Source organism: Zingiber officinale, chromosome 1B, assembly GCF_018446385.1.
Source record: "Zingiber officinale cultivar Zhangliang chromosome 1B, Zo_v1.1, whole genome shotgun sequence".
Taxonomy (NCBI): Eukaryota; Viridiplantae; Streptophyta; class Magnoliopsida; order Zingiberales; family Zingiberaceae; genus Zingiber; species Zingiber officinale.
The window spans coordinates 169533409-169675929 of record NC_055986.1 but is presented as its reverse complement, the minus strand read 5'-3'; the positions used below and the strand labels follow the sequence as shown (position 1 = coordinate 169675929).

General features: G+C 38.9%; 10 protein-coding genes, 2 non-coding genes and 2 pseudogenes across 22 annotated transcripts; 8 read left to right on the top strand and 6 right to left on the bottom strand.

Annotated features, from left to right (window-relative positions):
- Positions 1-1086, bottom strand: part of LOC121991721 — a 6834-nt pseudogene extending 5748 nt beyond the window's left edge.
- An 882-nt stretch (positions 1087-1968) lies between these two features.
- LOC122020495 lies at positions 1969-15695 on the bottom strand. The gene is made up of 9 exons (XM_042578487.1): positions 15315-15695; positions 7886-7933; positions 7742-7811; positions 7583-7640; positions 7432-7493; positions 5888-6120; positions 5744-5777; positions 2443-2568; positions 1969-2203 (listed from the first exon to the last, which is right to left on the bottom strand). The coding sequence occupies exons 2-9, from the start codon at positions 7931-7933 to the stop codon at positions 2019-2021; spliced, it is 816 nt and encodes a 271-aa protein (XP_042434421.1). The 5' UTR covers positions 15315-15695; the 3' UTR covers positions 1969-2018.
- A 3330-nt stretch (positions 15696-19025) lies between these two features.
- LOC121991712 (protein ABHD11-like) lies at positions 19026-25592 on the bottom strand. Its single transcript, XM_042545732.1, has 13 exons — positions 25188-25592; positions 23906-24052; positions 23673-23699; positions 22569-22659; positions 22128-22171; positions 21864-21962; positions 21075-21132; positions 20920-20972; positions 20693-20794; positions 20295-20360; positions 19992-20116; positions 19734-19905; positions 19026-19272 (listed from the first exon to the last, which is right to left on the bottom strand). The coding sequence occupies exons 1-13, from the start codon at positions 25326-25328 to the stop codon at positions 19201-19203; spliced, it is 1197 nt and encodes a 398-aa protein (XP_042401666.1). The 5' UTR covers positions 25329-25592; the 3' UTR covers positions 19026-19200.
- A 10833-nt stretch (positions 25593-36425) lies between these two features.
- On the top strand, positions 36426-38008 carry LOC122045048 (vacuolar protein sorting-associated protein 9A-like). The gene is made up of 2 exons (XM_042605104.1): positions 36426-36750; positions 37610-38008. Exons 1-2 carry the CDS (start codon positions 36426-36428, stop codon positions 37840-37842), a joined length of 558 nt encoding a protein of 185 aa, XP_042461038.1. The 3' UTR covers positions 37843-38008.
- A 593-nt stretch (positions 38009-38601) lies between these two features.
- On the top strand, positions 38602-40983 carry LOC121991707 (glycosyltransferase BC10-like). Its single transcript, XM_042545719.1, has 3 exons — positions 38602-38877; positions 39415-40048; positions 40132-40983. The coding sequence occupies exons 2-3, from the start codon at positions 39515-39517 to the stop codon at positions 40771-40773; spliced, it is 1176 nt and encodes a 391-aa protein (XP_042401653.1). The 5' UTR covers positions 38602-38877; positions 39415-39514; the 3' UTR covers positions 40774-40983.
- A 462-nt stretch (positions 40984-41445) lies between these two features.
- TRNAS-AGA lies at positions 41446-41527 on the bottom strand. Its single transcript has one exon. It is a non-coding gene; the product is annotated as a tRNA-Ser (tRNA).
- A 5570-nt stretch (positions 41528-47097) lies between these two features.
- TRNAS-AGA lies at positions 47098-47179 on the bottom strand. The gene has a single exon. It is a non-coding gene; the product is annotated as a tRNA-Ser (tRNA).
- Positions 47180-57984: 10805 nt separating this feature from the next.
- LOC121991687 lies at positions 57985-61226 on the top strand. 3 transcript variants are annotated; one of them, XM_042545702.1, is made up of 6 exons: positions 57985-58183; positions 58336-58389; positions 58507-58558; positions 59287-59364; positions 59735-59880; positions 59991-60132. In XM_042545702.1, the coding sequence occupies exons 1-5, from the start codon at positions 58080-58082 to the stop codon at positions 59870-59872; spliced, it is 426 nt and encodes a 141-aa protein (XP_042401636.1). In that variant the 5' UTR covers positions 57985-58079; the 3' UTR covers positions 59873-59880; positions 59991-60132. The 3 variants fall into 3 exon arrangements, with proteins under 3 accessions (XP_042401636.1, XP_042401628.1, XP_042401641.1); XM_042545694.1 differs by lacking the exon at positions 59735-59880 and having other exon boundaries at positions 59991-61226; XM_042545707.1 differs by lacking the exons at positions 59287-59364; positions 59735-59880 and having other exon boundaries at positions 59991-61226.
- LOC121991656 (inorganic pyrophosphatase TTM1-like) lies at positions 61141-69655 on the top strand. Of its 6 annotated transcripts, none has more exons than XM_042545670.1 (13): positions 61141-61226; positions 62228-62284; positions 63337-63697; positions 64213-65142; positions 65267-65462; positions 65605-65718; positions 65844-66017; positions 66383-66577; positions 67793-67915; positions 68015-68136; positions 68431-68545; positions 68691-68951; positions 69157-69655. In XM_042545670.1, exons 4-13 carry the CDS (start codon positions 65012-65014, stop codon positions 69355-69357), a joined length of 1632 nt encoding a protein of 543 aa, XP_042401604.1. In that variant the 5' UTR covers positions 61141-61226; positions 62228-62284; positions 63337-63697; positions 64213-65011; the 3' UTR covers positions 69358-69655. The 6 variants fall into 6 exon arrangements, 5 of the variants coding, with proteins under 5 accessions (XP_042401604.1, XP_042401580.1, XP_042401615.1 ...); XM_042545646.1 differs by having other exon boundaries at positions 61147-61226; positions 65028-65142; XM_042545663.1 differs by having other exon boundaries at positions 61201-61339; positions 65028-65142.
- A 16312-nt stretch (positions 69656-85967) lies between these two features.
- On the top strand, positions 85968-88271 carry LOC122045039 (probable fatty acyl-CoA reductase 4). Its single transcript, XM_042605091.1, has 10 exons — positions 85968-86055; positions 86185-86288; positions 86373-86575; positions 86659-86759; positions 86871-87078; positions 87152-87313; positions 87399-87480; positions 87549-87806; positions 87909-88039; positions 88133-88271. The coding sequence occupies exons 1-10, from the start codon at positions 85968-85970 to the stop codon at positions 88269-88271; spliced, it is 1476 nt and encodes a 491-aa protein (XP_042461025.1).
- A 3142-nt stretch (positions 88272-91413) lies between these two features.
- LOC121991622 (putative lipoate-protein ligase A) lies at positions 91414-100036 on the top strand. Of its 4 annotated transcripts, XM_042545614.1 has the most exons (8): positions 91414-91798; positions 91887-91977; positions 93588-93664; positions 94389-94567; positions 94726-94964; positions 95475-95623; positions 95843-96058; positions 98488-98621. In XM_042545614.1, exons 4-8 carry the CDS (start codon positions 94389-94391, stop codon positions 98500-98502), a joined length of 798 nt encoding a protein of 265 aa, XP_042401548.1. In that variant the 5' UTR covers positions 91414-91798; positions 91887-91977; positions 93588-93664; the 3' UTR covers positions 98503-98621. The 4 variants fall into 4 exon arrangements, with proteins under 4 accessions (XP_042401548.1, XP_042401552.1, XP_042401559.1 ...); XM_042545618.1 differs by lacking the exons at positions 93588-93664; positions 98488-98621 and adding an exon at positions 99922-100036; XM_042545625.1 differs by lacking the exons at positions 93588-93664; positions 98488-98621 and adding an exon at positions 99111-99904.
- LOC121991646 lies at positions 98488-109902 on the top strand (annotated as a pseudogene).
- Positions 109903-110233: 331 nt separating this feature from the next.
- LOC121991604 (protein ABHD11-like) lies at positions 110234-118026 on the top strand. Its single transcript, XM_042545591.1, has 13 exons — positions 110234-110648; positions 113054-113200; positions 113400-113426; positions 114113-114203; positions 114622-114665; positions 114864-114962; positions 115930-115987; positions 116089-116141; positions 116267-116368; positions 116704-116769; positions 116948-117072; positions 117159-117330; positions 117794-118026. Exons 1-12 carry the CDS (start codon positions 110508-110510, stop codon positions 117280-117282), a joined length of 1077 nt encoding a protein of 358 aa, XP_042401525.1. The 5' UTR covers positions 110234-110507; the 3' UTR covers positions 117283-117330; positions 117794-118026.
- A 247-nt stretch (positions 118027-118273) lies between these two features.
- LOC121991613 (ras-related protein RABA2a-like) lies at positions 118274-120763 on the bottom strand. Its single transcript, XM_042545600.1, has 2 exons — positions 120499-120763; positions 118274-118942 (listed from the first exon to the last, which is right to left on the bottom strand). The coding sequence occupies exons 1-2, from the start codon at positions 120673-120675 to the stop codon at positions 118442-118444; spliced, it is 678 nt and encodes a 225-aa protein (XP_042401534.1). The 5' UTR covers positions 120676-120763; the 3' UTR covers positions 118274-118441.
- Between the last annotated feature and the right edge of the window lie 21758 nt (positions 120764-142521).

Genomic DNA, 142521 nt, shown 5'->3' with positions numbered 1-142521 from the left:
AAATGCACACCATCAGTATGAATTATAGAAGTATATTGATCATGTTAACAAAGTATGGATCTAGGCAATAATCAAGGATTTGCAACATGGTAACTAGGCTCTTCCTGTCTTCCAATTAGAAATTTCAAAATGAAAATCGTTTTTTTTAATAAAGGATCTATTTAATCCAATCACACTAGTCAAATAGGTTGCTCATTTAGATTCTTCAGAAAACGTCTCAGACAAAGACAAAGAGAGCATAAAAGCTATTCAACATTGTGGATAAACCTAATTAGCTATCACCTGATGATCGATGTCCGAGACATACACAGTTCTTCTAATCACTTCGTCTTGCTGTGCCATACTAGTCCGGCTAGTCATCCGACGTCTTCCCTGAACGTATCCATTCTTTTTCTAAAAGGAAAGCACAATAGCATCAAGATCAGAATCATCTCAAACACGAAAGGAGCAAAAAGAAAAATAGGAGAAACAGCTACATCCCGGACACTCACCCGTTCGTCACCATTCCCAACTCCATCGCCGACCCCAAAGCCTTTAGCAGAAAAAACTCCGCCGGCGCCGAAACTACTCCCCGTCACCGTGAGTGACGAGGGTACGAACTCTTGCGCCATCGGATTCAGCTTCGACAGAAGTTCCTCCAGGTCCCGCATCTCCCGCTTAAACTCCTCGTCTCTGGTAGCGACGCAGTTAGGCCTCGGTCCCGCGGACGAAATCACGTCCTTGGGACTCGAGATAAAGGCGTCTGCAGAGGCGTCACGGTAGCTGCGTGGCTCGGTCGCTTCCAGATCCTTAGGCCGCGGAGCTCCGGCGCTCCGCCGGCGTCGACGGAAGTGGAAGCGCTCCCAGCCGCCACTAGATCATCGCCCTTCTTGCTCTCCACGATAGCCATCTTCGGAACGAGCTCCCCAAACAACCACCTCTTCCTCCTCTCCGATGAGGGATTCAGCGGCTGCCTCCACGGAAAGGAGGAATAAAGGAAAAGAAGGGGTGGGAAGAGTAGCTGAGAGTACAGAGCGGAAGGGGTAAGCTCACCGGTTGTATCGGTGCCCCAAAGAGCCGACAGAAGAGGGAAGTGCTGTGACCAGATCGAACTAGTGAACTTTTTCGAGGCCGTAGCGTCTGTCTCTTCTCTCTCTACTACGCCTCGTCCATTTCTCGCTTGTATCGGACGGTTGATATTGCTTCTCAAACTGCGAGCTTCATCCGACGGTCATGATTAAAACTCATGTCGTAACACCGAGGATAATTACAATGCTACCCGCCCGATCATTCATCAAGAGTAGTGGAGCCAAGGTGGGGTCCGTCGCGGGTACGGACGAGGGTTCAGATTGACGAAGGTGTTTTTCTGTGGGAGCATCATGCAACGTGTCATGGCATCTATGATTGCATGAATATCAGCCCCACGGCTGGATCAACTGGTTAGGTACTTACAACTTGCCATTGAAATTATGGGGTCAAAGATCACCAATTATACTCGGAGATAAAATCCTGATCTGTTATGTTAAAAATTTCTTCGACCCCCAATCATCTATCATGCCCAATATTAATCGTGATTTATTCTCTCTAAAATTTTATGAGGCCGGAGCCAGAGGATCGTTAGGATGACGATTCCACCTTTTACTTATAATTGTATGAATATCACGTCACCTTAATGATGATATGGGACGCAAAGTTAGTGACACGTGGGGCAACCAGAGAGGAATATTATGCAATAATTAAAAAAAAATGAACTCGCTCTATAATTTATTTTTTAAAAACAAACTCTTAATTTATAATAACCAAGTTACTGTCCGCCTACCAGATTAAATCTATCATATCCACGCAAACATAACAAATACGTATCATTCAAAGTTAAAACTGAACAGACAGGTGGGAATCTGGAAACACAGATCTCTGCTAGTGGTAGAAACTTTATACAAAACGCTTCAAAGTTAATGGTACTTAACTTTGTTCAACCCTGCTGCTAACTGTTTAAGTATAGAGTTCCAAGGCTTTCATCCATGAAAGATGCATCTTAGTCACATTCTCCCGATGATGAGCGATACCCTTTCAAAGAAATCACGACACATGACTGCGCTAAATATGATGTCTTCCTTCATCCAATCCCAAGCTATGCTCTCTAAAGTCCCTAGTGAAGAAACATGATACATCCACTCACCTTCATCACCTTCATGTTGTATCCATGTTAAGCTAAAGCTGTAACCTGGGGCAGACCAAAGTCACATTAGCATGAACGAAATAAATTCATATCCTTTAGGTATACAATGATCTTATAATGCAATAGCGAATCACAATTGGGTGTACAAGGATCTACTTAAAATAGCAGAAGATGCAATCTTCGCCAACTCGAAAGTAAGCACAAGCATTTGATAATACAGGGAAAGTGACAAAGAAATGTTAGGGAACTAATTATTTGTCTAGGCATAGCAAAGGATGTATTACCACTAGTTTTGTGAACCATCAAAATTGAGGGGCTTTCAGTTTGATTATCGGCATAAAGATCCATGCCCACTAAGAACCTCATAAGAGTCTGGAATATGAAATTGCTGCGATCGTCTGATTGCTTACCTACAGATAATGAAATAAATTCAATAACTTGTGAATGATGGAGAAAAATCAATCATAAACACAGATACCTTTATCCTCTATAAGAATGTATAATAGACTAGACAAAGTTACAAATATGCCATGAGCTGGCACAAAAGACACCATAGAAATCAAACTTGCTACAAATATCAATTCTAAGATCTCTTTAAAATTTGATTAGCAAATTTTCCATTTAGTATTAGAACTTATAGGACACGTAACAATCTCCATAAGTTGCAAATTCATAATGTAAAAAATGAAATTTTATTTCTATCCTCGGTATTATCATGGAAGACTAGGCTATAAAGGCAATGTGCAATAGAACTAATACCAAGCTCAACCATTAGATGTTTGGGCAAAACAAGCTCAAACACAGTACTTTAGAAGACTTGACAATCTCCATAAGCTGTATATTTATTATGGAAAAAAAAATGAAAATCTGTTTCTATGCTTCACCATGGCAATGCGATTATCATACCATAGCTTCATTGATTCAATAGGACTAATACCCGGCTCACCATTAGGTATTTGGGCCAAACAAGCTCATACATATTAAGGGTCGTTACAGTGTTTGTATTCATCTCTACCCCAGGATGATAAAGCTGAAAGAAATTAGAAATCATCTCACATCATATATACAAGAGATATCTGTTATGGTCCTGAGTGCAGGATCGAGTCACAGGTCAAGATCTGGATCTGTACTTGGTCATGCAACACGTAAGGAGAAAAGGAAGAGAGAAAGACTCGTCCTAAAACAAAGTCCAATTACATGCAAGGGAGGAAGGGAGGGGAAAGACTCGTCCTAGACAGAGTCCAATTACTCAATTTTTCTTCTTCTCTTTATTAATAATAACACTCATTATATAAGGAGTCAAACATGACACGATTTAGGAAAGACCAAAAATGGAAAAGTTAATTAGGTCATTATTTGTTTCTACTATACAAGTAGTTAAATTAAGTCATTATTTAATTTCTACTAATTAGGTAATAACTAATTTATTTCTACTATAACAATAGCTAATTAAGCAGTAACTATTTGCTTTCAATTATAGCGGCATCCAACAAAGGCGTCCACATCATCACTCCCCTCCTTGTCCTCAAGCTCGAAAGAGTGGTATAACGCCACTAATAGCATGGAGGGAAATTTCCTAAGCCACTTCCCTCTCTTCCTCACCTTTCATGTCATCATTAGGCACTTCAATCCAAAATAGGCGTTTACACTTATGACCCGTTGAGTAGGACTCATCACAGTTAAAACAGAGGTCCTTGGCTCTCCTTTCTGCCATCTCGACGCTTGAAGAATGAAGTAAGTGGAGTCTCCTTGCTGATGTCCCTCGTTGTCTTGGTCTTTGCTAAAGGAGGGCCTCTACTACTAGTGTTAAGCTTGGTTGTGGTCCCGCCCTCATTCGTGCGCAACAGCCCCCCACCTTGATGGAAGCACTGCTTCCGTTCTAACACCTGGGTCATATTGATTGCAATGCCTAGGTTTTCAGGCTTCTGTTGTTCAATGTCGATGTGGAGATCTTCGACTAGCCCTGCAGTGAACAAGCAACCTGTTGTTGTGGTCAAAGGTGGCGAGTTGGGACTGGAACTGCCGCTCGTAGTCTTCTACCGAGCTTGTCTGCTTCAGATTTGCTAGCTCTCCCAGTGGATTGTTGCTCATAGGCGACCCAAAGCGGATATGACAATGATTTTTGAATTGCTTCCAAATCATATCTGACTCTTCCTGTTCCATTTGATCAAACCAAAGTTGGGTTTCCCCTACGAAATGGAAGGCAGCAAGGCCAACCTTGTCAATTTATTTGGTCCTTTGGTTGGCAAAGAATTTTTCGCACCTTTTAATCCAACCCAATAGATCCCCTTCTCTAGAATAGGTGGGAATTTCATCTTCGAGTACCGTGAAACCAGGGTGCCACTAATTGGCGATTGAAGTCTGACCTCCGAGGCATTGGAAGGGTCACACTCCAGGCTAGGAGGGTAGTTTACGGTGAGCACCGGCTGTCGTCTTGTCTCTTGAATAGTACGGAATAACTCGGTCATCTGCTCCTCTAGTCCTCGCTGGCGGAAGGTTATCTGCTCCATGAAAACTTGCTGTTGTGAGATCAATCTTTTTCCATGAAGGCATCGAGTTTGGATGTGATAGGATCCGTGTCACCCATGATCAGCTCTAATACCAAGTTGTTATGGTCCCGAGTGCAGGATTGAGTCACATGTCAAGATCCGGATCCGTACTTGGTCATGCAACACATAAGGAGAAAAGGGAGGGGGAAAGACTTATCCAAAGACAAAGTCCAATTACATGTAAGGGGGGAAGAGAGGGGAAAGACTCGTCTTAGACAGAATCCAATTACTCAATTTTTCTTCTTCTCTTTATTAATAATAACACTCCTCCTATAAAAAGTCAAACATAACACGATTCAGGAAAGACCAGCCCATAAAGGAAACAAGGAATCAAAAATAGAAAAGCTAATTAGGCCATTATTTGTTTCTACTATAACAGTAGTTAAATTAGGCCATTGTTTATTTTCTACTAATTAGGCAATAGCTAATTTATTTCTACAATAGCAGTAGCCACTTAGACAGTAACTGATTTGCTTCCAACTATAGCGGTGTCCAACAAAGGCATCCACCTCGGTGTCCACATCAATATCATCTATAAATTCATGCTTGTGATGAAATTTCGCTGCACAAGAAACAACAAAAGATACTTATGAGAGTAGGATCAGTAGCCTAGCCAAGTAGGGTTGAGTATTGTTTTTTTACAATGCAATTTTATCTCATTTAAAAAAATTATCAGTTTTGTCAGACAACCTTATCTTGATCCATGAACTAAACTTTGTCAGCAGTAGCCCAAGAGGATTAATTTTTCCACTTGAATTTCTCTGTAGTGATAGTCTGATCACTTACAAAAGGGATCAGTGGGAAAAATGGCAAAGTCTCTCGATTTAAAGAGCACAATAAGGGAAACAACAACAGCAGTGACAGATTGTAGTTGATTGCAATCGCAAGAATAGTAACTCTGGTGTGAATAATGTTCAAAATAATCAAACGTCTAGATATTAGACTAGTTATAATTACATATATTTCCCTATATAATTACATATTCATAAATAGGCCCTCAACAAAACTCACCAAAAACGTAAGCAATTTAGCATACCTAGACTGCTGAAGTTTCTCTTGTAGTATTCTCTCTGTTCAATGGTGAAGAGATGAAATTTGATTATGATATTAATCAATTAGGATGCCTATTCTACATATATGCACAAAAGGAATATATTAGAGGCTAGAAGTCTTTACTTACCATACTGGTACCAGTTTTTTTGTTATTATAAGTAACGACTATCAGCACTTTGTGTTGAGTTCCATTTTCCCCACATGATTCTGTTATTCTCTGTCCTGGAGGGCTTTTAGATATTTCTTCAGATCTAACTTTAGAACTTGTACATGGAGATGAAAACAACAGAGCATTATTCATTTCTTTCTTCTTCAATAAAAGATTCTGAAGTTTTTCAACTTCATCCGAGAGCTCTTTGGCTGTGAAGAAAGTTTTTTAAGGTTCAAATTTTATCAGCAATGTAAAACTAAAAGGAGAAAAAAACTTCCAAATTATGAACAGATGAGTACACATCACCAAGAAACAACCGGTTCAATCTAATGCATTAATTAAGAGATAGAAATTGAATGCATAAGAAGGAATCACAAGTTCACAACAAAATGATTGCTTGGTAACACAGAGTTATGAAAGTCAGTAACCAATTTTTGATAACCAATATGATCGTATAAATTCACTTGCCATTGGGTCACATAATCATACCACCATCTACCAACCAAACAATAAATAATTGAAAAGCAAGTATAAGCGCAATTTCATTGTCAAACAGGTAAACAGTGGTAAATATGTGCACCTTTTTGAAAATATTGTTCGGAAAAGAAGGCATATTGATCTGTTTATTTCAAATATGCAACTGTTATTCAGATCCCTGGTATAAATGTTGAATCACTACATATTGATCAGTTCTGCTATGTAGAGTTACATTACAAAAATAAATGACATTTGTTCTGTAGTTCCTAAATAAGTCTGATTATCTTCACACTTAAAATTCCTCATGCTTGACCCTGATTAGACTAGTTAGATAGGAAAGTTACATGAAAGACTATAATAGACTAAGTTGAGCAATTTTGGAATAAAGCACGAGGTATTAATTTAAAGAGGACTAACATGCTGCAAGCATTCACTAACCAAAGAGAATCAAGAGATGACTTAAGAGTAACAACTAAAGAATTCAAAAAAATGTACATAGAATTATGAAAGGTTATAGAGGTATTAAAATAACTTGCGTTGAATACTAACCCGCTAAGCCATAGGTCTATAGAACGTTTGACTTATAAGTGAATCACATTTTTAGTAAATACAACGAAAAAAACAAGACCAAATCTGCATGTAGCCCTAGTTTGGCATGTAAGTGCATTCAGCTAACAAATAAAGGGCCCTAGAAGTCGATTAAAGAAATTTTGTATAACCACTAGTTATACAAAAGAGGCACAAGCACAAGCCGATAAAGTTTTTTTTTTTGTTGAAACTGTGGCATTTCTTGAAAAGCTAGTGAAGGCTCAACCTAACAGCATTAAGTCAAACATCTTCAGCCTCCATAAGGTATATTTTATCTAAATGCTCTGGATTGGAATGTCATAAAGCTAATTTGTCACACATGATACATTGTTAAACTAGAATCAGGCAACAGTCATTTTAGTAGCAATTCTTAAAGACAACTTATCCCAAATGAGGCTAAACAAGTGTATGACAAAACACATCTACATTCAAAAAAGAAAGAAATGCACTCTCACATTTCTTGCCCTCTTCAAGCAGTAACATTCTACATTCATCATATTTCTCCTGAAATGAATCCCTGCAATCAGATTATCTTAGAAACTACTTCCCTGTTTCTGAATAATACAGCTCCAGCCACTTATTAATGGATATTTAATAAATTCTTACAACTGTTGATGAAGCCCCTTGTTTTCTTTATTCAACTCTTCTATCAAGTCCTCCACAGCTACAAGAAGCCAAAATGTCAAGTACATCATTCCTATGCCATATAAAAGGCATCTCTATAAAAAGACCCATAAGAATGCTGAGAAAGTTTCTAGATCATACCAGACTGAAAACTTCTCAATTCAGCATCTCTTGTATGGTTCCACTCCTCCTCCTCTGTGAACTTTCTTTTCTGAGCATAGTGAGCTCAAAATCACAAAAGGAATCATTTTAGAGAATCAAGAATTCAGCTAAAAGGTAAAGTACCTTCAAATTCTTGTATTTCTCATAGAGTTTGACATCGAATGGTTCCATCTGTGCCAAGGACATCAAAAGCATTAAGCAATTAAGAAAATGTACATGAGATCCATTGTGATGATGTCACGCTCTGCTGGTGTACTTCGCGGTGACAATATAATAACAGAAACCTTAGGAATCATTTAAATAGAATAATGAGAAAATTCTTCAACTTTATATATCATATTCTTCCTAGACAACAACACAATACAGATAAAACGACATATGAAACAAAACGTAAAGACAACAATGAAACCAAACCAGGAATCAGCAAGTCAAAACCATAGTTGTGAAAAGCGAGCACTTGGCTGCGCCTAGGCGCAAGACACAGCCAAGCGCACCATTTGCGCTTGGGCAGTGATCCAAGAGCAGTGCTTGAATGAAGCACACGCCTTTTAAGAAGTTAAGGCGTACTTAAGGCACAATTTTCCTTGCTTTATTGAAGTTATAATTTTTTTTTAAAAGTCCAACCCATATCTTTAAATACCCTTTAATTAGGTTGCATTAATTTGCATACATGCGACACATTTTTCTTGCTTAACTCTTCCGCTGCCGTAGAAAATGAACATCAACCTTCCCTTGCAAATTTATTTCAGTGATTTTCTCTTGCATCCTCTAACCTCCCCTCCCCTCCCTTCACAGACGTAAACTCTTCTCTCACCTACAACATCAACATCGATCTTCTAGAATTGGCTACGCTTTCTTGCTTTTCTCCTTTTATTTTGTCATAACGGTATGTTTTTTTCCTCAAAAATATAAGTTCATAAGTTTTCTTATCAATTTTATTTTTTTGTCTCACAAAATCAAATTGTAAATTAGTTCAGAATTTACATTCTAATGATTCTGTATTTTCGTTTCTCAAAAATTCAAATTGTAAATTAGTTTAGAATTTTCATTCCACTGATTTTGATTTTTCTTTAATTTGAAGTTTGATTTTGATTATGAAGATAAACTATTTCAATATTTGAATGTTAATAATTTTTATATTTACATTATTGTTTAATGATTTGTGAAATATTTGAATTTTGTTAGTGAAATATTTTGGCAAAAATTCCTGAAAAAATTTAAATCCTAGGTGTCTTACTTCAATAAGGCGTAAAGCTAAAATCGACTATAATATCAAAATGATGCATGTGCCAGCAAAACTATAGGCCAAAGGAAGCAGACAGTAAGTCAATTGGCTAAGTTGGCAATAAGAATAGATGTGTATGAATTTAATTTTATTTAAAAGGTCAAAGAAGTAGAATAAATCACAATCTCTTATTACAACTTTAAGTTATTCTTAGAGTTCTCCATTTTTACATAAATATATATGTATAATCATTTTCGGTTATCATCATCTATAATCATATAACATTTTTATATTAGAATTTAAAATATCATCTTTATCATCATTTGTTATCATCAATTAAGATAACTTCTCAATTTTTACTATTTAATCAGATATATAGGTCATCCATAGTATAATATCAACATGAGTAAATATCATAAATCATGTGAGTATCAGCATGTATATCAATAATCTAGAGCTGATAAATCAACTAAGAAGTGAACAATCAATATCATCAATGTAAAACGTCATCTAACGTATGGTTTAACAACCCCTGGAATGCAAAATAAACATTAACCGCGGGCAAACATACTACCACATATCATGTGGGTGGTCAGGTACTCTAGACTACGGGCGAACACGCTACCACAACAAAACATGTGGTCGGTCCAGTACTATGGTATAAAGTTTGACTCAGAGTTTTCACTTTAATTTTTTTTACCATCAATGTTCAATTCTAAGTTCATATCTTCAATCTAAGTCAACTTCATGATAATTCATTACGGTATCATCATGAGGTTTGCAGGTAAAGGGGCAAGTGTCAACAATATGAAGTCTAAAAGGTCAAGCAAATTTAAAGACACGTATTAACAGAAGAGTAGGTTAATTTTTAAAACAACCTTTCCCATTTAATCCCCATATGAACTCACATGTGAACAGAAAGTACCATCAATTATGTACCCTTCAATAATTTTATTATTTTAACCCATTTCTCTATTTATAATATCATTTTAATGTCCTTTTGAAAATAAATATACAAGTATATATAATCTCATTTATATCTTTATTCATGAACAAGGATAAATGTATAAGAGTTAAATAATAGACATAAAAACTTGATAAATCTTTAATAACATGAAACAGATCAAACCTGCTATCTCGATATAATTCTTATTTCTACACGACACCTGCAACTACTATCGAATAACAACTTGATTTAACCAACTTAAACAGAATTCTAACAAAATATATACCTCATAATTTCCTTCGACCGATAAAACAATGAAGGTGTTTTGTTGATACGACAAATCAAGTCAATCAAACCTATATGACAAATCATAATTAGTCCAAATTAACTAATTATTCTTCAACATCAATAAATCAAATTTATCAATGCTTACCCCCAATTGGTCGTTGTACAGACAACAACTCTTTTGATCGAGAATATTGGATAAGGAAACACTTATGATTCCCCTTGGTCTGGGCAATACGAGCGAGTGATAGAAATACCAATGCTTGTTGCGAGGAACAAAAGCAAGCAACAATATTTGTTGCTATTGATTGAAACAAGGAAGAAGAAATAAAAGGAAAGCTACTGAGACAAGAAGGAAGAGAATCTTTCTCCCTTTGCCTAGCAATGTCCTGTAGCCGCTGCGGTTGAAAGAGGGCAGCACCACAGAACAAGGGAAGGGAGGAGAAGAACCTTTCTCCTCTTCGGTGAAGCCTTAGGCTAGCTCCAATCTCTTCCCCATTTCTCCTGCTCCTTTTCTTCTCCTTTCAGCGACATCAAACCCAGCAGCCCCTCCCTCTCCTTCTCTTTTCAAGGGCAGCATCTTGCTGCCGCCTCTCCCTTTTCTCCCTCTGCTTCTTGCTCATCTCCATCGAAGAAAAGCAACATTTTTTGTTGCCTTCTCCAACAGCCAACAGTAAAAAATAATTAACCAGGCTGAGTAACGTCGAGTCTGGGTGGCCGGCCCGGCCCCACGAAAGTTTCCCATTAGCTACCAGGATAAATCGGGAAGTGTTCACAGCGGGCAGCCCAGGAGCCAAGCATCCTTTGGTTACGTGCCCCATTTAGAAGAAAAATTCCTACAAATTCGTTATAACTAGGGCTCACCAACAGCCAACAGTAGCCACTAGGGCTGCTGTCCTTAATTCGTTATTGATTTAATCTCGAACTTAGGTTCGATCATAATCAAATCAACTCTAAATCAATCTCATCTATATAGGTTGAAATCTATCTCAACGCTTGTTTCATTTCGATGATTCAGTTGATTCCTTTTTATTATTATTATTATTATTATTATTTCGATGATTCAGTTGAAATCTATCTCAACGTCTCGGCAAGGACCGCTACATCTCCAGAACTCGGGTGTAGTGATAAATATGCAAGAGTTCGCGTTACAGGGTCCGACTGTAACGTCTCAGCAAGGACCGCTACATCTCCATGAGAACTTGGGTGTAGTGTTAAATAGGCAAGAGTTCTCACACCATAGGTTAGATAAGAACAAATATGATAGGAAAACTAATAATCTAAGATTTGGAACATGGAATATAGGAACTCTCACTGGTAAATCAATGGAGGTAGTAGATATGATGATTAGGAGAAAAATTAATATTTTATGTGTACAAGAGACAAAATGGACAGGTGAGAAGGCAAAGATGATAGAGAACTCGGGTTTTAAGTTATGGTACACTGGAAAAAGTAAAACAAGAAATGGAGTGGGTATTATTGTAGATAGTTTGTTAAAGGATGAAGTTGTAGGAGTAGTTAGAAAAGGGGATAGAATTATAACTCTTAAGATAATAGTGGCGAAAGAAACTATGAACATAATTAGCGTATATGCACCACAAGTAGGATTAGATGAAGCTACCAAATTAAGGTTTTGGGAGGACTTAGATGAAATATTACAAAATATCCCACCAAATGAAATGATTTCAATAGGAGGTGATCTAAATGGGCATGTCGGAGTGAAAAATGAGGAATATGAGAGAGTACATGGAAGTTATGGGTTTAGAACGAGGAATGAGGAAGGGAAAACTATATTAGATTTTGCGATAGCATATGACCTTATATTAGCTAATACGTTTTTTAAAAAAGAGAAGAACACTTAGTCACATTCAAAAGTGGGAATAATAAATCGCAAATTGACTTTCTTATGGTTAGGAAGAAGGATAGAAAGATTTGTAAAGATTGCAAAGTCATCCCTGGAGAAAGCTTAACTACCCAACATAGGGTAGTAGTGTTGGATATACGCCTCAAACATAGTATCAATAGAAAGAAAATATATACAATTCCTAGAATTAAGTGGTGGAAGTTAAAGGATGGGAAGCAACATATATTTAAAGAGAAGGTAGAAGTACAAGCATTAGGTGAAATATACGATGACTCTAATACAACATGGGATAAGATGGTATCAAAGTTGAAAATAGTAGCTAAGAGTGTCCTCGGTGAGTCAAAGGGGCATGCACCGCTAAGTAAAGAATCTTGGTGGTGGAATGAGAAAGTACAAGAGAAAGTGAGGGAAAAACGAATAGCTTATAAGGAATTATATATTTGTAAGAACGAGGAAAATTTAAAAAAATATACAATAGCCAAGAAAGAAGCTAAGAAAAAATGAAACTTTTGAACGGTTATATCAAAAATTGGATACAAAAGAAGGGGAAAAAGATATTTATAGAATAGCTAAAGCGAGAGAAAGAAAAACAAAAGATCTTAGCCAAATAAAATGTATTAAAGATGAATGTAATAGGGTATTAGTAAGCGATGAAGAAATAAAAGAGCGGTGGAAGAGGTATTTTCATCAACTTTTTAATAAAGGTTTAGGAGACCAACTTAACTTGGGTAATTTAATTAGGTCAAATGAGCATCGAAATTTTAATTTTTATCGTAGAATTCAAACTTCAGAAGTAAAACAAACTTTAAATGAGATGCACAATGGAAAAGCCGTTGGACCAGATGATATTCCAATAGAGGTATGGAAGTGCTTAGGGAAACAAGGTATTGAATGGCTTACAAAATTATTTAACATGATATTGAAAACGAAAAAAATGCCTGATCAATGGAGGATAAGTACTCTAGTTCCCTTATATAAGAATAAGGGAGACGTACAAAATTGTGCAAACTATAGGGGCATTAAACTAATGAGTCATACTATGAAACTTTGGGAAAAAGTAATAGAAAAAAGATTAAGGAAGGAGACCATAGTGACAGAAAATCAATTTGGGTTCATGCCTGGAAGGTCGACAATAGAAGCTATACATCTTCTTAGACAATTAATTGAAAAATATCGAGAGCAAAAACAAGATCTACACATGGTATTCATTGACTTAGAAAAGGCATATGATAGAGTCCCAAGAGAAATTATATGGAGAATTTTAGAAAAGAGAGGTGTTAGCGTAACATATATTGAACTAATTAAGGATATGTATGAGGATGTAACGACCAGAGTAAAGACTTCAGGTGGAGTAACTGAAGCATTTCCAATAAAGATAGGGTTACATCAAGGATCAGCTCTAAGTCCCTATCTTTTTACATTAATTATGGATGAACTCACTGCGCACATTCAAGACACAGTACCGTGGTGCATGTTGTTTGCAGATGATATTATTTTGGTAGATGAGACACGTGAAGGAGTAAATGCTAAGCTAGAATCTTGGAGGGAAACACTAGAAGGGAAAGGTTTTAAGCTTAGTAGATTAAAGACGGAATATATGGAATTTAAGTTTAGCAATATTAGAAGTAATGAAACAATTGTTAAGATAGGAGAGGACGAGTTGCTACCGAGAAATTTAAATATTTAGGATCATTTTTACAAAATGATGGAGGGATTGAGAGAGATGTCTTACATAGAATACAAGCAGGATGGGTGAAATGGAGGGGAGCGTCGAGTGTTTTATGTGACCGTAAAGTACCTCTTAAACTTAAAGGTAAGTTCTATAAAACAGCAGTTAGACCTGCTATGTTATATGGAGCTGAATGTTGGGCTATGACTCGAGCACATGAGCAGAAGATGAGAGTTGCAGAGATGAGGATGTTAAGGTGGATGTGTGGACATACGAGGATGGACAAAATAAGAAATGAGAGCATTAGAGAGAAAGTAGGAGTTGCATCTATTGAGGAAAAACTCAGAGAGACACGTTTAAGATGGTACGGACATGTACTTAGACGACCAATAAATGCTCCAGTTAGGCGATGTGAAACTATGATAAACATGCATATAAAACGAGGAAGAGGAAGACCAAAAAAGACTTGGTTAGCAACAATAAAACAAGATAAAATTTATTTAAATATAGATGATGATATAATAGGAGATAGAGCTCAATGGCGTAAAAGGATTCATACAGCCGACCCCACTTAGTGGGAAAAGGCTTGGTTGTTGTTGTTGTTGTATTATTATTATTATTATTATTATTATTATATATATATTTTTTTTATAAAAAACCATTCTTAACAGATTAAATCTGTTCAATAAGACAAAATAACACCATATCTAAGAATTATTTAACTTTCAGGACTTCTTAACATCTTGCTCCAATTGAATTACTGCTCAAATCATCAATATTACATAAAATTCACCATGTTGACTCCACTTGACAGATTGAGAGTTAAGACAACTCATCAACACTATCTCCCCCAATACATATGGACACAACAATGACAACCTAGAACAGATTTCTCCATTAGATCCTGCTACAATATTCTAGTGTAAGGAGGTCTCTAATTTGCTTGGGCAAACAATTTATGGAAGTTAAAAGGCAGCATCTAAAATACAACTGCTGACTCTGATTATCCTAACATGAAGTCTCCATTTAATACCATACCTTCACAAGCTATATATTCTTAATGACAAAGTCTATCTTTTAATGTTAAGAAAGAAATTTGCACCTTTTCCTCTATGACAAACTTATGTCTAGAAAAATCTTTTACCCACCCCCCACCTCTAGACCCAAGTCATAGAACTCATAATTCACCAAACCATTTGACAGACATTTTACTAGGCTCGCCTGGATGCTATGAGTGACCAGAACAAACAATAGAATTTCTAGTCCAATTAATAATTAAACATATCAAGACCAAGTAGCACCTGAAAGGACCTCAACATGACAATACATATTAACTAAATTGCTTATACTTTACAGGTTGTTAAATGAACAACAGCAGACCCAATATTAATATTCCTTAAGACAAGAGAATGAAGATAAACACCAGTGTTTCTATGCAATTCTCATTCATAGATTAAAACTGATCATAGGCTCTGTTTGATCGAGCAACCAACGAGAGAAAAAGAATTAACACAGTAAAGTTAGTAGTGAAAATCATGTAGAAAAGAAGAGATTTTGCTTTACCTTAGCCTTTGAAATGGCTAGGTCGCCACCTGTTACTTCTTGTTCCCCCTCCTCTTATCCTGAGTGCGAGTGTACTCGAATTGCCAACGCCCATCCTCCTCCCTGTCACGTCCTTTCTGACAAATCCGTTCGAGAACACGAAGCTCGCGTCTAGGCCACCGAGGAATGCCAACGCCGCGGCAGATGTAGGAAATTGAAGACGGATTTATGCAGAGCAGTCACAAGCCAAATTAAGGGATGGATAGCCTCCAGGACAGATCTCGAAACATAGAGCTGGTGGGTTCGACAGTACCAGTCGGTAGCGGTGTTAGGATGTGCACATATGTTGGCGGTGATCAGATTTAGGGCAAACGGCAGCGATTCAGCAGGGCTGGTGGATCTCCGGAGAGGAAGAGAGTTCGCCGGCGGGTGAAACGGGCGGGATTCTCTCGTAAAGAAATCATATTTTACTTAGCATGGTCATAATTTCATGGTCCAGTACTATTTTACTTTTTTAGTCTCATCATTTTATTTATTTATCCTTAGCATTTCATTGAGATTTTTTCTTTGAACATATCATTTTTCTTATAGATATATACAAAGACGACTATGTTATTATGTATGTATATATATAGAGCAATGATATGTTCAAGGAAAAAATCTTAAAAAAAAATTCAATGATAGACACATAAATTCATGGTCCATCATTTCACTTTTTATAGACCCATGAATTTATGTGTCCTTGAATTTTTTTATTGGAATTTTTTTTTGAGCATATCATTTTTCATATATATATATATATATATATATATAATCCTAATTTACTCCACGCGAGCTTATCGTTGAAGAAGATGGCCCGAGTCTAGGATCTGACGCGGGGTAAAAGAGTACGGGATGAGAGGGGAAGAGGATTTAGGGCTTTGATTTTACAAATCAGCAATGTAAAACAAAGTGAATGAAAGAAAGTTAAAATATACTCGCGTGTATTAAAGAGAGGAGAAAATACAAGATTTTTATCCATGTCAACTCGCCACGTTGGCTATCACCTACAATTGCCACCTACACACCCTTTTCATGGGCGATCATGGGTGACTCTCACCGAGTCCAGGGACTCGAAACCCTCCTGAGCAACCCGAGTGGTCGAAATCTGCTCGGGACACCCCAACCGAATTCCGGACACTCGGACTCGGTATATATACATAGAGAGAGCGCGAAACATTTTAATCCAGATCTATTATCACTATGTCGTGACATTTAATGTAACACTTGACCAATAATTATTCTGATTATTTATAAATTTAAAACGTTTAAAATTGATTCTATAATCGCTTCGTTGAACACAAAGGATCCATCTGCAACGAGAGATGAGCCAGCTCAAATGTTAGTCTCCGTCATTGAACTCTCCGAAAGACGATACTGTCGAACAATGTGCCTCAATTATTTACTACATTCAACTCTACAGAAGAGGGCATGCCAAACAACGCTAGTCTTATTACATTAGAGTGTCAGATTATACGAAAGACCAGAATAACCCTATCCTTGCTGTCAACCAAGGATATGGGACACGACGACCTCAAGTACCTTCGTGTCATTCCCTTAGAGGATGCTCAAAGCTTTGCGGAGAAGGAAGGCCTTTCGTTAATAGAAATTGTTAGATTCGGAGCGCTGCGAAACATATATATTGAATTATAGATTGTTCGTGGTATATATAGTTTTATATAAAATAATATAAAAACATATCTCGAGTCTTCGATCGATATGAAAAATATCATAGACAGATAAGACAGATAAGAGCCCCATGTGTGACTCCTCTAACGATATCCACGCGTACTAGATCACGAACTTGACACGATCCGTTAGATACTAGGCTCTTGGATCGACAAAGCCTTGGAAGCACTACGATCTTCCAAACGAAGAAGAAGTTGACGAGGGAAACTCAGAGAGAATCAATTCCTCCCTTGCATCGTTCCAAGGATGGCTACTTATAATCTTTCAAGAATACGAAGAGTTAAGTTCTCAATAAATTCATCATTTATGATCTTCATTAATTAGGAAGATGAAGAGTTATAGGCTCCAAAAAATTTTCATTTATAATCTTCATTATGATAACTCTTCAAATTCTTCATTAATTATCATTATGATGACTCTTCAAATTCTCCATTAATCATCATGATTATGACTATTCGAATTCTCTTTTCTTTGTATCAAATAAATCTATATTTGATCTTGATCTCGACTAACTTCCGACACCATTGTTCATGTCTACGTGTTATGCATGCGATCCTCTAAATTTTATATACGAAGGCAGTGTAAATCCATACACAGACTAAGGTAATTGTCTAGCAACAGTTTTTAGACACCCAACGCGATAAAATTAATATCAGTCATCAACTGTAAACCACTATGAACCAATTATTGTGTAATTCAATCTCTTCATCTAAAGCCTACATCCCAATCAATTCGATACATTATGCATCATTACCAAATTAATTATTTTACTTGATTTCCAAGATATAATAGACTCTTCTTGAATGATAAATCATTCCTCCCATGGCTATGGATTTTGAATCACTAATATCTCTATCAAGTGATCAGGATGTTAACTCCTAATCCAAGAGAGCGATGAATCCTCTATTGACTCAACACTATTCTCTCTACGTTTTGTCATACACCCAACTACCGTATTAATCACAATCCGATTAAAAACTACTTTTAACGGCGTCAAAGCACATAACTCCACGCATAGAATAAATGAAGGTCTCAAGTCAAAAGATTAATTATACTCGTTCATAAAAGAAATAACCAATGATGCTTAATATGTGTCTTCTCTTGAGTGGGTCGTGTCCAGTGCCAAGTACAACTTGGATATCCATTCCTCCAGTCTATCTCGACCTAGTCATACTCAGCGTTGATCTAGATATCCATGTCCCCTCTAGATATCTGTCCGATCAAAGACTATTTTCATATTAGTATACCCATTAATCTGTAGGATTTTATCATTAATTATATACGTACAGAAAAATAAATAATTAATGATAAATACTTGTCTTTATTAAATAATTATCCACAAAATATATAAGGAGTGTCTTAACACATAAATGCACACACTAACAGAAACCTCTGCCCTTGAGACCACAAATGTGGAGAATGCACTTAACATATATCATACTTTCAGAGATATATCGATCAGATCATGTGCAAGAAGTCTTTGATCTCTTCAACAGAACCCAAGCAGATTCCAGGAGCTTCCAAGAACATCAAAGAGGGGAACACCATCGTCGTGTCAGAGACAAGTAAGGTCGAGACACAAAATAGGTGCTGCTCAACGTGAAGATACTTCATTTTATGTTGCTTTGAGTTTGAGAAGCTGTATAAATCAGGGATCAAATGTTAGATGAGAAAAGTTGGAATCATGTGCTCAAAATGTAAAGTAAATTACAAGGTCTCAAGCTGCAGACTCCAAATACCTGATGCAATTAATTCAATTCTTTGTTCTATCATCCATCGATGTCACCTGAATGCTCATCTAAAGAGATATATACGTTTCCTTGTCGATCTTTGTTAATATATCGCATAAAACTACTACTTAAAACTTAAATGTCTTAAATTGTAAATTAATGATCAACTTCCACTTATTTAATCCTGACAAAATAATTAAATTTCAATTTGAAGAAAATGTTTTACAATCCTTTCTCTTGTGTGTGGGCAGAAGAAAGTACTAGAATAATCGTGTATAAAATAAAGGGGGAAAAGAAATGGAATGATAAGTTAAAGAACAAAATAATACATCAATGTATATAACTTACAACAGTAGTTAAATATACACTGCCTTAGATATTCAACCCTCCACTTGCTTCTCAAAATACCCAAAGCCATAATTGGATTATGATTCACAAATGTACTTCTGCTACAGATTCCGCAATCCAAGGAAGGAGGACGAGAGAATCCGAAACAGACCATCCGGGTTGTCGGCATGCACCTGAAAGAAAAATTATGGGTCAGGTTAGTCGAACCATTTAAGAGGTTATCATTTAGTTGCCTCTTCAGTTTACACTAACAAGCTGCTAAATTTACCCTTTAGCCGCAAGGAAATGACTCCCATGTACCACCATTCCATTAACTTGCAAATATCCTTACACAAAGTTTACTATTGTATGTAAAATGCAACATAGGAGTTTAACCTTGCCAACAAAATACCTATATTAAATAAGTTCATGAGGGCATTATGTTATTGAATGTTTTTAAAATTATTATTTTTAAAGATTTTTTTTTTAAAAAAATACTTTAAAAAAAAGGTGGGTTGGCTGGGTCATGATCTCAATCTTTCTGTTGTATGCACAACCAATTGATGCCTCTACATTTGCAGCCCCAATGAAAAAGTTGCTCAACATTCAACAGTAAGAACCGGCGTAAAGAAACGAGAATGTAGATTAGCAGTACCCAGTGGCCAGCATCTTCAAGAACATGTAGCTCAACACCCGCTCCCTCCTCGGAAGCCAACTCCTCGGCAACATGGATCCTCCGAAGGTCTTCGAGAGCCCATCTATGTAAGCTTCTCTCAGCCTTCAAGAAATTCATATGAACTCCTCGCGGAACATTCTCAACAGTTTTCCTACAAGTACATAGCGAGTGTTCTGGTTCAGATGTATATTCATGGAATTTATGGCGATATACTATCGCACCAGGGTGCTTCTGTACCATAAATTTGTTTCTTCATAGGACTTGTACATCTCTGAGATGCCATTGAGGTCAAATATCCATGAGAAGCCTGATGATGAGATGGAACCAGGCTGATTAGCTGGCTGCAGATTTGTCGCCACCCACTGGGAATAATATCATACTTCCATGGTTAAGTTTTTGAACAAAACGCTTAAACAATGTACTTAATTATGTTTTTTAAACTATTTCATGCTTCTGTAGCTTTAATTAATGAATGGGCATCTGAAGAATATGAGTTTGATTAACCCGTCAAAATGGTAGAAAGCATAGAAATGTCCATACCCGCGCAACCTCTGATGAAAATCCTTCCTGAATCAATGTATCTACAACTTTCTGCTTTGAAGCAACCTATAATAAGTCAAAATGATCAGAAATACTTTCTAGAAAACCATTTTTTATATTTTAAAGTAAAAATTAAAAACAAAGCAATATTAGCATTGTTCATGTGAAACATATAAATTTGCATTTCATGAAACTAAAATTCAGTATCCACCAAAACAAGTTGTCTCATGGCATCCCTATTAAACTCTATTTTGAAATGACTAGTAGTTCAGAAAACTAGAAACACACAATTTCAAGCATATTAAGAAAATAGGACAAAACGAATAACACAAAACATAATTTAACTACTATAAACAAATAATCAACTGGTGCAAGAATTCATAGTCAAGCAAGCACACCTCCTTAGGCATTTTACTCAAAAAATCAATCAATTCACCAGGATGATCTTCACCATCTCCTCCAGGGCGAACCTTCCCAGGAGTAGCATCAAGAACCCAAACCTTCAAAGACAAAAGTCAAAGTTCTTACCTTTGATATTTAAGGGAGGATGATTAAAATCTAAGGTCAAAAATCATGAATAGAATTAGCAGGTATTCAATGGTAAGAATTCAGATTTTGATCTTACTCTGACAGGTCTAGCAAGAGGCTTTGCAGCTTGTTCTACCATACTTAGGGCCACTGAGAAGATGATAGAGTGGCATATCAGAAAATATTAAATTGAAAAAAAACAAACAAATAAATAAATGCCAACCAAGAAATAAAGAAACTTGCGAAGATTACCTTTGCCACCAAAGCTGTGACCAACTAAGACACGTGGTATCAATCTGAGTTGTGCAACCTGTATGATGCCAAAGTGTCATATTGGAAAATTACCTCCAAACTTATACCAACTATCTCATGAAACAAATGCCACTAGAAACTGAACCAAAAGCTAACAAGAGATGTTCAACTATATGGGACCAAGAGCAACTTTGTGGTTGAAAAAATGAAGACAGAGCTTCTTTGATGTTAAATTTACACTGAGTGATTAATCGACTGCATCTTAATGTTGTAAATTCTCTAGTTTCTTAGAAGTGATTGAATCACCACTAGTTAATATGTAAGAATCAAAAACCAACTTTCACATCAAAGAACCACCAACCATTTTTGTTTTAGTAACCAGAGACACATTGATCAAGATCAAGGAAACAAAACTTAGTATCTTACATTTTCTAAACAAAGCTTAGTATCTTACATTTTCTAATTTCAGGATGGATTGATACGGTATGCCCATAAACCACAAATATGTTGACAAGGTAATGAAGTGAAGGTAAACTTGTTCAAGGCATCGCTCTCGTCAATAAGGTACAGTGCATGCCATCAAGTGACCACACAAGCCAACTGGGTGAGCTCTCTCATTAATAAAACTACAACTTAAATGGGTTTTAGAAAAATGCCCCAGTAAAAATTAAGTCAATGTGATATTTCTACTTAGTGTTAACAAGAGATATCACTGTTTAAAGACAAAATGCTACAATGTGTAAAATATTCACATGCAGATGATATTCGATGGAAAACATAAACACTTACAAGCTTTAGAACATCAAGAGCAGCTGCAGCAACTGTATGAGGTCCATTCTTCTTTATTGATGCCGATTCACCATGACAGCGCAAATCAACCAAAAGAAACTGCATTAAAGGAAGCACAGTAAAGGATTAGCCCACGTACATAGACAATGTCATTTCGCGTCTTATTTTAGGCTCACCATTTTGATTACAAAACCATTTTGATTTTTCAGTGTTTAAATGGCACTTTTGGCAAAGTGAAGAGGGGTTAAGTGTTGGAGAGTATACCTGCCACATTGGGAACTCTTGCGCCAGTCTCTTTGCGAAAGAACCTGAAATATTTTTGTACCATTATTCACCAGATTCAACAGGACACTTACAACTCTGTATCTGTTATGTACTAATCTGTAGTTCTATCTAATACAGAAACTTTGTTCATAATATTGCAAATAATTGTACATTTATGTGCAACAAAGATGCATTAAAGGTAGGAAACCAAGCAAACTAAAGTGAGACTACCAATATAAAGTAATGTCACTTGTGGATCTCCTTTTTTTTTCAGATTGTCCATATTATAGTTTTATTTATTTTTATAAATCCGTCAGCCGGTAGCTAGTTATTACTGCCAAAATACCACCTTTCCATTTGTGTATACTTCTTAGAAAAGCACTAAGAGGCATATCAGTTTGAGAAAAGCAAGAAGCTTTCAAGTTTGAGTAGCTCACTGACCCCAATTCTTCCTAGAACCAAGAATTCCATGCAAGAGAACAGCAGTTGGTGGATCAGGTATTGACTTATCCATGAAATAATTCCAGTTCACCTGCATTAGATAAAGTGGAAAGAAATACACAAATTAGCATATCAGAGAGACAAAATAGACCTCAAGTTCTGAAGTATGAAAATACTATTGAATTCTCCAAACCATGGAATGATCGTTAAACAAAAAATTCCAATGCCTTCGTTTTGTACAAAGGAACTCATACTACTAGAACATAGGTATGGAACTAATAAAAGAACATAGAAGAGTATTTATAGTTGGATTCTAACAAAGGCAATGGCATCCAGATAAGATTTTTTAAAGACCTAGAGTATTTCTCAAGAATATCATGAGAACTTATGAGGTGACCATTTAGCAAGAGAACTGATTATGAACCAGAAAAGCTGAACCACTAACAAGTTACAGTGTTCTTTTGAACAAAATCATACTTACAGAGATCACCAATATTGTTTTTTCATAAAAACATTTATTTTGGTTAATCTTAGCGTCAAACCTCTGGCACCTACCTAGATTAACTGAATTTATACTCTCTCTGTATCTATATATTAACTTTCCCACTTAATCTACAAGCCAGGATACTTTCTGTAGATTCCAAGTTTGAAAATCATAGACAATTACTCATTAACAACTGCAGCACGGAATTGTCAGCTCAACAAAACTATAGAACCTGATTTAGAATCTAAGGCCTGATGAGAGCAGTGAATATAACACTTGTTCAACAAAAACATAGAGAAACAAATACACTAAGGCGAATAGACTGATACCATAACGGAAAGGGTAAGTTAATAGAAGAAAAATAACTATGATGTTAAATCCTCAACTTTGGATTTACTCTAAATTTTATGCCCGAATTAGGTTTTATAATTTGGTATCACATGAGTACCAGCAAGTGCAATAATGCTATAGTCAAACTAGCAATTGCTTGAAGGTAATTAAATTAGTAACTATTTTATTTTACAAGTGAAAGGACAAGGTGTTGGCATTGAGGTCAAAAATTTGCAAGACCTCAAACAGCTATTACAATAATAGGTGAATGAAGGAGAAAGTTTTCTTACAAGGTTTCCTTGGACAAGATCATACGCCTGCAAAAGATGAGCAAAGCAATTAAGTCATAGAGTTGTTATTGTTTAAAAAATTAAAAATAAAATCAAGAAAAATAAAACTATTCACATATATTCCAAGTACTTTTGGTATGGTCTTGCAAAGAGACTAGTTAGTTTTTCTATTATAGCAAGCTCCAACAACCTACACAAATTAATTCATGTTTCTTAATGAATTCACCACTGACCAGGGTATGATTAGGTTTCACAGATTCTAGTGGTCGAATGGCCCTTTCATCTACCAATGTCATATGAACACGTAATCTTCGATTAGATGAAGAATAACTTTTCCTGGAGTTATTTAAAGAAAATGGCCAAGCATGGCAAGTGCAGTCCTGTGAACAGATAAAGTTTGCAATCAGTACGTGAGAAGTTATAATGTAAAATTATCAACAGGGATCAGTGAGAATAAATAAAAAGGTTTTAAAACAACAAAACTATAGATGTAATGTCTTATAAGGTGCTTAAGATGCAAATAACTTGCTAAATTGTGACATTGTCTCAATAAGCAAAACAAGTAAAAGAGAAAAATTCTTGGAAATTCTTTGCACAAGTAATGATTTAAGTGATTCTATAATTACAAAAGTAGAATTGATTAGCATTGAAGGAAAAAAGGCATATTGGCTACGTATAATCAAGAGTGGCTAATGGATCTATATATGACTAGCCATATAATCTTACATAGAATTCAATGGCAATACTATCCATGTAGTCAATTCCAAAAAATTGGACTCATGATTTGTTGCAACTAAAAGATAAAATATTTAGTACATCTAGTTTCAACCATAAAGAATGTTTTAAAAATAGTACATAAAAGTGATAGTGCACCAATAATAATAACCTTGCCATTGCCAGCAAGCCATATTTCCTTACTTTTTTCAACTCCATATTGAAAAGTAAAAAACCAAATATTGGTCTAGCATACCAGCTCCTGGTTAAATATGGATGAAAATGCACAGTTTCTGCTAAGCATCACAGAGAATGGAACTCAACTGAAAACAGACACTCAAGGAAACTCAAAAGCGGCCAGCAAGTTCACAACTTGCAGAATTTAAGAAAACTCTCTCATAAACACAAGAAATGACCAACAACTCACAACAAGTTCATGACTTTCAGGATTTCATTTCACAACGTACTTCACTATTGTACGTTTCTCTCCGAGCATGCAAATTACTGAATTAGATTGGCCAACAAGTAGAGAAGGAAACAAAGAGATTTTAAAATCCCATCACCCCCACATTTTCTAAATCTGAGAATCCTAAATTTCCAAACTTTTATCATTTCAAGAAGGAATTTTTTCGCAAAAAAAAAAAATCTAGAAATTGCTTTCCAATTCCCTAGTCTTTTATTTCCAACAAGCTATAATAGAAGAGCTATCTTGTTCGGTTTACCACCTGAAAAAGAAAGCTTTTTGAAAGGAGGAAGAGCTAAAAATGCACAAAAACAAGTTTATTGAAATCGAATTCCAACCTGAAGAGGGAACTGAATCCCACACCTCGTCCTCGGATCAAGAGACGCCCCAACTCGAATATCAAATCCCTTCCCACCCGCCATGAACGCCCACCCCCGATCCGACCCGCACGAAACCGAAAAATTCGAAGCCCTAGCCATGGAGACCAAGATGTAAGGGCTTTCCGGCGCGGAATGCAGGCGCTGGCGTGGGTAGATTGGAGTCGAAACCAGAAGATCGAAGTGGTCGATGCGGTGGACGGATAGAACGAGGGTATCCGGCCGGCTACTAACACCTTCTTCCCCCAACCCCGCCTTCTCTCTCTTTATGGTCCGTCGGCGGAGTCGCCGAAGCGAGGCGTGGCGAGTGTACCGCTGAAGCTTTCGCGAGCACCTTTTGCCGCGGCTATTGTTGGTGGTCGAGAAACGTACCGAATATATATATATATATATATATATATATATATATATATTGAAAATTTCCAATTCTTTATTGGGTTACAAATCCTGAGAAAAAAAAGTTGTAAAATTTCAATTCTTTTATATTCGCTTTTATGATTTAATCTCCATTATATTCATAGGTACGTATGTTAAATAACAATAATTTTTATCACTATTCGTATATTTGAAAATCAATTTACGGTAAAAATACCTTCTCAATTTTTCAATAAAGATCCAGTTTCAATTTATACGAATTAAATTAAATTTTTTTTAATAGACGATTGTCTAAAGAATTAGTCGACGTAATACCTAAAACAAACTTTTAAAAAATCAATTTTAATTAATATATTTTATTTAACATCTGCATGCTAGAGACAGAAATAAAAGGTTTCAAATATTTTAAGATACAAGGCGCATGGCACTTGTCACTGTTCCAAAGAGAAGGACATCATTGTCAGCATAGTGTTCGGAAATGGTGCGACTTTCAAACGGTTAGTTTTCGCCTTATATTAATTATGAGATAATTAATTAATAAAAATAAAATTAGTTATTATATTTATTTTATTTTAATATCAAATAAATAAATATAATAATATTTTCGGATAATAAATTCTAATCTATAATATATCAATTAGTTAAATTTATTATGAAATATTAAAAAAAAATATAGAACGCTACTCTAAATTATTATTAGTCAAGTATTAATATACAAGGATAATATTAATACGTTGAGATTAGCATGTAAGTCAACAGATGATTTAATCTCACAAATCATAGATATGAGATATCAAGTTGACATAAGAGTATATATTAGAGATTATATACTAAATGTCTCGTGATCCTGTCGGAAAGCTGAGAAGAAGGACCTGTAAGTGTGTCGTGTCTATAATATTGACCGTATCTTCATGACCCGGATAGTGAGCTATCTCCTGTGTTGACCAAGTCGCCCGGAATCCTCTGATCAACAACACATGTAGCCATCGACCAGGTCGCCCTGGTCTCTGGTACCCCGATGCTCGAGGTGGATCCCAATAATGTATAAGCAGTCGAATAAATGAATAGCAGAATAATGACGTAAATGAGATATGAATTCAGGGATGTACCCTGGCCCCGGGGCGCCCTCGGATGGATGGGTGAGCTGATCGCGGTGTTGCTCGAGTTGCCGCTGCCGTGCAGAGTATATAGATGTCCACCAGATGAGTAGCTGGCTCCAACGGCTCGAAGTCGGACGCGATGTGGATCCGCTGGACGGAGCACGGTCCGACTACAACATCAGCTCGCAGGCCGGAATAGGGACACGAGGACCGGAATACAACAGCGGCGCGAAAGCCGAACACACTCTTGGCTCATAGGCAGGAATATACAATTAGTACCATACCTGAGCACTCGAACGACAGCTGCCCCGGAGGGCACCGGAGGAGGCTGTCCGGAGGCGTCGGCAGCGGCACTCGCAGCCTCTATAGGCTGCGGTGGGTGCCGGAAGGAGCGATGGCAGGCACTGTGAGCTGCGGCAAGCACCGGAGGGAGCGGCGACAGTCGCTATGGACTGCGGTGGGTGCCGGAAGGAGCGATGGCGATCGCTAGCAGCGGAGGCCCACTGGAGACGGAGCCCGCCAGCGGTGACGCCACATGAGGCTGCCACGATGCACACTTGGGGAGGCGGCTGAGATGCTGATCGTCAACGTCGGCGATTGCCAGAGGCGGTTGAAGACATCGGCTACTGCTGGAGGAGGCGGCACCGGCCGCTGGATACGCCGGCTACTGCTGGAGGAGGTGGCACCTGCCGCTGGAGATGCCACCGGAAGAGGAGGCGGCGCTGGACGCTATACGCGACGACGGTACTGTAGTGGAGACCGGAGGGCAAGGGGTAGAAGAGAGGAGCAATCGGCGACCGGCGAGGGAGGAGGAAGAATGTTGGCGGCCCCCCTCTGTTTCTCCCTGGTGACGGTGGAAACGCACCCCTTTCCCCCTAAAACACGAACTGGTCCTCTCCTGGCGATAGCGTTCCTTCGGCAGGAGAGATCCCGGCGCCGGCGGCGGTCTCTCGGTGGCGCCGGCGAGACCCGCGAAGGAGGTTGCTAGCGGCAGCCGAAGAAAGCCACGAAGAGCCCTTGTCACGAAGATGAACAGTGCGCTCTTTTAAAGCAAAGCCCTACCCATGCCGAATGACCATAAAACCCCTCCCTTCTTCCCCAATTACCTTTATGTCCTAAACCACATCCGGATCACCTCGCTATGAGAATGTTTCATGGATCGTTATATAAATGTTATAAACATTCTCATAGTGACTATTAGTATAAATAGTCCTTACACCTGAAGTCACTATGGTTTCCTACATAAGGAGTTGTATACTTTGGTATCGATAAACATCACCCGTAACAGGATAGACCATAAAGTCGATCACTAGGTATGCAATAGGTTATGCGGAGGGATGTGAGTAATGTAGATGAGATCTATCTCTTCCATACGACGAAAATGAAATCTGTGGGTCTCTTGATTAGTAGGACACAAGAATGTATGACCATGCTTAAATGAGTCAATATGTGATATTGAGCTTATTTGATTGAGTGTGTCTACTTAGATATCAAGAAACACAAAGATTGATAAGAAGATGACACGCTCTATGTCTCATTGATCAATATAGATATCAAGGATAAAAGCATTGAGTCATAGAAGATAATAGACACGGAAAGATTAGGTCGGATCTCGATATTCTCGTCACTTGGATAGCAATGATGCATTGTTAGATGTCACTCATTGCTTATATATCAAAAAATATTTTATATAAATTGTCAACATTTCGAGAGCCTATTAGATTACACACAAAGAATATATTGATTTGAAGATGAATTATAAGGTTAAGTCTAATCTAAATTATATATATTGAGTTAGACTTAAATGAATACAGATTAGACTCTATGAGGAATGAGTTAGATTAAATTCAAATATGTCGGGACAGAGCCATTACAGGCTTCCCCTTGGAGGGCCAAGTTTTGTTGGCTCATAGAAGTTTTCTGTGAGCTGAACTTCTTATTGTATTCTTCCATTTGTGAACTAAATTCATCGAATCTTTCATTTAGACCCAATTGTTCTGCAATATGCCTAACGTACGGTCACTCTTTTAAAAGGACTTTGAGCCAGAAACATAGAAAGTACATTAAGTATAATGGATCACAACATCTTTATAATTATAATACAGAAACAGAAAAAACAAACACCTTTCCTCTCCCTAAAAAATGCACATGATAAAAAAAGTTATGAAGAATCAAGAAACATAGGAGTTTACACAGACCACTAAATTCTTTCCTCAGGTGATGCGTGTATACAATTCTTCACAGTTGTGCAGAAGAAATGACAGCTCAAAAAAGCATAGAACAAAATTTCTTTCTAGTTCAGATAACATAAAGATGTCAGAGCCCTAGTCCAAACTCTCATATTTGATGATTACCTATAAATGAGAGATTACATTATGTGCGTGAAAACAAGAGTTCATGAATTACTTATGCTTAACCAATGTCAATTGTAATATCGAATTCAAGATGTATGAAAATAGCCCTGCATCCTCAGTAGGGACAGGTGAATGTCAATGAAAATCTAGAAAGAATACTACAAGAAATACTATTTCAAAATACCAAAAGTATTTTAAAATATCCTAAATTAGAAACCACTAAGAATAATTTCCATAACTACATTGTGCATAACCATGAAAAAGTCATCTGCAAGATACAGTTTGTATCTATGATCTTTTTAATTTCTTCACAAAGATGAGTTAAGAAGATGCATGGACTACAGAAGACTATTCTTTTGACTTTTGTAGTTAATTGGATAAGTTATTTCATCATACATGATGACTAAATGACTATTAGATAGCAAAAAGTGACTAAATAACCAAGTTCAATTAGAACTGCTTTAATGATATTGTAGAATTCATTACAGCACAACTTATTATATCTAATGGTTACCATATTTGTATAAACTATTTGTTAACATGAGTTGGTAATTTTTTATATTATAGATGTGGGCTACTAGCATAGACACTTCTCGCCTCGATGTTTTCCTTATGACTTACATGCCGAAAACGGGGAAAACACTTGATGTGGATATGAAGACAATGGTTGTAAGTATAAAAACTTGCTAGTTTTTGGAGTTATAGATAAAACAATAGTTCTTTTATAATCTAATTTCTTGAATGGTGCAGGACGCTATAAGAGATGTCATTTCTCGAGTTTCTGAGTCAGACGTCACAACCACATTCAAGGAGAAGCTATTGGGTAGCCTTGTTGGTGGAGAGGGGCGGCCTCGTATGCGCTGCTTGGGTACAATTCCAGCACCAAATGCAGCTCCCGGTTCATCTCATTTAGCTCCGAGTTCATCTAATGCAGCTCCTATTTCTTTGGAGTCAATCTTAGAAGGATTGATGCAAATGATAATTGATAAAGTAGGAGAGTACGTGCTTGAAAAGGCACGGGCTGAAGCACGAGATGAAGTTGTTGTTGCCTTAGGGAATTTCTTCCAAACCATTATTGCCGGAGCAAATAATGATCCGAATAGATCATCTGTGAGAGCAGAAGGAAATACAAGTACGCGAGTATTATATTTTAGATGACTAAAACAATTTTAAGTTCTTTCTTATAATTACTTTGTAATTAAACTGCCTTTGATCAAAATTTTTGAATTTAAAATAATATTGATTCCTTAAAATAATATCATTTAAATTCACTAACACCTCTAACACCATGAATTTTGTATGTCACGTTAGTGTGGACGTATACAAAATCAAATATTTGTAAGAGGAGGGTCTCATCCATTAATTATCTTGTCATCCTTAAATTACCTCAAACGCCATGAATTTTGTATGCCACATTAGTGTGGACGTATACAAATTCATTTGTTTGTAAGAGGAGGTTTTATCCAATTTATTTTGTCAACCTAACTTTATGACAAAATTACCTCAAACACCGTGAATTTTGCATGTCACGTTAGTGTGAACATATACAAATTTAAATATTTGTAAGAGGAGGGTTTCACCTAGTTTTATGACAAATTAATAGTTGGTATTCCTTTGGTCCCTCAAAATAATAGCAGTGACTTCGTTGGGGAGGATACCATTGAATGCGTCTAAGTGTATATCATTACTTGATACTTAGTCCATTAAATAGGATTGTGCCCCTTCAGTTGGAGTGTCGAACCTTTCCTATTTAATGGGCACAAGTATCACACGCTCCTAAATAATTTCCTATATCCATCCATAAAGGAAGTTTGATCTAGTGATCCGCAATAAACTCATCCGTTGTGGAGGGAGGCACTCAGAGCCAACACGCAAGCTTGTTGCATCACTTACAAACCAGTAATAGAGACCGTGGAATTTTATTTAAAAATCCCTCTCCCACTTAATTATTTAAGGTGAGGAATTTTAACTATAACAAGCACATATCATATGCGCACACACATCACAGTAAATAAAAACAATAAATATGGAAATTAATTTTTCAACTATTATGGCTTCTTCCATGACTGTCCTTCACGTGTTGCCATCCCTAGGGATCATGCCGTCGGGTCCATCGAACTTCCTTTTCCGCTGCGCCTCTGGTCCTCCAATAGCACCACACCTCGCAAGGATACGATCTGCGATAAAAATAGAATTTTACATATATCGATCATATATTCCACAAAGGAATGTACATGTATTCTAGATCGAACAAAAAAAAATAAAATTCTAAAACTAATATAGCTCCTGATGTATTTGATACATACAATCATGCACACACAAAATAATGCCCTTGACATGTCCAAGGGTCCAATCACACACAATATCTATATGCCATAATAGTTGGAGCCTGCAACCACAAAGTTAGCACATCCTACTATTATCCTACCTAAATTATGTATGACATGTGTATAATCTATCTTAAAACCAAACACACAGAGGCAAACCCTAGCTCTGATACCAATTGTTGGTTGGTCCTAGGAAGATCATACCAGTTCCACTGTACAAAAATTTTGTACAAGTGTCGAACCTTTCCTAAACAACCTATTGTGTTCTTTAGAATTTAAATTAGGAATCGCAAACGGAACTTAACATTATTGATTCCAAATTTAACTTATCTGTTCTTAATGGTTTAGACTTGGATCGCAAGCGGAACTTAACACTATTGATCCAAATCCACCTAAATTAAATATTAATTTCCAAAATTGGCTTTCAGGTTAAATATAGCGAGGCACTAGGCCTTCTTGGATATGAGAGCAACCACCACTTCCTAGACAAAGCCTTTTAAGGAAAGTTAATATTTAATTTCCTTATATAACTCTAGGTTTAACCAAAAAGAACAATCGAATCGCAAATTCGAAAAATAAAACAAAAGAAACACAAATTCGAAATAAATCCGAAAACTCTAGAATCATATGCCTCTTGTGTTTGGTATTTCCAAAAATAACTATACAAGGAAAACTAGTATGATGCGGAAAATAATTACTAGTTATACCTTTTTTTGTAAGCAAATAACCTCTTGATCTTCTACCGTATTCCTCTTCTTATCCCGGACGTTGTGTGGCAACGATCTACCGAGATGAGAACCACCAAAGCTCCTTCTTCTCCTTGCAAGATTCGGTCACCACAAGTACTCCAAGAATATATGTGGTTCGGCCACCACCACCAAGCTCCAAGGGATGCTTCCTTTCTCTCCTTCTTCTTCAAGCTAGAATCTGGCCACCTTTAAGCTCCATGAGATTATAAGGTCCGGCCAATGAAGAAGAAAGAAAAGGAAGAAGGAAAAACAATAGGGTCGACCATCACCAAGGAGGAAAAGAGAGGAAGAAAAATAGAATAGAGTCATTCTCCATGAAGGCACCTCTACCACCTCTTTTATAATCCTTGATCTTGGCAAATAAGAAAATTTAAATAAAAAACTTCTTTAATTCCTTTGCCATGAAAAAGAAAATTTAATTAATTAAAAATCAATTTCCTTTTCTCACATAACATGGCCGGCCACCTATATTTCCTTCAAGGAAAGTTTTTATTCACAAGAATTAAAACTTCCTAATTTGTTTCCGAAAATTTTTAATAAAAATTTCTCTAATAATTTTTCCCTTCAAGGTGGATTATAAAAAGAAATTTTATAAATTAAAATCTTTCTTTTAAACATGTGGATGATTTCCAAAAAGGAAAGTTATCTCTAAAAGTAAAATCTCCTTTCAATCTACAAATAAAGAAAGATATTTATTCTTTTCTTAATCTTTTGTATAAAGGAAATATTTAATTTTTTAAAACTCTCTTTTATATCATGAACATGGTTACAAAAAAGGAAAGTTTTCTTAAAATTAAAATCCACCTTTCAAACTACAAATAAGGAAAGATTTCAAATATTTTCTTAATCTTTTGTAGAAAGCTATAAAATGAAAGATTTAAATTTTAAACTCTCTTTTAAAACCATGTTATCCACATAAGAAAATTTTAAATAAAATCTCTTTTATATTATATGTGGCCTGCCACACCTAGCTTGGACTCCAAGCTAGGGTCGGCCACTAATCTTGGCTCAATCCTTGGGTCTTGGCCGACCCTAGCTTGGGTTCCAAGCTAGCTTGGCCGACCACCAAAGAGTGGGTAAGAAGGTGGGTATAGGTGGATATAATTTTCTACATACAAGAGGCTACGATAGGGACCAAGAGGAGGAATTGGTTTTGGTCTCCCGATGAAAATAAGCTTTCCCGTGTTCACCCCGAACACACAACTTAATTTCATCAATAATAATTCATACCACTAAACCCTAAACCCTAAACCACTAAAGAATTATTATTGAACTACCGCACCAATCCTAAATTACATTTTGGGTTCCTTCTTATTATGAGTGTGTTAGTCTCCATGTGTTTAAGATGTCGAATGTCCACTAATTAAATGAGTTACTGACAATTCACTTAATTAATATCTTAGTCCAAGAGTAGTACCACTCAACCTCATCGTCATGTCGGACTAAGTCCACCTGCAGGGTTTAACATGACAATCCTTATGAGCTCCTCTTGGGGTCATTCTCAACCTAGATTACTAGGACACAGTTTCCTTCTATAATCAACAACACACACTATAAGTAATATCATTTCCCAACTTATCAGACTTATTGATTTATCGAGCTAAATCTCACCCATTGATAAGTCAAAGAAATAAATACTAAATATATGTGTTTGTTATTATATTAGGATTAAGAGCACACACTTCCATAATAACTAAGGTCTAGTTCTTTTATCAAGTCAGTATAAAAAGAACTTACCTAAAATGGTCCTACTCAATACACTTAGAGTGTACTAGTGTAATTTATTAGTTAAGATAAATTAATCCCTAATCACACTACGACTTTACCGACGGTTTGTTCCTTTCCATCTTAGTCGTAAGCAACTGTTTATAATTTATAAAAAACTGATAACATGATCTTCTGTGTGTGACACCACACACCATGTTATCTACAATATAAATTAATTGAACAACTACACTTAACATAAATGTAGATATTTTTGACCAATGTGAATCTTTATTTCAAAATAAATATTTACAAAAATTAGGCTTTTAGTATATATTCCAACAAACCAGATCAATTGGATGTGCCTAGAGTTCTCCAAAATGAAGCTTCATGGCTGGTATAACTCTAACACAAATTCCTCAGTGCTCATATTCTTGCTCGTGTGACTCTTCATATCCATAGTGGCTCACCAGTAAGAATGACTCTTGTGTTATAAGCTGCATAATGGATTTATACTAACCACTACTTATTTACCTGATTCTTACATGCATCTTTCCTAGTTTCTATAAATTGAAAAAGAACCCTGTGAATATGGTTATAAAAATGTTTCCTAGGTATCAACCTTTATGGCTATCCTTTTTTGTTTCTCAGTAGAGATGAGTATTTATCAAGTCCCACAGCCAAGTTATAATCCAAGTGTCAATTCAAGGTTTAAATTATGGTTCCAGTACTAGTGTTGACCCTTATTTACACACAATATTGGTCATCACAGATCAGCCATTCCAACAGTGCAGGATGAGAGATAAGAAGAGCAAATGGAAGAAGATGAGGAAGTGGAATAAGAAAGAAGGAAGAGGAAAAAATAAGGGGAATAAGTATCAGACAAGGGGAATGGAGATGACTGATCATACCATTGATGCCTCTCTCAAGGGGTGGGAAGTTGGTTTTGAGTGGGCGGGGGAGGTTGATTGTTCTCAATTAAGAATAATCCTTTACTCTTGATCGAGAGAAGTTGTTGGAAATTGGAACACAGATAGGGTTATGCGATTAAGGCAATTACAAGCCCCCTCAACGAAGTTGTTGGCAGAGATTGACTACGTCAAGCCCCCTCAATGAATCTTAGGTAAACAGCAACAATGCAGTTGAGGTAGGCCTAATTTTGTCCATTTCTCCTCGTTTTCCTTAGTATGATCCAAAATATACCCATGCATTGCCTATTGTATGCAATAGAATCTTGTTTACAAGCTGCAGGAGCAAGCTAAGTATAACCTCCTGGGTCGATCCCATTTCAATTTGGATTCACAGAATGATAACTCATGCTGTGCCAATTGAAACAAACTGATATTTTGAAACTGTTACAATTGGCAACGGTATCATCTCTGCAAACAGTAGGCTGCGACAAACCGGTTGGGGATCCAGGTCAAGAGGTTTACTAGTTCAATCCCGTTGGCTATTTGACTAAAGATATAGTAAAATATATAAATTTCAAACTAATATTGAAAATTCAAGTCAACAGAACTAATTCTGTAAACACTACTCAAGGTAAATAATTCTATGGATGTCAATACTAATAATCTTTTTGAACAAAATACAAAAATATGTGTTCATTTTAGCTAATAAGATGGTTTATGAGTTATTGCACGCCTCATTGCATGTATTTTTGTTTCTCCCTAAATAATTTCCCTTCATGTTTTTTTTCTCTCTGTGTCATCACACAAACTTAACTGAAACATGACTTCGAGCATTGTGACATTAAGGATGAACACACACAAGCACAATGCTCATTTTGTTTGAACAAATGCCTAGCTTCTTATCAATTGTGTAATGAGTACCTGAAAGGTCTATATGAAACTTTGATATGCATAAATTCGAAGGAATAAATAAACAGGAATAACTTGAAACATGAATTGTTCTAGCAAGAACAATATGCTAGAAAAGATTCTTTAATGTGTGTTTTTAAATCTACAAACAAATTGATTTCATGGTTTTTAAATTGATGGTTAATGCTGTTTCAATTGTGTTGTAGCGGATCATGTATAAGGTGTAAATATCACAAAAACCAGCATAACAAATATTTAGTGGATCTGGAATTAATGGTAAAAATAAAAATTTAATAAATCAGATTCTTGATCTAACACTTCATAGTTTTTTTTTTTTTAAATTTTGTCTCTAAATTTCTATGGACACTTCTAGTTATTATAACCAATTTGCTCCTGCTGGGTTATTGGGCTAACTTGTTTTCTCTCTACTCTTACCAGTTTGCAGCAAAAGAGCTCCAAAAGATTAATGCTTTTAAAGCTCCACGGGATAAACTGCACTGCATTATGAATTGCTGTCGTATCATAAACAATTTATTGCTTGAGATTTCAATGACAACAAATCACAAACCAGCTGGGGCTGATGATTTTCTTCCAATTCTTATATTCACTACAATCAAGGCAAACTATCTTTCATTGTAATTTAAAATTTTCCAAATATTACTGTTCCTAAAAATTAGTCTTGTAATTGTTTTGCTTGGTAATTCCTTTTTTAGTCTATGTTTAAGATTCAGTTATTTTTGTGGGTCATTTTTCCTTTCATCCTATGGAAAATGATGTGTCTTCTTTTTTGTGCAAATATCTTGGCCAATCTACCCCACTTGCATTCAAACCTTAAATTTATTCAGCTCTTTAGGAAGCATTCCAAACTCGTTTCAGAAGTGGAATACTACCTTACTAATCTGATTTCAGCAAAAACATTCATAGCAAATATCAATGATAGTTCACTGTCCATGGATGAGAGTGAATTTAATAAAAATATGCAATTAGTGATATCAGCAAATGAGATGACTATCAATGAGCCTAGTGCTATTGTTCACTCATCTGAAGGCAAATCCAGCACACTGAGAAGTCATGGCAAAGAGATTAATGCCAAAGGTAGCTACTTATTCACTATAATGTCATGTTAAAGTTTACAGAGATCATGTGATAGCCTTGTATAGTATGTTTTCAATCTGAAGTTATTACCTGTAACTTGAAAACGATTCTCTGATTTGATTCATGGATCATTGTGATTTTACAAGGACTTTATTACCTCAACAAACTATATTTTGTCCATAGGCATATGATTTAGTGCATACCTATATGGTTTTATCTCGTGAATACTTCCATACTTGCAACAGTCAACTAATCTCGTCACTTGATTCCATATTTTCCTAGATTCAAAAGCCGCAAAGCAAAGTGGTATTTACAGAGTTTATTTTGTGACTTGGCATAGGAAAAATCGTATTAGTGACCACTTACCCAACTTTGCGCTTCCTACATACATATTGGTGGGATATCTAAGTATATGAGCTAACTATATATATATAAAAGTAATGCATGAAGCACCAAAGGCAACAAAGGATGATAAGGCCATAGATATGTCAAGCATATTCCCTAAGACCAACTATAACATGTTATGAGTCAAATTTGAACAGTCATTTACAAGATTCAGCCTCTAAGTTTGGTATCGTAGAGAATTTTTACTTGAGTGAGAGCAGAGATGATAAATTGATCTCAAATCCTCTAGTGCCATTCCTATACAATGCTGTCTTGGCACCACAGAATGTGCTTTCAAGGGTGCATTTCTGATAAGCTACAAGTACCTATATTGTTTCCAGAATCAAGTTTCAAATCTCTTTCCTATCTAATGAATTACAATAAAACGTTTTGCAATTCTAATACTTTTTTACTGAGTGCATGTTGAGATTAATAGTATCGACTTTGTTAACTGAGAATCCATCTGTTTTGCCAGACTACAGATATCCATTCATGGAAGCCAAAGCACAGGATCTCAGGTTCGAGGACGTGCAGAAGTTGCTGGGCTTGTATAAACACATTGTAACAAAGTACGCGGCACTGTCAGATGCGCTCAGCCGGCTCTCCATCGACCAAAATCACCTCCTTGCTCTCCAAGATCCAAAAAGCAAGGCCAAGATGAAAGAGCAGATTGATAACGGTACTGAAAGAACTAATCTTGATTTCTGATCTGTCTATTTCCTCCAATTCATGTCAACTTCACACTTTCCATTTCTTTGTATGGTACAGCCATGAATAATAGAACTTCAAGGATGCATCCTTTTGATGAAGAGACTGACTGAGACATTACAGTGGCTTTATCCTTCGATCTGTAATATGTACATAGTTCCTTCACTTCGTCTTCGTGTCCATTTTCAGATGCGATTACCAAACCAGAACGGACTTGTTATTTTTCTGATGAAGTGTTTACAATAGCGTAACAGTTTGGAATAATATAATGTTTATTTAAAAAAAAAATACAACCCGTTTTGTTAATAATAATTTCCATTTCTCTCATCTCAAATTAAAAACCCCTTTGAATTTCTAGTTAGTTTATCGAGGGCGACAGCCACTCGAGGTGAGTCGGTCGACTGTTAGTTGGCCGTCCGCCAAACTGACGGCGTCAAACAAATCCGTGTCCTGGAAATAGACGGCGCTTGGAAGCCAAGGTTATTATTTTAGTTGAGCCAACTTTCACCCGATCATCTGAATTTGGGTGGAATCTTCTTTTTATTATAATAATTATTATTATTTTCCTTTTTTGCTCCTTAAAATTCCAACTCATCCCATGTCGCTCTCGTCCTCTCCATCCGCGCTGGCATTACTCTTACGTTACCAGTTACGATACGATGTCCGGCTTCGTGGGTCCCGGAGATTATGCCAATGACGAGTCGGGTGCACGCAGAAACAAGTTAGGCCAGTACTTTACTTGGGTGGCGGGCCGACCGTTTTGCCATTCGCGACTCGGTGGAGACTTTTGTATCTGAAAGGTCGACGGTGACACGGTGGAGAGACGAGGCCCGAGACGAGGCCCGATCAACGATCTCGTCTTCTCCCTTTGCTTTGCTCGTCTTCACGCGCTTCTTCTGATCGAGATCGAGTATAAGTTCGGTGGCTCTTCTTCTCTTTATACTCCGCCATTTGGTTCCACTTCGATCTCTCGGCGAGCGACGAGAGAGAGTGGATTGGCGTCGATTGATGTATATATTGCGTGTTTGTGTTGAGGTATGCAGTAAATTCGCCCTTTTTAGCTTTTTTTTTCGGCTCGAATTCTTCTGCGATTTCAGTTGCAAAGAAATCGTTGGAAAGTTTTGGTTCTGTCAAGGATCGGGATTTTCCCCCTTTTTCTTCTTCTTAGTTCTTTGGGTGGGCGGAGAGGGGGAGTTCTATTTGCTTATTAGGGATTACAGTCGAATTGATGTCTTCTCAGAAGTTTTCATGATTTTCTTTCGGCACTTACTGAAAAAAGTAGATTTTTGGGAGGACCGGTAATTTTTCATGGATGGATCTGATCACCTTTCTTTATTTTGCCATCCTTATTCGTTTTGTTGAATATTCATTCACAAGATGGGAGCTTCCAGCTTGTTCTCTTTCTGAGCTTTCGTCTGTGTTGCCTTTTGATTTGGTGTTTATTATTTACAGTATCTGCCCGACCAACAAAGGGTCTCAGTTGCTGGATCTATATGCTCCTGGATTTGATCTCCCTTATTTGTATACTTCTTGATTCTCTAGTTGACCCAAAAAAAATTCAATTTTTTGCAGTAAAAAAGGCAGGAAATAGTTATACAACTTCATTCCAACTGAGATCATTGCTCCTCGATTACGATACCCTTCGCCGGTGAACCAACTCAAAGAATAAGAGATGTGGAACGAGATGAAACTGAGATCAAAGCCAGATCAAGCAGACGTGGATTTCTTTCAATCTTCACCAAAGAAGGACTGGTCGTTCGGCCGACTGGTTAGTCTCGTCTCATTCCTCCTCGTCTTCATGTCCGGCATCGTCTTGGGCTTATCTGGGAGCGCACACTACACTCGGTACTTCGCCTCGCGGACCGAGCTATTCTTCCCGACCACCATCTATTCGACGGAATGCTACAAAGATTCCACAGATTTCAAGACCTTCGCCCAGCCGACCAACTTGGCACATACCATGTCCGACGACGAGCTCTTTTGGAGGGCGTCGTTGGTGCCAAAGATGGAGGAATATCCTTTCCAAAGAGTGCCCAAGGTAGCATTCATGTTCTTGACAAGGGGGCCTCTGCCTTTTGCCCCTCTCTGGGAAAGGTTCTTCAAAGACCACAAGGGCTTGTTCTCAATCTACGTGCACACCCTTCCAGATTACAGGCTCAATGTACCAGAGACCTCCGTTTTCTTCGGCAGACAAATTCCCAGCGAGGTGAGAAGCTATATCTGATTCTGTTCACTTCCATAACATCACACCATCAAACTTCTGTTCCTTACCTCTTTTTCTATTTGCAGGAGGCATCATGGGGATCCATCACATTAATAGATGGCGAGAAGCGCCTCTTGGCCAATGCTTTATTGGACTTCTCCAACGAGCGCTTTGTGCTGCTCTCCGAGAGTTGCATTCCAGTGCACAACTTCCCTACTGTATATGAATACCTCATCAATTCAGCCCACAGCTTCGTCGAGTCCTACGACGAGAACACCCGGCAGGGCCGCGGGCGATACAGCCGGCACATGGCACCCAAGATCATGCTGTATCAGTGGCGGAAAGGCTCTCAGTGGTTCGAGCTCAACCGCGAGCTAGCGGTGAGCATAGTCGCGGACTACAAGTACTACTCCCTCTTCAGAAGGCACTGCAAGCCTTCCTGCTACCCAGATGAGCACTACATTCCGACTTACATGAACATGTTCCATGGATCATTGACAGCGAACCGGAGCGTGACATGGGTCGACTGGTCCAGGGGCGGCCCTCATCCGGCACGATATGGCGCACCGAATATCACAGTGGAGTTTATTCAGGCCATAAGAAACAATGGGAGCTTCTGCATGCACAACTCAGTGCCAACCAACATTTGCTTTCTCTTTGCAAGGAAGTTTGCTCCTAGTGCATTGCCTCCTTTGCTCAACCTTACTCAAGCAGTAATGGGATTTTGATTCATTCACATCATTGCTTCACAAAGTCGTCTATGATCTATCCATATATTCATTGATTTGTTTAGATATAAATTATGTGAATAACAACAATCATTCACTTCATAGTTTATATTCTAGTTGTTAGATTAGACTGTAGCAGTGGTTGATGCTGGAGTTGGAATATGAACTCATCTAATCATACAATTGATTTTTTTTCTTCTTCCTATCAAACATCCCAACCTGTTGATTTATTTTCTTGTTGTCAATGTTTGTTTATTTGCTGAGTTGGTTGAGATCAGGTCACCAATTATCCAAATAATGATGGTTAAGGCCAACTGTATGATGTGTGACTTCACTCAGATTTTAGTTATGACCTGCCTCATGTCAATAATTTAGGCAGATTATCTAATTAAGCTTGCTAACCAGCCATTTGCAGGGTATCTTTTTATTCTACTAATTAGAGCCGTCAATTTAAATTGGTTATCAGATTGGCTTGTCCTACCAAACAATCTAAGTAGGTTGAGTTAAAATTTTATCAATCCATTTAAAGACGGGTTCAAATGAGCCGACCCTGCCTAGGCCCATTAATTATAATTTCAAAGGTATTTACTAAAAAAAAAGGAGTGTTTTTTTACTTATCTGGCTAGAAAATTCGTTATTCACATTTTTGTTCCACTGTTTTGACAAAAAAATCGTGGTCGGCAGGATTCGAACCTGCGCGGGCAGAGCCCACATGATTTCTAGTCATGCCCGATAACCACTCCGGCACGACCACATTGGATATTAATGGGTGTGTTGCTAATCAATTAATAAATTATATATATCTTTTAACTGATCTTTAACTTTTATTTTAACACAAAATTTATCCATCTTTTAACGCATCGAATTAAAAAGTAATAAGCTTGCTCATTAATGTGTGTAGTTCATCAATAATTTTACTTTTAGATCTCGATGTTTAATTTAACTTTATGGCCTATGTTTATTTACATCCAAATTGTAAAAAATGAAAACCATAAATTTACTAAGTTATATATGATAATTTTATTTATGATTTAACTTTTAAATTAATAATCTTCATAATATTTTGTGAGCACCTCGAGATAATATAACAATTTATTCGAAAGATAATACTTTCGATAAATAAATAAATAACACAGAATATGTATTACTAATCTGACCAACATCAACTTAATAATAAGACTAAATAATGAAAATAAGATCATTGCAAGGCATGGAACCTAATGACAAAGAAAATGGTCTTTCATGATCAATTGGGGACTCAAAGTTTCCTTGAAAACGTAATTACTCGGGGTGTCTAGATGAATCAACTCTTCTTGCGTGGAGTTACGAAGCATCTCGCTAAAGGGTTAGAATTGACCATGAGATCAATCCACCAACAGGTAATTGAGATTTTAGAATTGAAAGACATCTCACGATCGAGAAAGCTTCGTTGAGACGCACTGCTTGAATCTTCAATTGAGATTGGAGAAGCCTCTACAAAGAGAAACAAATATTAACAGAGAATCTTTGATATTCTACCTACCATTGATATTATACTACTAATTCGCCAAATCTATAAACACATCTTACAACACACTTCTCCTTGTATAAACATCAAGCTAAGTAGCCAACCATATCATTTCACCAACCGACCTCAAACTTCTATGAAATCAAAAGCATGCATGGATTATAAACGTGAGATGCGATTTCACACACACTAAGTGGTAAATCAAATTTATTTAAGCTCAGTTTCATCTTCAATGATCACATCTCCAGAGGAATGCTTCTACTCCTGGGTTGCATCTTGTACAGCTTCTTCCTAAGCATCCAAAGCCCCAAGATCAAACCGGTTTCACTCTAAACGCACAGCACTTTAAAAAGCTCATACGGGAGCTTCCCCAGCCATGACTTGTTTTTTCTCATCCTTTAATTTTTCATACCCATAGTACTTATTACTTCTTCATCCTCATTTTCATACTTTTTTCTCGATAACTTTTAGCGCTTTAACGTCACTAAACTTGTCCTTTTGGCTACTAAGATGTGATCTTTTCTCTTCTTCTGACTCATCGAACCCACAATCATCCAAATTACTACTTGTTGTATATATATTGAATGGAGAAGAGGTGGAAGACACATGAAACTCTATTGTGAATGAGACTTTAGTATCATATTGAGAGTTTCAAGGCATGTTTATTCGTTTATATTAATTCACATACATGATGTGAACAAATATATGAGGAGAGTCTTTCTCTCACGTATGGGTACGAAGAGGGTACAAATCTAAGGTCCGGATTATACTGAACCAAGTTGACTCATATATGAGCACAGCCAGAGGTGTGAAGAATCTGTTACAAGAAAACTGTGACCTTGCTTTGCCCGATCGGTCACTTGCCTTCTTCGCTCGACATTCTTGAGTCCTAACGACATGACGTTATAATAGTACGTTCCGTCAGCCGTAATGAAGTTAGTATTCTCGGATGACCGCACTTGGTGATTCCCTTGGTATGTGTCGAGCATACAGATCAGCTCGCAGCCTACCGTTGAGTCCACCATCTGGTCTATCCTGGATAACGGGTAAAAGTCCTTCGGGCACGCCTTGTTCAAATTGCGGAAGTCGATGCAAACCCGTCATCTATTGTCCAATTTGGAGACCAACATGACGTTGGCTAGCCAGCTCGGGAATTGAACTTCCCTAATATGGTGACCTACAACAACTTCTCTATCTCCGCCCGGATGATCAAATTTTGTTCTGCGCTGAAGTCCCTCTTTCTTTACTTCGCCGGCCGAGCATCCGGTCGAACATGAAGCTCATGCTGAGCCACGTTCGAGGAGATACCGGGAAGCTCATGTGTCGATCAGGCGAACACATCGTGATTTTGTCTAAGGCATGCAATCAATTTTGCCTTCTTGTCCACCTTCAGGTCAGCGACAATAACGGTGGTTGCTTCCGTTCAACTAAGGTGGATCTGTACCTCCTCCTTTTCTTTGTACACCAGTGTAGGAGGCTTTTCAGTGATTGCGTTCACCTCCAAGCGCGGATTCTTCCGAGCGCTTCTCGCTTCGGACTTGACCATCTCGACGTAGCATTGCCGAGCAGCCAACTGATCGCCTTTAACCTTGCCTACCCGGTTGTCCACCGAAAACTTAATCTTTTGACAGTAGGTAAACACCACCGCCCAGAATTCGTTGAGGGTCGGTCGACCCAAGATGATGTTGTAGGCTGATGACGCGTCCACCACGATAAAGTTCGTGGTTCTGGTTCTCCTCAATGGTTCTTCCTTGAGCGAGATGGTCAGTCGATCCTATCCGAGTGGCAACACTTCATTACTCGTAAAACCATAAAGTGGGGTCGTCATGGGCAGTAACTCATTCCGATCAATTTGTAATTGATCGAACGCCTTCTTGAAGATGATGTTCACCAAACTCCCTGTCTCAATAAAAGTTCGATGAATAGTGTAATTAGCGATTACCGCCCGGATGATCAGCGTGTTGTCATGAGGGATCTCCACTCCCTCCAACTCGCTGGGGCCGAAGCTGATCTCGGGCCCTTCGACCTTCTCCCTGCTACATCCCACAGCGTGGATCTCCAGCCGTTAAGTGTACGACTTCCTGGCTCTGTTGGAGTCGTCGCCGATCGACCCTCCGGCGATCATGCCTATTTCTCCTAAGGATGCGTTGCTTCTGTTTTCTTCTTCCCGAGCGGAGGGTCTATTTCGCTCGGCCGAGACTCGGGAGGGATCTGTGTCATCCTTTCGCTGGTGTTGATGGTGCCGCTCGAGCGCGTTTCTTTCGTCCTCTCGCCGCCCAGTAGATTGGTGTCTTTGGCGCCGATTGAGAGAAGGAGATCGACGGTAGTATCCTCTTGGAGCCGGTCGGCTGATGATTGGTGTTAGACCGCGACAATCACGCGTGTTGTGGGTCGCCGACTAGTGGAAAGAATACAACATCAGTGTCCACACCTTGCCTTTTGACGCCTTCTGCCGACCGGAAGCCACATGCTGCACAGCATGTGTCCTGGTCTTCTGGTGTGGTCGCGCTCCTTCGGCCCTCGGCCCTATGGGCGGCTGATGGCTGCTTGATAGTCGACGCCTCTTTTCTTCTGGCCGCTTGGGCTTCTTCCACATTTATATATTCGTTGGTCTTCTTAAGCATGTGGTCAAAGTCCCTGGGCGACTTCCTGATGAGCAATCGGAAGAAATCTCCCTCGACGAGCCCCTGAGTGAAGGCGTTCATCATCGTCTCGTATGACCGAGGGGATGCCTATGGCTACTTGATTGAAACGTTGTATGTAGGCCCGAAGTGTTTCTTTTGATCCTTGTTTCAGGGAGAAGAGGTTGACGATCATCTTTTGATAGCGTCGGTTGTTGGCGAAATGATGTAAGAATGCAACTCGTTCGGAAGTCCTTGAAGCTGCGTATAGATCCGTCCGGCAATCTTCTAAACCAACGTTGCGCCGATACAGAGAGAGTAGTAAGAAAGACTTGGCACTTTACCCCATCTGTATACTGGTGCAGCGTGACTTCATTATCGAATCTATCCAGATGATCATCTGGATCGGTCGATCCATTGTATGTCCCGATCACCAGCAGGGTATAATGTCTGGGTAGAAGGTCTTGTAAGATCTCCTCGGAGAACTGCCGATTGATCCCTTCAGGTGACGCGTTGCTTCGGGACTCCTTGCCTTTTCGTGCCTCCCGAATGGGAGCATCATCCGAAGACGATCCCCATTCTTGATTCGCTTGGGCTATTTCTGAGAGGGTTTGGAACCAGGCGCGATGAAAGGGGATCGGCGTGGACGGTGCTTCCCCCTGTGTGCCGATCGGCCTTCTATTCTGCCCCCATACGGAGATTTGCTCCGCTCGGTCTTCCTGCCCTGCTCGTCTCCCGGCTGCCGATGCTGCAGGCTGCAACGCTTGCCGATTGGCTAACGCCTGTTGTTGTTGCTGCTCAATCATCTTTGTCACTCGGGCTTGAACGAGCATTGACTCTTCCTGGGTGAGTGTCACGGTGGTGAGTCATCCAACGTTCTCTATCTTCTTGCCTCAGATGTAGGTTAAGTTCCCACAGATGACGCCAAATATGATTATGTCCGAAAGTCGAAGAGATGAAATGCCGGGGATGTGGCGCTCTCGCTCACCACCTATAGACTCCACTCGGACCTGCAACACAGATGACGTTAGTGCCGAGCCAGGGAAGGGTCCCTGGCGTTGACCCTCTGACGCTTAAGTCAGTCACCGACGATAAAGTAGAAGGCGGAGCAAAAATGAACAACAGAGAGCACAGTGTCTCGCGTATTGCGTACCTCCGCCGATACTTGAGCCCCCCTTTGTATAGAGTTCTTGTAGCGCGCGTACATCCTTCCCAAGGCGAGCACACTTCTCAAAGTTTTCCCTGAAAGACTTGTTGGTAAAGTGTTTCTGACACAGTACCTTAACGGACCGAGCATATCTTTGAAGTGATAGTAGAAGCTTCCGCCGTATGATCTTCTGGTTATCCATGCTCTGTGTCGGCGACACCAACTCCCAAAAGGACGTCGATGGATATCAGAGGAAGTGTACTGTTAGGCCGAGCGAGTTGGTCGCTCGGCCGGAATTTCGCCGCTCTGGTGTCCCGTTCAGTCGATCAGAACCTCGCTACTCCTGTCCGTGTGTCCGCTCGACCGAAATTCCACTCTGCCACTGCCAAGACCTACTGCCAGGCCAAGCGGGGTAGCCACTCGGCTTGGTTTCTGCACCTCGTCTCCTCCTCCGTTCGGCGTCTGATAATCCATTGAGCGTCGGTCGTTTTACTTCTCCTCGTGTAGAAAGGCGGCGACGGATCGAGGCATTCTCCCTCAGTAGGGGCATGCTTCACCCGACCGTCCGATGAAATCTGTGCGTTAACCGTTTTGACTTTGACCTCTATCATGACCACAAGATGAGACCCTTCATCATCACCGCATCATTTATGATAAACTTTCTTAACTTGTTTTCCTAAGTAATAGGTGTTAATGAACATTTTGTTTTCATTGAATGAGTAATCTACATGCCAATCTAAGCATGCCGCGGACTTTTTAATTTTATAGTTACGTCCATGAGTTAATCCGTATATCCCCAATTCGTTAAGATGATGGGTCAACTTACCTCACCACCGCTAGCCCACCCAGTTTACCAATATCTTATTGCTTCTGTTGAATCTTTGTTTCATAATTAATGAAGATTTTTTTTTTCACTTTTTCTGGGCATAAGATTAATTATAATTTCAAAGGTATTTACTTTAAAAAGAGTGCCTTTTCACTTATTTAGCTAGAAAATTCGTTATTCACATTTTAAACGAAGCCTTCCCTCAAGAAATTGCAAAAAAACTCGTGGTCGGCAGGATTCGAACCTGCGCGGGCAGAGCCCACATGATTTCTAGTCATGCCCGATAACCACTCCGGCACGACCACATGGGTGTCATTAGTCAATTAACAAAATATATATAACTTTTAACTGATATTTTACTTTATTATAACACAAAATATATCCATCTTTTAACTCATCGAATTATAAAGGTAATAAGCTTGCTCATTAATGTGTGTAGTTCATCAATAATTTTACTTTTAAATGTGGATGTTTAGTTTAATTTTATGGCCTATGTTTATTTACATCCAAAATGTATATAACATCTTAAAAATAGAAACCATAGATTTACTAAGTTATACGATAATCTTGTTTGTAATTTAACTTTTCAATTAATAATCTTACGTGATCTCCGTAAGATAATATAACAAACTACCTAGAAGATAATACTTTCAATAAATAAATAAAAAACATAGAACCTGCATTATTGATTTTAAGCACATACCAACATCAACTTAATAATAAGACTAAACAATAAAAAGGAAATCATTGCACAGACATGAACCCTAATGACAAAGAAAATAAATCTTCATGATTAATTAGAGACTCAAAGCTTCATTGAAAAATAATTGCTCGGGACGTTTGGATCAGCCAACTCTCCTTGCGTGGAGCTGCGAAACATCTCACTAAAAGGTTAGACCTAACCATGAGGTCAATACATAAGTAGATAATTGAGATTTTAGAATCAAAAGACGTCTCACGACCGAGAAAACTTCATTGAGACACACCGCTTGGATCTTCAACTGAGTTTGGAGAGGTTTCTACAAAGAGAAACAAATGTTAATAGAGAATCTTTGATATTCTACCTAACATTTGTTTAGCAATGCCTCTGATAATAGTATAATAACAATGGAATAATTCTAAAGAAAAAAACAACTGTTAGATAGTAAGTTGCAAATCAGAAGCCAGTTAATTTGAGACAAAGTATGGAGATCATATAAATTTACCAATTGCAATAAGCTCTTTCCGTAACATCAACTTTGATGCATGACCTACTTGCAAGATGAATGTGATGCATTTGAGTTGCTTCACACTTCACGCATGACTTGTTATAAGTAACGCAATTCAACTTGTGGTTACTTGTAGAATTTGATGAATGCAATGATACAAATGTAAGGATGTCATTCAACTATAATTCACTAAATCTATAAACACATCTTACAACACACTTCTCCTTATATAAACATTAAGCTAATTAGGCAACCATATCATTTTATATAAACATCCATCTAATTAGCCAACCATATCATTTCACCAACCGACCTCAAACTTCTATGAAATCAAAAGCATGGATTATAAACGTGAGATGCGATTTCACACACACTAAATGGTAAATCGAATTTATTTAAGCTCAGTTTCATCTTCAATGGAATCAATTTTGTAACTTTCAAGTTGTTCCAAATTATCACTAGTAGCATTCCATAACAATAAGAAAAAAAAAGGGTAAATCTTTCACCATTACATCCAGAGCATTCTCCAGAGGAATGCTTCTACTCCTGTGCTGCATCTTGTACAGCTTCTTCCTAAGCATTCAAAGCCCCAAGATCAAACCGATTTCACTCTAAAAGCACAGCACTTTAGAAGCTCAAACGGGAGCTTCCCCAGCCATGACTTGTTTTTTCTCATCCTTTAATTAAAGCATTCTGTAAATCAACGTCCTCAATCTTGATCACTTGTTTTTTTCTCGATAACTTTTAGCGCTTTAGCATCACTAAGCTTGCCCTTTTGGCTACTAAGATGCGATCTTTTCTCTTCCTCCGCCTCATCGGACCTACAACCATCCAAATTAGTACTTGCTGTAGATATATATGTTGCAAAAAAGTAGAACTGTCACCTTAGCGACCCCCTGGGTCCAGCCCCATAAATATCCAGAGGGTGTAAATCACGGTTAAGCTGAGCAAGAGGGGTGACTGGGGGTCGAGTGGAATTTAAAGTGCAGCAGACCGAGGTTTTACGCCCGTGTACAACTGACGACCCTTGATCCCTGAACCTCCGTTGCAAGCGTCAGTCACCCTTCCAGCTGATCCAGCCCGTGGGGGCACTGTAGATATATATGTGAATGGAGAAGAGGAGGATGATGCATGAAACTACATTATAAATGGGACTCTAGTCCCATATTAGAAGTTTCAAGGCATTTTATTAGTTTATATTGATTCACATCACTACTAGAAAACTAGACTTTTGAGACAAATATTTTAAGACAGTGACAAAATTCATCTCAAATACTATGTAATTAAGACAGTAATAATAGATGTCTCAAAATTTTACATGGAGACATTAAATTTAACGGTAAAAAAAAGTTTGACATGAATCATCGTGCTCGGATTTATATATATACATTATATAATTATTATACAATAATAACATAGAAAAATATTTTTTCAAATTTAACTTATGAAATTTTTTAAATTTATAATTTGTGTTTAGGTACTATTGACAATTTATGAATTATGAAAATAAAACATATTAAATATTTAATTTATTACTTAATGATATAATAAAACATATTGATAATTTAAGAATTATGAGGATATGCCTAAACACTAAATAACGTAATAATAAGAATAAATAATAAATTTATTATATATATATATAGAGAGGATGATATTAATTAAAATTTAATTTAATTTAATTTATTTAGGAAAATAAAATAATATAATTAATAGTTAATATGAAAATAAATTTATATGATTATTTATAATTTTTTAGATTTTTAAAAATTTAAATGAATTTTTATTATATTATGTATTTAAATCAGTATATTTTAGAAAATTAATTTTATTATCAAAACTAAGTTATAAGTTCTAAATTTGTATAAATTTAATTTATTTAGGAAAATAAAAATAATATAATTAATAGTTAATAAGAAAATAAATTTATATGATTATATAGAATTTTTTAGATTTTTAAAAATTTTAAAATAATTTTTTATTATATTTTATATTTAAATCAGTATATTTTAGAAAATTAATTTTATTTATCAAAACTAAGTTATACGTTCTAAATTTATATAAATTTAATTTAATTAAATTTATTTAGGAAAATAGAAATAGTATAATTAATAGTTAACATGGAAATAAATTTATAAGATTATATAGATTTTTTTGATTTTTAAAAAAATTTAAAATGAATTTTTATTATATTTTATTATATTATATATTTAAATTAGTATAATTTAGAAAATTGATTTATTTATAAACTAAGTTATAAGTTGTAAATTTTTATTAATGTTGTTTTCTAATTTCTCTTCTCTTTTCACGAGCTTGAGCCCTAAATCACTTCATCGTTGCTCTTGTCGTTGCCATCGCCCCTGCTGTTGTCGCCGCTGCTTCCGTCGCTGCCACCGTCGCCGCTTACGTCACCGCTGTCAATTTCGCCGTTGCCACCACTTCCGCCGCTTCCACCTTCTTCGTCTTCTTTTTCTCACCCTGTCGTGCCCGCCTTGTGATCTGCCCGATCAGGTCACGCCAGTAAATCAATTTACATGGTATATCTTTTATCGTCTTTGATTTGATTTTAGTAGTATTTTGTTGCGGCGCTAGTTGAAAAATTTTCTGGATGCGATGGCGAAATTAGCCTAATTTTAATTGTGATAAATTACAAGTTAGAAAGAGGAAATTGTCTGTTGGTGATGCTGGGAGTGATAGGAAATTAATCACACCACTTCAAAATTTGACAAGTTTTAGCTTGTTGTTCGAGTTTTGCTTCTATTTTGGGTTCCCCATCCTATTGAAATTAAGATGTTCAATAAAAGATTAATATAATTACTTTTGAGAGCCCAACAATTTTAAGATTATTACTTACTGTATACCAAACAAAAACATACTTTACAAGATTCACTCATACACTCACTTCTATAATCTATTCATAAGGTTTTAGATCTAGTGATGATTTTTTGCGTTACAATTGAAGATAGATAGTCAATCCTTTGATATCATGATGCACATTTAATTTTTTTACAATTTCATTTGTAGGCATTGAATACATATAGTTCTGAAATTAGAACTTTATCACATCGGAGAGAACTTTTAGAAAAGGTATTGTTTTTTATAAATGATTGTCAAATAGATTATTTTTCATAAATGTATAAATCTAACGAACTACTTTTTCTTTTATAAATGATTGTTTTTATCAGTAAACTGTTCCTCAATAAAGACTGGTGATATGGAAAAAAGTTGGATTCATTCAAAGAATAGGAATTCAGAAGAAAAAGGTGTAGTGACTTCTATTCTAAATCAAATGAAATCTCAAATGGATGCACTTCAATCAAAGTTAGAGAATCATGAATCCCCATTGACTCATCTTCGCATGGAATCTAGTGACTTTAATAATCAAAAGGTATTTTAACTTTATTTAAATAACTAATTTTTTTTGATGAATTTTGATAGTTTTGTGATATATACATTGTTTTTTATTTAGACCATAGATAATACTATTTCACATGTACAAGGATTGGGTAACTAACAAGTACAAATATCTGAAATTATTCATGTTACTTCATTCTATTCCTCCATTGTTCTTTTTGCGCATGTACAACCTTAACATCTAGCAGTATAATATATTTTCAGTCAGCTATTTTTGTCTTCTTAATTGTAAAGATTAATAAAAAACTCAATTCAACTTATATTAGATGGTTAACATGTAATACATGTAATATTAATGCTTAGAAATTAGTGTTAATTTTTCAACTTTTGAAGTTTGTTTGGTGTTTTTTAAAATGAAATATGAGCAATCGTGCATACTTCTGTCATGCTTCATATTTCCTTTTGTTCCTCCCATCTTAAATTTTTGTGCATTCCAAGACTAGACTACTTCATGCAAACTTGTTGTAGCCTCTGAAAGATGTTAAAATTATAAATGCTCGATTAGATTGCTTGGGTTATTTGTTTTATTTATATACATAGTTGTAAGAAAGAGGATTACGTGTTAGATTAAGAGATTTCTTATTGAAAAGTTTTGTTTATTGATTTTTTTGATCAGTGTATATTATAAATCATCTTTATGATCTCTAATAAGAGTTTTTTTTTATGTTCAGGATTATAATAAAGAAGGATTATGAAAGTTATCTCTAAATCACGAGGAGTTGTTCTTTAGGCTTTCTCTTGTGTAACTTTCATGGGAATAGTAGTTTTTTTCTTATCAAATTAATGATGAATATATAGATATTTCTATTATTGGATGAATGTTGGCATGAAACTTATGTACTGACTAGCTTGTAAGTTAAAAAATATTTGAATTTTATATTATGTATATCATTTTTAATTTATAAAGAGAGTTTTTCCTTTTGTTTTGAAATGACAATTCAATTAATCTGATCTAGATTAATTTGTATAGTAAATGTTCTTTTAAGATTATTAATTTTTTTCACAAATGGTGTATTAATAAATCAAAACAAAACATTAGGGGCAGTAATTTACTATCTTCACTTCTATTTGAGACGACACATTATCATCTTAATTTAGTATCTCTAGTTTTTTTACAAGATAAGACATAACATTTGAGACAAAAAAATAACTGTCTTAAATATTTTTGAGACAATTGAACAACCGTCTCATCACCGTCTTAAATAGCATTTGAGACAGTACAACTATCTCAATATTTTTTTGAGACGCTTGTATTGGGGACAGCTACATTACCATCTAATCACCGTCTCAAAAATATTTTGAGACACCAAATTTATAATTTAAGACATATTTTGTTGTGCCTCAAAAAGTATTTTTTTCTAATAGTGCATGCATGATGTGAACAAATGTATAAGGAGAGTTTTTCTCTCATGCGTGGGTATGCAGAGGGTGCAAATATAAGGTTCAGATTATATTGAAAATCTAAGGTTTAGATTATACTGAATTAAGTTTGACTTATGTGTGAGCACAACCAGAGGTGTGAAGAATCTGTTACAAGGAAACTGCGACCTTACTTTGCTCGATCGGTCACTTGCCTTCTTCACTCGACCGCTCGATTTTTTTGCCCGGCCGGTCACAAACTCGCTTAGCCTCTTTGTCTGCTCGTCCGACCGCTTACCCGCTCGGATTCTTAGTTCGCTCAGTCGCTCGACCGCTCACTCACTTAGCCACTTTGTGTTGGAACCCCAAGGTTGTTTTGGTGTGATCAACAAGTTAAGGTAGGTCCTGTTTGTTTTAACCTTGTGTCTAAGTGTGCAGGAGCTTAGGAACACAGGTAGTCGAGCGGAAGACGCAGCTAGCGAGAAGGACGGCAGTCCGAGGGACGAGGTGCTGCGGAAGAGTACACCGGCGGACGAGAAGGAAGCGTGCGGTGGTTCCGAGGGACGAAAGCTGGAGCGGAAGATTGCTCGGGGAGCAAGAGACGCAGCTAGCGAGAAGTACGGCACGCGGTGCGTCCGAGGGACGAAGACTTCGGATGAGTACGCCGGCGGACGAGAAGGAAACACGCAGCGATTCCGAGGGACGAGAAGCCGGAGGGAAGCTCGCTCGAGAAGATCGGAAGTTGGGTTCGGGTGAGCCCTTTTCCGGATATCAGAGATCACCCAAGCGAGCGGATCCGGAGTAGAAGACCCGGACCGAGGCGGGACTGAAACGGAGCAGAGGTTCCGGACGCAAAAGTCAACCAGAGTTGACTTTTTGCTCCGGGGCGCCCGGAACTGTCTGGGGCGCCCGGAGCAGCCCGGGGCGCCCGGAACAGTCCGGGGCCCCCGGAGCAGCCCGGGGCGCCCGGAACGTGAAGTTTGACCAGAACGCATCTTTCGCGTTCTGGACGTTGGGGGATAAAGTTTTATCCCCCCAGGGCGCCCGGAACCCTTCCAGGCGCCCCGACCAAGGCTATAAATATAGTCTTGGTCCAGAAGCTTTTCATCATTAAGAACTCACGCATTTCTTTCAAACACTTATACGCTTTCTGTAGTTAGCTTCTATTGTGCGCTTCAACTTTGTAAGAGGCTTCTCCGCCTGAAGGAGAAATTCTAGTGCGATCATCTTTCTTGGATTAACAACCTCCCCGGTTGTAACCAAGTCAAAACCTGGTGCTTCGTTTTCTATTCTGATCTTAGTTTATTGCTTTGATTATTTTACAAGTGTCAGTTTAAGAGTTCGAGAAGGGTTGGTTTGTGTTTTGATTTCTGCAGGGCTATTCAACCCCCCTTCTAGCCGGCCCAACGGTCCTACAAGTGGTATCAGAGCCGAGACGCTTCAGGAGGACTAACCGCCGAACGAAGCAACAAGATGGCCGGATCTAACATCCACCCACCAAAATTCGAGGGGAACTTTGCAAGCTGGAAGAAGCACATGGAGGTATTTTTCGATACCGATTTTGATTTATTACTAACAATGGAACATGGTTTTGAAGCTCCCGAGGGCAAAGCGAAAAATCAATGGACAAAGAAAGAGCAGGCCGAGTACATGGCAAACAAGAAAGCAGAATTCCATCTGCTAACTGTACTTCCGCCACAAGAAGTCAACCGTGTCGGCACCTACAACTCGGCAAAGGAGCTTTGGGAGAAGTTCCTTGAATTACACGAAGGAACATCCGAAGCCAAGCTTGCGAGACGGGACTTACTTCGCAACCAGCTCACCAACCTCTGTCTTGAAGAAGGTGAAACAATTGCACATCTACACTCGAGGATACAGGAGTTCATCACCGGACTTTCGAATCTCGGAGAAGAGGTAAGTAACCGAGATTCGCTCAGGTACGCTTTAAATTCCTTCCCTAGAAATTCAAAATGGGCATCACTAGTAGATGCTTTTTACATTTCGAAGGACTTAGAAAAAATTTCATTAGAAGAATTTTTTTCAACATTTGAAGTGCATGAGTCAAGATGTGCAGGAATGAGGAAGCCAAAGAACAACGTCGCCCTCAAAGCTTTGAGAGACGAACCTGAATCAGAATCTTCTCTCGATGACGAGGAAATGGTAATGATGGTAAGGCGATTTAAAAAGTTATACAATTCTAGAAAAACTAACCATCCATAGGGTAGAAAGAAAAGAACTATCCGTTGCTACCATTGCGACGAAGAAGGGCATGTCAAGGACAACTGCCCCAAGCTGAAGAACAAAGACAAGGATAAGGGTAAGAAGCCTATCCAGAAACGAAAGGCCCTGAAGGCGACGTGGGATGATACTTCGTCCGAATCGGAAGTCGAAGCATTCTTCGGACTCGCACTAATGGCGAGTCATCAAGACGACGACTGCGATTCAAGCTCTTCCGAAATGAGCATCGAGAGCATCGATGAAGGGGGAGACACGTAAGAAGAAAGCAGCAGCTCAGGGGGAGAAACGGACAACGAGATCGACAAGGTAAGTCAGGTACGATCTCTTCCTCCCGATAAAATGTTTAAGTTTGTTAAACTTTTAACAAAAGACTGCTGTAAATTAGAAAGTGAAAATAAAAATTTAAAAGTAATTCTAGCTAAGTCTTGTCCCTTAGAAGAATTAGATAAATTAAAATTAAAAAATGAGAAATTGGAATTAGAAAATCAAAATTTGAAAATTCAAATAGATAACTTAAACAATTATGCATGTTCATCTAAAACCAATGTTAGAAGATTTAATAATTTAAATTAGTACTTTAAATATCACCCGGGACAAATTAGGAACATTTCAAGAAAATATGTCCCTAAAAACTTTTTAGTTAATCCAGTAGGTTGGAACCTATATTGGGTTCCTAAATCATGCTTAAATTAATTTTAAAAGTAAAATTAGCGCTTTAAGTGAGAAAATTAAACAAAGAATTTCTTTATGAGGTTTTGTCTAAAGGAAGTGGTTGTTGCTCCAATAACCAAGAAGGCCTAGTGCCTCGCCACGACCTGGAAGCCAAAATATTGAAATAAATGTTTATTAACTTACTAATGAAGCATTAATACAAGAATTAATTAGTGCTTAAAAAAGGTTATTCAAAACATTTTATTTCAAATTAGAAATTTACCTACTTAGAATTTTTTTTTGCATAAGTCAATTAAAAATATATATATATATATACTTAAAAATGTGAGTGAGGATTTTTTTTGGATTTTATTTATATACTTAGAAATATTCTCAAAAATTATTTTTTTCCTAAGTTAAGAATTTTTTTGAAACTAGAAATCTCAGCTTTAATTACTTAGAAAAATTTTCTAAAAAACTTAGATTTTTTTTACTTTTTCTAAGTCTTTAACCCTTAGATTATTTTTCTTGGAACCCCAATTTTTTGTGATCAAAGGGGGAGAAGGAAAAGTATAAGTCTAGGGGGAGGTAGATAGATTTAATTTTTTCTATCTTTTTGCACTTAAATTACAATTTAAGTTAATTTACTTAATTCAATTTTATGTCTATTTTTACCCTAGCTTAACTTGGGTTGATCACACCAAAAAGGGGGAGATTGTTGGAACCCCAAGGTTGTTTTGGTGTGATCAATAAGTTAAGGTATGTCCTGTTTGTTTTAACCTTGTGTCTAAGTGTGCAGGAGCTTAGGAACACAGGTAGTCGAGCGGAAGACGCAGCTAGCGAGAAGGACGGCAGTCCGAGGGACGAGGTGCTGCGGAAGAGTACACCGGCGGACGAGAAGGAAGCGTGCGGTGGTTCCGAGGGACGAAAGCTGGAGCGGAAGATTGCTCGGGGAGCAAGAGACGCAGCTAGCGAGAAGGACGGCACGCGGTGCGTCCGAGGGACGAAGACTGCGGATGAGTACACCGGCGGACGAGAAGGAAAGACCGGAAGTTGGGTTCGGGTGACCCCTTTTCCGGATAGCAGAGATCACCCAAGCGAGCGGATCCGGAGTAGAAGACCCGGACCGAGGCGGGACTGAAACGGAGCAGAGGTCCCGGACGCAAAAGTCAACCAGAGTTGACTTTTTGCTCCGGGGCGCCCGGAACTGTCTGGGGCGCCCGGAGCAGCCCGGAGCGCCCGGAGCAGTCCGGGGCGCTCGGAACGTAAAGTTTGACCAGAACGCATCTTTCACGTTCTGGACGTTGGGGGATAAAGTTTTATCCCCCCAGGGCGCCCGGAACCCTTCCAGGCGCCCCGACCAAGGCTATAAATATAGTCTTGGTCCAGAAGCTTTTCATCATTCAGAACTCACGCATTTCTTTCAAACACTTGTACGCTTTCTGTAGTTAGCTTCTATTGTGCGCTTCAACTTTGTAAGAGGCTTCTCCGCCTGAAGGAGAAATTCTAGTGCGATCATCTTTCTTGGATTAACAACCTCCCCGGTTGTAACCAAGTCAAAACCTGGTGCCTCGTTTTCTATTCTGATCTTAGTTTATTGCTTTGATTATTTTACAAGTGTCAGTTTAAGAGTTCGAGAAGGGTTGGTTTGTGTTTTGATTTCTGCAGGGCTATTCAACCCCCCCTTCTAGCTGGCCCAACGGTCCTACACTTTGTTCGCTCGTTGTGCACGCACTTGTTTGGTCTGCTCAGCTATTGTGCAGTCTGCATTCGACACTTATCATAAACCAGCTTGGCAGCCTGAGATTATTAACTCAGGTCATCTTAACATTTAAATTTAATTCGTTATATTTAAATTTCACTAATTTCTAAAAATCTCCGATAAATTATTTTATCTAACAGTACTCGTATTACAAAAAATTAATATCCTTCTCTTACATGTCCGGTCAACCCAACTAATATTTTTAGAATCAGTCATCCCTAGGACATAATGTAGATGATAAGCGCATGAGATTTCTAACTTAATCATCAAAAATCGATTGTCAGGAAGAATTAGCCATCGCCGTCTTAAGCATCTGCTTATCATGGTCATGCCTAACGAAGGAAGCTCCTTGCCGTTCTCCTCGTGCAAATCTAATCAATTAAAAAAAGTTAATAGTTTTTTACATTTTTTAAGAGATTTATATATAGAAAAAAGGCATTTTTGACGTCTTATTTACTCACGTGGACTGCTCGTGCGATGTCGATCATGGCACACGGGTTGCCCAGACCCTAATCAGGAAAAGGGGCGTTCTCCGCTCTCGCTGGTGCTCTTGGAGCTCTCGCTAAGGCGACAATGGAGGCGAATTCGTCGGAGGCGAAGAACGCCCACTTGCTACCTCTTCCCTTGACGCCTAGGTCTCCGAAACGCCTGTTGTTCGACAACCGTTATGGCTGGATGTATTCTCTTCCATCTCTTTGTTCTCTTCTTTTGAGAAAAAATCGTTTTTATTTTGGGATTTGTTTTCTTCTTTTGCACTCTGAGAATTCAGGAACAAGCTTCGTATCCTAATTTATTTGGGAATTGTTTTCGGTTTCTTGTCATTATGCAGCTTCGACGAGTGGAAGGATCCGTCTGAAGAAGCCTATGCAGGCGGTCGAGGAATGTACGCTATTTCTGCTATTTTTAACTCTTTTATTGCTCCATGAACCAATTTTATTTTTGTGAAATTTGTTTTATCCAGTGAATTGGTTGTAATATCACGAGAATTTTTTTTTTTCAGGTTTTGCATCTTGCCAATAGCTAAGTCTTTGGTGAACGCCGCTTCGCATTCGGTATGAATCATAATGATTTTCCGGATGTCAAAATTGTCTCTTTTTTTGTCTGTTTTGTGTACTGGGGGAGGAAATTTGAATGCTTTTCCACTTTAAGCTGAGTCACTGGATAAGTCTTGAGATCATTATCGAAGGTCATTTTTCTATCAGTATTTCCCTTTGCATTTCTAAGTAAAACAACCAAATGACCACTGAGTTCATTGTATTCGGTCTCTATAAGGTTTAATTCTCCTTTTCCTGAAGTTAGTTTTAGTTTATCATGGTATTATGATTGATGAGACAAAGATGAAGTTTCTTGTTGCTGGTACCAGTTATTGTTCCCCTAAAAGTTAATGAGTCATCTTTCCTTGACCCATAGAATATTTACATAGCTATATTCAAGTGATAGTAAATAGGAGTTTGGACACTCACAAATGTTAGAATGCATGTTTGACTCTCTTAGTTGTTTAAGTATATAGGAATTTGTGACCCTTGACAAATGTAGCAGTCCAAGTAGAAAGAAGCTTGGGTTCTTATTGAGTACTGTGTGATGCATCTTTTTTTCGGTTAATCTCTTACACTCGACAGCAGACAGAAAATATAAAACTAAGTTTCTATGTTCCTTATGTTATCTTCCTAATTTCTTCCCAGCCTTTACAACATCAGAGTCCAGTACCTGTTTTAATTGCTGACTGGTAACAATGACTGACTCATTTGCATCACTACCATGCCACCATCCACCTCCATAGGCTTTGCACAGGTTAAGGCCCTTGGCAACCCTCCACATCTTTCGCCCTCGGTTGTTATCCTGCAATCACTGGAATCATGTAAGCCCTCCATCTTTCTATCCTCCAAATACGAGTAATAACAGTCCTCTATCTCCAATGGTAATATTAAGATTATTGCACTGTGCAACTTTGATTGGTTAATGAACATATGGCAGCACCAAAAATTATTAGGGAAGTGGTCAACTATTATTATCAATTCATTGCAAACCGAAAATGTGTCGACAAAATGGATGCCTCTAAGCCTTTATTGCATATTTTGCCACAGACGTCAGATCTTTGGCGATTTGCATTTCTACATGATATATATACTTGGAACATTTTGACAAAAATTGGTGAACTAGCTATGGATGAATAACTCGGTAGCTTTTTTGCTCAGTGCCTTGAGTTAACGATTGTCTTCATTTTATAGGTTACTTTATACACTTTTCCCTCGGTTCTTCCTCCTCGTATCATATTGGAACCCACAATTTTCTCTCTCACTACCTCATGTGTTATTGTCGTCCCATGTTCAACAAGTGGTATTCAATATCTTTGCTTGAAGCTATAGATTCTTAAGTAAGTCATAGACTAATAAAAAAAAAAGTGGTTTTGTTTGTTCATTTCAATATGTTTTACTAAACTCGGTTTCAGCAACTTTCTATCATTTTGCTTGCTGCAATTTACAGATTGACCTTGCTATTAAGTCCGTCGGCAGAGCTATCCAGTCTCCAGATCAATTTTCTCCACACGAGCTGCGTGCAAACCTGAGCAATCAATTTGCTAAGCTTACCCCTTGTGCGCTACAATGGAATCTTAATCTGATGAACTTGGGCAAGAACAATCATCCCAACGACACAGAAAACCCCACCAAGTCTGTAGAGGGGGATCCCACAAAATGATGCTCCTGTTTAGTTTCTGTTGGATGATTTATCTTCTGCTTCAAGCTTTTTTTTTTAGTATTTGTGGCATTGGAAAAGCATGGCTAATCGATCCTTTTGGTCAATAGAAATACGAATACTTAGCTAAAATGATTTCCCCTACTTATTTGTGATCCTCACGCCCATTCACCAGTATTCCTGACCCCTCCTTTTGTCTAGCATCTTGAACCACTTCCTGTTCATCTCGTGCGCCTCTCTTTCGTTTGAGATTACTTCTCCTTTATCATGAGTCGCCTTTTGACCGTTACTCCGTCGTCTCTCACCATCCATCGTGGGTCGGTCGGTCAGTCTTCGTCTAAAGTTTCCTTTTTTTTATTGTTATCTCCTTATCTGCCTATCCGTGTCTCATGCTACTTTCTCTATTTGTAATAATCTTCTCTCTATTTATCATCATTTAATATACTAATTAATATTATAACCTAAGCTTAATTAATCCTTCTAAAATTATTTTAAATTAATAACTGAATAAATCCTTATATCAGTTCACGTATTTGAATCACAGTGTTGTTTTTTTGCAATATTTTTTTCGTTTATATTCAAAATTCTGAATCATATCGTATCCAGTCCAATAATTACATGTCTTGTTATGGGACCAATTTAAATTAAAAGCGATCACGCGCAACCACTCCTCGCTTGTCCTTTAGATACTAGGCTCCAGAGGGGGCCCTACAGGGAGCCCACTATTTATCTGCGGGCCCCGCGCACTCCTCCAATCACTGCACACTTTTGCCCAGGTTGGTGCACGAGTGGGTACGGAAGTCAATTTATTTTATTTAATAATTCGCATGCGACTTTTAAAGGTCCACCGTGGGTTTCCGTGGCACCATCGAGGGGTTGGGAATCATCTGGGCCTGCGATCTCGCCCACTCGCCAGTTTCGATCGTTCTCGGCATCCGCTCCTTCCCCTACCAGCCGCCGCACTCGATCCCTTCTCCGCTTCCGCCGCCTTTATCTCTTCCTCAATCTCATCCCACTGCCGAGCAAGTGAGTGTGTCTTCGTGCTCCCTTTGGAAATCCCGTAACTTTTCGCCCAGATCTTCTGCTTAAGTTATGCAGCGAGAGTTTGCCTTGAGTTTCATTGCAATTTCCACTGCGAGGTGGCTGACTTTGATGCTAGCGTTCTTCTAGATTTCTTGACGTTTTCCATTCTTTTACATTTACTATAATTCTAGTGCCGTACTTGACGTTAGGGTGAGACAGGCTTGATAAGTGGAAGTAGCGATGACTCAGAAGTCTTTGACATTTTGGTTAGTTTGTCAAACATCTAATTCAAATTTTTATCGATGGACGTTTAGAGTGGAATTTTCGTGTTTTTTTGTTATGGTACGATTCGCTTATTCAACTGATATATGTTACAATTGTTTTATTTTTTAATTGGTTGTTGGGTGGTTTAAACCATGGTCGACGTGCACTCGGACTGGTTTATAAATGGCATATAGGTACCTGGTGAATTTGTTTGATATTCCCTTATCCCATGGCCCGTAACTTCTGTTCTGTAGAACATAATAGTTGAATTGGGGGAGGCGAGGAAGGGGGTGGCGAGGACCCGCAGGATAAAGTCGATCCTTTTTTTTTTTCTTATTAGAGTGCAAGTTAGGTGTAGAGAAGTATCTGGCCTTTAGTGAATTCTTTGTATCACAACTTGACTATAAAGTAGATTTCTTCGTCAACTTCAGCACTTTTCTCCTCCTAGGGGTGCATCTATGCTTTGAAGGAACCGCCTCAAGTGTAATAACCTGGAAAGCCACCTGATGGGGAAAATTATTATTTTTTCTCGTTTTACCACCTCAAGGGATTACAAACATCCATCAGGAACCTCTACTTGTTTGGAGTTCTATTTGCTTCATATGGCTGAATTGGAAAAGATACAAGGATCTTGACATAAATCCCGAGTAGTTTTTATTAGCAAACTACTTGTGGTTGGTCAGTTAAACATCTTGATCAAGCATTTACATTTTTTTACTCTGACAAAATTTTTGTTTCAGATAAAACTCCATATCCAAGCTGGAAGTTTTCCACTTTCCATCTGCTGGAAGCCTAGAGTGAGTATTCTCTTGTCCCGTGTAAGGACCCATGTCTGAGCTTGGAAATGTTAATACACACCATCATGTTCAGTCAATTCTTTGTCAAGCAATACTTTTTTGAATGAAAGGAAGCAATGCGATAATACTATATGCATGCATTATGTCAACTTTTTATGGTTCTTGGTTTTTGGCTAATGACTGAGCGGAGATTGCTAAGTTGGTTTGCTTTGAACCCTGAAGCTTAATGTATTTCAAGATTTCAAAAAGTGTAGGTAGGTGGTATATGGTCAACCAAGTACATTGAAGATATAGAGTATACAAGGGAATATGTGATCATTATCAAAAATCTTTAAAATATTTAGATTGATAAAAATGTCTAATTTACACATAATAGTGCATATTTATCAACATTTTCACCTTGTACTTAAACAAACAATATCAATCATGCAACATAAAAACATATTACAATCGATATTAATAAAAAAAAAATCTAAAATTGATTCAAATAAGATTTTCTTTTATGCACATGTACACCACATATCCCATCTGTGGTTGTCATGCATTCACTAAGGAAATTGGAAGTTGTCATTGTGGATGACTTTATTAGGGAACTGTATCCCAGAGGAGTTGAATTGACTATTCCAAGTTAGGTGGGGATCACTTTTCGAATTTGAGACAAAAATTGTTTGATATCGTACCTGAAAATTTTAACGGTACTATAAAGGCTATTAATTGCATCAAGTTCTAAGTTACAATGTCAATTTGATGTTGATTTCTTTCAAATGCATATCTTGCATAGTCTTATTTCACATAATATATGCTGTTATTCCTCATCTGGTGGTAGTTACCAAATGTTTGAGTTTAATTAGAAAGTTGAAACTCTTGAGTCTGATTATATTTGCACCTTCTATTTTAGATTCTTAAGTAGCTTTCATGCACAAGCTTAGTGATTATGATTACAGTTTTTATTTTTATTACAGATTCCAACCTCCTCTCTGCACTTGTGTTATTTTGCTTAGTTCTTTTTGGTTTATTCTTTTCAACTCATGCTCATTTTATTTGTGTTACAGAGCAATTCCACATTGTTTTGGTTGATGGATCAAGATAATTCTATCATGGACTCACCCCAACGTAGGCATGGTCTATTAAGAGATCAAGTTCGGTTGGCAAAGAGAAAGAATTCTGATCGTTACGAAATTGTTCCAATTCAAGATCCATTGTCATTTGAAAAAGGTTTCTTCATAGTAATACGTGCATGCCAGTTATTGGCTCAAAAGAATGATGGGATTATTGTGGTTGGGGTAGCTGGTCCTTCTGGGGCTGGGAAGTCTGTATTTACTGAGAAGGTTCTCAATTTCATCCCAAGCATCGCTGTCATATCTATGGACAACTACAATGATTCTAGTCGCATCATTGATGGGAATTTTGATGGTACGTCTGAAGAAGAACTTTTCTTTCAATAGACTGCTCCCTATTTCTTTAATCTCTTTTTGCTGTCATATCCTCTTTTCTTTCTTGTCCTTTTTATATTGTTTCCTGAGTTCTTTTAGCATGGACAGTGGAACTGATACATATTCCTATCTAATTCATTTTTATTTCTCTTTTATTCAGCTTTCATGTTTTGGTAGCTCAAAAAGATTCTTACTGCCTGGTTAGTTGTATTTTGCTGACGGATTGCCTTTCATTTACATGTGTTTATAATTTTGATGATAGAAGAAAAACTCCTATTCACTATCTTTTGGCTGATTTTTGTGACTCTAGTATTAACAGATTTTATTAGAATGGACAATTTCAGAGTTTTTTTTTTAAATAATACTGCATTATATTTTGAATAGGGAATTTCAATTCTTACATCTTTGAATATGCTTTTAATTTTGACTGAGTCACATCTTGGTTCCTGTCTTTCCTCCTTTTCCTGTTCTTTATTTAAAAAATATTTCATGCAGAATATATAGGCTAACAACAATGTGCATGAAGACAGACAAGTGCTGATTGGTCCCCCAGGTCACATCCGTACAAGGATGCACTTAGATGCAATGGACACTTGTGGTTCTTGTACTTGGATTTTGAAGATGCTTAGTTTCCACAAATGTTCTCAGATGCCACCCCTTCATGCATAAAAATGCTTTTAAATGACCAATTTTACCACAACTAATATCTACACATTTGGCTCTAAGATATTTGTCATTTGTTGTTTGTTCTTGTAGTTGCATCACAATGATCTGATATTGTTTATTCTTGAACATGCCACTTGTTTCTTCATTGGTTGCTCTTTCGTGTATGTTCATGATTAGAAACTAGGCTTATTTGATTTTGTACATGTAAATCTTTTTGTTGGTAACTTCAAACTTAACTTCATTTTATGAAGTTTGAATAATACCTGTTGCTATGAAGGCTTAAAATCTTGTTCTAAGCTGGAGTTTTGGTTCCTTAACCAAACAAGACATGGTGGCTGAGTCTGGTGCTAGTGTCGGTGCTAGTGGGTGTGTCGAGCGTTAACCCTAGGTGCAGGAGGAAGAGGAGTCATGGTCTTTGTATATTTTGCGTCTTGGAGAGTTCCCTGTGGGTCGTCAGCTTCTTCACATGAAGCCACACATTGTTGCAAGGGATCGAGGAAGTGCCATTGTATCATAGAGTTCTAGGTTCTAGATGATGGGTGGATGATTTGCCTATGTCGATCAACGCAGAATGATATCTTAACTGATGGTTTTTGTAACATCACCTTATTCTGGAAACTTCTAATTCATGCATTTTCTTCCAGATCCACGGTTAACAGATTATGACACTTTGCTAGAAAATATTCGCGGACTAAAAGAAGGGAAGTCTGTTCAGGTGCCAATATATGATTTCAAGTCAAGTAGTTGCATTGGATACAGGTGATAATCAACAGTGGTTTGATTATATATATGAGTAATTAGGTAGCGGTGCAGTGTGCACTAGAACTTCCAGATATTTCTTCATAGGATAGATTCATCATCCTTGTTGTTTTCTTCTTGGCAGGACTGTTGACGTCCCTAGCTCTAGGATTGTTTTTCTTGAAGGGATTTATGCTTTAAGTGAGAAGTTGCGTCCTCTACTTGATCTGCGTGTTTCTGTGACTGGCGGTGTACATTTTGACCTTGTTAAAAGGGTTTTGCGGGACATACAGCGTGCTGGACAAGAACCTGAAGAGATTATTCATCAAATTTCAGAAACAGTTATCTACTTTATCTTTTCTCCTTGAGAAAACTTCTTTATGCTTCTGCTAACTACACTTTAAATTAACTGACATTAGTAAGTTCATTTACTTGAATCTCCTGAGCCCTGACCATTTATACTGACTTCTCTATATTACACAGGTTTATCCAATGTACAAAGCGTTCATTGAACCAGACTTGCAAACAGCACATATAAAAATCTCCAACAAGTTCAATCCATTTACAGGCTTCCAGAATCCAACCTACATTCTAAAGGTTAGCCTTTGGATTTTGTTGCATATATGGTTGCTAATGTTTGGAGGCATGGTATTTGCAAACTGTTTATATTGACGTCTTCAGCTAATTTCGTATGAAGCTTAAACTTTTTTCTAATATTGCAGTCACCAAGGAATGTACCAGTGGATCAAATCAAGTCTGTTCTTTCCCAAGAACACAAAGAAAGCACAGAAGAAACCTATGATATATACCTATTGCCACCAGGAGAAGACCCGGAAGCATGCCAATCTTATTTAAGAATGAGAAACAGAGATGGAAAGTACAATCTCATGTTTGAGGTATGTTATTCTGAATATTTCCTGTACAATTTTTATTTAATGTGGCATATGGTTTATGGCTGAGGATCATGTAAATTTTAGACATATTTCTTGAAACATGTTTGATGTAAACGAAAATTCCTTTTTCTGGATTGGCATTGTATGCATATTTCCTGATTTTGCTGACTCATAAATTTGAGTTATTTGTCACAAATATCCAATGGGATGAAGTTGTGAGCTTTTGTTAAATGCATTGTCTATCTTCAGCAATATTTATTTCAAGGATTTTCTATATTCACATGCCTAGTTTTATACTTCTTTTGCTTGTATATAGTTAGTGTGTATTCATATGGCACTGTGACCACTGGCTACTTGTGAATTTCCAGGAATGGGTAACTGATAATCCCTTCATCATATCACCCAGAATTACTTTTGAAGTTAGTGTGCGTCTTCTTGGTGGGTTAATGGCGCTAGGCTATAGCATTGCAGCTATTCTGAAGAGAAGTAGTCATGTGCTTTATGATGACAAGGTGGTTGTGAAAATTGATTGGTTAGAACAACTTAATCGCCATTACATTCAGGTAACTGGAATGCATATGTAAATGTTAATTTCTATCTGGAGTGGCTTGAACATTCTTGTATTATGTGTTGATTTGAATATTGTATAATGGAAGATATTTCAACATAGTTCCTTAATCTAACATACTACTGAGAGACTTGGTTTTCATTATGAATTGCTGTTCAGTTATGTTGTAATGAAATCTACAATATCATTAAAGCAGTTTTAATTGGACTTGGTCACTTAGTCACTCATTGCTATATAATAGTCATTTAGCCATCATGTATGATGAAATAACTTATCCAATTAGCTACAAAAGAATCTTCTGTAGTCCATGTATCTTCTTAACTCAGTTTGTGAAGAAATTAGAGAGATCATAGATAGAAATTGTATCTTGCAGGTGGCTCTTTCATGGTTATGCACAATGTTATGGAAATTATTCTTAGTGGTTTCTAATTTAGGCTATTTTGAAATACTTTTGGTATTTCAAAATAGTATTTCTTGTAGTATTCTTGCTAGATTTTCATTGACATTCACCAGTCCCTACTGAGGATGTAGGGCTGTTTTCATACATCTTGATTCTTACTTCCTATGATGGTTTTGTTCCTAATATCAATACTCGCAAAACTTAAGTTATATGACATCGTGATTCACTATGAGGTGGACCTCAGGTGCATTCAAGTAGACTCTTCTCTGTAACTATTTGCTTGGTGATATATTACTATCCTATAGCCTTATACAGCTGAAGTCAATGAAGCATCACTTGAAAGATGGATATGAATTCGATATTACAATTGACATTGGTTAAGCATAAGGAATTCATGAACTCTAGTTTTCATGAACATAATGTAATTTCCCATTTAAAGGTAATCATCAAATATGAGAGTTTGGAGTAGGGCTCTGACATCTTTATGTTATCTAAACTAGAAAGAAATTGTTCTATGCTTTTTTTTAGCTGTCATTTCTTCTGCACAACTGTGAGCAATTGTATACACACATCACCTGAGGAAAGAATTTAGTGGTCTGTAAACTTCAGCTGTTTGCTATGTTTCTTGATTCTTCATAACTTCTTCGATCATGTGCATTTTTGAGGAAGAGGAAAGGTGTTTGTTTTTTCTGTTTCTGTATTATAATTATAAAGATGTTGTGATTCATTATGCTTATGTACTTTCTATGTTTCTGGATCAAAGTCCTTTTTGTTGATCATAAATTACTAATAGTTGTGATTATGAGAAAGGTGCAAGGAAAAGAGCGACTGTATGTTAGGCATATTGCAGAGCAATTGGGTCTGGAAAGTGCGTTCGTTCCACGTACTTACATCGAACAGATTCAACTGGAAAAGCTTGTGAATGAAGTGATGGTATGGATTCTCTACAACAACTCTTATTGCACCTAGTTCCAAAACATTTGTCTTTTTTTCTTCCAATTGTTTTTGCATAATTTATATTTTTAACTGCAGGCATTGCCAGATGATTTGAGGACAAAGCTCAGCATAGACAATGATATGGTCTCTAGTCCCGGAGAAGCACTCTCGCAGGCATCTGCTGATAAGGTTGCTGTGAGAAATAAATTTCATAAAAGGTTTGTTTCTGTATATTAGCATTAGTAGTACTTATGTTCTTATTCAGAATCACAAAATAAACATCGGCTACTTGGCCAATACACCATGCTACCATCTATTGTAGATGATCATATTTTACAATCCCTAATAAAGATTATTGGGTATTTCCTTTTTCTTGCATTTTCTACTCCTATCTGATCTAGCTTGTTTTTATGGGTACATCAATTGATGATTTGTCAGCGGATCTGATTTGATGCTTGTTGCTATTTTAAGGTACAACTATTTTGAAACAACTCTTCTGTCTATTTCCTCAGCGGAATGTCTCATTCCTTCTCTACACAAAGGGAGAAAAATATTGCCAAACTTAGACTTGATGTCAAACAGAGAAGGTTCGAGAGGCAACCACCTGAATCACCGGCAATCAGTCGGGTTAGTTGTCACAACGACAATATGCTCATTTGGTAGAAACTGGGAAAAATTCACAATTTCGTTTGCATGCCTATATTTTATGTTACAAGTGGTCTAATGCAACTTTATATATATATATATATATATACTTACCAATCCTGTATAGGAAGCTGTCAATCATCTATCAGAGCAGATTTCTGCTCTAAATGAAAGATTCGATGAATTTAGTTCACAAATGGAAGAATACAATAAGAAGTTCAGCTCACAGAAAACTTCTATGAGCCAACAAAACTTGGCCCTCCAAGGGGAAGCCTGTAATGGCTCTCTCCCAACATCGCTGTTTGTGTCTAACTTGGGCAATGGCACCCTTCTGCCCACTTCTTCATCTTCTTCCCAGCTGAATAAAGATTCTTCCCTACTGGATGAGGTATGTACCAAAATTCCTTCTATTCTTTTGCTTCAAATATAACTAGTTCAAAGCTTCAGTGATATTAAATCCCTTGCATTCCTAACAATCTTTATAAGTCGTCTAGTTTCTGCTTGCAAATCTTTGAATATTTGAAACCTAAGTATCATCCAATGATTGTAGTACTACCAGCTTCAGTGATGTTGATGCTTCCTTTCATTGGCAGCTAATGCTCGTCTCGCGTGGTCAGCGACAAATCATGCATCAGCTGGATAATCTCAACAACTTGATGCACGAGCGCTTGTCTTTGTCATCCCGGCAAGGCTTAACTGATAACAGAAGCAGATTGCCCAACTGGAATACAATAGGGATGCTAGCAATGGGGTGCATCGGCATTGTTCTGTTCAAAAATCTGAACAGGAATTAAAATGAAGCCTTTGAAGATCCTGATCGATGACTTTAGATATATTAACCTGTTCATGATGCACAATTGTGCAGGGCCTCAAGCTCAAGGAGGAACACACTGGAATCGACAAAAGCTAACACATTGAAGTTTTGCAGGAGTCATGGTCCACCTCTCTCTCTCTCTCTCTCATTTTTATTTTATTGTTGGCCGCAGTTAGCGGTTGTATCTTTCGGATAGTAGAACCACCAATAATGTTATTTCTATCTCTAGCATGCGGATGTTAACTAAAATATATTAATTAAAATGATTTTTTAATGGATATTAAGGATCCAATTTATGCATAACAATCTGATTCAGTTCTACTAGATTTTCTGTCTATTATTAGGATAAATTAAAATAATACTTATACCACGTGACTATTAAAAAGAAGGTATTTTACCATTACATGGGACTAAATTTGATTTTCAAAGAGTTTGAAATTTTTTCTCTCACGAGATATATATATATATATATATATATATATATATATATATATATTTCCAAACAATCTATCCGATGATGACTTGGTACGTTTTTCGGCCACAAAAAAGAATCGTGGCAAAAGATGCTCATGAAAGCGTCGCCTTCAACCGTGAGGATGGTCAGGATGGTTAGTTTTGATGATCTCCATCTACTTAACAAACGAGGGTCATCAAAATTCATCAATCATAAAGAGTGGATCATCTTCTGATCTATCTGTTCCGCAATCCACTCGCGCCCTATCAACCACTTCAATCTTTGATTTTCGGATTTCAACTCCATGCTCTAAGTATTCCGTGCTTTTTTTTTGCTATATATATAAGCTAGAATTTACTATCTATAAACAACTAGGCTTGGACTTCCCTGCATGAATCTTCTTAGAATGACAACCGTGCCAATATTAGAGCAACTATATTTGGAGGAAAGACTGCTCAGAAGCTCAGCAGAGAATTGGTGTATCATTAATCATGGGACAAGTCTTCCCACCATAGTCATGGGCATATCTCGGTATGTATTTACAGTTGCTATACCTCTTATTTCACTAGCAAATCTCCCTTTGACTTGGCTATAATTGTTTATATCTTTCTCCTTGCATGATTTGGACATTCAAGGATTGTTCATCAGTTATTAAGAAGACTGACAATCAGTATAAAACTATAACATAGGAGGCCTTCAGAACTTGTTGAACTGAAGCCGGTGCTTCGTTATCAAATTCCTGTGATTAGAAGATTTTCTGGAGGAGGCACGGTTATCATAGACAATGTCACACTTTTTGTCTCTTTAATTTGCAACAAGAATGCTATTTCGGGCTGTAAGATAGTTTTGTGCTGTTATCGGAACTAGATATTCTTCATTCAACACTATTACTACATGAAGAATGATTTATTAAATTTTTAGAATAAATTATTCAAAATCATGAGGATTTTATTTGTTATATGCCATAGCAACACATGCTTTTTTTTCCCCTTGATAAGCCAATTAGGCAATATATTGGCTATTTTAACTTTGAGACTAGGATGATCTATATATACATGTTTGAGAATATACTTTTTTTTTAATGTATTTTTATTTTTAATATATTTTTTAAAAAAAATAGAAAATAAAAATGAGTAAATAAACTAAGCATTGAAAAAAAAATGCAAACCTTCCCTCAAGTTTTTCATCCTCGAGTGGGATTTTAAGTCAATTTTCTATATGCTTTCCTTTTGTCATGAAAATCTCATCATGATGGCATGATGATTTCTACAGAGAGTAACAAACATTAAAGGGTTCATTGAGACTTCCTTAGCAAAATCATTTCAATGCCTAAGTCAGCCCGGTGTTTTGATAATAGAGGAAAAAATTAAATGTGAAAGGTAGAGTTCGATAGCCTTTTTTTTATATACTTGACTTTTATAAATGTGAGACCTCCCTAAAGATCATGTGAAAGATAATGGGAGAGTGGAGAGAGATCATAAGTGAGCAGGGATCATGGCCCTGTGTTGACCAAGTCCTAGACAAACCACCTGGGCTCTGTGTTGACCGGGTCCTGCTACGTGGGCCATGTCATCTTTCCCGCATCACAAGCATCAATCCCCTCAAATCTAGTCAAAAGAGATTGTAGTCTGATTGACTAGACAATTGTCATGTCAATGGATGTCAGGGGCCACGTGGTTGAGGCATCATGGTCTAAAGTAGCTGGCCACCGAAGTAGAGTGTCTCGGGCAAAGTTGAAAGAAAAGTTATAATTTCTATTCAGAAAGTACTATAATTGCACTCGAACCTAGTGGTAAGATGATAAGTTGACACAGAGAAGTGTTGATGGATGTCATTGTCCATGGCAGAGGGATATAGATAAGTAGATGGATGCCTTTGTTCCAGTAAGAGGAAATAGCTCGATCTACCACTATAAGTTTGATCTCATGACTTGAATACTGGTGCAGTCGGAAAGATAATAATAAGCTCAATCTCATAATTCTCGAGTTGGGAGAGGATAATAAGCTTGATCTCACGACTCTCCAGTACCCATGGAGTCGAGAGAATAGTTCGATCCATGACTATGCCCAATTCGGGAGAGAATAGTAAACTCAATTCATGACTATGTCTGAGTCGAGAGAATACTAACTTGATCTCATGACTCCCAAGTACCAGTGGAGTCGAAAAGAGAATAACTCGATCCACGACTATGTTTGGGTCGGGAGATAATAGCAAGCTCGATCTTATGACTCTCCAGCACTCGTGGAGTGGGAGAGAGAATAGCTGGATTCGTGAATATGTCTAAGTCATTAGAGATTAGGAAGTTTGATCCATGACTATGTCCGACTTGGGGCATCTGGCAGGAAGACCTAGTGGGTTAGGAGATCAAAAGTCAAGTGATTCTGTAAATGATAAGTTAGGTAAGCAACTAGAGGAGATAGATCTAGTGAGGATAAGTCCCAGTAGGATAGTAGGCGTCGATCCAACTTAGATCCATCTAGAAAATCTAAGTTGAGACCAAGACTAGATCATAGTCTTGTTTAGACAGGATCTAATTCACAATTCATACATCTGCTCTTCTAATTTTGTGTTGCAGGGACATATTGTGTTTAAACTAACATATGCAGGAAATTTCGTTGGAGGTGGCTTAGATGATTGGAGGCGCCTTGAATGACTGGAGGCGTCTCAGGTGAAGGAGGGCGTTCCTAGTTGAGGTGCCTCAGATTACTGGAGGTGTCTTGAAGGTGATAAGCATGAAGGATTAGATTCGAGGCATTGGAGGCGTCTCAAATTCATTTGAGGTGCCCTGAAGAGGATAAATGTTGAAGTTTTGAATCAAATTAGCATGTATGGAGGAGCCTCGGATGAATTGAGGCATCGGCAATGCCCTATAAAAGAAGTATTCGGCCACAATTCTGATCACTGATTCTAATACAAGTTTCTACTCAATTTTGTTGTGATTTTATCTTGCAACTACTATGTTGCACTGAATTTACATTCGAGAAAACTTGTGTAACAAGAACAACACCAACATTGAGCTTTAATTCAAATTGTGATTCTTGTCAGTAAAACAATGTTTTCGGTTTTTATTATATTTGCATAAGAAAGTGTAGTGTGTTAAACATTCTTCATTCTTGTATCTGACCTCTCTACTTGAAGGTTCTTTAAGAGAGAATTTAGTGGATTATTCATTCAAAATGGTCCAAGGGATCATGAGCTTTGAAGTAATAGTTGTTGGGGCTACGAACTAAATAAAAAATAAAAGTGTCTTTTTTTCTATGCAATTCATATTTTAAGTTTTCTTATGCATACTTGAGTTTTCGAAAAGTTTTTAAAAGGCGGAAAGAACCCTTCAATGAAGATGACTTCCTATAATTGCATAGAAGAATAGAGGTTTATATGAAGACATACATCGAGCAATGGTTCAATATTTGACGATGGAGCACAACTTCGCTAGATGAATCATCTAGTGTACCCCTCAACCCAAAAAAATGGAACCCATAATTGAAGAAGAATGCACAAACTGATTTCAAAGAACGAGGAGCAAAGGAAAGTTCAAGTGTAATCTTGGTAAAGGCAAAGCAAGCATGGAAGTCTTGGCAGCATAAGTCTAAGTGTGACTTGGCGAGGTTGAAGTTCCAGAACGAGGAGCCCTAGGCAAGGTTGATGTAACGACCCAAAATTCCTCATTACGAGTCCTAATAGTACGTAAAAATATTTAGAAATACTTTAGAAAAATTCTAGAGATTTTTAGAAATTTTTAGAGTATTTTTATGCAATTTTTGAAGGTCGTTTGGTATTTTTACTAAACGAAAGAAGTTTCGACAAAAATAATATCCAAAGCCAAGATTCGAATCAGAGACCTCTGACCGAGCCAACTCTTAAAGCAAATCCGGTTGACCAAGTGTCCCAGTGGGCGTTTCTGATTAAAGAAGGAACAAAAATCTATTTAAGCAGTAGTTGAGGAATAGGAAATAAATTGAAATAAAAAGGGACGGCTGAGGAATCAAACTCGCGACCTCTAACCCGGTCAAGATTTAGCAAAACACAGTTGACCAGGTGGCCCAGCGAGTGTTGGCGATTAAAAAAGGGAATGAAATTTATTTAAGTAATAGTTAATAGGAAACAGGAAATAAATGGGAATAAAAGGGGCGACTGAGGAATCGAACCCGCGACCCGGTCAGAGGTTTCGGCAAATCCAGCGGACCAAGAATCCAAGCGGACAGATCTGTTTAGAAAAGATAGAAAAATTTATTTAAGGAGTTAACAGAAATATTAAGTTATAAAAAGGGATAAGTTGATGCTCTGTTTTCCCGTGACCTAAACCATTCTCTCCTTCTCTTCTGCGTACGATGGCGGAGCTCGGGCAGAAAACAAAAGGGAGTTAGGGCATCGTCTCCGGCGGCCGGCCAAGGTCCTAGAAGCCCTTCTTGTTCGGTTGTGAGTCCAAGAAGCAAGGTAAGTGCTCTCACCTGCAGTAAGAGTAGTTCCGAGATTTCCTTTACTTGCTGCCATGAATTAAGGTTTCGGATTCTTGCTTCCTTCTTGATTTCGTAGCATGTTGTAAGGGCAGTGCTCTTGATGTCTGCTGCCGAGAATCTTAAAGAAAGAAATGAATTGTTTAGTTAGACATATGGTTTAGATTTCTACAGATTTCGGATTATGCTGTAAAGATTTGTTGATTGAGGTTTTGCTGTCGTGAGTTTTATAAAGAAGATGAGAAGGGGTTTTAATGGATTTGGCTTGTAGGTTAGACTTCTAAGTTCTTATAATTAGCAACTCATAATTGGATTTTTGTTAATTATGGTTACCTCAATAGACACAGTCGGCTCATATGGAGCCTTGTAAGTTCGGTTTGTGCTAAGGAAAGGGCATGAATAATTTTAGTTCCGAGGTGTTCAATGGATTGCTGTGGCACAGTGTATGAGGAATGATTGTTCAGTATTACAAATTTTGATTTGTTTAGCATTGTAGATTTTGAATTGTTTAGTATTACAGTTTTGATGGTTTAGCATTGGAAGATCCAATTTGATCTCTAGTAGCTTAATTAGATTTGTAGATCTTTGATTGTTTAGCATGAAGTTTGGTTGGAGCAATGAAAAGGGGCACAAGTAGTTTCCTTGGGGTTTGCTTTGCAATCCAGTCATTCTTGGCTATTAGGTAATGAACATGAGATAGTATAGATTGGTTGTTGAGCATGTAAGTTTCGGTTAAGATCCTCTTAAGATTTTTGGTGGAACTTCTAGTGCAGATTTTTGATGGAAGCTTATAGTGTAGATTTTTATTTAAGCTTATAGTGCAGATTTTAATTAAGCCTATAGTGCAGATTTTAATTAAGCTTATAGTGCAGATTTTTATTTAAGCCTATAGTGCAGATTTTAATTAAACCTATAGTGCATATTTTAATTAAGCCTATAGTGCAGATTTTAATTAAGCTTATAGTGTAGATTTTTAATTAAGCTTATAGTGCAGATTTTTTTTAATTAATCTACAATTCTTATATATAGCATGCTTAGTCTTGCTTCAGTTCATATGGGACTACGATCCCATGGGTGGGCTCCCATAGTCGCCCCTAGGTTCAAATAACCTAGCTCTAGGTTCAGATAACCTAGTAAGAGCGAGATAATATAAATCAGCTTATGAATCAGTATTTTACTTTTATCAGTGGCACTGTGCTGGACTCTTAGTTGTCCTTGGGTTGAGCTCCCATAGTCGTCTCTAGTTTTAGATAACCTAGTAAACCCTACTAGATTCGGGACTAGCTACCTCGGGTCTAGTTAGGAATGCGCGCATAGCAAGTACAGTTGTCGGGTCCATCAGCAGCTTGATTATTATTTTTATCTATTATGAAAATAGTTTTCAAAACTTCACAAATCAGTTACATGAATACAGTTCAGATTCGACATTAGTCTAGCATCAGTTTAACTCAGCTTATGTATTAGTTCAGTTAAACTTATTATTCTGAAGTATAAAAGTATAAATTTTGAACAAGTGAAATAAGCTTTACATGTTTAGCATTTCAGTATGCTATGTTTCTTTTGCTATTAGATGAGCATTCAGTTTCTAGATTTCTTTCAGCTTACATGCATATTCGAGTTTTGTGAGTTAGATAGCGCTTACTAAGCAATTTTGCTTATAGATGCATTTTCCTCTTACTCAGATAAAGGAAAGGAAAATATATAGCAAAGGAAGACGACAAGGAGGTGCTGATGGATGTGTAATGCCTGGACTCTAGAAGCCTTGGGATTTAGCATAAGAATTTATTAAAATTGTCATTTATTAAGAATGCATTAGATGAGTCATTTTGTCTTCCGCTGCTAGTTAATTGTATGTTTTGAGTTCTCCGAGAGTTTTAGGAATTATTATCAACATGTGAACAAGGATAGTTAAGTAAAGTTAGTAGTCTAGTAGCGCTCCGCCCTCACAGACCAGTAGTGAGGAGGGTGGGGTGTTACAGTTGAAGTCTTAAAGAGATGAGCTTTTGGCAAAGTCAAAGTCCCGGAGTAAGGAGCTCTTGGCAAGGTGAATATCCGGAGGTAAGGAGCCTCCTAGCAATGGAAGCTGCCAGGGGCTAGTTTATGCCAAGTGCTGAACGCAGACTATACAGTATCTGAGTAAGCTGAGTGATCGAGAGGTTAGAGTGACCGAGCCAGTAGGTCGACCCAATGTCCGACCGGGCAGAAGGTCGAGCGGTCGAGCGATCGAGCGGTCGAGCGGTCGAGCAAGAGGCTGAGCGAGTGATCAACCGAGCTGAGCGAGCGAGTGGTCGAATGAGCGAGCATTCAGCTGAGCAGACTGAGCGAACTGAGCGAGTGACCGAGCAGGCGTGCAGCTAAGCGAAGAAGCGGCCGACCGAGACCCCTACGCATCTACACATGAGAGAGACTCTCTCCCCATATATTTGTTCACATCATTAATACATGTGAATCAATATAAACCAACCAATATGACTTGAAACTCCTAATGTGGGACTAAAGTCTCATTCACAATGGAGCTTTATGTCTCTTCCACTTCTTTTTCATTCACATATATCCAACATTTTTTTTGTTGTTGGTACCGGTTATTGTTGCCCTTAAAGTTAATGAGCCATCTTAACTTCGCTAGATGGAGCAATGGTTCAATATTTTTTTTGTTATTCTTTTTCATTCACATGCATCGAGCAATGGTTCAATATTTGACGAGGGAGCATGACTTCGCTAGATGGATCATCTGGTGTGCCCCTCAACCCAAAAAAATGGAACCCAGAATTGAAGAAGAATGCACAAACTGATTTCAAAGAACTTAATACCCTCTATGTTGGAGCAATCGATGCATCCTTAGGTTTTTATGTTAAGGCAAAGGGTTTAAGTTTGGGTTTGCATCTATGTTTGATGTGTTATTGAATGTGCAGGTGAGGTGCAAAGGAAAGTCTAAGTGTAATCTTAGTAAAGGTGAAGCAAGCATGGAAGTATTGGCAGCATAAGTCCAAGTGTGACTTGGCGAGGTTGAAGTCTCGGAACGAGGAGCTCTTAGCAAGGTTGAAGTCTTAGAGCGATGAGCTCTTGGCAAAGTCAAAGTCCCAGAGTAAGAAGCTCTTGCCAAGGTGAATATTCGGAGGTAAGGAGCCTCCTAGCAATGGAAGACATGACAACAAGGACAAGATTGAAGCAAACATTTTGAAGGAAAGATGTGGAGGATGGAGAAGTATCCGAGTGACGCAAGGTTGGATAAGTCTTGAGATCATTATTGAAAGTCATTTTTTCTATCAGAATTTGCTTTTGCATTTCTAAGTAAAACAACCAAATGACCACTGAGTTCATTGTATTTAGTCTTGTTCAACTGTTCAGTCTCTATAACGTTTAATTCTCCTTTTCCTGAAGTTAGTTTTCTTAGTTTATCATTAGTTGATAGATACTGGTGTGGGTTATGAATGATGAGACAAAGATGAAGTTTTTGTGCTTATCTGTTGAGATGATCTGTCAGCAGGGGTTAGTTTATGCCAAGTGTTGAACGCAAACTATACAGTATCTGAGTAAGTTGAGCGACCGAGAGGTCAGAGCGACCGAGTGAGTAGGTCGGCCCAATGTCAGACCGGGCAGAAGGTCGAGCGGTCGATCAAGAGGTTGAGCGAGTGACCAGTCGAGCTGACCGAGTGAGTGGTCGGATGAGCGAGCATTCAGCCGAGCAGACTGAGTGAGTGGCCGGGTAGAGAAACCGAGCGGTTGAGCGAGTGAGCGTTCAGCCGAGCAGACAGAGCGAACGTGCAGCTGCGATCGGACGGGCGTAGAGGCCGACCGAGTTAGCGGCCGAGAGAATGCGGATGGACCGAGGCACCTCCGGCTATGCTTCGAGGTTTCCTTGAGTCGTTTGTTTCCCAAAATACAATGGTGAACCGTGATCCCCATTAATCATTATGACTATCATAGGCACTCCGCAAAGCAAGAAATGCACCACAGAGGAGAAGGGCAACGTTAATGATCAAGGTAATCCAAACCCTTGGTTCAAGGTTTTGCCCGACCAATCTAGCATTCGGTGTGCGCAGGCTGTACTCGCCCACGAGTCAACTTGGTTCAAGATAAACCAAGCCCTAGATTTACACCCCTTGCGCATCCATACGTGAGAGAGAGTATCTCCCCATGTATTTGTTCACATCATTAATGCATGTGAATCAATATAAACCAACCAATATGCCTTGAAACTCCTAATGTGGGACTAAAGTCTCATTCACAATGGAGTTTTATGCCTCTTCTATCCCTTTTCCATTCATATATATCCAACAATTTCTTGTTGCTTGTACCAGTTATTGTTGCCCTTAAAGTTAACAAGCCATCTTTCCTAGGCCCATAGAATATTTACATAACTACATTCAAGTGATAGTAAATAGGAGTTTGGACAGTCAAAAATGTTAAAGTGCATGTTTGTCTTTCTTAGTTGTTTAAGTATATAGGAATTTGGGACCCTTCACAATGTAGCAGTTCAAGTAGTAAGAAACTTGGGTTCCTATTGACTACTGTGTGATGCATCTTTTTTCGTTTAATCTCTTACACTCCACAGCAGACAGAAAATATAAAATTAGCTCCTATGTTCCTTAAGTTCTCTTGTCCATGTAGCCTAATTTCTTCCTAGCCTTCACAATATCAGAGTCCAGTTCCTGTGCTAACTGCTGGCTGATACCAATGGCTCATTTGAAGTTCAAAAAATCTTGAAAATTTTTCTAAGACTATAATAGAGTAATTATTTTTTTAAAAAAATAAATTTTTAAAAATTTATTGTTCTAGAATTTTTAATATTAAGATTAGCATTTGAATAAATAATCCATAGAAAATTAAATATTAGTCAAAATTTTCAAACATATTTTTTTAGACATAGAATATTATAAATTTTTACAAAATGTTAAACTTTATAAAAATAACTTTGTAAGATATTTTTAAATTAAAAAATATAATATTTATAACAAAAATAAAAAAATATAACAGTAAAAAAAATTTTAATTTTTTTTCTACAGATAGAAAATGAAATCCTTTTTTTTCAGAATAATTAATACTTAATTAATTTTGAATAGAATTATACTAGGAAACTTATTTTATCACACTTGGCCATTAAAAAGGCAAATATTCAACCAACTTAAAATTAGAAATATGCACAATTTAAACTAAGTATGATTTTGGAACCCAATATAGGTTCCTTTCTACTGGATTGATCAAGTATTTTCTAGGGATGTATGTTTTTGTTACTTTTCTGATTTGGTCCTTATGAAATCTATAATACCAATTTAATTTTTGAGAATATCTAAAATTTGAGAATGTAGAAATTTTTAAAATTTTCTATTATTCCCTTTAAATTAACATTTTTTATTTTTTCAAGATTCTCTATTAAGTAAGATTTTGTTAAGATTTTTTTATTTCTAAATTCTCTTTTTTAAAATTTTTATTTTTAGTTTTTAATTTGTACATTGATTTAATATCATAATATAGTTGATCAGGAGGTAAGAGACATACCTCACTTACCATATCATATCTGAAGCTTGATTCTCCCCCTGCTTCGCTACATTCGTCTGAAGTAGCTCTCCTTCATCAATGTTGGCTTCTGAGGTGCTTTGTTCTTCGTGGCTAGCCATCAGTGCTAGTTCGGCTTATGTTTCTATTTTTGACTCTGATGATGAGCTTTCGTCCCAAGTGGCTTTGAGATTCTTGTGCTTGTTTTGTTTAGGCCTCTTGTCTTTTTCCTTTTGAATTTTGGGCAGTCCTCTTTTATGTATCATTCTTTTTAACACTAGTAGCATTGAACCTTTCTTCTATTTCTTGAATTTTTTCTGTTATGCATTTATATAAATTTATTAGATCTAAAAAAACTTTTTAAACTTCCTTACCATGTAAGCTTCTTAGTCTCCTTCCAGATTCTGACTTGACTCTTTTATTGTACTTGCACATCGAGTTTCATATAATTCTAAAGTCAAAAAAAGTTCCCCTAAAGTACTTACCTTCAGGTCCTTCGAGATGTATTAGATGTCTATGATCGAAGTTTATTCTAGAGTTCTGGGAAAAAAATTAAGTGCATAGTGTAACGAGTCCCAGTTGGTTACCGTTTCACCGAGGTTGACCAGTCCGGTGATCAGCTCCTTGATCTTCGCATATAGTTAGGCTACCTTCTCACCTTTTTCCAGACAGATGTTCGTTAGCTTACTCCGAAGAATGTCTCGTCGTGCAAGCTTCACTTCAGATGTTCTTTCGTGGAGTTCCAGTAACTTCTGTTGGAGCAATCCCAATGGTCCGCGGGACCATGTGTTTTGGTGTTTGGGCAAAGGGTTTAAGTTAGGTTCACCCTTGTATTTGATATGTGTATTTGAGTTGTGCAGGTTTGCAGGATACACATGTGACTCAGGTTGATGGCTTCGGGTCCGGTGAAGGATGGAGCATCCGAGGGACCGTAGACAAGGCAGCGAGGACAAGGGCCGAGGGAAGCGACTTCGAGGCATACGCGAAGGATGGCATTGGGTACGAGCCGCGGGCTTGAATGCATCCGAGGGACGAGAGCCAAAGGAAGTAGGCTTGAAGGCAAAAGGTCAAAGCTGCAAAGGAAGAATCAAGTGAGTCATAAGGGTGAGGGTACGAGTGCACGAGAGATTGTACTCGGAGTAAAATCCTAGTTTTTAGGGTTTTACTGTAGCAGTACTGTAGTGCTACTGTAGCAGTACTGTAGTGCTACTGTAGCAGTACTGTAGCGCTACTGTAGCAGTACTGTAGCAGTCGACTGCATGTTTTAGCAGTCGTAGCAGTCGATTGGAATCGAGCCGTTGGGATGTAACGGTCGAATTTCCACAGAGGGCAGTCGACTGCATGTTTTAGCAGTCGACTGGTAGGCGGGGTTTTCTAACCCGTGGCCTATAAAACCAAAGCTTGGGAGCTTGGTTTGAGTTGACGAAATAGAGGTGGTTAATCTCTATTAGTAGTCTACTTGTGCCCTAGCGTCAAAAGAGTTCTTGTGAGGGTTGTGGTGAGGTTTCTCCACCCACAAGGAGCTACGTGAGCTAGCCGGAGTTTGCCGGGGAGTAATCCACCGAAGGATCGGGATCGTCCACCTTACGGACAGCCGTGGAGTAGGAGCCCTAATCTCCGAACCACGTTAAACGATCGTGTCAATTGGTTTGCTTGTCTTTCTCATTCTTAGTCTTTAGCTTTCGTATTTGTATTTGTATTGTTTGTATTCCGCTGTGCTAACAAATACGTAGGAAGCGCTTATTTGGGGGTGCCGTCTATCCAACCCCCCTTCAAGCCGGCCGTCCGATCCCCAACAACTTCTCCTAGAGATCTTTGGTCGATGTGTAGCTTTCGATGCGATTCACTTCTTGAGCCGGTAATACACTTAATAAGTGATATTCCGCTCTACTATTGGCTATGAAATTGCTTTGGTCCTTCTTTGTCCAGAGGTACACTTCTTTCTCTACGCCTTACTAATCTTTGAGAATTACAAAACCATATTTAATTATTAAAAGAATTTCAAAGTTAGTTTTTAGAAATACCTCCATTCGACATTTCTAGTGTGCGAACTCCCCCTCGAATTTTGGTGGGATGAGGCTTAGTCTGTCCATTGATTTCTTTGCTTCGGTCAGTGATTAGTCCTTCTAAAGCATCTTATTGTTGGTCCTCCGATAGTTGGTTAGAGGGGGGAGGGGAGAATAGCCCTGAAAAGACATAAATACCCTTTCTAGATCTTCGAACTAAGTTAGACAAACACTTGGATTATAACAAAAAAGTAAATGCATAAATTAAAAACAGAGACAAGAGAGTTTACTAGGTCTGTAATCAGAGGATTACTAATTCTAGACAAATGAAGTTCACTAAAATCTCTTTTGAGAGGAGTAGCCTCTTTACAACGTTAACATCTCACAAAAGTAGTAGAACAGAAGGAGAGTTCGTTTACAAGTGATATTCTAACTACGTAAATCAGGAATGTATTTATAGACCTGATCTGGGCGCTTGGAAGGGTTCCGGGTGCTTGGGTATAGATAAAATTTTATCTACGACTCAATGGATCGCATCCGAATGGATCTGGATAAAATCTCCGATCCAGCTGCTTGGAAGGGTTCCGAGTGCCTGAACTGTTGGAATGTATATTATAAGCCTAGCTTTTGTATGAACATCTATTTTTGAGATATTTTGAAAAGAAAATCACTTTGGTCAAACGTTTGCATTTTATATTATATATATGCAGTTGTCCATTTAATTTATATTGTAGATAACATAGTGTGTGGTGTCACACAGAAGATCACGTTATCGGTTCCTTATAAATTATAAATAATAACTCACGACCAAGATGGATAGGAATAAACCATTGGAACGGTTGTAGTGTAATTTGGTTTAGTTTGTCTTGGATATAAAATTACACTAGTACATTATGTGTATATTGAGCAGGACCATTTGAGGTTGTTCGATTTATACTGACTGCATAAAAGAACAGAACCTCTATTATTATGGATATGCGTACTCTTAATCCTGATATAATAACAAACACATATATATTTATTTCTTTAACTTATCAATGAGTGAGATTTATTCGTTAAATCAATAGGTCCGATAAGTTGGAAAATAGTACCATTTATATAGTGTGTTGTTGATTATAAAAGGAAACTGTGTCCTATTTATTTAGGTTGATGATGTCCCCTTGAGGAGCTCATAAGAATTATCATGTAAACCCTGCAGGTGGACTTAGTCCGACATGATAATAAAGTTGAATGGTACTACTCTTGGAGTCTGACATGTTAATTAACGGATATACAATATCTTAAACACAGGGAGATTAACACACTCATGATAATTAGGAGCTCATATTGTAATATGAGATTGGTGTGGTAGTTCAATAATGACCCTTTAGTGGTATGGGTTATTATTGATGAACTTGAGTTGAGTATTCGGGTAGAACACAGGAAGCTCAAGTCCATCAAGAGGCCAAAACCAATTCCTCCTCTCGGTCCCTGTTGTAGTCTCTGTATATATAAAGTCTCACAGCCACCCAAGTCCTGCTTCTACCCAAGCAAGGGGTCAGCCAAGCCTTGCTTGTTGCCAAAGCATAGGGTCGGCCAAGCCTTACTTGGTGCCCAAGATAAGGGTCGTCCAAGCCTTGCTTGGTGCCCAAGCAAGGGGTCGACCACAATAGGAATAAAAGGGAGTTTTTATTTAAAACAGAATTTTGTTAAAATTTATCCTTTTATAGCTATTTACAATGGTTTAAAAGAGATATTTTAATTTTAAAATCTTTCCTTTTTTGTAACTATCCACAATAGTAATAAAAGGGAAATTTTATTTAGAACAGGATTTTGTTAAAATTTTTCCTTTTTAGCAGCCAACAAAGATTATAAAAGAAGAAAGTGTGGTGCCCAAAAACTAACCTAAGAATCCTCTTCTATTCTCTTGTGGTCGGCGCTCTTCCTCTCTTATTTTCCCCTTGCTTCTTTCCCTAGGGTCAGCGGCATCTTTCCCTTCCTCTTCATTAGGGTCGGCGCCCCTTTCGAGAAGAGTTTACTTTGTGACCGGTTGCTTGGAGGAGAAGAAGAAGAGAAGGAGGCATCCTATTCTAGCATCTCTTGGTGGCCGAAAGATTGGAAACAAGAAGGAGTTGGGTGGTTTTGTCTTGGTAGATCGTCGCTCACACGACGTTCAAGAGGAGGAGAGGAATACAGCAGAAGATCAAGAGGTCTTAGCATACGAGGAAAGGTACAATTAATTCTTATTCCGCAACGCAATTAGTTTGTTTTTCTTCGTATGGATCCTGAACACCAACACAAGAGGTCAGCGATCTTGTGCTTCGATCAAGGTGCGCTTTGATCAATCAAGAATTTGTTTGATTGATCAAACACATGTCTGATTGAGCATGTGGGTTGCAAGGAAAGGTTCTATGCTCGTATAAATTTTTATACAAGGGATTTACACAGAATGAAATTCCCAGCGCCAACACGGACCACCTTCGCACAGGGCGCCTCGCCAAGGCGCCTCAGCTAGACCAGACCGATCCGGGTGCCCCAGGCACTTGGACCAAAGTCAACTTCCAGTTGACTTTTCATCTGAGTCTTTCGCTCCAGCTCTGCTCGCTGAGGTGATTTCGAACATCTAAAATAGGGCTCACCCGAACCCATTTTCCGGTCTTCTCGAGCAATCTTCCACTCCGGCTTCTCATCCCTTGGAAACGCCATGCGCCTCCTTCTCGTCCACCAGCATACTCTTTCGCAACGTCTCATCCCTCAGAAGCACTGAGTCCGTCGACTCTCTCCCATGTCGTTTTTCTCGCTAGCTATGTTTTTCACTCGACTTCTTGCACTTCTTAATTTCTACACAATTAGACACAATGTATCAAAATAATAACAGGATCTAACTTAACTTAGTTGATCACATCAAAATCTCCACGGGATACTTACATAAAGTACCTATAAAACTTAAAAGAAAATTTTATAAAATAGTAGTTAGACATGCTATACGAGAATGGATAAAATAAGAAATGAGTGGTATTGACATATACTTAGATGACCAATAAATGTTTCAGTTAGACAATGTAAAATAATGATAAATATACATATCAAACGAGAATGAGGAAGATAAAAAGAGACTTAGTTAGTAATAATAAAATAAAATAAAATAAAATTTATTTAAATATAGACGATATAAAAATAATAGGAGATATAGCTCAATGGTATAAAAGGATCCCGCCTAGTAGGATAAGATTTGTTTTTTTTTTATTGTATTGTTATTATTGTTGTTTGTTATACTGTATCAATATTCGATTCGACGAGCATAAGCGAACGAGTTGATGTGCAAAATTGATATTGAGTATGCGATTTGAGTATTTTAAAAGTAATTACCTACAAATCAATTTGGATAATATGAAACTTAAATTGCTACCTGGTTTAGTAATTTGTCATTTATTTTTCAATTTGCTTAATTTAAAAGAATGCTAGCTACCAGGATTAAATTATTAATCTTTTAAACGATAAAATAGTTTTTAAATCGAATATAGGATGCAAAAAATAATCTCTATTTAATTGTTAAAATGACAATTTTATTAGGCTTAGGTTCTTTTTCCACTAATTGCTTTTAACTTTTTTAAAAATTTACTCCACTGAAATCAATCTTTTTTTTAAAAAAAATAATAAATATCTGAATAAGTTTTTCTTTTCCTGAAACATATTTTAACTCCCCTAGTCCTTCCTTCTGCTTTTTACAGTAATTAAATATCTTTTAATTTTTAAAGAATTTTAAAATAGTCAAAAAGAAAAAAACTCTCAATTTTAAAATTAATGATAACTATTTAATATCATTTAAATAACGGTAATAGCGTCATACTGTTAGCATTTGGCGTGAAAAATACAAAAGATTATAATTTTAATTAATGATCATGGCCCATTTTAAAAAAAAAAAAAAACTGTATTTTAACTTAACATGTGCTCGTGGCCTTCAAGTTCAACCCGCCGTCCCCTCTTTCGTCTCCCAAAATCTTAAGGCACTTCCCTTAGTGAGAGTGTCACCCCCTTTTTTTCCTGAGCTGTCCCTCTTTTCATTAAATTTATTTATTTATATTTACAGCAACTTTGCTGGCCTATATATACATGGCACTACGACTACCACCTCCCTTCAACACTTTATAATTAAACCTTCAAAAACAAAAAAAAAACAAAAAAAAAAGTGTGTGAGATGGAGAGCAGCAGAGAGAAAAGCATCGTGGAATTTTTCAAGGCGAAGACCATTCTCGTCACTGGATCGACTGGGTTTCTGTTCAAAAGTATGTATTTTTATATTAATTTCTAATGTAGTTGAAATTAATATATAAAAAGAAGGAAAAAACAAGCAAACAGCTAAAGAATTAAATTAACTTTCTCTTTCTTTGTTTTTTTGATCACGAATCAATTAGTATTTGTGGAGAAGTTGCTGAGGGTTCTGGCAGACGTGAAGAGGGTCTTCCTCCTCATCAGAGCTGCCGACGCTGCATCAGCCATGCAACGCCTTGAACATGAGGTACGTACGTATACGTATACGATTTATCTTAATATACATATCGACATGAGATATATATATATCCTCGATCGGTGCAATTTTCAGATTTTAGGCAAGGAATTATTCAAGGCCCTGAAAGAGAAATATGGAGACGGATTCCAGTCATTTGCGAGGAGCAAATTGTGGCCTGTGGCTGGAGACATTGCTCATGAGAATTTAGGAATTCAAGATTCTAATCTTGTAAATAAATTGTTCAAGGAAGTGCAAATTATTGTCAATGTTGCTGCCACCACCAACTTTTGTGAGAGGTAATTAATTAATTAATTTAATATATATTTTTTGATAATGGCTATCAATATTAATCAACCAACTTTAATTAATATATATGCAGATATGATGTTTCTTTGAACATAAACGTGCTTGGAGCTAAGCACGTGCTGCAGTTTGCAAAACAATGTGTGAAACTCGAAATGTTTCTTCATGTTTCAACTGGTATATATATATAATATATATTTTTACTTATTCTTACGTTTTCTTTTGTGCATATATCTAAAATTAATAATAATTAATGCATTATATTATCTATTTATTTCTCCTCCCCAGCTTACGTATCTGGTACTGAGCGCAGTGGACTCATACCAGAGAAGAGATTGTCAATGGGTGAAACTCTCAGATCAGGATCAAACTCTTGTTATTTGGACATTGAAGCTGAGATAGATTTGGTAGAGAAGAAGAAAGTGGAGCTGCAAGCTGATCATAATCTCACTCCACTAGCCCAAAAACTCGCCATGAAAGAGTTGGGCATGCAAAGGTTAATTTAATTAATAAAACTATATGTATAATATTTCTGAATAACTAATTAACTGACTATAAAACTAATTAAGAGCAAGGTTTTTTGGGTGGCCCAACACTTACGTTTTCACCAAGGCAATGGGTGAGATGGTGCTAGGGCACTCGCGGGGAAACTTGCCTCTGGTCATCGTGAGACCAAGTATCATAACGAGCATCCTCAGAGATCCATTGCCTGGTTGGATAGAAGGCATAAGGTCGTCAAATCAATACAACTCAGTTATTAATCTGCATGAGTCATGTGTGCATTAATTAAATTGTTGGCGATCGATCGATGTGCAGGACAACTGACATCTTCATGATGGCTTATGCAGACAGGAAGCTCCAAAGTTTTCCAGGAGACCCTCAGATGACTGTAGATTTGGTACTGATCAGTTTAATTACATATACATGCATTAATTAATTAATTAATTAATTAAATTGACCATGCAGATACCAGGAGACATGGTGGTGAATGCTATGATGGCTACCACGGTGGCTCACTCAAAGCAGCAGTCTGAGTTCATCTACCATGTTGGCTCCTCCACAAGAAACCCTATTACTTATGATTCTCTGCTGCAGTGTTGGTTCGATTATTTCTCCATGAATCCCCGTACAGGGAAGGATGGAACCCCCCTGAAGATCACTAGAAAGATGACTCTGAGCATTAGAACCACCTTCTTAATTATGGTATACAAGTTCTTATTACAGGTACTGATTATATATATATATATATATATATGCATCTCAAATAGTCTTAATTATGATTAGATTATTCTATATATCCCCGGAGTAATTATATCTGTGTTTTAGGTACTTCACCTTATTCATTTTATAACTTGTGGGTTTATATTTGGGCGTCTATACGATGATCTAAACCGCAAGTATAAGTATTTGAAGCTTCTTATCGATCTTTTTGAGCCATACGCTTTCTTCAAAGGCCGGTATGCTTTGTTTTCATCGATCGACAATAAATATATATATATATATATATGATTCGTTTACATGCATGCATGATCTTGTTTTGGTGTAATTAGGTTTGATGATGCCAACTTGGAAAAATTAAGGGCGATGATGGGAAAGGAGGAGATGTTATTTGACATGGACTCCAAGCACATCGAGTGGAACTCTTATCTCCACGACATTCATATTCCGGGCATTCTCAAATACGAATGAATGCAAAATTTATAAATCTTAATTATGAAATATATATTTGTATGTGCATGCATGTACGGTACATACATGCATTAATGTTTTAGCTTTGTAATGCATACTATGATATATATTTTAATAAAAATAATAAACCTCGTGGGAGAAATCAGAAATGGTGTTTGTTTTTTTCTTCTGTACGCTGAGTCAACGATGGATAAGTGTCTGCCTGGCCCACTGGTTCATCAAATGGAATGTCAGGTTGAAAACGGCGGTGGGAAAGTAAATATATAAATATTAAACCAAGTATGGTCCGGTGCTGCGTCATCATCAACCACTTGAAAATTCAGTTCCGGTTTGGACCCCGCATTAATTGGTTTATATAGATGTTTTCATAATTTGAACAATAACTAAAGATGACTTTGAAGATTAATTTTCTTATCTCACATGGTAAAGAAATACACGTTTCTTGTCTTCATTGCTTTCATAGTTTTCTTCTTACTTGATCACGTAGAGCTTTTAAGACTAGAAAATGTATCTACAAAATGAATGTCTCTCAGCCTTTATTGCATATTGATATGGCTGATAAGGGAGGGACTCAAAAGGAAAGGATGAGAAAGGTTAAGGTCATATAGCGGTCAAAAATCAAGATGATGTGGCAGTCAATAGTCAAGGTGATTTGGCAGTCAATAGTCAAGGTGATTTGGCAGTCAATAGTCAAGCTGACTGAGCAGTCAAAGTCAAGCATATGAGATAGTCAGAGGCCAGACAGACTTGTTGATCAAGGGGGCAAAACAGTAGAAAGACGAAGGGAGACGACAGGCGGAACACAGGGCACAGGTCGGGATCGGCAGAGCTGTTTAGAGATAGCTCGATCTACATGCCTGCGATTCGAATGCCAGGAAGTACAAATCACAGGTCGGGATCGACAAAGCTGTTTAAAGACAGCTCGATCTACAGGCCTGCGATTCGAAAGCCAGGAAGTACAAATCACATGTCGGGATCGGCAGAGCTGTTTAGAGACAGCTCGATCTACAGGCTTGCGATTCGAAGGCCAGGAAGTACAAATCATAGGTCGGGATCGGCAGAGCTGTTTAGAGACAGCTCGATCTACAGGCCTGCGATTCGAAGGCCAGGAAGTACAAATCACAGGTCGGGAGGCCTGTGATTCGAAGGTCAGGAAGTACAAATCACAGGTCAGGATCGGCAGAGCTGTTTAGAGACAGCTCGATCTACAGGCCTACGATTCGAAGGCCAGGAAATACAAAGCGCAGGGTACAGGTCGGGATCGGCAGAGCTGTTTAGAGACAGCCCGACTCGCAGGTGACGCTTAGAGGTCGGATCTGATCGGAGGATGCGAGGCAGACGCAGACCACAATAGATCGGATGAGCTAAGTCATGCGGGAGTCGGAGAAGCACACATTTGTCTGTCAAGGGGTAATTATTACATATCAGCGATATGTGCGAAGGCGGAGGTTTCTAAGCGAAAAGATGCCCTCATAACCAATAGCAGCCTGACAGATGTCCTTCATTACAAGACAAAACTCATGTGTAAAGGCTGAGGTCCCTAAACGAGAAGATACTTTCACAACCAATGGCAGCACGACAGGTGTCCGGGACTACACGACAAAGCCCAGCGTCTAACGCTTTCTGACATGATTGCAAGTTCTAGAAGCGAGGCGGGGGCATAAAAAGAGGAGGATTCTTCGTACGCGGGTACGCTCTCTCGTCACTTTTTTTCACAACTTTTCATTTTCAGTCAGTTTTTTCTTTCTCTTTGCATTTTCTGGGGAAAAAGTACCTGACTTTAGCGTCGGAGGGCCTGACCCGGGGACTTTTTCCCTGGGGTTCTGGTCTCTAACGTGAGGAGGGGGGATCGTCTGAGTGTGTGCAGGGTCCTGCAGCATCGTCAGCAGCCTGTGGGAGCCGGATCGCCCACGACTTTCCGTCAACAACCAGGGCGTCGCGACTAGCCTTCGTCCGACTCAGCTTCCGGACGGGATCACATATTTTGCCACAGACGTAAGATATATGGTGATATGTTTTTTACTTGATATACTTAGAACATTTTGACAAGAATTGGTGAACTGGCCATGGATGAATAACTCGGTAGCTTTTTTGCTCGATGCCTTGAGTTAACGATTGTCTTCATTTTATAGGTTACTTTATACTCTTTTCCCTTGGTTCTTCCTCCTTGTATCATATTGGAACCCACAATTTTCTCTCTATTCATCACTAGGGTTGTAAATGAGTCAAACGTTCGTGAACAAATTTGATATTCGACTTGGTAGGAACTTATTTATGTTCATTCAATATATATAAGATTAATTAAACAAACAATTTTGAACAACTCATTAAGCTAAATAAACAAACTTGAACACATATATATTCATCTCGTTAACATTCTTGAATAACGTTCGCGAACAATGTTCACAAATCATATTCATTAATAAAACTCTTTTCAATATGCTAAATAAACAATAAAATAGAATAAAATAAATAAATTTAAATTATCAAACTTAATAACCAATCAAAAAACTAAAAGGTTCAAACAATCAAACAAGCTTGAATTGAGAGTTTGGTAACATCTAAACGAACCAAGCTCAAGCAAACTTCAAACAAACTCAAGTTCATAAAAAATAAACCAAGCCAAGTTTGAACACTCATTTCAAAAGCTTAGTTCATTTTAAGCTCGACTCGGCTCGATTTGGTTACCTTATCAAATAAATTTGAACACCCCAAATCTCAGTTCGACTCGAATTGTTTACAGCCCTATTGATCACCATTTATATACTAATCAATATTATAACCCATGCTTAACTAATCCTTCTAAAATTAATTTAAGTTAATAACCGAATAAATCCTTCTAGCAATTAACGTATTTGAATTGTTTTTTGCAATCTTTTATTTGTTTATATTCTAAATTATGAGTCAGTAAAACCGAAAGTGAATATATGGTTTAATAATTTTAAAATTAACCTTAGCGATTTGATATTTTTGAAAACTTACTTGCGTTGTTTAGTAAAAGCTGAAACTTCAATTTGAAATCAAATCACTCTTAAAAGGACGTATATACGAAATTTAAGAAATAGAGGAGTGTTTATGTAAACACGCTGAGTTTTTTTATTTTGTTAAAAAGCCCTCCAAAAAGAGTTATTTATGTATCCCGGAACAAGATCGTGTTTCCGCCCCTTTCTCGCATCGCCCGACTCACAAATCGCTGTCGCGCACCGGCACGACCGAGTTGGCTCGTCCTTTCTCGGCACCGGACGGCGCCGGTATCTCCAATATTCATCCATCGCCTCCCTCGCCTCTCAGCATCTCCTATCTCCAACCGTTCATCTCTGCCTCTCCCCTCTACCTCTCAGCCCGCACTCTTCCTCTCAGGCAGCCCTCCTCCGTTCCTCCCTACTCTTCCGAAGCAGGAACGTTTTCCATCATTTTCTAACAGAGTCACAGCCACTCCTATATTTTGATACAGAAGAGCAGCAATCTGTTTCCCTTCTCGCGTGGAGCAGCTGCAATTATCGACCCTTTTAGCGTATGCGATCAGTGTGAGTTTTCTATACTTGTCGTAGTTTAGAATTTCTATGTGCCGTAATGGTTAAAATCATTGTTTTTGACGGCCTTCATCTTGAGCAGTCCCCAGGTGATCGAATATTGAATTGCATTGGCAAGGAGAGTTCCACAAGGACTTATTTTGCAATTTATTTTTGGATAAATCGCAGTGGGGGTAAGTTCTTTTCCCCTCTCTCAAATAGGGAGGACTCGCAAGAAAGGGTATCGTGGATAGGCATACCTAATATTGTGGGAAGTTCCAACAGTATCTTATTTACTTGCGTACTTGTAATTGTTCGTATGCTCTTTATGGACTTTGTTTTTGTTGATCATGAGCATATATCAGTTGTCACTTAATTATCTGGGATTTAAAGCATGTTGCTATCTGTTGTTATATTTATGCAGTATCTGGAATGTATTATGCAGTTTTTTTTTTTTTTTTTGCGCTATTAGTTGTTATAGATTGTCAATTACCTTATATTAAGGTATCGTAAACCTGGGTCATATCTAATAACTGAATGATTGTTCTTTTCATGGATGTGGAATATACAGGATGTTGATTGTATTGCAGACAGGGTCTTCTGCCCATTAGGTTGATCTCTGGACCATTTAGTAATTATATTGGTTTTTTAACATTAGCGAAATGTGATTTGATTGCATAGCACACTTGGGCTACCATTGGTAGTTTTGCGAGGGTTGGATTACACCTTTTGCCTCAGTATTGCAGAATGGGAGGGAGCAGGGATTCATGTTCATTGAATAGGTCCAAATATGCTCATGGGTTGGTATCTGGTGGATTGCAGTGGATTCATGTTCATTGAAGTTAGGGGAGGATTATTTTACTTTCTTGCAGACAGAATTATTTATGTTGTGGTTCACGGTATATTTTATTATTTGATGTTTACCTTATCATCATACTACATATTGCTTCACCTACTCAGTCTTCCTTACTGACTTTTAGATTAAGGTGGGTTAAGATCTGACTATTGCAAGATGGAAAGCTCTAAGGATATCATGTAGATTATTTCAAGAAATTTAGGTTTTATTTTTTTTTGGTATCTTTTAGGAGAACCAAGGAATTCCTCGAATCTCACAGAAGTTCTAAACACCCTCTTTTCATGATCTTCAAGTGGCAAGAGAAGTGAAGTCAACAAAGAAAATTAAGTAGGCACAAAGTGAAATGAATAAGTAAGGTGGAACCCTAAATAATAAATTAAATACACGGGTGTGCCTTTTTCTTAGATACAAATAACATCCAACTAATTGCATATGTGTGCAGAATCATAAATTCAGATTCACTACTTGATTTATGACTAATCAATTCTGTTTAAAATATTTAATCAAACATTAATTAATTGTTTGATGTATTTAACTTAATTATAAACTTAATAAAACCTATTCTATAAACCCTAATCTCCTCATGCAATTTACCAACTAAAGAGTTTGAGATTGATTTCTCTGCCTTCTACCAGTGTCTCACACAAGATAGATCATGTCATCTTCTACCTCCTCTTCTCTACCGCCACTGATAATATGATGATCCTTGATCCCCCTGCTCCATTATTTTGCTTGGAGATTTATTTTTGCTTTCTGAGTTTTAGATTGGGCTGATGTTTGCACTAAAACAACTAATTTTTCAAATTTCTTCCAATTCCTTCCCTTATTGATCAATTTCCAATGATTTCATTGTATTTTTTTTTTCATTTAATCTTTGTTTTGTATGATGTCTGAGAAATCAGATCGGTGCTTGATTTTCGATTCTAAATTTCAATTCTTTTGCTCTAGAGACAAGCCTCACTACTGGTCGGTGCGTTCTTGTGCCATTTATTCAGTAACCATCTCTTTCAACAGTTTAACTCTAGGTATTCCATGCTCTTTTTTTGCTATATATTAGCTATAATCTACTATCTATAAACAACTAGGTTTAGCTTGAATAGACTGAAATGCCATTGAATGAATGCTCTCCTCTTGGGGAAACAATAATGTTTGGTTTGTCTAAGAATCTATCACTAATGAATGACAGAAAGGTAGATGAAAACTAGTTGACCTTTTAGGTCATAGAAGCTGTCCATGCTTGATTTTCCATTCTAAATTTTAACTCTTTTGCTCTAGAGACAAGCCTCACTATTTGTTGGTGTGCTCTTGTGCCATTTCCTGAGTAAGCACCCCTTTCAAAAGTTTAACTTTAGGGATTCGGTGCTCTTTCTTTGGCTATATATAACCTAAAACTTGATTGTCGATGATGCCTTGAAACACTCTAGTTTGTGATTCAAATTTTTGAGGAAGTGGCGATTGTGATATAAAAGGTTATGGGTTTAATATCTACATCAGTAATTAAATTATGGTGATGCCATCTTTGATAATTAAGAAGCATATGGCGATGCTATATTCCTTATTCTGTAATCTTTTTCCAACCAAATTGTTGTGCATCAATCTTGTTTATATTTCAGTATTATTTTGATCACCAGAATTTTTTCTATTTTTTCAGCAGAAGCAATTTAAAAAAAAAAACTATGTAAGTCAAAAGATCTAATTCAACTGTTTTTATAGTTAGAAAATAAAATACTTTTCTGTTTTATGTGATAGATGGCTTTACCTCAAGCTATAAAAGCTGGACTTCCCTGCATGAATCTTCTTAGAATGACAGCTGTGCCAATATTAGAGCAACTATATTTGGAGGAAAGACTGCTCAGAAGCTCAGCAGAGAATTGGTGTATCATTAATCATGGGACAAGTCTTCCCACCATAGTCATGGGTATATCAGGGTATGTATTTATAGTTGTTATGTTTCTTATTTCGCCAGCAAATCTCCCTTTGACATGGTTATAATTGTTTATATCTTTCTCCTTGCATGATTTGGACATTCAAGGATTGTTCATCCGTTATTAATAAGACTGACAATCAGTATAAAACTATAACATAGGAGGCCTTCAGAACTTGTTGAACTAAAGCCTGTGCTTCGTGATCAAATCCCTGTGATCAGAAGATTTTCTGGTGGAGGCACGGTTATCATAGACAATGGCACACTTTTTGTCTCTTTGATTTGCAACAAGAATGCTATTCCGGGGCTGCAACCTTATCCTCACCCGATTATGTCCTGGACTGGGCAGTTGTATGGTCAGGTGCTTTGTGAGTTTGGTGATTTCCATCTTCGTGAAAATGGTATGTAGAAAGAATTTCAACTAATATTGTGAAGGTTGTTTGTTACTTGTCTTTATGTTTTGTTGAATGCTTCAATCATTCAGCTGGGGTTATACTTATACCCTTCTACACAGCATGACCCACCCATAAAATTGGTTCCCATTTCACATCTTCTGTGTTTATATCAGATATCCTTGAGACCTACAATTACTCAGGCCTTATTCATGTCTGAATATAGAACCAGATGGAGTCCTAGAATTCACTAATAACGATCGTTGTGCAATCTTCCATCTTATGATATGGATATTTTGCCATTTCTAGTCTCCATCACACCGAGTATGATGCTCGTACTGTGCAAATACCTTCCAACCGTTGCTAAATAATCATCTCAGCCATTTGTCTAAGAAGTTCCTTATATATATATTATAATCTTAGTAATTTTCTATTTGAAGTTTTGCATGAACTCTTTTTTATTTCTATATTAAATATTTGTGCTGAAGGTATTCTGAATGAACTTTATTAAATTTTCAGATTATGCATTTAATAGTCATAAATTCGGTGGAAATGCTCAGTCCATAATTAAAGATCGATGGATCCATCACACATCATTTCTTTGGGATTATGATGCCAGGAACATGGAATATCTTAAACTACCCAGCCGAGCTCCCAAATACAGATCGGTACAACTCTTTGGAAGTTAATATATTTAGGAAATGTGATACTTTTGTAATTGCCTCCGAGTTAATTTTATGCAGTTATGTAATTCTTATTTGGAAACTAAAATTGAATTTCTTGTCAAAAAATTTTCTTCCCAGTGATGTTTGTTGGTTGATCTAGAAAAAAATATACTATATATCTCAATGTGTAAATATCCTAATACTTTGCCAATTTTTTTTCAGGCACGATCTCATGTAGAGTTCTTATGCCGAATGAAAGATTATGTGCCATCAAGAACATCTTTTATCGAAGGCACCATCAAGTCTCTTGGAGGCCACTTCTCGATTAGACCGTTTGATCTGGATGAACTTGGTAGCCTTTCTAGTTCTTTGTCTGGTTCCACCAAACTGCTGACGAGGCAAGAATTGGAGGAAGCATGCACATCTCAATGTGTAGCCGTAAGATAGTTTTGTGTTGTTATCAGAACTAGATATTCTTCATTCAACACTATTACTACATTCATTCAGCACTATTACTACATGAAGAATGATTATTAAATTTTTAGAATAAATTATTCAAAATCGTGAGGATTTTATTTGTTATATGCCATGTAATAGTTAGCAACTGTAGCTCCACCTGTTTTTTCCCCTTGATAAGCCGATCAAGCAATATATTGGCTGTTTTAACTCCGAGACTCTGATGATGGTTGACATTACTTGGATATTAATATAGTTGTCATTGTTGATCCAGATTACGTGTTTTTTATATTGGTGAGTTCATAGACAATAACGTCAATTATCATCAGTCTAATTAAAATCTATACATGTTTGAGAATATAATTTTTTTCTATTATATATTTTTTTATTTTTAATATAGTTTTTAAAATATAGAAAATAAAAATGAGTAAATAAACTAAGCAATTGAAAAAAAATGTGCTTCCCTCAAGTTTTTCATCCTCGAGTGAGATTTAACTCAATTTTCTATATGTTTTCCTTTTGCCATGAAAATCTCATCATGATAGCATGGCGATTTCTACAAAGAGTAACAAGCATTAAAGGGTTCATCGGGTGTTCCTTAGCAAAATCATTCCAATGCCTAAGTCAGTCAATGTTTCGATAATAGAAGAAAAAAATTAAATGTGAAAGGTAGAGTTCGATAGCCTTTTTTCCATATACTTGACTTTTATAAATATGAGACCTCCCTAAAGATCATGAGAAAGATAATGGGAGAGTGGAGAGGGATCATGAGTGAGTGGGGATCATTGCCCCAGTGTTTATCAAGTCCTAGACATGCCACCTGGGCTTATGTTGACCGGGTCCTGCTACGTGGGCCATGTCATCTTTCCCGCATCACAAATATCCCCTCAAGTCTAGTCAAAAGAGGTTGTAGTCCGACTGGCTAGACAATTATCATGTCAACAGATGTTAGGGGCCACATGGTTGAGGCACCATGGTCTAAAGTAGTTAGCCACCGAAGTAGAGTGCCTCAGGCAAAGTTGAAAGAAAAGTTATAATTTCTATTCAGAAAGTACTATACATGCACTCGAACCTGGTGGTAAGATGATAAGTCGACATGGAGAAGTGTTGATGGACGTCACTGTCTATGGCAGAGGTATATAGATAAGTAGATGGATGCCTATGTTCCAGTAAGGGGAAATATCTCGATCTACAACTATAAACTCGATCTCATGACTTGTGTACCGGTGGAGTCGGAGAGATAATAATAAGCTCGATCTCATGATTCTCGAGTCAGGAGAGGATAGTAAGCTCGATGCCACGACTCCCCAATACCCATAGAGTCAGAGAGAGAATAGCTTGATCTGCGACTATGTCCAACTCAGGAGAGAATAGTAAACTCGATTCATGACTATGTCTGAGTCGAGAGAATAGTAAACTCAATCTCATAACTCCCAAGTGCCAGTGAAGTTGGAGAGAGAATAACTCGATCCGCTACTATGTCCGGGTCGGAAGAGAATAGTAAGCTTGATCTCATGACTCCCAAGCACTCGTGGAATCGGAGAGAGAATAGCTAGATCCGCGAATATATCTGAGCTAGGAGAGATTAGTAAGCTCGATCCACGACTATGTCCGAGTCGAGACATCTGGCAGGAAGACCTTGTGGAGTCAAGTGGTTCTACAAATGGCAAGTTTGGTAAGCAACTGGAGAGGAGTGATCTAGTGAGGACGAGTCCTAGTTAGATAGTAGACGTCGGTCCAACTTAGATCCATCTTGGAAATCTAAGTTGAGACCAAGACTAGATCCTAGTCTTGGTTAGACAGGATCTAATTCACAATTCATACCTTTGTTCTTCTATTCTTTTGTAGGGACATATTGTGTTTAAACTAACATTTCCAAGAAATTTCATTGGAGGCAGCTCAGATGATTAGAGGCGCCTCAGGTGAAGGAGGGCACTCCTAGTGGAGACGTCTCTGATTGCTGGAGGTGTCTCTGATTACTGGAGGCGTCCCGAAGGTGATAAGCATGAAGGATGAGCTTCGAGGCATTGGAGGTGCCTTAAATTCATTGGAGGCAGCTTGAAGAGGATAAAGATTGAAGTTTCAAATCAAATCAGCATGTATGGAGGCGCCTCGGATGAACTGAGACACCCCCAATGCCCTATAAAAGAAGTCTTCGGCCACAACTCTCATCACCGATTTTGATACAAGATTCTACTCAATTTTGTTGTGCTTTTATCTTGCAACTACTGTGTTGCACTGAATTTACACCTGAGAAAACTTATGCAGCAAGAACAACACCAACATTGAGCTTCAATTCAAACTATGATTCTTGTCGATAAAATAGTGTTTTTGGTTTTTATTATACTTGCATAAGAAAGTATAGTGTGTTAAACTTTCTTCAATCTTGTATCTGACCTCTCTACCTGAAGGTTCTTTGGGAGTGAATTCAGTAGATTACCCAATCAAAATGGTCCAAGGGATTGTGAGTCTTAGAGTAGTAGTCGTTGGACAACTATGGACAACTACAATGAATCTAGTCGCATCATTGATGGAAATTTTGATGGTATGTTTGAACTCCTATTTTCATTAATCTCTTTTGGCTTTCATATCCTCTTTCTTTCTTGTCCTTGTTATATTGTTTCCTCAGTTCTTTTAGCATGGACAATGGAACTGATACAAATTCCTATCTAATTCATTTTTATTTCTCTTTTATTCAACTTTCATGTTTTGGTAGCTCAAAAAGATTCTTACTTGCCTGGTTAGTTGTATTTTGCTGACAGATTGCCTTTCATTTACATGTGTTTATAATTTCGATGATAGAAGAAAAACTGCTGTTCACTATCGTTTGGCAGATTTTTTTGAATCTAGTATTAACAGATTTTATTAGAATGGACAATTTCAGAGCTTTTTTTAAATAATACTGCATTATATTTTGAATAGGGAATTTCAATTCTTACATCTTTGAATATGCTTTTAATTTTGACTGATTCACATCTTGGTTCCTGTCTTTCCTCCTTTTCCTGTTCCTTTATTTAAAAAATATTTCATGCAGAATATATAGGCTAACAACAATGTGCATGAAGACAGACAAGTGCTGATTGGTCCCCCAGATCACATCCGTACAAGGATACACTTAGATGCAATGGACACTTGTGGTTCTTGTACTTGGATTTTGAAGATGCTTAGTTACCACAAATGTTCTCAGATGCCACCCCTTAATGCATAAAAATGCTTTTAAATGACCAATTTTACCACAACTAATATCTACACATTTGGCTCTAAGATATTTTTGTCATTTGTTGTTTGTTCTTGTAGTTGCATCATAATGATCTGATATTGCTTATTCTTGAACTTGCCACTTGTTTCTTCATTGGTTGCTCTTTCTTGTATGTTCATGATTAGAAACTAGGCTTATTTGATTTTGTACATGTAAATCTTTTTGTTTGTAACCTCAAACTTCATTTTATGAAGTTTGAATAATACCTGTTGCTTTGAAGGCTTAAAATCTTGTTCTAAGCTGGAGTTTTGGTTCCTTGACGGAACAAGACATGTTGGCTGAGTCTGGTGCTAGTGTCAGTGCTAGTGGGTGTGTAGATCATCAACCCTAGGTGCAGGAGGAAGAGGAGTTATGGTCTCTGTATGCTTTGCATCTTGGAGAGTTCCCTATGGGTCGTCAGCTTCTTCACATGAAGCCACACATCGTTGCGAGAATAGAGGAAGTGTCATTGTATCATAGTGTTCTAGGTTCGAGATGATGGGTGGAACAAGATGTTTTGCCTATGTAGGCAGAATGATATCTTAACTGATGGTTATTGTAACATCACCTTATGCTGGAAACTTCTAATTCATGCATTTTCTTCCAGATCCACGGTTAACAGATTATGACACTTTGCTAGAAAATATTCGCGGACTAAAAGAAGGGAAGTCTGTTCAGGTGCCAATATATGATTTCAAGTCAAGTAATCGCATTGGATACAGGTAATAATTAACAGTGGTTTTATTATATATATGTGTAATTAGTAGGTAGCGGTGCAGAGTGCACTAGAACTTCCAGTTATTCTTCATAGGATAGATTCATCATCCTTGTTTTCTTCTTGGCAGCACTGTCGACGGCCCTAGCTCTAGGATTGTTTTTTCTTGAAGGGATTTATGCTTTAAGTGAGAAGTTGCGTCCTCTACTTGATCTGCGTGTTTCTGTGACTGGTGGGGTACATTTTGACCTTGTTAAAAGGGTTTTGCGGGACATACAGCGTGCTGGACAAGAACCTGAAGAGATTATTCATCAAATTTCAGAAACAGTTTTCTACTTTATCTTTTCTCCTTGAGAAAACTTCTTTATGCTTCTGCTAACTACACTTTAAATTAACTGACATTAGTAAGTTCATTTACTTGAATCTCCTGAGCCCTGACCATTTATACTGACTTCTCTATATTACACAGGTTTATCCAATGTACAAAGCGTTCATTGAACCAGACTTGCAAACAGCACATATAAATTCTCCAACAAGTTCAATCCATTTACAGGCTTCCAGAATCCAACCTACATTCTAAAGGTTAGTCTTTGGATTTTTTTGGCATATATGGTTGCTAATGTTTAGAGGCATGGTATTTGCAAACTGTTTATATTGATGTCTTCAGCTAATTTCGCATGAAGCTTAAACTTGTTTCTAATATTGCAGTCACCAAGGAATGTACCAGTGGGTCAAATCAAGTCTGTTCTTTCCCAAGAACACAAAGAAAGCACAGAAGAAACCTATGATATATACTTATTGCCACCAGGTGAAGACCTGGAAGCATGCCAGTCTTATTTAAGAATGAGAAACAGGGATGGAAAGTATAATCTCATGTTTGAGGTATGCTATCCTGAATAATTCCTGTGCAATTTTTATTTAATGTGACTTATGGTTTATGGATGAGGATCATGTAAATTTGTCATATTTCTTGAAACATGTTTGATGTAAAGAAAATTCTGTTTTCTTGATTGGCATTGTATGCATATTTCCTGATTTTGCTGACTCATAAATTTGAGTTATTTGTCACAAATATCCAATGGGATGAAGTTGTGAGCTTTTGTTAAATGCATTGTCTATCTTCAGCAATATTTATTTCAAGGATTTTCTGTATTCACATGCCTAGTCGTATACTTCTTTTGCATATCTTCTTTTGCTTGTATATAGTTAGTGTGTATTCATATGCCACTGTGACCACTGGCTATTTGTGAATTCCAGGAATGGGCAACTTATAATCCCTTCATCATATCACCCGGAAGTACTTTTGAAGTTAGTGTGCATCTTCTTGGTGGGTTAATGGGGCTAGGCTATACCATTGCAGCTATTCTGAAGAGAAGTAGTCACATGTTTTATGATGACAAGGTGGTTATGAAAATTGATTGGTTAAAGCAACTTAATCACCATTACATTCAGGTAACTGGAATGCATATGTAAACGTTAATTTTTATCTGGAGTGGCTTGAACATTCTTGTATTATGTGTTGATTTGAATTTTGTATATTGGAAGATACTTCAACATAGTTCCAAGTCCTTCCACGTTTAATTAAAAGGAAGATACTACTGATAGACTTTGGGTTTAATTATGAATTGTTGTTCAGTTAAGTTAACTTTAGATCCAAAAGGGTTACTTCTTTATTGAAGAGTAGGCATATTTATATATACAAACTAGAATTTATCTTAGGAAACTATTATTAGGCTAATTGAAATTTTTTGTCTAATTGACCTCTCTCTCTCTCTCTCTCTCTCTCTCTCTCTCTCTCTATATATATATATATATATATATATATATATATATATATATATATTAATTACCTAATATATAGATATAATATGGTAACAAATAGTATACACATATATGGTAACTATTATATATAGTATTTCCCCTCAAGTTGGAGTATAGATATTAATCATACCCAACTTGTTATAATAATAATTAACCCGAGCCCCACTTAAAGCTTTTGTGAAGATGCCCTCGAATTGTTCTTCAATCTTCACATATCTTGTAGAAATCATTTTTTGTTAAATTTTCTCACAAACGAAGTGACAATCAATTTCAATGTGCTTAGTTCACTCATGAAACACATGATTCGTTGCAATACGAAGAGCAGCTTGGTTATCACATCATAATTTTGCTGGTACTGAAATTTTAAGTTCTATTTCAGTCAAGAGTTGATATATCCACATTATCTCACACAATTTGTGTCATAGCCTTGTATTCTAACTCTGGATTGGATTGTGACATAACGTTTTGCTTCTTACTCTTCCATGAGACTAATTTTTTTCCAACAAAGATAAGTAGATCTTTTATCCATTTTGGAACCTGCTAATTTGCATTCGAAAAACATTCAATATGAGTGTACCCATGACTTTTATATACGATACCTCGTCCAGGTGCTCCTTTTAAATAACATAAAATTTGTTTTAACATTGCCCAATGATGAACGGTTGGAGATGATATAAACTGCAACACTAACCGAATATGCAATATCTGGACGAGTTACAGTAAGATAATTCAACTTCCTAACCAACCTTTGATATCTCTCAGGATGTTCAAATAGTTTCCCATCTCCTGTGAGATGCATGTTCTGAGTCATTGGAGCACTACAAGGCTTTGCCCCCAATTTTCCTATCTCATTAATGAGTTGATAACATATTTTCTCTAAGATAGGAATATACCTTTTTTACACCTCATAACCTCAACACCCCAAGTCTTTCGTATGAAATTGAGTATGATTGAAAGATTTAAGATATGAGATTCTCATAGCTTCCAGTGATAACAATATCATCCACATACACAACTAATAGAATGATACCAGCTACTGACTGCTTATAGTCAGACTTACTCTTCATCGTACCAAATTTTTCAACAACCCGACTAAATTTTTCAAACCAAGCACGAGGACTTGTTTCAAACCATACAAAGATTTCTGAAGACGACAAACTTGCCCCGACTCTCGAACAAATGTCAATTTTGCGACAAGAGAAAAAGTATCAAAAGAATCCACACCATAGGTCTGAGCATAGCTTTTAGTGACAAGACGTGCTTTAATCTGGTAATTGACTCATTCGGATTGACTTTAACTGCAAATATCCATTTGCAACTAATAGCCCGTTTCTTTGAAGGTAGATCAACCAAATCCCAAGTGTCATTGTCATCTAAAGCATTTATCTCCTCTATTATTACATCTTTCCAACCAGGATGAGATATGGTCTCATGGATATTTTTAGGAATAAAGACAGAATCAAGTGAAGCAATAAAAGAACAAGAGGAAGACGATAAGTCGTTATAAGAAACAAAAGAAGTAGGATATACATTGATGTTTACCTTTGTGTAATGCAATAGGAAGACCATCACTTTGGACTGGATCTGAATCTGATAACAAAGTAGTAGGTGCAGGACATGAATCAGGAGATTGACGCCCGGAATAAACTTGAATAATAGGTGGCTTGATAGGAGTCGGTTCAGTGTAGAGGACGTGACAGAATACACCAACAAATCTTCCTCCTCCTTTCGATAAATTGGAGTAGGTGACGATGGGAAATAAGGTGTGACTTCCATGAAGATAACATCAATTGAGATAAGATATTTGTTAATACCAGGGTAATAACACTTATAACCTTTCCGAAGAGTGAAGACGAAAATAACCAAGGAAGATACACTTCAGAGACTTGGGATCTAATTTAGTAACATGCGGACGAATATCTCAAATAAAATAAGTGCTATTAAATATCCTAGGTTTAACAGGAAACAATGACTTCGTAAGGGATCTCACCATGAAGAATTGTGGATGGCATGTGGTTAATGAGAAAACATGCTGTAGAAATTGCATCGGCCTAAAAAATTTTTGGGAACATTTATTTTGAATAAAAGGGTCCGTGCAGTCTCAAGAAGATGTTTGCTTTTACGTTTAGCCACACCATTTTGGGATGGAGTATCAACAAGAGGTTTCATAAAGCATGCCATTCTGATTCTTATAAGATTGGAATAAACCTGATGTATATTCCTTGGCATTATCACTTTGCAAAGTACGGATGGACGTATTGAACTGAGTTTTAATCTCCACGCAAAAGGTACAAAACAGAGAAAATAACTTAGAGCGATTGTTCATTAAATATAACCAAGTTACACGAGAATAATCATCTACAAAAGTAACAAAATACCTAAAATCGGATTTAGACAAAATAGGACAAGGTTTCCAAATATCATAATGAACTAATTCAAAAGGAATAGTAGCACGTTTATTTACTCTAGGACTTGAACTAAGACGGTGATGTTTTGCAAACTGACATAACTCACAATTTAAGACAAAGCTTTTTGAGCAAAGGGAGAGATGGATGTGCCAACTTACAATGATCCTTGAAAGGAGAAGTGACACTTGAGCAAGCAGAAGAATTTGGGAGCAGTGTGTTAAGAATGTAGAGGCCTCCAGACTCATGTCCTTTACCAATAATCTTTTTCGTTAAAAGATCCTGAAATAAACAATGATTAGAAAAAAATGTGATGCAACAATTAAGATTACGAGTTAGTTGACTAACATACAACAAATTAAATGATAAACTATGTAAATGTAAGATAGGAGAGTAGGATTGATAGTGCCAGACCCACAAACACAAGACGGAGATCCATCAGCTAACGTAACAGTAGGAGTGTTAGTTTTGGACTAAAAAATAGAAAATAAACTAGAATTACCTATCATATGATCTGTGACACCATAATCAATGACCCATTTGGAGGATAAAGAAAGAAGACATACGTTTTGTTTACCTGAATCAACAATAGCAGTGACAGAGGGAGATGAAGATTTGAGTAATTCTTGATATTTTGTAAACTTGGCAAATTCATCCGCAGAGATAATAACTGATTTATTAGAGGCATCATTAGTGGATGCAATATGGACCAAGTATTTTTGCTTATTTTTATGCTGAAGTTTTCTACATTCAAACTTCGTATGACCTGGCTTATGACAGTAGTTGCATATAATACCGCTGGGATTTAGCGTTCGAGTATCAAAGTCCTGTGAGTGACCTCCTTTGTTTCCACTGCGACCAGTTGATCTTCCAGACACATAACTATTATTGTGACTCATCAAAGCACTACTAAGCCGAATGGGTGCAATATTTATTGTATGGAGAATACGACTAAATACATTTTGTAAAGAAGAGACCTCAAAGCTAGAGAGAACTTGAGACTTAACAACTCAAATTTAGGAGATGGACCAGGAAGGAAGCTCATGATAGCCATCTACTCTCGTTGGCATTGTTGAACCTTCACATCAGGGATAAAGGGCAACAACATATTAAGCGCCTCATGAAATAATTAATTAGAGGCTGATCTTGTTTTTCCATACGGTAAATTGCTTTGCAAACTTCATACATGCGGGAGAGATTCCCTTTTCCAGAGTATAGAAATTCCAAGTAATTCATTAGTTCTTTAACAAATTCACAGTGATTGATTAAATCAATTACCTATTAATACAATTCCGAATCTGAAGGAACAAATGTGCATCCTCTTAAGTCATGTATGCTTCGAATCATCTTGATGTGGATCATCAGTCAAATGAACATCTTTGTTAATACTTCATAGATAAAGACGAATAATTTTACTCCAATTCAAATAGTTTGAACCATTTGGCTTATATTCTATGATCTTAGACCACAGGCACCACATCCGTTATAATAGAAGCCTTATTTTCTGTCATAAGACTTTATCTCAAAGAAAGTCAAATAAAAGAAGAATTTGAGATGGTCACCAGGATAAGGCTGATGCAGTCGCTGCTGTGTCGTGGAAGGAGAGCCGACACCTGGTGAGGCGATGAACAGCACAGGCACAGTCGCTGCTCGGTGATGTGGGTGCTTCCAGCTGCTTGCGAGAGAGAGATCGAGGAAGGACCAACAAAACAGAGCCCAAAGAGAGTCAAAGGAGGTCGATCAAGGAGCGAGGAAAAAAAACAGAAGACTTTCTTTCCTCTGTTCCTGCGAGTAAGAGAGCAGGCTGCAGGCACCTCAACAATTCTGGATCTGCTCGATCTGGCAGCAAAAGAAAATCAGGATGCAGCGGCTGCTCTGAGAGGAGAGCAGCAAGCGAAGGCTTCTCTGTTTTCTGCCAAAGGAAGTTGCAGCAGCTACTGTTGCTTGGAGAGGAAGCAGCAAGGAAGACTTCTTGGGCTGGAGGCAGCAGTGTGAGGCAGCAATCACCATCGTCGGAGGCAACAACAAATCTAAGCAAGAGGAGGACATGGCGGGAAGGGCCGTCCAGGAGGATTGCAGAACCCAGATCTTGAAGGAAATTGAAAGAGAAGGGGACAGAACGACCTTCACGCGGCTTCGGTGCTGAGGCAATCGTCTTTGTAAAGAAACGAGGAAGGAGGGGAGGTGTTGGCTGTCACGTTCAGGCCGCCAGGCTTCTACTTCGTGCAGCGGTGGAGGCGGACGCGAGGGAGTTTGTGTTGACGAAGAGGCAGTGAGAGCCATGAGGGAGAGGAAACACGCGGACAGGAAAAGGGAAAAAAAAAACCGTAATTTCGAATTTACTGCTCTGATACCATGTTAACTTTAGATCCAAAAGGGTTACTTTTTTATTGAAGAGTAGGCATATTTATATATACAAACTAGAATTTATCTTAGGAAACTATTATTAGGCTGATTGACAACTTTGTCTAATTGACCTATATATATATATATATTACCAAATATATAGATATAATATGGTAACAAATAGTATATACATAACTATTATATATAATAAGTTACGCTGTAATGAATTCTACAATATGTTCTAATTGGACTTGGTCATTTAGTCACTTTTTGCTATCTAGTAGTCGTTTAGTCATCATGTATGATGAAATAACTTATCCAATTAGCTACTAAAGTCAAAAGAATAGTCTTCTGTATATTAGCATATGGACTACAGAAGATTCTTTTGTAGCTAATTGGATAAGTTATTTCATCATACATGATGACTAAACGACTTCAGTTTCTACATAGATAGAAACTGTATCTTACAGATGGCTTTTTCATGGTTATGCACAATGTAGTTATGGAAATTATTCTTAGTGATTTCTAATTTAGGATATTTTGAAATACTTTTGGTATTTCGAAATAGTATTCTTATAGTATTCTTTCTACATTTTCATTGACATTCACTAGTCCCTACTGAGGATGCAGGACTGTTTTCATACATCTTGATTCTTATTTCCTATGATGGTTTTGTTCCTAATATCAATACTTGTGAAACTTAAAGTTATATGACAGCGTATTCACTATGACTTGGACCTCATGGTGCATTCAAAATGATCTAGAGCTTGTCCAAGTAGACTCTTCTCTATAACTAATTACTTGGTGATATATTACTATCCTATAGCCTTCCACAGTTGAACTCAATGAAGCATCACTTGAAAGACTGATGAATTCGATATTACAATTGACATTGGTTAAGCATAAGGAATTCATGAACTCTAGTTTTCATGCACATAATGTAATCTCCCATTTAAAGGTAATCATCAAAGATGAGAGTTTGGAGTAAGGCTCTGACATCTTTATGTTCTCTGAGCTAGAAAGAAATTTTGTTCTATGCTTTTTTTGGCTGTCATTTCTTCTGCACAACTGTGAAGAATTGTATACACGCGTCACCTGAGGAAAGAATTTAGTGGTCTGTAAATTTCAGCTGTTTGCTATGTTTCTTGATTCTTCATAACTTCTTTGATCATGTGCATTTTTGAGGAAGAGGAAAGGTGTTTGTTTTTTCTGTTTCTGTATTATAATTATAAAGATGTTGTGATTCATTATTCTTATGTACTTTCTATTTTTCTGGCTCAAAGTCCTTTTTGTTGATCATAAATTAATAGTAGTTGTTATTATGAGAAAGGTGCAAGGAAAAGAGCAACTGTATGTTAGGCATATTGCAGAGCAATTGGGTCTGGAAGGTGCGTTCATTGCACGTACTTACATCGAACAGATTCAACTGGAAAAGCTTGTAAATTAATAGTAGTTGTTATTATGAGAAAGGTGCAAGGAAAAGAGCAACTGTATGTTAGGCATATTGCAGAGCAATTGGGTCTGGAAGGTGCGTTCATTGCACGTACTTACATCGAACAGATTCAACTGGAAAAGCTTGTGAATGAAGTGATGGTATGGATTCTCTACAACAACTCTTATTGCACCTAGTTCCAAAACATTTGTCTTTATTTCTTCCAATTGTTTTTGCATAATTTATATTTTTAACTGCAGCCATTGCCAGATGATTTGAGGACAAAGCTCAGCATAGACGATGATATGGTCTCTAGTCCCAGAGAAGCACTCTTGTGGGCGTTTGCTCATAAGGTTGCCATGAGAAATAATTTTCATAAAAGGTTTGTTTCTGTATATTAGCAATAGTGGTACTTTTGTTCTTATTCAGAATCACTAAATAAACATCGGTTACTTGGCCAATACACCATGCTACCATCTATTGTAGATGATCACATTTTACAATCCCTAATAAAGATTCTTGGGTATTGTTTTTTTCTTGCATTTTCTACTCCTATTTGATCTAGCTTGTTTTTATGGGTACATCAATTGATGATTTGTCGGCGGATCTGACTTAATGCTTGTTGCTATTTTAAGGTACAACTATTTTGAAACAAATCTTCTGTCTATTTCCTCAGCGGAATATCTCATTCCTTCTCTACACAAAGGGAGAAAAATATTGCCAAACTCAGACTTGATGTCAACCAGAAAAGGTTCGAGAGAACCTCCTGAATCACCGGCAATCAGTCGGGTTAGCTGCCACAACAACAATATGCTCATTTGGTAGAAAACTAGAAACTGGGAAATAAATCACAATTTTGTTTGCATGCCTATATTTTATGTTACAGGTGGTCTAATGCAACTTTTTTTTTTTTTATACTTACCAATCCTGTATAGGAAACTGTAATCATCTATCAGAGCAGATTTCTGCTCTAAATGAAAGATTCGATGAATTTAGTTCACAAACAGATGAATACAATAAGAAGTTCAGCTCACAGAGAACTTCTATGAGCCAACAAAACTTAGCCCTCCAAGGGGAAGCCTGTAATGGCTCTGTCCCGACATCGCTGTTTGTGTCTAACTTGGGCAATGGCACCCTTCTGCCCGCTTCATCATCTTCTTCCCAACTGAATAAAGATTCTTCCCTATTGGATGAGGTACGTACCAAAATTCCATCTATTCTTTTGCTTGAAATACAACTAGTTCAAAGCTTCAGTGATGTTGAATCCTTTGCATTCCTAACAATCTTTATAAGTCGTCTAGTTTCTGCTTGCAAATCTTAGAATATTTGAAACCGCAAGTATCATCCAATGATTGTAGTCCTAAGAACTTCAGTGATGTTGATGCCTCCTTTCATTGACATTAACAAGATGCACGAGCGCTTGTCTTTGTCATCCCAGCAAGGCCTAACTGATAACAGAAGCAGATTGCTCAACTGGAATACAATAGGGATACTAGCGATGGGATCCATCGGCATTGTTCTGTTCAAAAATCTGAACAGGAATTAAAATGAAACCTTTGAAGATCCCGATAGATGACTTTAGATATATTAACGTGTTCATGATGCACAATTATGCAGGGCCTCAAGCTCAACGAGGAACACACTTGAATCGACAAAAGCTAACTCAATGAAGTTTTGAAGGAGTCATTGTGCACCTCTCTCTCTCTCTCATGTTTATTTTATTGTTGGCCTGTGTTTTTCTTTCAGGAGAGCCACAGTTAGCAGTTGTATCTTTCGGATAGTAGAACCACTGAGTATTTTATTTCTGTCTCTAGCGTGCAGATGTTATGTAAAATATATTAATTAAAATTGATTTTTTGTTAGTTTGAATTAGGCCAATTGTATATTAAGAAAAATTTATTTCGTCGAAATTTAAACCGGAGCTTTTTGAAAAATTGATAAGGTATTTTACTCAAATTAATTTTTAAAGATACGAATACTAATAAAAATTGTTGTTATTCAACATACGTACCCATGCATATAATAGAGCTTAAATCTTAAAAACAAATATAAAAGAAATGAAATTTTACAACTTTTTTTTCTTCTGGATTTGTAACCCAATACAGAATTGGAAATTTTCAATACATATATATATATATATATATTTTAAATTTATTTATTTATTTATAAATATTTCCAAACAGACTGTTCGACTATGACTCGGTACGTTTCTCGGCCACAAAAAGAGCCGCGGCAAAAGGTGCTCGCGAAAGCGTCGACTTCCGCGGTCTACTCGCCACGCCTCGCGTTGGCGCCTCCGCCCACGGACCACAAAGAGAGAGAAGGCGGGGTTGGGGGAAGGTGTTGGTAGCCGGCTGGATACCCTCGTTCTATCCGCCCACCGCATCGGCCACTTCGATCTTCCGGTTTCGACTCCAATCTCCCCACGCCATTGCCTGCATTCCGCGCCGGAAAGCCCTGACATCTTGGTCTCCATGGCTAGGGCTTCGAATTTTGCGGTTTCGTGCGGGTCGGATTGGGGGTGGGCGGTCATGGCGGGTGGAAAGGGATTTGATATTCGAGTTGGGGCGTCTCTAGATCCGAGGGCGAGGTGTGGGGTTCAGTTCCCTCTTCAGGTTGGACTTCGATTTCAATAAACTTGTTTTTGTGCATTTTTAGCTCTTCCTCCTTTCAAAAAGCTTTCTTTTTCGGGTGCTAAACCGAACAAAATAGCTCTTATATTATAGCTTGTTGGAAATAAAAGACTAGGGAATTTGAAAGCAATTTCTAGATTTTTTTTCCCCCGAATTTCCTTTTTGAAATGATAAAAGTTTGGAAATTTAGTATTCTCAGATTTAGAAAATGTGGGAGTGATGGGATTTCAAAATCCCTTTGTTTCCTTCTCTACTAGCTGTCCAATCTAATTCAGTAATTTGCATGCTCGGAGAGAAACGTATAATAGTGAAGTACGTTGTGAAATGAAATCCTGAAAGTCATGAACTTGTTGTGAGTTGTTGGTCATTTCTTGTGTTTATGAGAGAGTTTTCTTAAATTCTGTGAGTTGTGAACTTGCTAGCTGCTTTTGAGTTTCCTTAAGTCTCTGTTTTCTATTGAGTTCCATTCTCTGTGATGCTTAGTAGAAACTGTGCATTTTCATCCATATTTAACTAGGAGCTGGTATGCTAGACCAATAATTGGTTTTTTACTTTCAGCAATTTATCAAAAGGCGTATCCAAGTTTTCGAATTTACCAAAAGACGCATGCTACTTTGTTATTTATCAAAGGATGCATCTTTTTATAGTGTTTTTCCCATTCTACCCTTCTGATTACTTTTCTTTTTTATTTTCTCTGTCATTTCTCTTTCTCTTCTCTTTCCTCCTCTGCATGCAACGTTTTTCTTTTTCTTCTCCTCTTTTTTTTTTTTTTTCTCTTTTTCTCTCTTTTGTACGTCGATTCTTTTAAAAATATTTTAACACCTCTGAGAAGCCGAAATAAACAATGGATAGTATATTTGAACTCCTTGCAATCTCATAAATCCACAGGAACTGAAATGAGTGCAATCGGAGTTCTCGAGGTCCATCAATGGGTTTTGACCAAAATTCACTGATGGACCTAGAGAGCTCCGATTGCACACATTTCAGTTCCTGTGAATTTATGAGGTTGCAAGGAGTTCAAATATGTTATCGGTTGTTTATTTCAACTTCTCAGAGATGTTAAAATGTAATAAGAAAGAATCGTCAAAATTCTCCACGTTGGGTCTGATATGGAATCATATCAGGCCCAATTTCCTATGGATTTATGGGATTGCAAGGAGTTCAAATATGCTATCTATTGTTTATTTTGTCTTCTCAGATGTGTTAAAATGTAATAAGGAAGAATCGTCAAAATTCTCCACATTGGGTCTGATATGGAATCATATTGAAGCCGAAATAAACAATGGATAACATATTTGAACTCCTTGCAATCCTAGAAATCCACAGGAACTGAAATGAGTGCAATCGGAGCTCTCTAGGTCCATCAATGAGTTTTGGTCAAAACCTACTGATAGACTTAGAGAGCTCCGATTGCACTCATTTCAGTTCCTGTAGATTTTTGAGGTTGCAAGAAAGTTCAAATATGTCATCCATTGTTTATTTAGACTTCTCAGAGGTGTTAAAATGTAATAAGGAAGAATCGCCAAAATTCTCCACGTTGGGCCTGATATGATTCCATTGTTTATTTCGGCTTCTCAGAGATGTTAAAATATTTTTAGAAGAATCAATGTGCAAAAGAGAGGAAAAAAGAGAAGAGGAAAGAGAAAAACGTTGCATGCATAGGAGGAAAGAGAAGAGAGAGAAATGACAGAGAAAATAAAAAAGAAAAATAATCATGAGGGTAGAATGGGAAAAATATGTAAAAAGGTGCATCCTTTGGTAAATAACAAAGTAGCATGCGTCTTTTGGTAAATTCGAAAACCTGGATACGTCTTTTGATAAATTGCCGTTTTACTTTTCAATATGGAGTTGAAAATAGTAAGGAAATATGGCTTACTGGCAATGACAAGGTTATTATTATTGGTGCACTATCAATTTTATGTTACTATTTTTAAAATTTTCTTTTTGGTTGAAACTTAATGTACTAAATATTTTATCTTTTAGTTGCAACAAGTCATGAGTCCCTATTTTTTGGAATTGACCACATGGATAGGATTGCCATTGAATTCTATGTAAGATTATATGGCTAGTCATATTTATATCCATTAGCCACTCTTGATTATACATAGCCCATATGCCTTTTTCCTTCAATGCTAATCAATTCTACTTTTGTAATTATAGAATGACTTAAATCATTACTTGTGCAAAGAATTTCTAAGAATTTTTCTGTTTTACTTGTTTTGCTTATTGTGACAATGTCACAATTTAGCAAGTTATTTGCACCTTACAAGACATGACATCTGTATTTTTCTTGTTTTAAAACCTTTTTATTTATTCTCATTAATACCTGTTGATAATTTTACATTATAACTTCTCACGTACTGATTGCAAACTTTATCTGTTCACAGGACTGCACTTGCCATGCTCGGCCATTTTCTTTAAATAACCCCAGGAAAAACTATTCTTCATCTAATCGAAGATTACGTGTTCATATGACATTGGTAGATGAAAGGGCCATTCGACCACTAGAAGCTGCAAAACCTAATCATACCCTGGTCAGTGGTGAATTCATTAAGAAACAGGAATTAATTTGTGTAGGTTGTTGCTATAATAGAAAAACTAACTAGTCTCTTTGCAAGACCATACCAAAAGTACTTTGAATATATGTGAATAATCTTATTTTTCTTGATTTTATTTTTAATTTTTTAAACAATAACGACTCTATGACTTAATTTCTTTGCTTATCTTCTGCAGGCATATGATCTTGTCCAAGGAAGCCTTGTAAGAAAATTTTCTCCTTCATTCACCTATTATTCTAATAGCTGTTTGACGACTTGCAAATTTTTTACCTCAATCCCAATGCCTTGTCCTTTCACTTGTAGAATAAAATAGTTATTAGTTTAATTACCTTCAAGCAATTGCTAGTTTGACTATAGCATTATAGCGCTTGCTGGTACTCAAGTGATACCAAATTATAAAACCTAATTCACTGCTCTCATCAGGCCTTAGATTCTAAATCAGGTTCTTTAGTTTTGTTGAGCTGACAATTCTGTGCTGCAGTTGTTAATGAGTAAATTGTCTATGATTTTCAAACTTGGAATCTACAGAAAGTATTCTGGCTTGTAGATTAAGTGGGAAAGTTAATATATAGATACAGAGAGTGTATAAATTCAGTTAATATAAGTAGGTGCCAGAGGTTTGATGCTAAGATTAACCAAAATAAATGTTTTTATGAAAAAAAATATTGGTGATCTCTGTAAATATGACTTTGTTCAAAAGAACACTGTAACTTGTTAGTGGCTCAACTTTTCTGGTTCATAATCAGACCAAGGCATTGAAATTCTTTGTTTAACGATCATTCCATGGTTTGGAGAACTCAATAGTATTTTCAGACTTCAGAACTTGAGGTCTATTTTGTCTCTCTGATATGCTAATTTGTGTATTTCTTTCCACTTTATCTAATGCAGGTGAGCTGGAATTATTTCATGGATAAGTCAATACCTGATCCACCAACTGCTGTTCTCTTGCATGGAATTCTTGGTTCTAGGAAGAATTGGGGTCAGTGAGCTACTCAAACTTGAAAGCTTCTTGCTTTTCTCAAACTGATATGCCTTTTAGTGCTTTTCTAAGAAGTATACACAAATGGAAAGGTGATATTTTGGCAGTAATAACTGACTACAGGCTGATGGATTTATAAAAATAAATAAATGAGAAACTATAATATTGAAAATCTAAAAAAAAAAAAAAAGAGAGATCCACAAGCGACATTACTTTATATTGGTAATCTCACTTTAGTTTTTCTATTTTGCTTGGTTTCCTACTTTTAATTCATCTTTGTTGCACATAAATGTACAATTATGTGCAATACTATGAACAAAGTTTCTGTATTAGATAGAACTACAGATTAGTACATCAACGGATACAGAGTTGTAAGTGCCTGTTGAATCTCGTGAATAATGGTATAAAAATATTTCAGGTTCTTTTGCTAAGAGACTGGCGCAAGAGTTCCCAATGTGGCAGGTATGCTCTCCAACACTTAACCCCTATTCACTTTGCCAAAAGTGTCATTTAAACACTGAAAAATCAAAATGGTTTTGTAATTAAGTTGCTCTAGCCTTTCTTCTTTTTTTATTCTCCTTCTATGTTAGTGAGCGTAAAATAAGATGTGAAATGACATTGTCTATGAACACGGGCAAAATCTTTACTCCTTTAATGCAGTTTCTTTTGGTTGATTTGCGCTGTCATGGTGAATCAGCATCGATAAAGAAGAATGGACCTCATACAGTTGCTGCAGCTGCTCTTGATGTTCTAAAGCTTGTAAGTTTTTTGACCATACTGGTTAAGTTTTGCATCGAATTTAATCTGCATGTGAATATTTTACACATTTATTGTAACATTTTGTCTTTAAACAGTTATATCTCTTTTTTACAGTTTAAGTGGAAATATCACATTGACTTAATTTTTACTGGGACATTTTTCTAAAACCCATATAAGTTGTAGTTTTATTAATGAGAGAGCTCACCCAGTTGGCTTGTTTGGTCACTTTATGGCATGCTCTGTACCTTATTGATGAAAGTGATGCTTTGAACAAGTTTACCTTCACTTCATTACCTTGCCAATATATTTGTGGTTTACGGGTATACCATGTCAATCCATCCTGAGATTAGAAAATGTAAGATACTAAGTTTTGTTTAGAAAATGTAAGATACTATGGTAGCATTTGGTTTGGTTTGGTTATTTTCCATTTTCATTTTCAGAAAAGGGAAAGCATTGTTTGGTTGGCAATTTCCACATTTATTTTCTAGAGAAGGAGATGTCATTTTTTGGGAAAATAGAGAATGCCTAAAAGCCATTTTCTAAGAAAAGGGAAAATGCACGTTTTTTAGAAAATGACAATGAAACCAAACTCTCTCTAAGTTTTGGGTCCTTGATCTAGATCAATGTGTCTCTGGTTACTAAAACAAAAATACTTGGTGGTTCTTTGATGTGAAAGTTGGTTCTTGATTCTTACATATTAACTATTGGTGATTCAATCAGTTCTAAGAAACTAGAGAATTTACAACATTAAGACGCAGTCGATTAATCACTTGGTGTAAATTTAACATCAAAGATGTTCTCTGTTTTCATTTTTTCAACCACAAAGTTGCTCTTGGTCCCATATAGTTGAACATCTCAGGTTAACTTTTGGTTCAGTTTCTATTGGCATTTGTTTCATACTTTCATGAGATAACTTTCGTATAAGTTTGGAGGTAATTTTCCAATATGACACTTTAGCATCATACAGGTTGCACAACTCAGATTGATACCACGTGTCTTAGTTGGTCACAGCTTTGGTGGCAAAGGTAATCTTTGCAAGTTTCTTTATTTCTGGGTTGGCATTTATTTGTTTGTTTGTTTTTAGCAATTTAATATTTTCTGATATGCCACTCTATCATCTTCTCAGTGGCCCTAAGTATGGTAGAACAAGCTGCAAAACCTCTTGCTAGACCTGTCAGGGTAAGATCAAAGTCTGAATTCTTACCATTGAATACCTGCTAATTGTATTCATGATTTTTGACCTTAGATTTTAATCATCCTCCCTTAAATATTAAAGGTAAAAACTTTGACTTTTGTCTTTGAAGGTCTGGGTTCTTGATGCTACTCCTGGGAAGGTTCGTCCTGGAGGAGATGGTGAAGATCATCCTGGTGAATTGATTGATTTTTTGAGTAAAATGCCTAAGGAGGTGTGCTTGCTTGACTATGAATTCTTACACCAGTTGATTAATTGTTTATAGTAGTTAAATTATGTTCTGTGTTCTTCGTTTTGTCCTATTTTCTTAATATGCTTGAAATTGTGTGTTTCTAGTTTTCTGAACTACTACTAGTCATTTCAAAGTAGAGTTTAATAGGGATGTCATGAGACAACTTGTTTTGGTGGATACTGAATTTTAGTTTCATGAATGCAAATTTATATGTTTCACATGAACAATGTTGATATCGCTTTGTTTTTAACTTTTTACTCTAAAATATAAAAAATGGTTTTCTAGAAAGTATTTCTGATCATTTTCACTTATTATAGGTTGGTTCAAAGCAGAAAGTTGTAGATGCTTTGATTCAGGAAGGATTTTCATCCGAGGTTGCGCGGGTATGGACATTTCTATGCTTTCTGTCATTCTGACCGGTTAATCAAACTCATATTCTTCAGATGTCCATTCATTAATTAAAGCTACAGAATCATGAAATAGCTTAAAAAACATAATTAAGTACATTGTTTAAGCGTTTTGTTCAAAAACTTAACCATGGAAGTATGATATTATTCCCAGTGGGTGGTGACAAATCTACAGCCAGCTAATCAGCCTGGTTCCATCTCATCATCAGGCTTCTCATGGATATTTGACCTCAATGGCATCTCAGAGATGTACAAGTCCTATGAAGAAACAAATTTATGGTACAGAAGCACCCTGGTGCGATAGTATATCGCCATAAATTCCATGAATATACATCTGAACCAGAACACTCTCTATGTACTTGTAGGAAAACTGTTGAGAATGTTCCTCGAGGAGTTCATATGAATTTCTTGAAGGCTGAGAGAAGCTTACATAGATGGGCTCTCGAAGACCTTCGGAGGATCCATGTTGCCGAGGAGTTGGCTTCCTAGGAGGGAGCGGGTGTTGAGCTACATGTTCTTGAAGATGCTGGCCACTGGGTACTGCTAATCTACATTCTCGTTTCTCTACGCCGGTTCTTTCTGTTGAATGTTGAGCAACTTTTTCATTGGGGCTGCAAATGTAGAGGCATCAATTGGTTGTGCATACAACAGAAAGATTGAGATCATGACCCAGCCAACCCACCTTTTTTTTAAAGTATATTTTTTTAAAAAAAAAATCTTTAAAAATAATAATTTTAAAAACATTCAATAACATAATGCCCTCATTAACTTATTTAATATAGGTATTTTGTTGGCAAGGATAAACTTCTATGTTGCATTTTACATACAATAGTAAACTTTGTGTAAGGATTTTTTCAAGTTAATAGAATGGTGGGACACGGGAGTCATTTCCTTGCGACTAAAGGGTAAATTTAGCAGCTTGTTATTGTAAACTGAAGAGGCAACTAAATGATAACCTCTTAAATGGTTCGACTAACCTGACCCATAATTTTTCTTTCAGGTGCATGCCGACAACCCGGATGGTCTGTTTCGGATTCTCTCATCCTCCTTCCTTGGATTACGGAATCTGTAGCAGAAGTACATTTGTGAATCATAATCCAATTATGGCTTTGGGTATTTTGAGAAGCAAGTGGAGGGTTGAATATCTAAGGCAGTTTATATTTACCTACTGTTGTAAGTTATATACATTGATGTATTATTTTGTTCTTTTAACTTATCATTCCATTTCTTTTCCCCCTTTCTTATGTACACGATTATTCTAGTACTTTCTTCTGCCCACACACAAGAGAAAGGATTGTAAAACATTTTCTTCAAATTGAAATTTAATTATTTTATCAGGATTAAATAAGTGAAAGTTGATCATTAATTTACAATTTAAGACATTTAAGTTTTAAGTAGTAGTTTTATGCGATATATTAACAAAGATCGACAAGGAAACGTATATATCTCTTTAGATGAGCATTCAGGTGACATCGATGGATGATAGAACAAAGAATCGAATTAATTGCATCAGGTATTTGGAGCCTGCAGCTTGAGACCTTGTAATTTACTTTACATTTTGAGCACATGATTCCAACTTTCTCCTCTAACATTTGATCCCTGATTTATACAGCATCTCAAACTCAAAGCAACATAAAATGAAGTATCTCTACGTTGAGCAACACCTATTTTGTGTCTCGACCTTACTTGTCTCTGACACGACGATGGTGTTCCCCTCTTTGATGTTCTTGGAAGCTCCTGGATTCTGCTTGGGTTCTGTTGAAGAGATCAAAGACTTCTTGCACATGATCCGATATATCTCTGAAAGAATGATGTTAAATGCATTCTCCACATTTGTGGCCTCAAGGGCAGAGGTTTCTATGAACGAAAGGCCTTCCTTCTCCGCAAAGCTTTGAGCATCCTCTGAGGGAATGGCACGAAGGTGCTTGAGGTCGGTCTTGTTACCAATGAGCATGACTATGATGTTAGAGTCGGCATGATCACGGAGCTCCTTGAGCCACCGGCTTGCATTCTCGAAGGACTTGGGTTTGGTTACATCGTAGACGAGGAGTGCACCGAGGGCACCTCGGTAATAGGCACTAGTTATTGCACGGTATCGTTCTTGGCCTGCCGTGTCCCATATCTGTGCTTTTACTATCTTACCTTCAACCTGAGATAGAAAAGGAATATACAGGACAAAGATGAGAGACAAACCGTAGAGATATGAACACAAAGGTTGCTCAAAAAACTGAACTATAGTTTTATCATAGCCTTCCTAACATATAGAAATTTTTGCCAAGATAGTCAGGATAGTTCTACAGAATAAACACAATACAATAGCACCAACAAAAATAAAAATTAAATGCTAAAACATCCACAACTACATGTCCATTTTTCTAATGGATTCTCCTCATCAAACCATGCAAGTCTGAACTATTTTGTATTGTTTATATGTATCTTATCCTTAATATTTATATCAGTTAAATTACCTTTTAGTATATTAACTTGAGTTATCAATGGTCGCCCCCAGGGCGTAGCACAGACGGTGGGCACATGGTATCTCTGGCGTAATGGCCAGGGGTCGATTCTCAGGAACTGACGACCTGGGGTTTACCCCGCCATGCGCCTATGGCCTGTGTACCTGCATGAACCTCCCTCCATATCCGTGGGGCCGGCACTAGGGGGGCCGCTAAGGTAGCGGATCTACCTTGAGTTATCAATGGTCACTCTATACTCTCTACGCCTTCCACTCTAGTTGATTCAACTTTGAAAATCTAGTACCAATAAGTCACCCTTGAATCTATCCATATCATGGATTTACTTAACATATTAGTGAAGAACTAGTGCACTACCAAGCTAACTGGGCTTTGTTCCCATTTATGGTACCTATCTAACTTGTCTTGATATCTCCAAAGATGCAACGGCATGAATATGTGAGAATATCTAAAGTATGAACTCAACCATTAACCAGGACTATTTTTTTTTTGTTGAACTCTGATGATTTATCAACCAAACATATTTATAGCATAACTATTTTATCTTATCTAGGAAAGTCACAGGTTCATCTTGACATTCTTATCTTTGCTTAATTCCAGTGCTTCTACCTATAAAGTATGACAAGTTGTATCATAATCTTATTTAAAAAAACAAAAATCCGAGCTTAAGGAACACATGACAATGAGTCTAAATGTTCCTCTTCTTTACAATGACACCCATTTTATAAATCAATGATATCTTTTATGGTTCAAGCACCATTTGTCGGCACGAAGGATTACCAAGAAACCATCGGATGGTCCAAGGTAAAAAGAATCCTAGTATCCACTAGGAATTCCATCCTGTCGAGCCGTCCCAAGAAAAGGCTTCGCCTAACCGATTGAATAGGTTGTTTGTGGCTTCTAGTTCCTAAAATTCATTCCATCCCTCGTCCGGTATGGAAGAAATTTTGGTGCACAGGCGTGAGGCATGGGCATCTGCATCTCTTACCAAAATCATAATTGAACACCAGCAATAGCAAAGGAATCAAGGCAAACATTTAAACCTTGAACTCGGATCTCTTTGTGCAGCAACTCGCTAAATCAAACAAAAAATAAAAAGGTTTCTTTTGTGTATTCACTATTCAGTAAATCCTAGAAAAATGATAGCGCTTCATCAAAATCGACATATTTGGCGAACCTGTTATACCTAACCTATTAGGATCTTGAGTAAGAAATCGGGAATGAAGCGAACCTGGAGGGTGCGGCTAGCGAATTCGACGCCGATGGTGGACTTGGAGTCGAGGGAGAAATGGTTGCGGACGAAACGAGAGAGAAGGTTGGATTTGCCGACGCCAGAGTCGCCTATCAAAACCATCTTGAACAAGTAATCGTACTCCTCCTGGAACCCCCCTCGCCTCGCCATCGCCATCCCTCCCCGTCGTCGACGCCGCCCTGAGACCGGTTCGCGTGGGAGTCGAGAGGTCTCCGATTCTCGGTTCTCCAAAACGATATGCCAACTGCTACCATGTTTTAATTAATATATCACTGTCGTCAACGATTAAGCATCACGTTACGCGGAATCAAACGGTCAAAAACAACCACCACTCTTTCTTAAGCAACCCGCCAGTTAATTCCAAAGGGCTCACGAGAATCCAGCGTTGCTAACCAATAAAATGTTTGGTATACTGAAGAATCGGTCAAAGTACATCCTACGAAGACACGACATCTGTGGCTGTCAATTTATATCTAATTAGAAACCGAACCGAACCGAACCGACAGGAACTCTTCGGTTCGGTTTGAAATGGTTCGTTAGTTTTAATGTATTATGTTCAGTTTTTCATATAGGTAAGTTTCTTAAATACTTAAGTACTTATATAGCTCCTCCACCAATGAAGTTACTCCTGGCAACGAAACTCCTCCACCAACGAAGCTACTCTTGACAGCGAAGTTACTCCACTAGTGAAGCTCCATCACCTAACATCCACCAGCGAAAATACTCCTGGCAGTATCTTGCTCTTCCTCCTGCCCTTTCCATTTTGGTAACTCACTGTAGTTTCTCTTGTATTTTAATTAAATGTCATAGTGATGATTGAAAAATTCATGAACTTTCTTATCTATTTTTGATGAACCAACATGGATGGATAGACATAGCAGAATCTGTTAAGCACCTTTAAGATTTCTTCCTAGGCAAAGAGTTCCTAATATATAGGAAGTGGATTCACTCACTGTATCTTCTCCTGTATTTTAGTTAAATTTCATGATTCATTGTCCTTCTTAAAGGGATACCTTGATGGATGCTTTGTTGTTTCTTCACAATTCTGGCATCAACAATGCGTGCTATTTATTCCTTGCTATTTTGTAAGTTATATGTATTCATAACAGCAAAAGAAACATATTGAATTATTTATTTATGTATGTAACTTGTTATATTCTCATTTCAGTTTTTTCTCTAATGATGTTCTTAAACATTTCTTTGTGCTATTATTTATTTATATTTGCCAATGACTATTTTGTTTGAATTTAGGTTGTAAAATTATTATGGAGCAAGAACTATTAATTGAGGGTGATGTGCAAGTGTTGGGTCATTCGTAAAACTCAAATACACTTGATACTCCACAAGTTGGGATGTATTTTTCATCTGAAGAAGTCCGTGTTTTTTACAAATCATATGCCCAAGGTCTTAGTTTTGGTATTTCAAAGTTGAGTTCCAAAAAAGGAGATGATGGCTTGATGGTAGATATTCATGATTCTCTGTTTGCTCTAGGAAGGCAAAAGTGAAAAGATGAATTTTAAGATTAATGATTATCCAGGAGTAGGTGGGAAATGATCGGCATACTTCCAAACCACCAGATTATGAATGGAGATGAAGTATTCCATGGAGGCAAGAGTTAAAATGTTGTTACTGGAATGTAATAGAAGATTGTAATACAATTGAACTTCTAAATTTTATGTGTTACTGGAATGTGTTGTTTTGTTATTGAACTTCAAACACTTTGTTCCTTTTGAAATTATTAATCCAGTCTTGATGGTTCTGATTTTACATACTAGTGCTTTGTTCTACATAATTATATTATATATCAATATGTTTGAAATTCAAAGCATGCTAGTCGAGATTGTGAAGTTACTATTGCTTGAGCACTGTGTTGTTCGATCAAGATTAGTGACATTCTAATTTCAAGGAAAATATGAAGTTAATCAGAAGCTCCCGTTTTTCTTGCAAAACTGTTAACTTTAAGTGTCTGCAACTCCTCCTTATGGCATATACTAAGAACTATTTTAAGATGCAAAGAAACGACATCATTATGAGAAGCAAGAAATCATCACTTTGATTGCTGCCTGAGAGGAAACAAATTAGAGAGAGGAGAATCCATCACTTTGGTTAGCCAATAATAAGTACACTTCTAAGCTTTAATGGAAATGACCTTAGAATGTACAGATCTTCCTTCTTATAAATCTCCATAACCATAGATGCATAGGAATAAATAATATCGAGAAACAAAATGACAAATCGAGAAACAAAGTGACAAACATAAGAGTTGTCCTCGTTAAATGCACTCAAAGCGATTTCTATCATCTGATCACATTTAAATGAACTCAAGACAACTTCTATCATCTGATCACAATTAAATGCACTCAAAGCAACTTCTATCATTTGATCACTAATGTAAATTAAATACGCTCAATTAATATATCAAATGTAATTCATCACGAGAACTTTTCAAATTTAATTTCTCCATTACATTTTGAAGGCTGCTAGGAATAAACATGGGACATGAAAGGATATGTGAGCGAATAACTAAGAAGAACTAAGAAGGTACATTAAACCATAAAACACTGATAAGGTACATTAAAAACCTAGAAACATCTTTCATTACATATAAAGTTATTTGCTTATAGTAAATAACATCAACCACCTCAAAATCATTACCATCCAAGTAAATACAACTACAACGATAATAATTCTAAACTTCCAATTCAGTGAACATATTTCATCACTAAACTTTATAGTAACAGAGTTATTCACATCCTCCAGGAGATCATTGCAATCAATTGCACCCTCATAACTATTAGATTTCTTCAATTCACTAAACTCCGTCTGTAATTTTTTGTTATCCATCTTCAAATAATTAATAATTGTCTTAGTTCTCTTTGACAATTCTGGATCATGCCATAAGAAGAAGTCACATCTCCTATCCTGAATATCGAATAAACTTAATGAAAACCAATAGTTAAATAACATATAAGAGATCTCAACATATAAATAAATTTGATTTTGCAATAATTTTATATAAATAAAATTTACTCTAAATTTTCGACATGAAAAAATCACCTTCCTGGGTTGGCTTCATTCCATGATGTCCAGAGGGTAACTCTTAACCCATAATAACATAATATATTGGAAGTTTCACCTTATTCATCATTCATGCATCTTCGAGTCAAAGATGTTGTTGATGAAGAGCTAGCTACCATGGATATTTGTTCCTTTGTCCTGTAATTTTTTTCATATCAATAGTTGTACTCAGTTAACTAGATACATACTCTAAGCATTTCTCACAAATAATTCACATCTCTAAATTTCTAAACCAGATTGCCAGTGTTGTGTTAACAATGACGGGTCTCAATTAAAATAGGTATTGGTTGGTTAATCTTTCCTACTTGTGCCTAGCATAAAAGAAATAGGAACATAGTTTCTTTTGATACAAGTGCCTAGCATAAAAGAAATAATCCTATAGAAGAACAACTCATCAATCATGACCAAAACATGTAATAGGAAAAATACATCAATATAAGAAGAAATGTCAGCAACCGACAAAAAAGAAAAGAAGAGAAGACGAATACAAACTAGAAAGATCACCTAATTACCAAATTGTTTGCAGCTATATGATATACAACAATACTTCACCCATAACCTCATATATGACAAAAGGGATGCATATTTACTCACATAGCCAAAAATCCTTCTAAAATTTGAAGTCAATCAATCAAACAAACAAAGAATCTCAAATTCCCCAAACTACTCCTAAATCCAGCAGAGACAGTAACATCGACGATCAAAGAGTAGCATTTTCATGCCGAAATAAGCACTAGAAACATATTCCTTCGATTAATCAGCCAATAAAAATCCTCCAAAGGAACTACAAGGAAGAAAATAACCCTTACCTTCCCTCCGAACGAGATCCTCTCCACATCGACCAAGTTAGTCTGGTGTTTGGGCATGGAGGAGCTTCGACAGAATTACCGTAGAGGAGTTTTGCTGGTGGAGGAGTTTTAAGTCCAAGGGAAGTATGGCGTTAGGGTGTGGAGGAGCTTTAGGGCTTGCCATCACTTACACTGGTGGAGGAGCTTCACTGGTGAAGGAGCTTCGTGGCGTCGAGGACCTTTAGGGCTTGGAGAAGCTTCACTGGTGGAGGAGCTCCGCTGGTGGAGGAGAAGGAGAAGTCGCAGCCATGGGTGGAGGAGAAGGGAGAAGTCGAGCCGCGTCACGGATGTGGGTGGAGAAGGGAGATGTCACATCGTGGGTGGAGGAGAAGGAGAAGCCACGGGGATTTTAGGGCAAAAGTTTCGTGTTCATTTCATTTCTTTTTTTTTATTTTCGTTTTTTTTTCCACGTACGAAATGCTAAGTCATTCCTTGAGCATTTCGTGCTCTATATTCTTGTAGCATATCATTTCTAGTCGAATCAATTTAGTTCTATATCGAAACGTTAAATTTTTAATCAAATCAGTCGAATGAGTTTTGAAATCATTTCAAATGATTTATTTTTTTATTTTTTAAAAATCAAAATCGATTTTACATAAAATCAGTTGATAGACTAAACGACCTTTATATGAAACTAGTTTCTAAGTATTTGTCTCTGTTGATTATATCCAAACCTCAAATATCAATTTGACGTTTGGTACATCAACCGATTTTACCCAAAATAGGTTGATGGACCAAATGACTTCGAATTGACATGCAACACGTTCTTATATGTTCGTCTACATCTCCTGATTATATTCATGCCCTCAAGCTTCAATTTGATCCAATATATTGAGAACAATAAATTTTTGAAATAAAAAATATTTAAAAAAATTTAATTCATGTTTAAAATCGGTTGATAGATCCAACGACCTCGGATTGACATGAAACTAGATCTTATATATTCGGCTAGTTCTCTTGATTATATCCATGCCCTCAAATTTTAATTTGACCCAATATATTGAGAACAATAATTTTTTAAACATGAATTAAATTTTTCAAACATATTTATGTTCAACAAATTATTGCTCTCAATATATTGGGTCAAATTGAAGTATGAGGGCATAACAGGCTGATAGACCAAATGGTCTCGGATTTACATGAAATAAGTTTTTATATATTCATCTACCTCTCCTGATTATATTCATACTTTCAAACATCAATTTGACATAATATATTGAGAGCCATAATTTTTTGAACACGAATTAAATTTTTCAAATATATTCATGTTCAATAAATCATTACTCTCAATATATTGAGTTAAATTGACGTTTGAGAGCATGGATATAATCAGGAGAGGTAGAGGAACATATAGGAACTAGTTTCGTGTTAATATGAGATCATTTGGTATATCAGCCGGTTTTAAGCAAAATTAGCTGATGTACCAAACGTCAAATTAACATTTGAGGGCATGAATATAATCAAGAGAGATAGACGAACACATAGGAACTATTTTCACATCAATCTGAGGTCGTTTGATCTATCAACCGATTTAATCTAAAATCGATTTTGATTTAAAAAATAAAAAAAATAAGTTCTACTTATTCCAAATTAAAATTTTGATGTTTCGATAAGGAATCAAATTAATTCGACTATTCCATAACATCAATCGATTGATAAGGGTAAAATTAAAAATAGGTATATGATTTAATCATTTTGAAATGGTTTGTTAGTTTTAATGTATTCTAAGTTTTTTATATAGCTAAGTTTATTAGATACTTAAATCATGTAAATAACTTTTAAAATGATTAAATCACCCTTGATGCGACGATAAAGGGGGGGGGGGTCGTCTGGTACAGGTCAACTACCGAAGTGGAGGTCAAAGTTAAGATGGGCAACACTGGGGTGTCAAAAGGTTCGTCTACGGTGGGCGAGCGGAGGATGACTACAATGGTTGGTCAGGGCAAACATTGTTCGATTGGCAAAGGACTTGTCCGAGCTGACCACCCATCTAGCTCGGGATAATATAGTAAGACGGCCAAATGTTCAGTGCGAAGCAGCGAGATGCTAAGGAGGCCAAAGAGCTTGTCCGATCAGGAGAGACAAGTTATTACACCCAGTCACCGCAAGGAAGAACAGCTGAGGTTGACAGAGCGGAGGAGTCCCGGCCGAGCAACTACCCCGCTCGGCCAAGCAACGGGACCATTATCATATCTCTCGATATTCTTTTGGGAGACAGTGCCGCTAACACGAAACATGGTCAATAGACGGATCATACGGCGGAAGCATCTACTGTCTTGTTAGGAATTTGCATGCCCTGTTAAGCTATAGTGTCAGAGGCACTTTCCTGACAGGTCCTTTCACATAACATATTGAAGAATGTGTCCATGCATCAAGGAATGTGCACGTCACCCACCAGGACTCTATATAAAGGGGGGGTCCAAACACCGACAGAGGTACGCAGTATTCACTGTTTGTGCTTGCGTTACTATTGCTCCGCTTTCCTCTACAATTCCAGTGACTGACTTGAGCGTCGGAGGGCCAACACCAGAGATCTCTTCCCTTGCTCGGCACTGACGTTGCTTGTTTTGCAGAGCGGGATGCGGTCTACATCCAGTCAACGCAGCAACCACATCTCCTGCTTTCCACCTTCCCATTTTCGAATAGGATCATTTTGGCGTCATCTGTGGAACGTAGCCTGCATCCGAAATGAGAAGATGGAGGACACTGGATGACTCAAGACAGTAACACTGACAAAGGTGGAGCTCGATATGCTTATACAAACCCGAGCAGCAAGGATAGTGGAGCAACAACAACAACAAGTGGTGGCCGAGTGCTAAGTGCATGAGCTTGCAGCATCAGCGTAGGGCATCAAGCAGGATATGAAGACCGAGCGGATCTTGCATCCGTTCAGGGATAGAACAAGAAGATGATCGACACGTACGGGGAGGCACCCAATGCGTCGATTCCCTTTCACTATGCTCTGTTCTGAACTCCATTAGAGGAATGGGGCCGAGAGGATAAGGAATGGGCTCATGCACCTGTTCGGGACACACGAAAAAGGAAGGCACCAAGGGACGATAATTCGCCTGAGCGGATCAATCGACAATTCTCGTAGGGGATCCTGAACGACCCTCTACCCAGGCACTACACCCCCTGGCGATGAGAGAATATAACAAAACCATCGATCCGAACGACCACTTGGCCAAGTTTGACAACACAACACATTTCATTAGTACACCGACGGGGTGAAATGTCAGGTCTATCTCACCACCCTCTCCGGATCGGCACGATGTTCATTCAAGAGATTGCCAAACGGATTCATTCACAGCTTCAAGGACTTCCGAGCGACGTTTTTATACCACGTCGCTAGTAGTCATCGTCACCATAAGACAAGCGTCAATCTGTTCTCCTTGAAGCAAGGACCCAAGGAGACACTGAGGGCATATATCCAGCACTTCAACCAAGTGACCATTGATATTCCCTCGATCCCTACAGAAGTATTGTTGAATGCATTCGCCCAAGGTTTCACCGAAGGGGAGTTCTTCCGATCACTCAGCCGGAAGTCGTCGAGAGACTTCGACGATCTGCTCAGGAATGCCACGAAATATATCAACGCTGAAGAAGCTCAAGCAGCCAGAAGAAAAGAGGCACTTGCAAAGCCCATAGCAGCGCCCGAGCGACGACCATCGAGTAACCATCAACCCCCAAAGGGGCCTCGATCGGGAGGAGCACAGTCACACCACGAGCCCAGGACGCATATCGTGCAGCATATGGTAGCCGGTCGCCCGAAATCTATAAAAGGCAAGGAATAGGCTCCACTTTTCTGCTCCTTCTATCAGTCGGCGATGCACAACACACATGACTATTATGATCTGACTCTGATCGTAAACTGACCGGCTCCACGAGGATATCGTCGTCGGTCACCATCACCCGATCGATATCATAGATGTCGGTTAACCAGCCGAAAGGAGGAAGAGAGAGGGGCATATAAGCAGCACCATCAATAGCCCCAGAGAAGGAACAACTTGAGTCCCACCCGAGCTTCTGTTGAGTAGAATAGACCCTCGGCACGGAAGGAAGAAAATAGGAGCAATGTCGCTCAGGGAGAAATTGGAATAATTATCGGTGGGTCGACCGGCGGTGATTCCAATTGAGCTAGGAAATCGCAAGCTCAGCGATTGGAGATCCACGTTGTGGGGTGCAGCACGAAGAATTAAAGGACTTGAAATAAGCTTCGTCCCCCGAGACTTAGAGAGAGCGGAGATCCCTCACGACAACTCCCTGATCATCCGAGCGGTAATCGCTAATTATACTATTCACTAAATCTTTGTTGATACAAGAAGCTTGATGAATATTATATTCAAGAAGGCGTTTGATCAACTATAATTCGATCGGAGCAAATTGCAGCCAATGATGACCCTGCTCTATGGATTCACAGATAACGAAGTGTTGTCGATCAACTAGACACGACTATCCATTTCGCTCGGAGAGGAACCACTAAAGAGGACGAGGACCACGAACTTCATTGTGGTGGGCGCGCCGTCCACCTACAACGTCATATTGGGTCGACCGACCCTCAATGAGTTCCAAGCGATAGTGTCCACCTTCTGCCAGAAGATTAAGTTTCTGGTGGACAACGATGTAGGCAAAGTAAAAGGTGACCAGTTGGCCACTCAGCGATGCTACTTCGAGATGGTCAAGTTTGAAGCAAGGGTCGTCCGGAAGAACCCGCGCTTGAAGGTGAATGATATCAGGGAGGAACCTCCTTCGTTGGTCAATGAAGAAAAGGAGAAGGTCTAGATCCACCATAGTCGGTCGGAGGCAACTACGTTTATCGCTGCCGACCTAGAAAGTGAGAAGAAAAAGGAAGAGTTGGTCGTCTGCCTTAGGCGAAAACATAATGTGTTTGCCTGGTCGACGCACAAGCTCTCGGGCATCTCGTTGAGCGTGACTCAGCACGAGCTTCATGTTCGACCGGACGCTCGGTATGTGAAGCAGAAGAAGAGGGACTTCAACGCAGAGTAAAATCATATCATCCGGACGGATATAGAAAAATTACTGGAGGTCGGTCACATCCGAAAAGTTCAATTCCTAAGCTGGCTCGCCAATGTCATGTAAGTCTCCAAGCCAAGCAATAAGTGGCGAGTCTGCATCGACTTCTGCAATCTTTCGCTATTCTTGCACCGCTGCTTAGCGGTCAACATTCAGAGCTGCTTAGTGGTTAGCTGTTCTTGCACCGCTGCTTGTTCAGCCGATCGGCTCTCCCGCTTGGCATTCAGTGTTACCTTCGCCTCCTTCAAGTTTTGAACCAAGATCCAAGCCTCCTTGTTCTTGATCTTTAGGTCCTCAATGGCTCGAAGCTTCCTGGTATTGGCCGAGTGGATCTTCGACTCTAAGGAGCTGACCTACTTATTAAGCCTCGCCAGTTGCGAAGCTTGCTCGGTGTTATTGCCTCTCTCTGCCTCCAGCAGCTAGTAGCTCTTTTGCAGGTCGACCCTTAGTTGGTCTGCCTTGGCAGTTAGCTGCTCCAAGCGAGCCTCAAAAGCTGTTGATTGGCTGCTCAGAGTGCATAGTTGCTAGACTTCATGTTCCAAAAATCTAAGCCTCTAGCACATGGTCAAGCTCTCGACCTAGTATTACAACAGCAGGGAAATTGTAAGAACCGAGCGGATAAAAAGAAGTAAATACAAAGGCAACGTACATACCCCAGTGGACATCTGGGTATGGCTGTTCGCGAGCTCCCTTAGAGAAATGACCGCAGCACAAGCCCGGGTATCAACCCATATTTGGTGAGCGACCCTTGGATCCGTATCTGGTGCTCGGGGGTACAGGACGCAACATCATCCGAACTGCGTCACTCATCGGCCAGCAAATGGATAATTGCCGTTATTTGTCTCTGGTCGCTCGGGCCAGAGGGTTCCGAGGTAACTCTGCCTGTAGACTGGGGCATTGGGGTTGGTCAGATGTGGGGCACTTGGGCCGTTAGCAAGGATTAAGGCAGCATGAAGGCGACCAGTGGTGCACAAATTGTCCCTAGCAGCTCGGACAACGATGGCGTTCGGTCGGATGACATGGAGGTGTCGTGCGGAAGTGTCCTCCCACTCTGTCACTTCTACTTTGCAGACTCCAGCCCAAGTTGGTTAATGACCATCTTCCGAGCGGGGCGAGACATCCATGCCTGCTCTTCGTAAGCAGGCATGGATGTCTCGCCCCGCTCGGAAGATGGGAATTTACCAACTTGGGCTGGAGTCTGCAAAGTAGAAGTGACAGAGTGGGAGGACACTTCCGCACGACGCCTCTTATGTCGTTACAGGGGTTCGTCAAAAGTAGCTGACTCAGAAGCCACTGCGATCGGCAGCATCAAGGGTCGTTCGGGAGGAAGATCTGCTGTACCGACCACTGCATCACTAGCCGCAGTCTTTCTTCTTCCACCCTTGCTGGTCGAAGCTTACGTTCCTTCAGCATCGTCCAGTGGATCCTCGTGGGAGCCGACCGGCTATAGGCCGCGACTCTCCAGTTCAACCATTGCCGCAACATTGATTTCTACGTCCATGACTTTGCCCTTGCCGGCCAGACGCACCCTTAATATGATGTTAGCTGCAAAAAAGAAAGCAAAATCAGTTAGATTCAAAGATGAAGAGAAGAAATAGCATACCTAGGCTAGACGGAAGCCGCGTGCAGATCGAGCTCAGACTGAACATGTAAAGGACGCCCTCTAATAGCAACCGATGTGATCCTGTCCGACTGCTGAATCAACGGACGCTGGGCACGGGGCGCTCTCCGACTGCTGACGTGGATCTTCGACTGGAGGCACGAAGCTCCGGCGAACCTGCACAGAAGTCGGGGCGGGAAGGGGTTCCCGGCGGCGACCCTCCGACGCTCAAGTCAGGTAAGCAAGTGGTGGAAAAAGTAGCTCCAAGGGTGTTCAACGCGTACCTCCGGCGAAGTATGAGGCTCGTTATATAGAACGGTGGAAGGGTTCCTGTGCGTTCACCGAGGCACATACATGTCCGAAGCTTATACTTCGGTATGTGTCTGTCAGAAAGCTTACCTGACGCCATATTGCTACAGTCCAATCACGTCTTCGATGGGACCACAGAACACCTCGTTGTCAGACTTGGAGTATGGTCTAGCCATAGGACTTGACGGCTGTCAGAAGATGTTCCTGTCCCCCTTTACCCACCACCAGCCGGGACGTACGTCCGGACGGCTGGACGGAGACCGTCGTCCGGACGACCCTCATCCTCTGTGCCGGCCGGGCGGCATGCCCCTCACGTCTCGCCTGTCTCTTGCATTGATATGCTGGGGAGACTTCCGGGCGAGTGCCTTCCGCTCGGCCCTTAGACATTGTTTCAACTGAGCGTCGGAACTCCGACCCCTGTCAGGGCACCTTTTACTATTGGATGCTCCTCGGTTAGCCGATCGGTCTATCCTTTTCTTCCGAGTCCGGTCGGCTCATTCTCCTCCAGTGGACCCCCCCGACCCTTTGAAATGGGGTCCCCTGCCTTGACCACCGGATCACTTGCCTTCCCCTCAAGTCTAGTCGAAGGAGGCGAAGTCCGACTGACTGGACTGCCGATCTGATCGAGTGGCGACCTATACCTTAGTCCGCTCGGACAGGCTGAGGGTTGCTCGGCCGTTCGGCGATATCTTGCCCGTGCCTTGGAAATTATGTCGAGGCGTCTGTCAACCACGTGCGTTAACCCGTAACTTGCTGACACGCGGCTACCTTTCTCTTGTCAGGGTATGGCGGTGGCGTCACTTCCGATGGGACAGCCGCCGTTTGAAATGAACGGCTGGATGATGACCTCGTTATCGACGACCTGGATCGGACGGCTGAAATTGATAGCGGCCGCCCTTATAAAGTTCCGACTTCCGCTTTCCGCCGCATTTCGGCCTCATCTCCTCCCGACACCTCGCTGCTCCTTTCTTCTCCGGCGACCCTACGTTCCGGCTCTCCAGCGACCCTACAGCTTCTTCCGATCATCTCCCTTGCCCGTAAGGCTTCCTTTTCCTTGTTGCCTCTCCTTTCTTCTCTCTATTAGCTATTTCTTTTATCATCCCGCACTCTTTCCTAGTTTTATTTCTCCTTCCTTCCATCACGCGTCCGTCCCTGGCCTTATACCATGACCAGTACCTCACAGCCGATCGGCGGTGCTCCTGGTCTTTGGTATTCGACCATGGAAAGTCGGTTCGACGAGGAGGACGCCTTGCGCCTCACTCGAACCTATGATCTGCCGACCGACCACCACATCATAGTAGCTGACACCACCGACCGGCCACATGAACCGCCGTCCGGCACCGTTCTTTTCTTCCGAGACCAATTTTTGGCCGGGCTGCGTTTTCCACCCCACAAGTTCTTCTTACAAGTTTGCAATTATTTTTTCATTCCGCTCGGCCAGGTAGTCCCCAACTCCATTAGGCTGTTGAGCGGAGTGATAGTCCTTTTTAAACTGAACAACATCCCCCTCGACCCTAAGATTTTTCACTACTTTTTTTATCCCAAGCAAGCCGAGTGGGGTACCTTTATTTTCCAGTCTAGGATAGGTTTCGTCCTTTTTGATAATATGCCGAGCTCCAACAAACATTGGAAGGAGCACTTTTTCTATGTGCGTTTTCCCGAGCCGCCAACTTTCCGTACCAAGTGGCAGACGGCGATGCCGGCGCAACCGGAGCTCGGCAAATTTAGAGGCGATGCGGCATACCTTCATGCGGCCGAGCGGTTGGTGGGTCAGCGCTATCACATTGACAAGCTGCTCCTTCCGGGAGTAATGTATATATTCGGCCTGTCTTCTACCACAGCCGATCTGCCCTACAGCATGAGTAAGCGATTCTCATCCCTCCTTTTTCTTTTGTTCTAATTGATTTAATCTTTATTTCTGCAGCTGAAGTTATGTGGCGTGCTAAGGCGACCGAGAAGCTCAAATTGAAGGCCGCTCAGATTGAGGCGGTGAAGAACAAGGAGGTCGCCGAGCGGGGCCTTGATCCAGCTGATCAGACCAGCGAAGTAGGTGAGGGGACTCAGGATGCCCCTGAAGCCTTAGCAGCTACTACCTCTCACGACGAGGCAGCGGGCGGCACAGAACCTTCTACCCAAGCCGAGGTGGAGGGTCGTTCGGCCGATGATGTTCCCCTGCTCACTCGGAAGCGCAGACGGCCAGAGCCGGCATCTGCATCAATTGCCTTTGATGAGCCACAGCCCGAGCGGGGCGCGGATGCTCCGATGTTATCGGGGACCATTTCTCTAGAGAGTACTCCGACCCCACATGGCTCTCCGAGGGCAAGCTATGAGGCGCCGCCGTCCAGCCCTTCAAGAACTCTGCGCCGTATCAGGCGTTTGGACGAGCTTCCCTCCTCGTCCACCGGTGGGCCGTCCGGTAAGGCCGATGCTTCTCAGAGCGAACCGAGCGGCCCGAATTTAATTAAAACCGTCCTGCGCCTCCCCTCAGAGGAATACATGGCTACTGCTGATCGGCCATTGGTCCCCGAGCAGCAGATCACCTTGACGGGCCCTCTTGCGAAAGCTTGGGAGGATGCTCGGCGCCGAATAACCGCGATGACTCCCGGGCAGCTCGGCGACAACAACCTTCCAGAGGCCACCGGGGTATGCTCTTTTTCTTTGTTCGTGTATTTGGATTTAGTTTTTAACCTGTTCACTTTTGCTCGCAGAACTGGGTGGAGCAGATTGTCATTAGCAATCGGTTAGCCGAGCTGGAGGATGAATTGAAAAAACTTAAAGCCGCAGGGGACAACCGACAACCGACGGCCGCTCTGGAGAAGGCCAAAAGATTGCTGGAAGCCGAACGGAAACGAGCTTCCGATCTGGCGAGCGAGGTCGCTCGGCTTGAAGCGGTGGTCAAACAACGAGATAAGGAGATCAAGACGGCGACCACTCGGAAGCGCCAGACCATCGATGACATGGACCGAATGAAGGTGGAGATCAGAGGGCTAGAGCAACGCATCAAGGATCTGGATGCCCTTCTGGCCACAGAGAAGAAGGGCCGCTCGGCCGATCTACTCAAATTTGAAGGGGATTTAAAGGCTCTCCATGCTGCCAGCGATGCCTCCCAGGCCGCGCTCAAAGAGTATCAAGAGGGGGAATCGGCTCGCTCTGAGGAAGTGAGGAAGGCATTCGTCCGCTCGGATGCCTTTGGGGAGAAATTTACTGACAAGATCTCCCTCACCTTTGAAGAGGCAATCAAGGCGGCTGTGGATCACTTGAAGACCAAGGGCCACCTTCCCGCCGAACTGACCATCCCCCCAGAGGATCTGGCTACCGTGATGGGCGCCATTCCTGATGCACTTTTTGATTTTGACGCGTGAGGAGTGTTTTTTATCAACTTTTTTGTTCCCCTACCGTTCGGCCAAACTTGTTTTTTGCTGTAACTTTTTTGGTTTGCCCAGTGCTCGGCATAAATAGATTATCTTTTCCGTTCCTTCAACTTTTGTTTTGGCAAGAAATTTTTCTTTCGTCACATTTAGTGTTCTTTAAAACTCCTCCGCTCGGCTTCACGCTCTAACATGGACTCAAGCTGCTTGCCTTCAATAACGTCTTTCGCCATGCAATTGGGCAGCCGCTCGGCGCGCGAACGTCACCCGTTCACGTGCTCACATTTTTAATTCTAATTAACCATCTTTTGCTGTGCGCCTTACCTCAAAGGGGTTTTCGCTAGATTTTTGAAATGCGTGCCGCTCGGACGTTTATAGACGCTGGCTCGTCTCTCGATATTTAACGTCGGAGCTCGATGGTCTTCCGCTCGGACGTTTATACACGCCGGCTCGTCTCTCGATATTTAACGTCGGAGCTCGACGGTCTTCCGCTCGGACGTTTATAGACGCCGGCTCGTCTCTCGATATTTAACGTCGGAGCTCGACGGTCTTCCGCTCGGACGTTTATAGACGCCGGCTCGTCTCTCGATATTTAACGTCGGAGCTCGACGGTCTTCCGCTCGGACGTTTATAGACGCCGGCTCGTCTCTCGATATTTAACGTCGGAGCTCGATGGTCTTACTTAAGGCTAACTTCAATACAGCCGCTCGGCAAACCCATTGACTATCCTTTGAATTAATTTTGCTTCCTGCATTACAGGGGTACGGGCAACCAAAATATATGCAAAAATAAGTTACATTAGTGCACCTTTCACCCAGCCCGATAAGGCTGGAGATGATTCGCGCTCCACGGCCGGTCCAGTTGACGCCCGTCTTCATTCTCCAAATAATAAGCGCCTGAACGGAGCTTTTCAATAACCTTGAAGGGGCCCGCCCAAGGAGCTTCCAGCTTGCCAACGTCGCCGACCGGCTTGACTCTCTTCCAGACAAGATCGCCGACCTGGAATGATCTGGGGATTACGCGGCGGTTGTAGTTTTGCTTCATCCGCTACCGGTACGCCATCAGCCGCAGGGATGCCTTGGCTCTTTCTTCTTCGACCAAGTCCAGCTCCATGTTCCTCCGTTCGGCGTTGTCCTCATCATAATTTTGGATCTGAGCGGATTCGACGCCGACTTCAACAGGAATGACTGCTTCGCCGCCATACACCAGGTGGAAAGGCGTGACGCTCGTCCCTTCCTTTGGAGTTGTTCGGATGACCCATAAGACGCCTGACACTTCATCCACCCAACTTCCTCACAAATGGTCGAGCCGAGCGCGCAGGATGTGAAGAATTTCCCGATTGGCTACTTCGGCTTGACCGTTGCTTTGGGGATAGGCCATGGACGTGAAGTGCTACTCGATGTCATAGCTTTTGCACCAATCCTCGAGCAACTTCCCGGTGAATTGCCGCCCATTGTCGGAAACCAGTCGGCGAGGGATGTCGAACCGACAGATGATGTGTTGCCAGATGAATTTTTTGACCATCTGTTCGGTGATCCTGGCTAGCGGCTCGACTTCCACCCATTTGGAAAAATAATCGACCGCCACTAGCAGAAATTTCCGCTGCCCGGTCGTCATCGGAAATGGACCAACAATATCCATTCCCCATTAATCGAACGGACATGAAACTGTTGATGCCTTCATTTCCTCTGCCGGTCGGTGGTAGAAGTTATGGTACTTCTGGCACGAAAGGCACGTCGACACGGTCCGAGCGGCGTCTGCTTGTAAGGTTGGCCAGAAGTACCCGGCCAGCAGGATCTTCTTAGCTAGCGATCGTCCGCCCGGATGCCCTCCGCACGATCCTTGATGTACTTCTTGGAGGATATAAACCGAGTCCTCGGAGCTCACGCATTTCAACAACGGGCGTGAGAAAGCCTTCTTGTAAAGCTGATCGCCGATGAGTGTGAACCGACCGGCTCTCCTCCTTAGCAGCTGGGCTTCATTCTGATCGGACGGTGTGGCGCCTGAACGGAGGAACTCCGTAATGGGTGCTCTCCAGTCGCTCGGAAACGTAAGGCCTTCCATGCGGTCGATGTGCGCCACCAACAACACTTGTTCAATTGGCTGCTGAATGGCGATCGACTTTATTGAGCTCGCGAGTTTGGCCAACTCATCGGCCGCTTGATTTTCTGCTCTGGGTATCTTCTGGACAATAGCTTCTCTAAAATCGCCTTTAAGCCTTTCAAAGGCTTCAGCGTAGAGCTTGAGTCGAGCACTGTTGATTTCGAAGGTACCAGAGAGCTGCTGAGCGGCCAACTGGGAATCCGAATGAAGTGTTACCCGACCGGCTCCCACATGTCGTGCTGCCTACAAGCCGACTATGACGGCCTCATACTCTCCCTCATTGTTTGTAGCTTTATAATCCAGCCGGACGGATAAGTGCATCTTCTCTTCTTGGGGAGAGAGCAGTAGTATTCCAATCCCGCTTCCGAGCCGAGTGGACGACCCGTCCACATATATTCTCCACATAACTTCCGGTTCCGGTTTTTGCACCTCAGTCACAAAATCGGCCAAGGACTGCGCTTTGATTGCCGAGCGGGGCTGGTATTGGATGTCAAATTCACTTAACTCTGTCGTTCATTTGATGAGCCGCCCGGACGCTTCTGGATTCAGTAATACACGCCCGAGTGGACTATTGGTTTTGACAATGATGGTATGCGCCAGGAAGTATGGGCGAAGTCGTCGAGCGGCGAGGACCAGAGCGAAAGACAGCTTCTCGAGCCCAGTGTAGCGAGATTCAGCATCTTTTAAAATATGACTAAGGAAATACACGGGCTCTTCTCCGCTCGTTCTCACTAACGCCGAGCCGATTGCATGCTCGGTTGAAGACAAGTACATATAAAGTGGCTCGCCCGCAGTCGGCTTGCCCAATACCGGGAGAGAGTTCAGATATGTCTTTAAGTCTTCGAACGCCCGATCGCATTCTTCATCCCAGTGAAACTTAGTGGCCTTGCGCAAGATTTTGAAGAAAGGGAGGCTCCGGTCGGCAGTTTTGGAGATGAATCGGAACAGAGCAGTTATCCGACCGGTCAAACGTTGCACTTCCCTTGTATTTCTTGGAGGCAGCATGTCTTGTAGAGCTTTCACCTTGCTGGGATTTGCTTCGATTCCCCGCTCGGTCACTATGTATCCCAGAAAACGCCCTCCTTTTGCTCCGAACAGACACTTCTGGGGATTTAGCTTGACTCCATATTTGCGCAGCGTTCGGAAGGTTTCCTCCATGTCTTTGAAGAGATCGGCCGCTCGGACGGTCTTGATGAGAATGTCGTCCACATACACTTCCAGATTTCGCCCGATCTGCTCTCTGAATACTTTATTCATCAAGCGCTGATAGGTGGCTCCCGTATTCTTCAATCCGAACGGCTTCACATTATAGCAATATGTGCCGTCGGCCGTCATGAAGCTGACTTTTTCTTGATCTTCACGGGCGAGCGGTACTTGATGATAGCCTTGGTAAGCGTCGAGCATACAAATTAATTCGCAGCCGGCCGTAGAGTCCACTAGCTGATCTATCCTGGGCAGAGGATAAAAGTCTTTTGGGCAGGCTTTGTTGAGATCCTGAAAATCTATGCATACTCTCCACTTGTTGCCCGGCTTGGAGACTAATACTACGTTCGCCAGCCAGCTCGGGAACTGCACCTCGCGTATATGGCCGGCCTCCAGAAGCTTCTCCACCTCCGCCCGGATGATGGCATTCTGCTCGGCGCTGAAATCTCTTTTTCTCTGCTTGACTGGCCGAGCGTCCGGTCGGACGTGGAGCTCATGCTGCGCAATACTTGGTGAAATTCCGGGCAGCTCATGTGTCGACCAGACGAAGACATCAGGTTTCTTCTGAGGCATTGGATCAGCTCCTCTTTCTGCTTCACCTCCAGATCAGACGCGATGAAGGCCGTGGCCTCCAATCGGGTCGGGTGTATCTGCACTTCCTCTTTTTCTTCATAAACTAAAGAGGGAGGCTTTTCAGTTACGGTGTTTACCTCGATCCGGGGCGATTTCCGAGCGGAACTTGCTTCTGCTCGGACCATTTCAATGTAGCATCGCCGAGCTGCCAGCTGGTCTCCCCGTACCTCTCCTACTTTGTCTTCGACGGGGAATTTGATCTTCTGGTGGAAGGTGGAGACGGCCGCCCGGAACTCGCTGAGCGCTAGTCGTCTCAAAATGACGTTGTATGATGAGGGAGAGTCGACCACCACAAAGTTTGCAGTTCGCGTCCTTCTGAGCGGCTCCTTTCCCAACGAGATAGCTAGCCGGACTTGCCCGACCGGCAGGACTTCATTGCCCGTAAACCCGTAGAGCGGGGTTGTCATGGGCAGCAGCTCGGCTTGGTCGATTTGTAGTTGATCGAACGCCTTCTTAAATATGATGTTGACCGAGCTTCCTGTGTCAATACATACGCGGTGAACAGTGTAATTGGCTATTACCGCTTTGATGAGTAGGGCATCGTCATGGGGTACTTCAACTCCTTCCAAGTCCCCTGGCCCGAAACTGATTTTTGGTCCGCTCGCCCGCTCTCTGCTGCAGCCAACTGCATGGGTAGGGCATCGTCATGGGGTACTTCAACTCCTTCCAAGTCCCCTGGCCCGAAACTGATTTTTGGTCCGCTCGCCCGCTCTCTGCTGCAGCCAACTGCATGGATTTGGAGCTGCCGGACGCTCGCCTTTCTTGCTCGGTTGGAGTCTCCTCCGGTCGGCCCACCAGCAATGATGTTGATCTCGCCTCGGGAAGTATTACTTCTATTCTCTTCTTCCCGAGCGGATGGTCAAGACCTTTCTCGTGACATTCGGCGATTCTCCTGCCTTGGAGAACGATGCCGATCGGGAGTCTGTTGCTGTCGCCTATCGGTTCGCGTCTGATCGGCTTCATGTGCTCTCCGTCGCCTGTCGACTGAGGGAGACCGTCGGCCGCCATTCCGGGGCACGGGATGAGCCACGAAGGGAAGACTTCGACAATCCCTGGTGTTGTGCGTATCTGTCCGGTGGAAGGAGCAGAACATCGGGGTCCATTTCTTCTTTGGCTTGGGCCGGGCGGCAGCTACTTCTTGCACGTGGGACCTGACATGGGGGGATCGGATTGCTTCGGCTCTCGGTTCTCTGGGTGGCTGATGAGCGGCGTGCTGTTTCCGCTCAGCAGGAGGAGCCCGCTCGGTTGGGGTTTCTTTTTTCCTGGGCGCTTGCGCTTCTTCCACGTTGATGTATTCGTTGGCCCGGTGTAGCATATGATCATAGTCTCGGGGCGGCTTTCGAATGAGCGATCGGAAGAAATCCCCATCCACTAGGCCTTGTGTGAAGGTATTCATCATGGTTTTCGAGGTGGCCATTGGAATGTCCATCGCCATTTTGTTGAACCGCTGGATGTAAGCTCGGAGCGATTCACGGACTTCTTGCTTGATGGCGAACAGGCTCACGCTCGTTTTCTGGTAGCGTCGACTGCTCGCAAAATGGTGGAGGAAGGCCTTTCGGAAATCCTTGAAGCTCGTGATGGATCCGTCCGGCATCCTCCAAAACCACCGTTGAGCCGACCCAGAGAGGGTGGTGAGGAAAACCCGACACTTCACCCCATCTGTGTATTGATGCAGGGTTGCCGTGTTATCAAACTTACCCAGATGATCATCTAGGTCGGTTGTCCCATTATACTCGCCGATCGTCGGAGGCACGTAGTGCTTCGGCAGAGGATCTCGTAGAATAGCCTCTGAAAATTGGCGATTAATCCTCTCGGGCGATGCGTCCGCTCGGGGGGCTTTCCCTTTTCTGTCATCTCGTCTAGGTATTTCGTCCGAAGAAGATCCCCGATCTCTATGAGCTGCTACGGCTTCAGGGGTGCGGAATAGGGCTCGATGAAATGCAACGGTGGCTGGCGGTGCTTCCGCTCGACCACCAGACGCTGACGTTGCTTGCTGCTCCGGCCGCTCGGCTGTGGCTTTCTGTTTTTGCTCCACAAGCTTGGCGGCCCTTATCTCGATCAGAGCGTCGAGTTTCTCCGTCGAAAGCGTCACCGTGTGTTGTCGTCCAACCTCGTCCATTGTTTCTGTTCGGATGCAGGAGCGTTCCCACAGACGGCGCCAAATTGATCCTGTCCGACTGCTGAATCAACGGACGCTGGGCACGACTGATCGTATGAAGCTCCGGCGAACCTGCACAGAAGTCGGGCCGGGAAGGAGTTCCCGGCGGCGACCCTCCGACGCTCAAGTCAGGTAAGCAAGTGGTGGAAAAAGTAGCTCCAAAGGTGTTCAACGCATACATCCGGCGAAGTATGAGGCTCGTTATATAGAACGGTGGAAGGGTTCCTGTGCGTCCACCGAGGCACATACATGTCCGAAGCCCATACTTCGGTATGTGTCTGTCAGAAAGCTTACCTGACGCCATATTGCTACAGTCCAATCACGTCTTCGATGGGACCACAGAACACCTCGTTGTCAGACTTGGAGTATGGTCTAGCCATAGGACTTGACGGCTGTCAGAAGATGTTCCTGTCCCCCTTTACCCACCGCCAGCCGGGACGTACGTCCGGACGGCTGGACGGAGACCGTCGTCCGAACGACCCTCATCCTCTGTGCCGGCCGGGCGGCATGCCCCTCACGTCTCGCCTGTCGCTTGCATTGATATGCTGGGGAGACTTCCGGGCGAGTGCCTTCCGCTCGGGCCTTAGACATTGTTTCAACTGAGCGTCGGAACCCCGACCCCTGTCAGGGCACCTTTTACTGTTGGATGCTCCTCGGTTAGTCGATCGGTCTATCCTTTTCTTTCGAGTCCGGTCGGCTCATTCTCCTCCAGTGGACCCCCCGACCCTTTGAAATGGGGTCCCCTGCCTTGACCACCAGATCACGATGAATGTGGTATTTCTGACTGGCCAAACTGAAATGCTTGGAGGAAGTTTGATCAACCTTTGTAATTCCCGAGCGATGGGGGATTCATCACTTCTATCTGCCAGTCGATGGGAAAGTCTGGCCGCTCTGGAAAATGAAGAAAAAAGTAGTGGTCCCTCCAATACTTATTGGAGGACGGTATTTTATCAAAAAAGACTAAGTCCACTCGGGCTTGGAGTAAGAAGATCCCCAGCTCAAATAATTTAGGGTAACAAAAAAAATGAAAGAGCCAAAGTGTCAAGGAAATGCCGTGCAGGAGGAATAAAACTACGACCCCGCACAGCAGTCTAAGGAGTTCGGCATCAACTGATTAAGGGAAATATGGAAATATTTACAAACAGCGGAAAAGAAGAGATGAATGGGGAACCGAAGGTCGGTCGTGAACTAATCCTTTAAAAAACACAAAAACCCCCGTTGGTGGTTCGTGTAGTCGGTCGTACGCAGATGGAATGACAACTTGGTAATCAGATGGGAAGTGATAGGTGAATTTCATATTTCAATGTCGTCCCCATCGAACCTGGAGTCGGTGGAATTATACCAGAGCCCAGGGATAGGAACGGGGGTTGTGAAGAACTGACCATTGAAAATAAAAGATTCGAGAAGGAGCAACGAATGGATTCAGATAAGGAAAAAAGCGAAGAAGCTTACAAAAAATGATCGCCGGAGAAGAAGAAAAGATAAAGCATTGTAGAGAAGGCTCGAAGACGAAGGCATACGAAATGAAGACGGCGACAACGCGAAGTGGGGTTTATAACCCTCACGGTCGGTCACCCTGAGTCGTCCGATCCAGGATTCGACAAACAGGAGAAGATTGGGTCGTAGAATTTGAAAAGACACCTATCACATCATCAACGGATATCCACC

Coding starts and splice junctions, on each gene's coding strand:
- LOC122045048 (XM_042605104.1), top strand. CDS start 36,426: ATGATGTGTCTTCTTTTTTGTGCAAATATCTTGGCCAATCTACCCCAC. Junction 36,751..37,609: donor CAAAGAGATTAATGCCAAAG/GTAGCTACTTAT, acceptor CTGTTTTGCCAG/ACTACAGATATCCATTCATG.
- LOC122045039 (XM_042605091.1), top strand. CDS start 85,968: ATGGAGAGCAGCAGAGAGAAAAGCATCGTGGAATTTTTCAAGGCGAAG. Junction 86,760..86,870: donor GTTTCTTCATGTTTCAACTG/GTATATATATAT, acceptor TCTCCTCCCCAG/CTTACGTATCTGGTACTGAG. Junction 87,314..87,398: donor GGTTGGATAGAAGGCATAAG/GTCGTCAAATCA, acceptor ATCGATGTGCAG/GACAACTGACATCTTCATGA.
- LOC121991604 (XM_042545591.1), top strand. CDS start 110,508: ATGGCTAGGGCTTCGAATTTTGCGGTTTCGTGCGGGTCGGATTGGGGG. Junction 110,649..113,053: donor GGGTTCAGTTCCCTCTTCAG/GTTGGACTTCGA, acceptor ATCTGTTCACAG/GACTGCACTTGCCATGCTCG. Junction 114,963..115,929: donor CTCTTGATGTTCTAAAGCTT/GTAAGTTTTTTG, acceptor AGCATCATACAG/GTTGCACAACTCAGATTGAT.
- LOC121991656 (XM_042545646.1), top strand. CDS start 63,361: ATGGATCAAGATAATTCTATCATGGACTCACCCCAACGTAGGCATGGT. Junction 63,698..65,027: donor CATTGATGGGAATTTTGATG/GTACGTCTGAAG, acceptor ATTTTCTTCCAG/ATCCACGGTTAACAGATTAT. Junction 65,143..65,266: donor AGTAGTTGCATTGGATACAG/GTGATAATCAAC, acceptor TCTTCTTGGCAG/GACTGTTGACGTCCCTAGCT.
- LOC121991613 (XM_042545600.1), bottom strand. CDS start 120,675: ATGGCGATGGCGAGGCGAGGGGGGTTCCAGGAGGAGTACGATTACTTG. Junction 118,943..120,498: donor TCGCTAGCCGCACCCTCCAG/GTTCGCTTCATT, acceptor TTTCTATCTCAG/GTTGAAGGTAAGATAGTAAA.
- LOC122020495 (XM_042578487.1), bottom strand. CDS start 7,933: ATGGAACCATTCGATGTCAAACTCTATGAGAAATACAAGAATTTGAAG. Junction 7,812..7,885: donor AGAAATACAAGAATTTGAAG/GTACTTTACCTT, acceptor CACTATGCTCAG/AAAAGAAAGTTCACAGAGGA. Junction 7,494..7,582: donor AAGGGGCTTCATCAACAGTT/GTAAGAATTTAT, acceptor ATCTGATTGCAG/GGATTCATTTCAGGAGAAAT.
- LOC121991712 (XM_042545732.1), bottom strand. CDS start 25,328: ATGGCTAGGGCTTCGAATTTTTCGGTTTCGTGCGGGTCGGATCGGGGG. Junction 23,700..23,905: donor TGAAACCTAATCATACCCTG/GTCAGTGGTGAA, acceptor CATCTTTTGCAG/GCGTATGATCTTGTCCAAGG. Junction 19,906..19,991: donor TATGAAGAAACAAATTTATG/GTACAGAAGCAC, acceptor ATGTACTTGTAG/GAAAACTGTTGAGAATGTTC.
- LOC121991687 (XM_042545694.1), top strand. CDS start 58,080: ATGGAGGCGAATTCGTCGGAGGCGAAGAACGCCCACTTGCTACCTCTT. Junction 58,184..58,335: donor GACAACCGTTATGGCTGGAT/GTATTCTCTTCC, acceptor GTCATTATGCAG/CTTCGACGAGTGGAAGGATC. Junction 58,390..58,506: donor TATGCAGGCGGTCGAGGAAT/GTACGCTATTTC, acceptor TTTTTTTTTCAG/GTTTTGCATCTTGCCAATAG.
- LOC121991622 (XM_042545608.1), top strand. CDS start 94,389: ATGGCTTTACCTCAAGCTATAAAAGCTGGACTTCCCTGCATGAATCTT. Junction 94,568..94,725: donor ATAGTCATGGGTATATCAGG/GTATGTATTTAT, acceptor ACTATAACATAG/GAGGCCTTCAGAACTTGTTG. Junction 94,965..95,474: donor TTTCCATCTTCGTGAAAATG/GTATGTAGAAAG, acceptor TTAAATTTTCAG/ATTATGCATTTAATAGTCAT.
- LOC121991707 (XM_042545719.1), top strand. CDS start 39,515: ATGTGGAACGAGATGAAACTGAGATCAAAGCCAGATCAAGCAGACGTG. Junction 40,049..40,131: donor GCAGACAAATTCCCAGCGAG/GTGAGAAGCTAT, acceptor TTCTATTTGCAG/GAGGCATCATGGGGATCCAT.